The sequence below is a fragment of the Rhinoderma darwinii genome, chromosome 3, assembly GCF_050947455.1.
Source record: "Rhinoderma darwinii isolate aRhiDar2 chromosome 3, aRhiDar2.hap1, whole genome shotgun sequence".
Lineage (NCBI taxonomy): Eukaryota > Metazoa > Chordata > Amphibia > Anura > Rhinodermatidae > Rhinoderma > Rhinoderma darwinii.
This window is the reverse complement of record NC_134689.1, coordinates 406166737-406310915: the sequence shown is the minus strand read 5'-3', so window position 1 is coordinate 406310915 and position 144179 is coordinate 406166737. Positions and strand designations below refer to the sequence as shown.

Sequence of the window (144179 nt, the reverse complement as noted above, 5' to 3'; positions counted from 1 at the left end):
CTCCCTGGCGAGGCGAGTTAGGCCTCCCCATCACTGTCATGTGGGGGAAGGGAGCAATTGTCACTTTTATAGACTTCCGGTCCATAACGGGGACTGCCATCGCTTGGCTACACAGCGGCCTTGTCTCCCTCTTGTTCCTTCGCCTTTTCTCCCGAGTCTTGCTTGGCTTCTGTGCAATTTTTTGATGCTTCTTGACCCTCCCAGTGGGAATATCCTAAAACAAGTCTGTGTAACACGGAGAAGTAGTCTACTGTACAGCCGATAGAACTTCCTGTCACAACACGCGCTCATATGGTGGTCACCTACAAAGGAAAAGTTGTTGGAAAGTTGGTTGTTTGCTTGACACGGCTTGGTTGTCATATTGGACTGTGTGCGGCCAGATTGTAGCCGAGGTCATACTAAAGTTACCTTTCTAACAACGTTCAACACTTGGCAACTTTTTGGGGTCATGAACAATTGTAGAAGACAAGAAAATGAAAACAAATGTATCAGGTTGTTTTTTTTTATGTTCTTCTGAAGGGGTCATGTACTCAAGAAAACAAAATCTCATATTGGTTGACCATAAGGGGGAATCCAAAGGGTGTCCAACCTCAATAGTCTTGGCCCCAAAGATTCAAGAGATGCCCTCTGGGCCTAACCTTCCGTTAAGACTAAGATGTTGAGTGCAGCTGGTAACGAACGGCGATTGATGAAATAGCACGTCGATGAGCGGTCCTAATTCTCAGCAGTCTCTGAACTACTGGGTGGCGTATAGCGGCTATCATGTCTTCTATACACTGCACACATAGAAGAGGAGAATCCTGCTCTCCCATCTCTATCACATATATAGAGGCTGGAGGAGATTATACAGCAGTAATGAGCAAAGTAGCTGAGAATCCAGCACTGGGGTGAGATACACTTATTAGAAGCTGCAGCAGCGTCTCTCAGTGTGTGTTTCTCTGCCTCTCTCACTCTGCTCCTCCTCCCCTCTCCATAGACTTCTATGGAAAGGTGTACCCTGATCCCTCAGTGAGATGATTATCCATGTTGTCTTGAAGAGACGAATCCAGCTGTAATTTCATAGTAAGTAAACCGTTTAGGAGGGGGAAAGGAAGGAAGGAGCCTGATCAGCAGGGAAAGAAGCATATTTCTCTAATAAAATATTTGACAAAGTCTCTCATATTCGCTTGTATTATTGATTTTGTGAAATCATAGACTCCTTGAGGCTGATAAGGGCCAGATACTACAAGTCACTTGGTGTCACCGATGTCATGAGATGATAAGGAAGGTTGAATGCTCTGATTGCTGAACCATCACATTGCGACGCTATTCCAGCAGTTAGAATATAACACTGATAACCTGCAGTAGTTATGGTTAAAAAAATATATATTTTTATTCATAGTTTGCATCTAACAAAAGGTAATATGTGCTGGAAGTTACAGGGCCCAATGGCTGCAGCTCCTGCGCTCCAGTGTACCCATGACAACACTTCCTGTTCTGTGTTCTAATAGATCAAATGAATCATAGTGAAATGGGGTGTATCCAAACACATCAATGTCAACATATATACACATACTTCCCAATTTTCAGAGGTGGAATTGAGGGGCAGTAATATGCAACTTTTACATTTTCTGTGCCTGTGCAACCAATCACATAAAAAAAAAGTTACATGTGAGCACCTCACATTAGGGTCAGGATGGGGTTTCAGCCTCTAGATAAACATAAATATTCCCATTCACTGACTGCAAACATTGATCTTGAAAATGGTGAGGAATAGAAACACATAGTGCCATATTTTCGGACTATAAGACCCACATTAAAGTGCAACAGAAATTAAGGAAAACAAAATTTCAGCCCAAACGGAGGGGTTAATGGCAGCTTCCCGGGTGGCCTAGTGTATGGAGGGGTTAATGTCAGCTTCCCGGGTGGCCTAGTGTATGGTGGGTTTAATGTCAGCTTCCCTGATGGTCTTGAGTAGTGGAGAGGTTAATGCCAGCATCCCTGGTGGTCTAGGGCAATGGAGGGGTTAATGGCAGCTTCCCTGGTGGTCTAGGGTAGTGAAAGAGTTAATGCCAGCTTTCCTGGTGGTCTAGGGTATGGAGGGGTTAATGTCAGCTTCCCTGGTGGTCTAGGGTAGTGGAGGGGTTAATGCCAGCTTCCCTGGTGGCCTAGGGTATGGAGGGGTTAATGCCAGCTTCCCTGGTGGTCTAGGGCAGTGAAGGGGTTAATGCCAGCTTCCCTGGTGGTCTAGGGCAGTGGAGGGGTTAATGTCAGCTTCCCTGGTGGTCTAGGGTAGTGGAGGGGTTAATGCCAGCTTCCCTGGTGGCCTAGGGTATGGAGGGGTTAATGCCAGCTTCCCTGGTGGTCTAGGGCAGAGAAGGGGTTAATGCCAGCTTCCCTGGTGGTCTAGGGCAGTGGAGGGGTTAATGTCAACTTCCCTGGTGGTCTAGGGTAGTGGGGTAACTATTATTAATAACACCCCGGTACATATTTGCCTCATCCCAATTATAGAATCATATTAATTCCAAAATATGGACCAAAAATGAAAACAATATAAGTAATTCACCCCGTTACCATAGCAACTGTAACCTAAAGAGGACATGTTACCTCCACAGTGACAGCAGACATTTTTGTGGGCGTGGCTAATATTTCATCACCTCGATGATGTCACTGGTTCCTAGTAAACTGATTGGCTTCACACATGTCCACTGCACAAAATGGCTGCCACCACCACCGTGTCCCCGAGACATCACCAATTTACAGATCTCCCCCGTTCTAACTCTAGTCTTCTCCTGACATTTATTACAGAGGATATTCAACTGCTTCTTAGGATCTGTCTCTGGGAAAGCTGGGTAAAAATGGCCACCACTACCAGGATTGTCACCCAGCTTTCCTTGCCCCTGAACAGCCACAATAAGACAACAGGAGCTGCATCTCTGCCATTCAGGAGTCAGGGAAAGTTGGGTAACAATCCCGTATTCCAGAAATATATTTTCCTAGACTTTATCATGTAAACTGAATGAAGGCAGCCATTTTGTTTCACTGCCACCATTTTGGCTACTTAATACTTGTACAATATCGTAAAATTCCATTAAATCCGGCATCAATGGATCCTGTAACGTGCCGGATTATCAAACACTCTGGATTATCGGACCGTCATAGAAACCTCAACAAGGTAAGGGGTTCTGGATGATCGGACTTTCTGGATGATCAAGTGCCAGATTGAAGGAATTTCATTTGATATGGACAGAAAATAATCCTAATCCCACATAGACTGATGATGCTCATAATGACGTCTGAGGTTCCTGCCCAGCGCGGATGACCCTGAACGGAGGACCATGCCCGGGCACAATGACATCCGCCAACCCCAGCAGGTTCCTCCGACTCTTCTCTTGAATTTCCGGGTTTTCACTGAGTTCCCTCCAAGTGTCCTCATCTCCTTCTCTTTCGAACACGTCCCCGGCAACTGCCACCGTGCCAAGCGTTGTCCCCGGGACCAGGAGGGTGATGTCACTTCCTGTGTGCCCTGGGGTTGGCACGACCTTCAAGCCTTCTCCTCCGGGTAAGACGTAAGGTTCTCCGCCGCGGAAGTTGTGAGACACGTAGGATCCGTCGCGCCACAGGTCGTAAGACACCAGGATCTCAGCGCGGGCGAATAGATTCAAGTTGCCGGCGTGATCGGAATGTCCGTGCGTGCAAATCACGTGCGTCACGTCCTCGGGGGAGACGCCGCGGCTCCGGAGAGAACCGAGGATGAGATCCCGGGACCAAGGGCCGGCGGTGTCCACCAGTACAGTCAGAGGGCCGCGGATGAGGGTGACGGAGCCGTCGGCCTGGAAACGATCGGCGCCCATGTCCCTGCAGTAACCCTCCAGCAGGATGTGTACGGAATGAGGGGTACCGGGGATGTCGTGGGAGGAGAGCGGAGACGTCACGTACTGTGTGGGGGAGGGGAAGCAGAGAAAGAATCAGCGTCAACGTTATTTATTGCCCCCTCTTCATTATTTGCCCCTTGTGAGTCCTACAATCTGATTACTAGTACAGGAGGAGATCATCTCTAAAGGCCGTACAATGCCAACCCTGTCTGACCGTCTGGTTGTTATGGATCTACTGCCTAGCAACCAGTCTCTTATATGGGGTTGTTAGGCAGAACCTCCCTAGTAACCAGTCTCTTATATGGGGTTGTTAGGCAGAACCTCCCTTAGTAACCAGTCTCTTATATGGGGTTGTTAGGCAGAACCTCCCTAGGAACCAGTCTCTTATATGAGGTTGTTAGGCAGAACCTCCCTAGCAACCAGTCTCTTATATGGGGTTGTTAGGCAGAACCTCCCTAGGAACCAGTCTCTTATATGGGGTTGTTAGGCAGAACCTCCCTACCAACCAGTCTCTTATATGGGGTTGTTAGGCAGAACCTCCCTTATTAACCAGTCTCTTATATGGGGTTGTTAGGCAGAACCTCCCTTAGCAACCAGTCTCTTATATGGGGTTGTTAGGCAGAACCTCCCTAGCAACCAGTCTCTTATATATGGGGTTGTTAGGCAGAACCTCCCTACCAACCAGTCTCTTATATGGGGTTGTTAGGCAGAACCTCCCTAGCAACTAGTCTCATATGGGGTTGTTAGGCAGAACCTCCCTAGCAACCAGTCTCTTATATGGGGTTGTTAGGCAGAACCTCCCTATTAACCAGTCCGTCTCAGATAATCAAGGTCTTCCGCTCAGAATTGAGTTGATACTGTAGGTAGAGAAAGGACTAGGAGGTTTGTCGGGACTGGAACCAGACTTTTCTCGCTCTCGTCCTGGCTTATTAATCAGATTTTTCATAAATACATATTTAGATGAAGCAGTTTGATCTAGTTCAGACACATTATACATTTGTGGCGGCTACTTAGTGAGATGAACCAAAGGTAAATATTAATAAGGAGATAGGGAGAGGCCGCCAAACACTGCTGGCGCCGCTTATCTCCCCAATAGCCAACATGGCTGATCTATCAACCCTATTCGAGACTAGAAATAGATGGATAATCTGACAATTTATGGATATGCGATAGGGAAAGAGAAGGGGTTGAGTGAGTCGAGATTTGCGGTTGCATTATGGACGCTAAAATGCGTTCGCATTGTGGTTATCTGAACGAGGCCTTAAAGGGGCTGATCATACTGACAGATTCAATTTAAATTGGGCACAGATCTAAATAGGAGTCACATACTGTAAATGATGGTCAGATCAGACACCCTACAATAGCCCCAGTGCGACCACTGCACGCCCCTCACCTCCATCCTGCTACCGCACAAGTCTCTTATATCCAGGAACACGCCAATACCAGGCGTGACTGTCTTCTGGATTCTGATTGGATTACATGCCTGTCCATCACGCCACATCTTTTCTCTAAACCAATTACTGGGCAGATGGGCGCGTCCATTTATCTTTGAAACTACAACTCCCATAACTCTCCACGGCACATATAGAATTAATAATAACTAATTATATAAATTACCTAGAACGACAGAATTTCTGTATAAAATTTGTGGTCAATAATATACACGCGATCTAATACGCATGTGCACACCCAAAGTTCAATTTTTGCGCGTGCGTTAAGTTTAAATCTCTCCTTTATCTACGCATGCGTAAAGCTCTTGTTTTCAATGCGCTTCACGTCAGGTCCTGAAAGATGCATAGTAAGTTCTTTACTATTTAACGTTAAAAAAGGAATCACATCAAATTGTGAACATATTATTAAGACCTGTGCCTATGTTTAAATAACTTTATATTTACAAAAATAATATATATATTTCTTAATAGATCTTTAGTTATACATGTTGAAAATATCTCTACCGTCCTGCCAGGATATTATTGGTATGGAGACAGACGGAAGTTTACCTTGTAACCGGAAGTATTTCAGTGGACCGTACAGGAGAGCGGCGGTGAGTAGTGTACGGAGCGGAGATAATGTCATATCACGTGGTTGTATGTATCTGAGGTGCGTGATAATATCCTGGTTATAAGGGGGGAGCGGAGAAGGAGCAGGGGGACGAGGGGCAGGTGACTGGGTGGGAATCGCTGTAATAACAATAAACACAGCACTGAGAATAATGACCACATCCTGTAATATCACGTACTGTACATTATAAGAATATTACAAGTCATTGTGGCCATTATAGGGTTACAGAATTCCTCATGGTCTGGGCTATATGACGCCTTCTAAACAGCTGCTGCAGAACCTCTCTTTGAAAAACAGTGAAAGCTTCATGTGAGTTATTGATGTGAAACGTCCTCTTGAAAACAAGTTCTGCAGCAGCTGAGGTTTGTATTATACTGTGTAGTCTCTAGTGCCCCCCATAACAGAGCCGTCTCCGGTGCCTCCCCCATAACAGAGCCGTCTCCGGTGCCTCCCCCATAACAGAGCCGTCTCCGGTGCCTCCCCCATAACAGAGCCGTCTCCGGTGCCTCCCCCATAACAGAGCCGTCTCCGGTGCCTCCCCCATAACAGAGCCGTCTCCGGTGCCTCCCCCATAACAGAGCCGTCTCCGGTGCCTCCCCCATAACAGAGCCGTCTCCGGTGCCTCCCCCATAACAGAGCCGTCTCCGGTGCCTCCCCCATAACAGAGCCGTCTCCGGTGCCTCCCCCATAACAGCGCCGCCTGCGGTGCCTCCCCCATAACAGCACCGCCTGCGGTGCCTCCCCCATAGCAGAGCCGTCTCCGGTGCCTCCCCCATAACAGAGCCGTCTCCGGTGCCTCCCCCATAACAGAGCCGCCTGCGGTGCCTCCCCCATAGCAGAGCCGTCTCCAGTGCCTCCCCCATAGCAGAGCCGTCTCCAGTGCCTCCCCCATAGCAGAGCCGTCTCCAGTGCCCCCCATAACAGAGCCGTCTCCGGTGCCCCCCATAACAGAGCCGTCTCCGGTGCCTCCCCCATAACAGAGCCGTCTCCGGTGCCTCCCCCATAACAGAGCCGTCTCCAGTGCCCCCATAACAGAGCCGCCTGCGGTGCCTCCCCCATAACAGAGCCGCCTGCGGTGCCTCCCCCATAACAGAGCCGCCTGCGGTGCCTCCCCCATAACAGAGCCGCCTGCGGTGCCTCCCCCATAACAGCGCCGCCTGCGGTGCCTCCCCCATAACAGCGCCGCCTGCGGTGCCTCCCCCATAGCAGAGCCGTCTCCGGTGCCTCCCCCATAACAGAGCCGTCTCCGGTGCCTCCCCCATAACAGAGCCGCCTGCGGTGCCTCCCCCATAGCAGAGCCGTCTCCGGTGCCCCCCATAACAGAGCCGTCTCCGGTGCCCCCCATAACAGAGCCGTCTCCGGTGCCTCCCCCATAACAGAGCCGCCTGCGGTGCCTCCCCCATAACAGAGCCGTCTGCGGTGCCCCCATAACAGAGCCGCCTGCGGTGCCTCCCCCATAACAGAGCCGCCTGCGGTGCCTCCCCCATAACAGAGCCGCCTGCGGTGCCTCCCCCATAACAGCATCGTCTACAATGTCCCCCATAACAGTCATCTATAGTGACTCCCCCATAACAGAGCTCTAGTCATACATAGGATAGAAGAGAATTCAGAACGTATCGCAGAACTGCCTAGTTATTTAGCAGCATTATGTACTAACAAAGTAACAGCCTTAGATGTAGTGCCAATAAAAGGTGTGGAGCCGTGACAACTTGTACATATAAGATGGGTATTGTCTATTAACCCCTTCCCGCCGGATCACGTATATATACGTCATTAAAATCGGTGGCTTACCGCCTTTTCACGTAAATATACGTCATGGAGATGAAGCTGGCTCAGGAGCTGAGCCAGCGACATCACCACCGGGTGACAGCTGTATGTTACAGCTGGCACCCTAAGGTATCGGCCAGGACCGGAGCTAGCATCCGATCCGACCGATTAACCCCTCACATGCTGCGTTCAATAGAGATCGCAGCATGTGAGGAGTTTATAGCCACCGGCACCCCAGCAACGTGATCACTGGGTTGCCGGTGGCTGCAAAGGCGATCGGAGGGCTAATGCTTACCTCCCGATCAGCCTGTAACGGAATCCTCCTATGCCCCGTCGTCGGCGGGGCCCAGGAGGCTTCCGGTAACATCGGCAAGATGGCGCCGGCTCAGCTTCCGGCTCAGAAGCTGAGCCGGCGTCATCAGCAGTGGGTGTCCGCTGTATGTTACAGCGGACACCCCGATCTATCGCCAGGAACCGGAGCTAGCTCTGATTCCTGGCATTAACCCCTTCGATGCAGCGATCCATTGTGATCGCTGCATCCTAGAGGTTTGTAGAAAATCGGCAGCCTTGCCATGCGATGGCAAGGCTGGCGACTGCTACCATGGCAACAGGAGCCCTAACAATGGACTCCTGTCTGCCATTACGTAAGCTGATTAGGCCCCGCCCAGAGGCGGAGCCTAATCGGCTTGCTGTCAGTGAACAACTGACAGTTCCAATACATTGCACTACATAGGTAGTGCAATGTATTAGAACATCAAACAAATAGTTGGACATTCAAGTCCCCTAGTGGGACTAAAGAAAAGTGTAAAAAAAAGTGTAAAAAAAGTAAAAATAAAAGTTGGAAAACATACAATAAAAGTTTCAAATAATAACACAAAACACAATCGCCCTTTTTCCCTTATAAGTCATTTATTATTGAAAAAAATAATAAAGCCATACATATTTGGTATCGCAGCGATCGTAACGACCTGAACTATAAAAATATTATGTTATTTATTCCGCACAGTGAACGCCGTAAAAAAAAAAACTCAAAAACACTGCCATAATTACTGTTTTTTTGGTCACTGTCTTCCAAAAATTGAAATAAAAAGTGATCAAAAAGTCGCATGTATCCAAAAATGGTACCGATAAAATCTATACCTCGTCTCGCAAAAAAAAACAAGCCCTCACACAGCTCCATCGACGAAAAAATGTAAAAGTTATGGCTCTCACAACTTGGCGACAGAAAAAATACATTCTCTTTCCAAAAGTAATTTTATTGTGCAAAAAGTTATAAAAAAGTTCTATAAATTTGGTATCGCCGGAATCGTACTGACCCGCAGAATAAAGGTAACATGTAGTTTATAACGTACGGTGAACGGTGTATATATAAAAAAAAGTGGCACAAGCTGGGCATGACATTTGACACTGAATTGGCATATCTAGGGAAACTATTTAATTTGTACCTTCCGCAGCGCAATCATTTATGGAAAAGATACGTGGGGTGAAAATGCTCACTACACCTCTTAATAAATGCCTTGAGGGGTGCAGTTTCCAAAATGGGGTCACTTCTCAGGGGTTTCTTTTATTATTTCACATCAAAGCCTCTGCAATTGTGAACCAATACTTTATAAGTCGCCAAATTAGGCCTCAATTTTACATGGTACTCTTTCACTCCTGAGCCCTGTCGAATGTCCAGGCAAAAGATTAGGGCCACATGTAGGGTGATTCTAAAACAGGGAAACACCGCATAATAATTGAGAGCTGTCTTGTTATGGTGGCACAAGCCGGGCACCACATATTGGCGTATCTAAGGAAAAATTCCCATTTTCATTCTCCCACATCGTGTGCACACGAATTTCTGCAAAACACCTGTGGGGTTAACATGCTCACTACACCCCTAGGTGAATACCTTGAGGGTGTTGTTTCCAAAATGGCGTCACTTCTGGGGGGGATCCACTGTTTTGGTCCCACATGGACTTTGCAAATGCAACATAGCGACCAGAAACCAAATGCAGCAAAATCTGTACACCAAAAGCAAATGGCGCTCCTTCCCTTCTGAGCCCTGCCGTGTGCCCAAACAGCATTTTACGACCACGTGTGGGGTATTGCCGTACTCCAGAGAAGTTGCTTTACAAGCGTTGGGGTTCTTTTTTTCCTTTATTTGTTGAGAAAATTAAAAATTTGGAGCTAAAGCTACGTCTTATTGAAGAAAAAGGATTTTTTTTATTTTCACTGCCCAATTCTAATAAAATCTGTGAAACACCTGTGGGGGCAAAATGCTCACTACACCCCTAGATGGATTCCTCAAGGGGTGTAGTTTTCTCAATGGAGTCACTTTTTTGGCGTTTTCACTGTTTTGGTACCTCAGGGGCTTTGCAAATGCGACATGGCCTCCACAAACCATTCCTGCTAAATTTGAGCTCCAAAAGCCAAATGGCGCTCTTTCCCTTCTAAGCTCCGCCGTGTGTCCAAACATCCGTTTATAACCACATGTGGGGTATTGTTTTACTCGGGAGAAATTGCTTTACAAATGTTGTGGTGCTTTTTCTCCTTTAGTCCTCGTGGAAATTAGAAAAAATTAGCTAAACCTACATAATCTTTGAAAGAATAACGATTTTTATTTTCACGGCCTACTTCCAATAATTTCTGCAAAAAACCTGCGGGGTCAAAATGCTCACTATACCCCTAGATAATTTCCTCAAGGGGTGTAGTTTCCAAAATGGGGTCACTTTTGGTGGATTTCCACTATTTTGGCACCGAAAGAGCCCTTGAAACCTGACATGGAGCCTAAAATATTTTCTAATAAAAAGGAGGCCCAAAATCCACTGGGTGCTCCTTTGCTTCTGAGGCCGGTGCTTCAGTCCATTACCACACTAGGGCCACATGTGGGATATTTCTAAAAACTGCAGAATCTGGGCAATAAATATTGAGTTGCATTTCTCTGGTAAAAACTTCTGTGTTACAAAAAAAATAGAATAAAGATGAATTTCTGCAAAAAAAAAATGAAATTTGAAAATTTCACCTCTACGTTGCTTTAATTCCTGTGAAACGTTTAAAGGGTTAAGAAACTTTCTAAATGCTGTTTTGAATACTTTGAGGGGTGAAGATTTTAAAATGGGGTGACTTTTTGGCGGTTTCTAATATATAAGGCCCTAAAAGCCGCTTCACAACTGAACTGGCCCCTGTAAAAATAGCCTTTTGAAATTTTCTTGAAAATGTGAGAAATTGCTGCTAAAGTTCTAAGCCTCGTAACGTCCTAGAAAAATAAAAGGATGTTCAAAAAACGATGCCAATCTAAAGTAGACATATGGGGGATGTTAATTAGCAACAATTTTGTGTGGTATAACTGCCTGTCTTACAAGCAGATACATTTACATTTAGAAAAATGCAAATTTTTGCAATTTTTCACCAAATTTTGGTGTTTTTCACTGGTAAATATTGAATTTATCGACCACATTTTTCCACTATCATAAAGTCCAATGTGTCACGAGAAAACAATCTCAGAATCACTTTGATAGGTAAAAGCGTTCCGGAGTTATTACCACATAAAGTGAAATATGTCAGATTTGAAAAAATGGGTCTGGTCCTGAAGGCCAAAATGAGCTTGGTCCTGAAGGGGTTAAAGAGGCTCTGTCACCACATTATAAATTCCCTATCTTGTACATGATGTGATCGGCGCTGTAATGTAGATTACACCAGTGTTTTTTATTTAGAAAAACGATCATTTTTGACGGAGTTATGACCTATTTTAGCTTTATGCTAATGAGTTTCTAAATGGACAACTGGGCGTGTTTTACTATATGACCAAGTGGGCGTTGTGGAGAGAAGTGTATGATGCTGACCAATCAGTGACCAATCAGCGTCATACACTTCTCCCCATTCATTTACACTGCACATAGTGATCTTACTAGATCACTATGTGCAGCCACATACACACACAGTAACGTTACTGCAGTGTCCTGACAGTGAATGTACATCACCTCCAGCCAGGACATGATGTCTATTCAGAATCCTGACACTTCTGATATTTACAGTAAGGCAAGCGTAATCTCGTTTGAAATGACAGTTTGCAGCGTAATCTCGCGAGATTACGCTTGCCTTGCTGTATATATCAAACAAACGCTACAGAAGTGTCAGGATTCTGAATACACATCCCGTCCTGGCTGGAGGTCAAGTATATTCATTGTCCGGACACTGCAGTAACGTTAATATGTTAGTAAGTGACTGCACATAGTGATCTAGCTAGATCACTATGTGCAGTGTAAATGAATGGGGAGAAGTGTATGACGCTGATTGGTCACTGATTGGTCAGCGTCATACACTCCTCTCCACAACGATCCACATTATTTACAAGATATGCCACTTATAATGTGGTGACAGAGCCCCTTTAAGTGATGCTCTGCAGAATTTGGTTATATTTTAGTCCTAATCTGTGCCGTCTGCTTTATCCTCCCAGGCTCTCCTGTCATGGCGGAGGGGAAGAAGATTGGTAACGCTGTCCTCCCCAGCGAGTCCATGAAAGTGATTGCAGAGTCTATAGGAGTCTCACAGATAGCAGAGGAGACCTGCCAGATGCTCACACAAGAAGTCAGCTTCAGGATCAAGGAGGTCTTCCAGGTCAGAGGTCATCACAATGGCTAGCACCCCATTATTCCCTGGTGCTGGAGTGCGGGGGTCTTGTTCCTTGGTGGAGTGCTGGGATCCTCTTGGTGCGGGGATCGATCCTCTTGGTGCTGGAGCGCGGGGGTCGATCCTCTTGGCGCTGGAGCGCGGGGGTCGATCCTCTTGGCGCTGGAGCGCGGGGGTCGATCCTCTTGGCGCTGGGGCAGCGGGGATCGATCCTCCTGGGGCGCGGGGGTCGATCCTCTTGGCGCTGGGGCAGCGGGGATCGATCCTCTTGGCGCTGGGGCAGCGGGGATCGATCCTCTTGGTGCTGGGACTCTTTTTTATTTTATAGAAAAATACAAAACATATCTACAAAATTCATAACTAAAAACAAAATCTTAGCAAAAAATACATTGCTGTATATATAACACCTGACCTGGCCCGATATACTCCTCTCATACAGCCACATTCACACCTTATCCAAAACAACAACAACTAGATTCTCAAAAAAGATAAAACCAAAAACTACATAACAAAACAATAGCAAAAAAGAACCTACTCCCACCCATGCCAACCAAAGCGCACAGAAACAATAACAATAAAACAAATAAGCAACTAACACCCCAAACAACAAAACACCCTTTTTTTTTTTTTTCCCTCTTGGTGCTGGGATCGATCCTCTTGGCGCGGGGGTCGATCCTCTTGGCGCTTGGGTGCGGGGGTCGATCCTCTTGGTGCTTGGGCGCGGGGATCGATCCTCTTGACCCTGCGGTGTGGGGATTGATCCTCTTGGCGCTGCGGTGTGGGGATTGATCCTCTTGGCGCTGGGGTGTGGGGATCGATCCTCTTGGCGCTGGGGTGTGGGGATCGATCCTCTTGACGCTGGGGTGTGGGGATCGATCCTCTTGGCGCTGGGGTGTGGGGATCGATCCTCTTGACGCTGGGGTGCGGGGATCGATCCTCTTGGCGCTGGGGTGCGGGGATCGATCCTCTTGGCGCGGGTTCGATCCTCTTGGTGCTGGAGCGCGGGGGTCGATCCTCTTGGCGCTGGAGCGCGGGGGTCGATCCTCTTGGCGCTGGAGCGCGGGGGTCGATCCTCTTGGCGCTGGAGCGCGGGGGTCGATCCTCTTGGCGCTGGAGCGCGGGGGTCGATCCTCTTGGCGCTGGAGCGCGGGGGTCGATCCTCTTGGCGCTGGGGCGCGGGGGTCGATCCTCTTGGCGCTGGGGCGTGGGGGTCAATCCTCTTGGCGCTGGGGCGCGGGGATCGATCCTCCTCGGGCGCGGGGGTCGATCCTCTTGGCGCTGGGGCGCGGGGGTCGATCCTCTTGGCGCTGGGGCGCGGGGGTCGATCCTCTTGGCGCGGGGGTCGATCCTCTTGGCGCTGGGGTGCGGGGATCGATCCTCTTGGCGCTGGGGTGCGGGGATCGATCCTCTTGGCGCGGGTTCGATCCTCTTGGTGCTGGAGCGCGGGGGTCGATCCTCTTGGCGCTGGAGCGCGGGGGTCGATCCTCTTGGCGCTGGAGCGCGGGGGTCGATCCTCTTGGCGCTGGGGCGCGGGGGTCGATCCTCTTGGCGCTGGGGCGCGGGGGTCGATCCTCTTGGCGCTGGAGCGCGGGGGTCGATCCTCTTGGCGCTGGGGCAGCGGGGATCGATCCTCTTGGCGCTGGGGCAGCGGGGATCGATCCTCTTGGCGCTGGGGCAGCGGGGATCGATCCTCTTGGCAATTGGGTGCGGGGGTCAATCCTCTTGCCGCTTGGGCGCGGGGATCAATCCTCTTGACCCTGCGGTGTGGGGATTGATCCTCTTGGCGCTGGGGTGTGGGGATCGATCCTCTTGGCGCTGGGGTGTGGGGATCGATCCTCTTGGCGCTGGGGTGTGGGGATCGATCCTCTTGGCGCTGGGGTGCGGGGATCGATCCTCTTGGCGCTGGGGTGCGGGGATCGATCCTCTTGGTGCTGGAGCGCGGGGGTCGATCCTCTTGGCGCTGGGGCGCGGGGGTCGATCCTCTTGGCGCTGGAGCGCGGGGGTCGATCCTCTTGGCGCTGGAGCGCGGGGGTCGATCCTCCTGGCGCTGGAGCGCGGGGGTCGATCCTCCTGGCGCTGGAGCGCGGGGGTCGATCCTCATGACCCTGGAGCGCGGGGGTCGATCCTCATGACCCTGCGGTGCGGGAATCGATCCCAATGGCCCTGCGGTGCGGGGATCGATCCTCTTGGCGCTGGGGTGCCGGGATCGATCCTCTTGGCGCTGGGGTGCCGGGATCGATCCTCTTGGCGCTGGGGTGCCGGGATCGATCCTCTTGGCGCTGGGGTGCCGGGATCGATCCTCTTGGCGCTGGGGTGCCGGGATCGATCCTCTTGGCGCTGGAGCGCGGGGATCGATCTTCTTGGCGCTGGAGCGCGGGGGTCGATCCTCTTGGCGCTGGAGCGCGGGGGGGTGCGGGGATCGATCCTCTTGGCGCTGGGGTGCCGGGATCGATCCTCTTGACGCTGGGGTGCCGGGATCGATCCTCTTGGCGCTGGGGTGCCGGGATCGATCCTCTTGGCGCTGGGGCGCGGGGATCGATCCTCTTGGCGCTGGGGCAGCGGGGATCGATCCTCTTGGCGCTGGGGCAGCGGGGATCGATCCTCTTGGCGCTGGGGCAGCGGGGATCGATCCTTTAGGCGCTGGGGCAGCGGGGATCGATCCTTTAGGCGCTGGGGCAGCGGGGATCGATCCTCTTGGCGCGGGGGTCGATCCTCTTGGCGCTTGGGCACGGGGATCGATCCTCTTGGCGCTGGGGCGTGGGTATCGATCCTCTTGACCCTGCGGTGTGGGGATCGATCCTCTTGGCGCTGGGGTGTGGGGATCGATCCTCTTGGCGCTGGGGTGTGGGGATCGATCCTCTTGGCGCTGGGGTGCGGGGATCGATCCTCTTGGCGCTGGGGCTCGGGGATCGATCCTCTTGGCGCTGGGGTGCGGGGATCGATCCTCTTGGCGCTGGGGTGCGGGGATCGATCCTCTTGGCGCTGGAGCGCGGGGGTCGATCCTCTTGGCGCTGGAGCGCGGGGGTCGATCCTCTTGGCGCTGGAGCGCGGGGGTCGATCCTCTTGGCGCTGGAGCGCGGGGGGTCGATCCTCCTGGGGCGCGGGGGTCGATCCTTTTGGCGCTGGAGCGCGGGGGTCGATCCTCTTGGCGCTGGAGCGTGGGGGTCGATCCTCCTGTCGCTGGGGCGCGGGGATCGATCCTCATGACCCTGCGGTGAGGGAATCGATCCCAATGGCCCTGCGGTGCGGGGATCGATCCTCTTATATTCTTGTATATAGGAGGCAGTGTTATAGTAGTTATATTCTTGTATATAGGGAGCAGAATTATAGTAGTTATGTTCTTGTATATAGGGGCAGTATTATAGTAGTTATATTCTTGTATATAGGAGGCAGTGTTATAGTAGTTATATTCTTGTATATAGGGGCAGTATTATAGTAGTTATATTCTTGCATATAGGAGTATTATAGTAGTTATATTCTTGTATATAGGGGCAGTATTATAGTAGTTATATTCTTGCATATAGGGGGCATTATTATAGTAGTTGTATTCTTCTACATAAGGGACAGTATTATAGTAGTTATATTCTTATATATAGGAGCAGTATTATAGTCGTTATATTCTTGTACATAGGGGGCAGTATTATAGTAGTTATATTCTTGTATATAGGTGGCAGTATTATAGTAGTTATATTCTTGCATATAGGAGCAGTATTATAGTAGTTATATTCTTGCATATAGGAGCAGTATTATAGTAGTTATATTCTTGTACATAGGGGGCAGTATTATAGTAGTTATATTCTTGTATATAGGGGCAGTATTATAGTAGTTATATTCTTGTATATAGGGGCAGTATTATAGTAGTTATATTCTTGTATATAGGGGGCAGTATTATAGTAGTTATATTCTTGTATATAGGGGGCAGTATTATAGTAGTTACATTCTTGTATATAGGAGGCAGTATTATAGTAGTTGTATTCTTCTACATAAGGGACAGTATTATAGTAGTTATATTCTTATATATAGGAGCAGTATTATAGTCGTTATATTCTTGTACATAGGGGGCAGTATTATAGTAGTTATATTCTTGTATATAGGTGGCAGTATTATAGTAGTTATATTCTTGTATATAGGGGCAGTATTATAGTAGTTATATTCTTGCATATAGGAGCAGTATTATAGTAGTTATATTCTTGCATATAGGAGCAGTATTATAGTAATTATATTCTTGTACATAGGGGGCAGTATTATAGTAGTTATATTCTTGTATATAGGGGGCAGTATTATAGTAGTTATATTCTTGTATATAGGGGGCAGTATTATAGTAGTTATATTCTAGTATATAGGGGGCAGTATTATAGTAGTTATATTCTTGTATATAGAGGGTAGTATTATAGTAGTTATAGTCTTGTATATAGGGGCAGTATTATAGTAGTTATATTCTTGTATATAGGAGCAGTATTATAGTAGTTATATTCTTGTATATAGGGGCAGTATTATAGTAGTTATATTCTTGTATATAGGGGGCAGTATTATAGTAGTTATATTGTATATAGGGGCAGTATTATAGTAGTTATATTCTTGTACATAGGGGGCAATATTATAGTAGTTATATTCTTGTATATAGGAGGCAGTATTATAGTAGTTATATTGTATATAGGGGCAGTATTATAGTAGTTATATTCTTGTACATAGGGGGCAATATTATAGTAGTTATATTCTTGTATATAGGAGGCAGTATTATAGTAGTTATATTCTTGTATATAGGGGGCAGTATTATAGTAGTTATATTCCTGTACATAGGGGGCAGTATTATAGTAGTTATATTCTTGTATATAGGAGCAGTATTATAGTAGTTATATTCTTGTATATAGGGGCAGTATTATAGTAGTTATATTCTTGTATATAGGGGGTCGATCCTCCTGGCACTGGAGCGCGGGGGTCGATCCTCATGACCCTGCGGTGTGGGAATCGATCCCAATGGCCCTGCGGTGCCGGGATCGATCCTCTTGGCGCTGGGGTGCCGGGATCGATCCACTTGGCGCTGGGGTGCCGGGATCGATCCTCTTGGCGCTGGAGCGCGGGGATCGATCCTCTTGGCGCTGGAGCGCGGGGGTCGATCCTCTTGGCGCTGGAGCGCGGGGGTCGATCCTCCTGGGGCGCGGGGATCGATCCTCATGACCCTGCGGTGTGGGAATCGATCCCAATGGCCCTGCGGTGCGGGGATCGATCCTCTTGGCGCTGGGGTGCGGGGATCGATCCTCTTGGCGCTGGGGTGCCGGGATCGATCCTCTTGGCGCTGGGGTGCCGGGATCGATCCTCTGTGCGCTTGGGTGCGGGGATCGATCCTCTTGGCGCTGGGGCAGCGGGGATCGATCCTCTTGGCGCTGGGGCAGCGGGGATCGATCCTCTTGGCGCTGGGGCAGCGGGGATCGATCCTCTAGGCGCTGGGGCAGCTGGGATCGATCCTCTTGGCGCGGGGGTCGATCCTCTTGGCGCTTGGGCACGGGGATCGATCCTCTTGGCGCTGGGGCGTGGGTATCGATCCTCTTGACCCTGCGGTGTGGGGATCGATCCTCTTGGCGCTGGGGTGTGGGGATCGATCCTCTTGGCGCTGGGGTGTGGGGATCGATCCTCTTGGCACTGGGGTGTCGGGATCGATCCTCTTGGCGCTGGGGTGCGGGGATCGATCCTCTTGGCGCTGGGGTGCGGGGATCGATCCTCTTGGCGCTGGGGCGCGGGGATCGATCCTCTTGGCGCTGGAGCGCGGGGGTCGATCCTCTTGGCGCTGGAGCGCGGGGGTCGATCCTCTTGGCGCTGGAGCGCGGGGGTCGATCCTCTTGGCGCTGGAGCGCGGGGGTCGATCCTCTTGGCGCTGGAGCGCGGGGGTCGATCCTCCTGGGGCGCGGGGGTCGATCCTCTTGGCGCTGGAGCGCGGGGGTCGATCCTCTTGGCGCTGGAGCGAGGGGGTCGATCCTCCTGTCGCTGGGGCGCGGGGATCGATCCTCATGACCCTGCGGTGAGGGAATCGATCCCAATGGCCCTGCGGTGCGGGGATCGATCCTCTTGGCGCTGGGGTGCGAGGATCGATCCTCTTGGCGCTGGGGTGCGAGGATCGATCCTCTTGGCGCTGGGGTGCCGGGATCGATCCTCTTGGCGCTGGGGTGCCGGGATCGATCCTCTTGGCGCTGGGGTGCCGGGATCGATCCTCTTGGCGCTGGGGTGCCAGGATCGATCCTCTTGGCGCTGGGGTGCCAGGATCGATCCTCTTGGCGCTGGGGTGTGGGGATCGATCCTCTTGGCGCTGGGGCAGCGGGGATCGATCCTCTTGGCGCTGGGGCAGCGGGGATCGATCCTCTTGGCGCTGGGGCAGCGGGGATCGATCCTCTAGGCGCTGGGGCAGCTGGGATCGATCCTCTTGGCGCGGGGGTCGATCCTCTTGGCGCTTGGGCACGGGGATCGATCCTCTTGGCGCTGGGGCGTGGGTATCGATCCTCTTGACCCTGCGGTGTGGGGATCGATCCTCTTGGCGCTGGGGTGTGGGGATCGATCCTCTTGGCGCTGGGGTGTGGGGATCGATCCTCTTGGCACTGGGGTGTCGGGATCGATCCTCTTGGCGCTGGGGTGCGGGGATCGATCCTCTTGGCGCTGGGGTGCGGGGATCGATCCTCTTGGCGCTGGGGCGCGGGGATCGATCCTCTTGGCGCTGGAGCGCGGGGGTCGATCCTCTTGGCGCTGGAGCGCGGGGGTCGATCCTCTTGGCGCTGGAGCGCGGGGGTCGATCCTCTTGGCGCTGGAGCGCGGGGGTCGATCCTCCTGGGGCGCGGGGGTCGATCCTCTTGGCGCTGGAGCGCGGGGGTCGATCCTCTTGGCGCTGGAGCGTGGGGGTCGATCCTCCTGTCGCTGGGGCGCGGGGATCGATCCTCATGACCCTGCGGTGAGGGAATCGATCCCAATGGCCCTGCGGTGCGGGGATCGATCCTCTTGGCGCTGGGGTGCGAGGATCGATCCTCTTGGCGCTGGGGTGCGAGGATCGATCCTCTTGGCGCTGGGGTGCCGGGATCGATCCTCTTGGCGCTGGGGTGCCGGGATCGATCCTCTTGGCGCTGGGGTGCCGGGATCGATCCTCTTGGCGCTGGGGTGCCGGGATCGATCCTCTTGGCGCTGGGGTGCCAGGATCGATCCTCTTGGCGCTGGGGTGCCAGGATCGATCCTCTTGGCGCTGGGGTGTGGGGAGCGATCCTCTTGGCGCTGGGGTGTGGGGATCGATCCTCTTGGCGCTGGGGTGTGGGGATCGATCCTCTTGGCGCGGGGTTCGATCCTCTTGGTGCTGGAGCGCGGGGGTCGATCCTCTTGTTGCTGGAGCGCGGGGGTCGATCCTCCTGGGGCGCGGGGGTCGATCCTCTTGGCGCTGGAGCACGGGGATCGATCCTCTTGGCGCGGGGGTCGATCCTCTTGGCGCTTGGGCACGGGGATCGATCCTCTTGGCGCTGGGGCGTGGGTATCGATCCTCTTGACCCTGCGGTGTGGGGATCGATCCTCTTGGCGCTGGGGTGTGGGGATCGATCCTCTTGGCGCTGGGGTGTGGGGATCGATCCTCTTGGCACTGGGGTGTGGGGATCGATCCTCTTGGCGCTGGGGTGCGGGGATCGATCCTCTTGGCGCTGGGGTGCGGGGATCGATCCTCTTGGCGCTGGGGCGCGGGGATCGATCCTCTTGGCGCTGGAGCGCGGGGGTCGATCCTCTTGGCGCTGGAGCGCGGGGGTCGATCCTCTTGGCGCTGGAGCGCGGGGGTCGATCCTCTTGGCGCTGGAGCGCGGGGGTCGATCCTCCTGGGGCGCGGGGGTCGATCCTCTTGGCGCTGGAGCGCGGGGGTCGATCCTCTTGGCGCTGGAGCGTGGGGGTCGATCCTCCTGTCGCTGGGGCGCGGGGATCGATCCTCATGACCCTGCGGTGAGGGAATCGATCCCAATGGCCCTGCGGTGCGGGGATCGATCCTCTTGGCGCTGGGGTGCGAGGATCGATCCTCTTGGCGCTGGGGTGCGAGGATCGATCCTCTTGGCGCTGGGGTGCCAGGATCGATCCTCTTGGCGCTGGGGTGCCGGGATCGATCCTCTTGGCGCTGGGGTGCCGGGATCGATCCTCTTGGCGCTGGGGTGCCAGGATCGATCCTCTTGGCGCTGGGGTGCCAGGATCGATCCTCTTGGCGCTGGGGTGTGGGGAGCGATCCTCTTGGCGCTGGGGTGTGGGGATCGATCCTCTTGGCGCTGGGGTGTGGGGATCGATCCTCTTGGCGCGGGGTTCGATCCTCTTGGTGCTGGAGCGCGGGGGTCGATCCTCTTGTTGCTGGAGCGCGGGGGTCGATCCTCCTGGGGCGCGGGGGTCGATCCTCTTGGCGCTGGAGCACGGGGGTCGATCCTCCTGGCGCTGGGGTGCAGGGATCGATCCTGTTGGCGCTGGGGTCCGGGGATCGATCCTCTTGGAGCTGGGGTGCGGGGATCGATCCTCTTGGAGCTGGGGTGCGGGGATCGATCCTCTTGGCGCGGGGGTCGATCCTCTTGGCGCGGGGGTCGATCCTCTTGGCGCGGGGGTCGATCCTCTTGGCGCGGGGGTCGATCCTCTTGGCGCTGGGGTGCGGGGATCGATCCTCTTGGCGCTGGGATGCGGGGATCGATCCTCTTGGTGCTGCAGTGCGGGGATCCTCTTGTCGGCGGAGTGCTTATTACAGTGTTCCCCACCCCCACAGTCCTCCTTCCCTCGCTACCCTGTACCAGACTGCAGTATTTCTTTCGTGCCCCAGCGCTGATCTTCACGGTCTCTCTCCTTGTCCAGGACGCTATGAAGTTCATGCATGTCGGCAAGAGACAGAAACTCACCCCCAACGACATTGACGCTGCCCTCAAGCTGAAGAACGTGGAGGTAAGGAAGGACATGGCATTAATGAAGCTGGGGCTCGTTTTGGGCGCTGGACACCTATTCACCATGTCCAGGTCACCCCATCCCAGCGGAGTACTGTGGACGGCTCCATTATAAAGTATCACGTTTTTACTTTTACTAAATGACGCTGTCTCTACCCACCCCCGACAGCCGATATACGGATTCCACGCCAAGGAGTTCCTGCCCTTCCGCTTTGCCAGCGGGGGAGGCCGTGAGCTGCACTTCTATGAGGAGAAAGAAGTGGACCTGTGTGATATAATAAGCACCCCGCTGCCCCGTGTGCCCCTCGATGTGTCCTTAAAAGGTGAGTAACACAAAGATTTGCGCATCTTTCGCTGTCATTCGCGTCACCGCTCTTTCTTATAAGAACGCTCCATCCTGGTGATGTCATCAGCTCCACGTGGAGGAAATACAAGACACCGTTTTAACCTTGTAGTTTTGTTGGGTGGGATATCGGGAAGTGAGATTACCTGGCTCCATGTTCCATCTCCCCCTAGTGGAAGACAATATGTATAACTGGTGGACCTGCTTGTATATATGGGGTAATCTCACAATAGACATTGATGGCATATCGCTAGAACCGTGATGCTGCATGGTCGCCACAAAATAGTTATCTGTCAGATCCCCTAATGCTATTGAGTGTAATTGCTGGACTGGATCACATGATCCCTTTCAGCCAGTCAGCGGCTCTGAAAAGCATCATGTGACATACACTTCATGACTCATTAGAAAGAGATCACATAATCCTTTTCAGAGCTGCCTACTGGTTGAGGGGGGTCAGGTGACACACCAGGAACTTTTTTCTCTTCAGCCCCTCTCTCTCTTTCTCTTGGGGGGGGGGGGGGGGGGTTTGTGGTTGTAATTGCACCCATGACTATATCTCTGGGTATCACACTGATGTTAATATGGTCTATTAGAGTGGGTACGTTCTGTGCTGTGTACATTATACGGTCCCATAAACGTGTTTTTATCTTGTAGCTCACTGGCTGAGTATAGAAGGAGTGCAGCCGGCCATCCCGGAGAACCCTCCACCAGGTGAGAAGTCTTCTCCGCCCTCATCACATGCTCCTTCATACGTTGGGTCTTCTTTCCCTTTTGTTTCATTATTATCACTTTCTCTCCAGTTCCAAAGGAGCAGCAGAAGATCGAGGCCACCGAGCCATTGAAGGCTGCAAAACCGGGGCAGGAGGAAGCGGGAGGTCTGAAAGGGAAAGGTCAGGGGGCCAATGCCGTGGATGGAAAAGGTGAGCGTCCCGCGGACAGGCGTGATCTTCTGTGTTATTACTTGTTACCCAGTCATTAATATGGGACCCGCGTCTCTGTTCTGTCCAGGTAAGGAGAAGAAGAACACCATAATAGAGGGCACTCCTCTGAAGCTGAAGCCCCGCAGCATCCACGAGCTGTCTGTGGAGCAGCAGCTGTACTACAAGGAGATCACAGAGGCTTGTGTCGGCTCCTGCGAAGCCAAAAGAGCGGTATGTAGCCATACAGGGACGCGTCCGCACATGTATACGTATATGGGGTCTCATTTGTGCTTCTTCTATAGGAAGCCCTGCAGAGCATTGCCACTGACCCCGGCCTGTATCAGATGCTGCCACGGTTTAGCACCTTCATTTCAGAAGGGGTGAGTATAGGAGTTGGGGATATTTGGGGCACATGGGAAATTGTCCTTGCTGTGAACCTTCCCACTGAGTCGCTATGCTTAGCCTGGTCTTTCCTGGGGTTCAAATAGTCATAGACCTACAAAGCCGCAGAAAGATATTGTCAGAAATAAAGCCAAGCACTCAAGCCGAAAAAAAATCATATAGAAATGTATATATTTCTTCATTCGCAAAATTACTATAGAGTGCCAGTCCATAGTATGAAAAATAGAGTGCATACATTATACCCACCCCAAGGACTCGCTGGCCAGTAAATATAATGTACAATAATAATCTATATAATGTACAAGACACAGGACGTGCAGTTCATCTATACGTAGCCCAGCTATAGATTCATAATACAAAAATATGATATCAAATATTTAAATACACAGAGAAATAACCAGATCGATTAATAAAAAGAACAACTTCTTAATATGGTTTCTTTCAATTTCTCACCAATCTTAAGATCTCTACTTGCTGTCAGTAAATGGAATCATGTCATCAGTGTTGGTGTATTTACTGCCAGATGTGTTTTCTGCTCAGGTGCGCGTCAATGTCGTCCAGAATAACCTGGCCTTGCTCATATATCTCATGAGGATGGTGAAGGCTCTGATGGACAACCCCACCCTCTACCTGGAGAAATATGTAAGTATGGAGAGTCTCATATCAAGCATGGTCCGTCCTGTGTCTTATATGAGCTGCGGACTAATAATATATGGGTCATGGTTAAATGCCGCCCCTATTCACCTATCCTGTAGCTTCATGAACTGATCCCGGCAGTGATGACCTGTATCGTCAGTCGGCAGCTGTGTCTCCGTCCGGATGTGGACAATCACTGGGCTCTGCGGGATTTCGCTGCCCGGCTTATAGCGCAGATCTGCAAGAACTTCAGCACGACCACCAACAACATCCAATCACGGATAACCAAGACGTTCACCAAGGTGAGAGAGTCATAAATGTGAGATATGAATCTAATAGCAGATATATGTATACAGACACTGTGCGGATGTCAATACCCTAATTCTATAATCCTTTATAGGGTATACATGTTTTAAGAGTTTGTATACCTACTATAATTCTGCCCCTTATGTACCAAAATATTACTATTATAATACTTCTCCTATGTACAAGAATATAACTACTATAATACTGCCCCCTATGTACAAGAATATAACTACTATAATACTGCTCCCTATGTACAAGAATATAACTACTATAGTACTGCCTCCTATATACTACTATAACTACTATAATACTGCTCCTATATACAAGCATATAACTACTATAATACTGCTCCCTATATACAAGAATATAACTACTATAATACTACCCTCTATATACAAGAATATAACTACTATAATACTGCCCCCTATATACAAGAATATAACTACTATAATACTGCACCTATATACAAGAATATAACTACTATAATACTGCCCCTATATACAAGAATATAACTACTATAATACTGCCCCTATATACAAGAATATAACTACTATAATACTGCCCCCTATATACAAGAATATAACTACTATAATACTGCCCCCTATATACAAGCATATAACTACTATAATACTGTTCCTATATACAAGAATATAACTACTATAATACTGCCTCCTATGTACAAGAATATAACTACTATAATACTGCCTTCTATATACAAGAATATAACTACTATAATACTGCTCCTATATACAAGAATATAACTACTATAATACTGCCCCTATATACAAGAATATAACTACTATAATACTGCCCCCGATATACAAGAATATAACTACTATAATACTGCCTCCTATATACAAGAATATAACTACTATAATTCTGCTCCCTATATACAAGAATATAACTACTATAACACTGCCTCCTATGTACAAGAATATAACTACTATAATACTGCTCCTATATACAAGAATATAACTACTATAATACTGCTCCTATATACAAGAATATAACTACTATAATACTGCCCCCTATATACAAGAATATAACTACTATAATACTGCCTCCTATGTACAAGAATATAACTACTATAATACTGCCTCTTATGTACAAGAACATAACTACTATAATACTGCCCCCTATATACAAGAATATAACTACTATAACACTGCCTCCTATATACAAGAATATAACTACTATAATACTGCTCCCTATATACAAGAATATAACTAGTATAATTCTGCTCCCTATATACAAGAATATAACTACTATAACACTGCCTCCTATATACAAGAACATAACTAGTATAATTCTGCTCCCTATATACAAGAATATAACTACTATAACACTGCCTCCTATATACAAGAATATAACTACTATAATACTGCCCCCTATATACAAGAATATAACGACTATAACACTGCCTCCTATATACAAGAATGTAACTACTATAATACTGCTCCCTATATACAAGAATATAACTACTATAACACTGCCTCCTATATACAAGAACATAACTACTATAATACAGCCTCCTATATACAATATAACTACTATAATACTGCCCCTATATACAAGAATATAACTACTATAATACTGCTCCTATATACAAGAATATAACTACTATAATACTGCCCTATATACAAGAATATAACTACTATAATACTGCCCCCTATATACAAGAATATAACTACTATAATACTGCTCCTATATACAAGAATATAACTACTATAACACTGCCCCCTATATACAAGAATATAACTACTATAATACTGCTCCTATATACAAGAATATAACTACTATAATACTGCCCCTATATACAAGAATATAACTACTATAATACTGCTCATATATACAAGAATATAACTACTATAACACTGCCTCCTATGTACAAGAATATAACTACTATAATACTGCCCCCTATATACAAGAATATAACTACTATAACACTGCCTCCTATATACAAGAATGTAAATACTATAATACTGCTCCCTATATACAAGAATATAACTACTATAACACTGCCTCCTATATACAAGAACGTAACTACTATAATTCTGCTCCCTATATACAAGAATATAACTACTATAACACTGCCTCCTATATACAAGAACATAACTACTATAATTCTGCTCCCTATATACAAGAATATAACTATTATAATACTGCCTCCTATGTACAAGAATATAACTACTATAATACTGCCTCCTATATACAAGAATATAACTACTATAATACTTCTCCTATATGCAACAATATAACTACTATAATACTGCCACTATATACAATAATATAACTACTATAATACTGCTCCCTATATACAAGAATATAACTACTATAACACTGCCTCCTATGTACAAGAATGTAACTACTATAATACTCCTCCTATATACAAGAATATAACTACTATAATACTGTCCCTATATACAAGAATATAACTACTATAATACTGCCCCCTATATACAAGAATATAACTACTATAATACTGCCTCCTATATACAAGAATATAACTACTATAATACTTCTCCTATATGCAAGAATATAACTACTATAATACTGCCACTATATACAAGAATATAACTACTATAATACTGCTCCCTATATACAAGAATATAACTACTATAATACAGCTCCCTATATACAAGAATATAACTACTATAATACTGCCCCTATATACAAGAATATAACTACTATAATACTGCCCCTATATACAAGAATATAACTACTATAATGCCGCTCCTATATACAAGAATATAACTACTATAATACTGCTCCTCTATACAAGAATATAACTACTATAATACTGCCCCCTATATACAAGAATATAACTACTATAATACTGCTCCTCTATACAAGAATGTAACTACTATAACACTGCCTCCTATATACACGAATGTAACTACTATAATACTGCCCCTATATACAAGAACATAACTACTATAATTCCGCTCCCTATATACAAGAATATAACTACTATAACACTGCCTCCTATATACAAGAATATAACTACTATAATAATCCTATATGCAAGAATATAACTACTATAATACTGCCCCTATATACAAGAATATAACTACTATAATAATGCCCCTATATACAAAAATATAACTACTATAATACTGCTCCTATATACAAGAATATAACTACTATAATACTGCCCCTATATACAAGAATATAACTATTATAATACTGCCCCCTATGTACAAGAATATGACTACTATAATACTGCCTCCTATATACAAGAATATAACTACTATATTACTGCCCCCTATATACAAGAATATAACTACTATAATACTGCTCCTTTATACAAGAATATAACTACTATAATACTGCCCCCTATGTACAAGAATATAACTAATATAATACTGCCTTTATGTACAAGAATGTAACTACTATAATACTGCCCCTATATGCAAGAATATAACTACTATAATACTGCCCCTATGTACAAGAATATAACTACTATACTACTGCCCCCTATATACAAGAATATAACTACTATAATACTGCCTCCTGTGGAGAAGAATATAACTACTATAATACTGCCTCCTATATACAAGAATATAACTACTATAATACTGCCCCTATGTACAAGAATATAACTACTATAATACTGCCCCCTATATACAAGAACATAACTACTATAATACTGCCTCCTATATACAAGAATATAACTACTATAATACTGCCCCCTATATACAAGAATATAACTACTATAATACTGCCTCCTATATACAAGAATATAACTACTATAATACTGCCCCTATGTACAAGAATATAACTACTATAATACTGCCCCCTATATACAAGAACATAACTACAATAATACTGCCTCCTATATACAAGAATATAACTACTATAATACTGCCCCTATGTACAAGAATATAACTACTATACTACTGCCCCCTATATACAAGAATATAACTACTATAATACTGCCTCCTGTGGAGAAGAATATAACTTCTATAATACTGCCCCTATGTACAAGAATATAACTACTATAATACTGCCCCTATGTACAAGAATATAACTACTATAATACTGCCCCTATATACAAGAATATAACTACTATAATACTGCCCCCTTTATACAAGAATATAACTACTATAATACTGCCCCCTATATACAAGAATATGACTACTATAATACTGCTCCTATATACAAAAATATAACTACTATAATACTGCCCCCTATGTACAAGAATATAACTACTATAATACTGCCCCCTATATACAAGAATATAACTACTATAATACTGCTCCTATATACAAGAATATAACTACTATAATACTGCCTCCTGTGGAGAAGAATATAACTACTATAATACTGCCTCCTATATACAAGAATATAACTACTATAATACTGCCCCTATATACAAGAATATAACTACTATAATACTGCCTCCTATGTACAAGAATATAACTACTATAATACTGCTCCCTATATACAAGAATATAACTACTATAATACTGCCCCCTATGTACAAGAATATAACTACTATAATACTGCTCCTATATACAAGAATATAACTACTATAATACTGCTCCTATATACAAGAATATAACTACTATAATACTGCCTCCTATATACAAGAATATAACTACTATAATACTGCCCCTATATACAAGAATATAATTACTATAATGCTGCCCCTATATACAAGAATATAACTACTATAATACTGTTCCTATATACAAGAATATAACTACTATAATACTGTCCCTATACACAAGAATATAACTACTATAATACTGCTCCTATATACAAGAATATAACTACTATAATACTGCCCCTATATACAAGAATATAACTACTATAATACTGCCCCCTATATACAAGAATACAACTACTATAATACTGCCACCTATATACAAGAATATAACTACTACAATACTGCCCCTATATACAAGAATATAACTACTATAATACTGCTCCTGCGTACAAGTATATAACTACTATAATACTGCTCCTATATACAAGAATATAACTACTATAATACTGTCCCTATACACAAGAATATAACTACTATAATACTGCTCCTATATACAAGAATATAACTACTATAATACTGCCCCTATATACAAGAATATAACTACTATAATACTGCCCCCTATATACAAGAATACAACTACTATAATACTGCCACCTATATACAAGAATATAACTACTACAATACTGCCCCTATATACAAGAATATAACTACTACAATACCGCCTCCTGTTGAGAAGAATATAACTATTGGCTGCCTCCTCTCCATCCCTGACATTACTACTATTTGCCTCCTCTTGAATAGAGTTGGGTTGATGACCGCACTCCTTGGACTACACGATATGGATCTATTGCTGGCCTGGCAGAGCTGGGGCCTGATGTGAGTTTTGGGAAGATTATACAGTGGGGGATGGGTTATGTTGGGAGAGTCGTAGCTAATTATTATTATTTTTTTAATAAGGTAATTAAAACTCTCATCGTTCCGCGCCTGCATGTGGAGGGAGAGAGACTCCGCAACGTTGTGGAGGGGCCAGTGCTATCCAACATCGATAAGATTGGAGCAGACCACGTGCAGAGCCTCCTGCTGGTAATACGCAGTACTGCAGTGCTGTTTTTTTTATATAATACATGCATGTGGCTGTGATTCTCTACTTCTTCCGTACGCAGTACCATTACTACGTATCCTGAACATATAGACTTAAGAGTTTCTGCTACCGGTGTCAACCTGTAGGGGGCAATTGGTATACCCCTCTATGTGTCTTCTTTTGAGGTTGATATGAGGTGCATACAGATCAGCCCCCTAGTGGTGGCAACTGGCTTCCACATTGCTTTGGCGCTGTATTACTTATTAGAAAGGTTTGCATTTTGACTAAGTTGTCTTCCTGCAGAAGCATACTGCCCCAGTTTTGGTGAAACTGCGCTCTCCCCCTGACATTCCTGAATCATACCGCACAGATTACGGGTTTTTGGGCCCTACGCTGTGCTCCCATGTTATGAAGGCCAGAGCTCAGAGCGCGTTACAAGGGCCACAGGTCAACCGGACCACCCTGACGGTGACTCAGGTAATTCTAAGTATTATGACAGTATTTATAGTAACTCTCTGGGAATAGCATGTGACCTGGGATCGCTACACTATGGACTAATGGTTAATTTTTTGTGTTTTCTCTCATCCCCATCTTTGTGACCTCTCTCTCAGCCACGTCCCACTTTAACTCTCTCTCAGACAGCCTCGGGCTCCATCACGCAATCTTCTCGTCCACCAGGAATAATTAAGATGCCTGGGTCCTTGACTGGGTCTTTGACTTTGCCAGTACAGACCTTAGTGAGTGCCCGTTCTGCAACTCCCACCCAGCCGTCACCACCACCCACCAAGTACATTGTGGTGTCTTCAGCCGGGAGCAGCGGGACCCAGGTAACTCCACATCATCTCTTTATTGTTTCTAATTGTCCATCTCCAGCAAATACTCATCTCTGTTCCATACTTCTTTGTTGTGCTGTATGTTCCTCTGCTCTCACCATCTTCATCCTCTTTTATCTTCTGTGTCTTCCATTCTCCCTTTTCTCACTCTGGCCCTACTGATCCATTCCTTACACTGTTCTCCCCTTCAGTGCTTCCCTAGGTATTTAATGTACCCATAGGCTCAGACTGCACCCACTAATCCCTTTCTGTTGGATAGCTCTCCATTCCCTTTTAGCCTCTCCCATGGCTAGCTCTGCATATACTTTCAGTCCCTCGCTGGACTAGCTCTGCATTCCTTTTCTGCCCGCTCTGCATTCTCTCTCTGTCCGCTTTGCTTTCCCGCTCGGCTCTTCCCTTGGCTCGCTCTGCATTTTCCTTCCTTGGCGCACTCTGCTTCTCCTCTCGTCTCCTCCCATGGCTCACTCTGCACTCCCTCGGCTCCTTCCTTGGCTCGCTCTGCATTCTCTTTGGGCTTCTCTCTTGGCTCGCTCTGCTTTCCCTTTCACTCTGCTTCCCTTGCTCACTCTACTTCCCCTCTCGGCTTCTCCCTTGTCTCGCTGTGCTTTCCCTCTCGGCTGCTCCCTTGGCTCGCTCTGCATTCCCTCTCGACTGCTCCCTTGGCTCTCTCTGCATTCCCTTTCGACTGCTCCCTTAGCTCGCTCTGCATTCCCTCTCGACTGCTCCCTTGGCTCTCTCTGCATTCCCTCTCGGCTGCTCCCTTGGCTCGCTCTGCATTCACTTTCGGCTTCTCCGTTGGCTCGCTCTGCATTCTCTTTCGGCTTCTCCCTTAGCTCGCTCTGCATTCCTTCGGCTTCTCCCTTAGCTCGCTCTGCATTTTCTCTTGGCTCCTCCCTTGCCTCGCTCTGCATTCATTCTCGGCTCCTCTCTTCGCTCGCTCTGCACTCCCTCTCGGCTCCTCCCTTGGCTCGCTCTGCATTCTCTTTCTGCTTCTCCCTTGGCTCAATCTGCTTTCCCTCTCGGCTTCTCCCTTGGCGCTCTTGGCTTTCATGTGCTGACTTACTGTCTTCATTTTTCGTTCCTTTTCCGTTTCTGCTTCATCCTTGCTTTTCTATTATGCACAATTGCTGTTATTTCACCCTTCCTCTTCCAGTTTATGATTCCTCCTCCTCCGTAGATGTGTTGGCTCCTTGGTCTTCACTTCTCTTAATTACTCACTGTGTCTTTTTATTTTTTTTTGCAGGTTCTCACATCTTCCAGCGGCCCCTCCCCCTCCTGCCCCCCAGGTGTCCAACCCATTGTCAAGCTAGTGTCAGGAGGTCAGAACAGTGGTGTTGGTTCCACCACCGGGGGCAGTAGTGGAATGCAGAAATACATAGTTGTGTCTCTTCCGCCTGCAGGAGAAAGCAAGACCCCTCAACCGTCCCCTCCCCCTTCTATAGAGACCTCTAACTTCTGACCGAGACTTTTTTTTATGCGTGTATGGTGTATGACTGCAGGCGTGATTGGCTGTGCAAGTGTAGTAATGTTCACTGTGTCTGTGCATTGCAACTTGTTTATTTTGTGTAAAACAATAGATATAAACATTTTGTTAATAAAATTGTAAAAACATAAAGTGGTTTTCACATTTCTTCCTCCACACACCTGGAAAAAAAAAATCCAGAAACACCCACCCATGCTAGGTGAAGTCACCTTGCCAAAAACTATCTCTGAATTTCTGATGTCCCTTAGAAGGTTTTCTAGAGTGAAATTTAATATTCAAATGGCATTGAATGGTTAATGTCAATATACGTAGGGATTTTAAGATCCCTGGTGGTCTAGGGCAGAAAGGGGGTTCATTTTAGGATTACTAGTGGAGGGGTTATTCACCTCTCCAGGATCCATCGGCTCTCCTAGGTTTTTTTGTAATTATTTTGCTGGAAGTAAACCTCCGAGGTTACAGGTAATTGCTCTGATAACTACGTATCACATAGTGAGGTGGGACCAGATCACATCTATCAAAAGCAATAGTTCTAGAGATAATTCTAAATTGTATGCAGTTTGCTGGAGAGCCACAAACGTGCAAGGCACAGGAGAGGCTGCAGCTGTGCCCTGTACAGCAGCATGCATGTCACTGGCAGCGAGCCCAGTTCAGGAAGGGGCAGAGATGATTAGTTGGAAATAATCATACATCACCTTCCAGTTATCGCCACTTGTCGCAAACTGAGAGGGACAGAATCCTTGAACTGAGAGACCTTGGTTTATCACCCCGGCAGATCACTACGTGCCTAGGCCAAGATGTCAGCACCGTTCAATGTTGTGTGTCCCGGAGGTTGGGAGAACAATGAATGGGAATGACAACAAGAAGTGTGCGGAGGCGAAACCCCTGCACGGATGTATCGTCTGATTGAAAGAATGCCACGTAGTGATCTATTCTGTGCTGTAAGTGAAATTGGCAGTCACATCCCAAGGCTAGGGTGGCAACCAGTGTTGATGCAAAACATCAGAAGGCAATTGCACAACATTGGGCTACAAGCCGGACATCCAGCTACGGTGTTCCATCGACCGCATGCCACCGCCGCTCCCCAAGATTATCATGATGCACAGCAAGAAGGCAATTGAGGCTGGAATGTAGGTCTATCCTCTTCAGCAATGAGTCAAGCTTTTGTCTCAGACGCAATAATAGCCGAAGGTTGGTCTGGAGACCACGTGGGCAACGCAATGAAAAGGCCTTCACAATGGGACATTACACCGGTCCTACGCCTGGGATTATGGTGTGGGGTAGCATAGCCCCTCTAGTCTTCATTTCAGGTAGACGAATAGTCAATGAATGGATTTCTGCAGGTGGCGCTCATACTCTATATTTTTGTTTCCGTTTCTTCATCATTTGCATATCATTAACATATCTATCGATCCTGTGATTTCCACACTTCCAAAACTTTTCCTTTTTGGTGTTCCAATTTCAATGTTCAGGTATCTCTGCCCCTGTGTGACCCTTGCCTTGTATTGCCAGCTTTTGTGGTGGGTGTGGGCAATAAGAATTGTGTAAATGTAACTTTTACTGCTCCAAGAACATGATAGTTGTCCTGGAACGCGAGATGTATAATGTCCAGCTGATGAGATCTTTATAAGGGCTCAGAGTTCACAGCCGCTCCATTCATTATTATTGTAACTGATAATATACAGGCAGGTGAGGTTACGTTTCTTTAAGGGAATGTATCACCTATATATTTTTCTACTAATTAAAAGCAGATAGTGAAACATCCATTTTTTTTTCTGATCAGTTTTTATTTTTTGATTGTAGATTTTATTCTATTTTCTGTACATGATTATGGGGGCAGCCATCTTGCCTGAGATGCTGTTAACAGCATTTAGAGATATGCTTTACAGCAGCTGCGTGAATCATAGGAACCTGTGAACCAGTACACCTGTCGAAGGGTCAGTCTATTATGAATGGTGGATCCTGTGATTATATATATATATATATATATATATATATATATATATTAAAGGTGTTACCTGTCAGTGTAATCCTGCTTGTGATGATAATGAGATGACTGCTGAGAAGTGATCGCTACAGAGCAGGAAGGATCAGTCTATTATGAGGCTCAATTTTAATACAGATGACAGAAAAGAATTGAAAAAAAAAAAATCACAAATAATTCGTAAAATATATATTTAACCTGAAAACCTTGACTCATTCTTCTAATCACTAGTGATATTACCATGAATTTCTTCTGTGCCTATTACTGCCCCTGCTGAGTAATTCATATTGTATAAGCGGTTAAGAGGTACGTGGAATGAGAAGTCACAACTGCTACGGGCAATATTAGAGTCAGTTCACACGTAGCGTAAAAACTGCGGATTTTCCGCAATTGATTTAGTTGAGAAAAATCCGCAGCATAAGGCGGAATTCAGACGAACGTAGAGAACGTCCGTGTGGCGAACGTTAAAACAACAGCCGTCACACGGACACATGTTTTTCAATCGGGTCGTACACACAGCCATTGTTTCAACGGACCGTGTGAATGGTCCGTTAAAAAATAAAACATGTCCTATTTTGTTCCGTTTTCATAGATCCCTCCATTGACTCATGTCTATGGGGATCCGTGAAAGCAGATCCCGCACAGGAAAACCTCGGACGTGAAAAACGTGTAATGTAGGGGTAGGGAGACTGACAGATGAGCCCTAATCTACCCGCCACTCAGTCTCTGCCTACTTGCACAGTCCGTCCTAGGCAACGGCGTACAACTGGGCGATGGTCCCTACGCTCAATATGCGAACGACAAACAAAACAGACAAAGGAATACAGAAGCAAGGGAAGAGGGGAAGTTGCCCACGGAAACACCGTGAGCAACAGAGTAGTAAATGAGCCGAGTCAAACCTGGAGAGTACGCGGTAACAAAAGCAGAACAGGAGAATAGTCAGTCAAGCAGGGTCAATATGAAGCAGAGGTCAATGGTATTAGCAGGACCAGCAGAGCCAGGAAACAAGACAGAATCACAGGCAAAGGACAAGCAGGAAATGAAGGTATACATAGGCCGAGGGTGGGAGCTAGAATCGTCTGGCCAGGCTGTGATAGGTTCTCCCACTCCTCAGCCTACCAGCCTGAGTGGTAGCAGATCGAGTCACTCTATCAGACCTAGGAGCAGGTGCAGACTGATTAACCACAGGCGTCGACACAGAAGCTGTGTCTGGCAGATCCTTTACAAACGTCACGTTTTTCATGTCTGAGTTTCCCTACGTTCGTGTTAATGTGGCTTAATACAGTAGCAGCAGAGTGGATGAGATTTGAACAAATCTCATCCACACGCTGCGTGAATGCTGAGCGGAAAAAACGCTCTGAAATTGAAATGTGTGTTTTTTAAATCCGCAGAATGTCAATTGTATTTCTGAAAACGCTGCTTTTTTGTTGCCGGTAAAACCCGTAACAAATAGCAGATGTTGCGTTTTTTGAAAAATAAATCTTTTACTTAGAATTCTGTGTTTCTTCATCCAACCCAGCTTTTTGGGGTGACGTTTCGTCCCATGTGACGTAATACCAGAAGGCCGGGCTGCAGTATGGCGAAGGGACGCTTCGCCATGGCTTCAGGTAAGTATGAATTTTTTTTTTTAAAGGTGCAGTTTTCCGCAGCAAACATTCCTGTCGAAACACTGCACCACAATTTGGTGCAGTTTTTTGTCCGGAACTCCTTGTTGGGCGTATACGCTGTGTGCTTTTATGCAGCATATCCGCCCTGGGTGAACATACCCTTATAGTATCTATATTCTTGTATATAGGGGGCAGTATTACAGTAGTTATATTCTTGTATATAGGGGGCAGTATTACAGTAGTTATATTCTTGTACATAGGGGGGCAGTATTATAGTAGTTATATTCTTGTACATAGGGGGCAGTATTATAGTAGTTATATTCTTGTATATAGGGGGCAGTATTATATTAGTTATATTCTTGTACATAGGAGGCAGTATTATAGTAGTTATATTCTTGTATATAGGGGGCAGTATTATAGTAGTTATATTCTTGTACATAGGGGGGCAGTATTATAGTAGTTATATTCTTGTATATAGGAGGCAGTATTATATTAGTTATATTCTTGTATATAGGGAGCAGTATTATAGTAGTTCTATTCTTGTACATAGGAGGCAGTATTATAGTAGTTATATTCTTGTATATAGGGGGCAGTATTACAGTAGTTATATTCTTGTATATAGGGGGCAGTATTATAGTAGTTATATTCTTGTATATAGGGGGCAGTATTACAGTAGTTATATTCTTGTATATAGGGGGCAGTATTATAGTAGTTATATTCTTGTATATAGGGGGCAGTATTATAGTAGTTATATTCTTGTATATAGGGGGCAGTATTATAGTAGTTATATTCTTGTATATAGGGGGCAGTATTACAGTAGTTATATTCTTGTATATAGGGAGCAGTATTATAGTAGATATATTCTTGTATATAGGGGGCAGTATTATAGTAGTTATATTCTTGTATATAGGAGCAGTATTATAGTAGTTATATTCTTGTATATAGGGGGCAGTATTGTAGTAGTTACATTCTTGTATATAGGGGCAGTATTATAGTAGTTATATTCTTGTATATAGGGGGCAGTATTGTAGTAGTTACATTCTTGTACATAGGGGGCAGTATTATAGCAGTTATTTCCTGATCGTCCTTGGCAGCACAACACATATGGGTTTTAGTCCCCTAGGTACAATTAAGCAGAGACAGGTTAATTAGCAATAAGCATTAAGCAATTAAGGACTTCCCCTATAAGTATGTACCGGTAACCGGGCCCCTGCGTATTTTTTTCTTTCTCTCTAGGATCAATTCGGAGACAGTTCCCTATCCTACCACTGAGGAAAATATTTATTCTGGGCTGCATACAGGGCTGCGAATCTGTCTCTCAGCCGCGAAGGTGTACCAAGATGGCGGACGTTTCCTTGGTACACGGCGATGGGGCACCTTACCTCATCCAGGTAACAATAGCAGAGGAGGGGGATTCCCTGTTGTAGCATCCCCCGTTCATCTAGGTCCGAGGTGGATTGCCGGACCGACAGCCTGCGCTCTCGCGGTAGTGATGCTTGGTATTACAGAGGCATGGATAGGGGCGGAAGTGATGTCAGCTTGGCCCCGCCCCCCGGGTGTGACGCGCTGACACAGCGGGCTCATAATGCCGGCGTCTCGTATGAAAGATTGCGCGCGCTGGCTCTGGATAGCCCTCTGCTTGCTAAGGTCAGTACTGCTGTTTACCTTGATGGGTCCTGATGTGTCTCTATGCTGATGGCTATGCACATTTCCTAACATGCGTTTGTTTCTGCCTCCTCTCTAGAGATCTGCTAGAAGAGAAGGTAGGAAAACGACCCACAAATCCAGGCACAGGCTTTGCAGGGAATGCCTCCAGCCTCTGCCTGATGACACTGTGTCAGATCTATGTATATCGTGCTCCACCCCAGTTGCCTCAGCTCCCAGGGAGGATTCTAGGGGATTCATGCAATGGTTCAAACAACAGTTATCTGTAGTTTTTGAAGATGTCAAAACATCACACCATGCTAAAAGAGCCAGATGCTCTTCTTCTCCACCTCCTCAATACCAGGAGGATTCCTCCTCAGCAGTAGGTTCAGATTCAGAGGTGGTCTCTGACACTCCGGATTCTGACGACCCTGAAGAATGTTATATCCTAAGTAAGGATAAGCTCCAATATCTCCTCAAAGCGGTGAAGGATACAGGCTGAATAAATCTGGCTCCAAAGAATGGGAAAATGTACCAAAGGTGGATTTGCCAGTGGTTAAATTGGCAAAGAAAGCCGTTTTTCCATCCGATGAATCAGCCCTGCTGAAAGACCCTAAGGACCGCAAAGCTAATTCCCGTCTGAAGAAGGTGTATACTTCAGCAGTGGGCTCGTGCAAAGCCTCCTTGTCCTCAGTACCGGTGGCTAGAGCACTCTGGGTCTGGCTAAGCCACATATCCAGGGATCTAGAAGAAGGTGTCCCAAGGGTAGAAAATCTCCAGTCCCTCCCAGTAATGAAGGCAGCCTCTGAGTTTCTCTGTGACTCCCAGCTGGATAACATCAGATGTGTATCTAGGGACTTGTCCCTGTCGAATGCAGCCAAAAGGGTTCATTGGCTTAAATTATGGTCAGGGGATAATCTCTCCAAAAATAATTTTTGTATCCTCCCTTTCCAGCCAGAATCCTTGTTTGGTCCCCAACTTACGGATATCTTGAATTCCTTGGGGGAAGGCAAAGGGGCCAGGCTTCCTGAACCTAAAAGGAGGGATAAAAGGGCGTTACTTTCGGGATCAGAAAAGTAGGTCCCCAAATTTCAAAAGAAGGTTTCCAGACGGTCAGCGCACGTTTAAAACGAAGCGGGAAAACCCTTCCTCCTTTCGGAAGAAAAACCCCAATCAAAATCCAAACGATTTATGACGCCAAGCCGAGAGCAAGGCTTCAGAGATTCTCCTCTTGGTGATCAGTGACATCATTCGACGAGTGGGTGACGACAACCATCAAGAGAGGGTACTCGTTGGAGTTCAAACAGCTCCCCCAGACCACTTTGCTCTCAACAGGCATCACAATCGGATATCCCATCAGCTTTTACAGGTTTTTCTCCAGAAAGCAGCCCTGGAAGATGTTCCCGTCTCAGAAAGGGGGCAAGGAGTTTACTCCAGAGTGTTCCTGGTCCCCAAATCAGATGGCAGTTGGAGACTGGTTATAGACCTGACCTTCCTCAATCAATATCTGATGAGGAGAACTTTCAAGTTGGAGACTATGCAGTCGGTGATGAACCTTCTGGAGAGGAACGATGTTCTTGCAACAATCGACATTACAGATGCTTACTTGCATGTCCCTATTCTGGCCGCTCACAAAAAGTTCCTTCGACTGGCGGTCCAGACGCAGGGTGGAATACAGCACTTCCAGTTCACCTGTCTACCCTTCGGGATTTCGTCGGCACCCTGTGTGTTCACAAAGATTGTGGTGGTCCTAACCGCTGCGCTGAGGCTGAAGGGGATATGTGTGGTGCCTTACTTGGACGACTGGCTAATAAAAGCGCCATCAAAGTCCCTGCTCCAAGAACATATCCAAACCACATTGGAATTTCTTCACTTTCACGGGTTCCTTGTGAACTTCAGAAAGTCACAGCTCTCTCCATCACAGAATCGAAAAAACGTAGGATTCATGGTGAATTCCCGGTCGATGACAGTCAAATTGTCTCCAGAGAGAATTATTGCAATTCAGGGTTCAATAGAACGCCTTATTTGCCATCTGAATATATCGGTTCGGGGAGCTATGAAAGTCCTAGGTCTAATGACCTCATCTATAGATGCGGTCCCCTGGGCCAAAGCCCACATGAGATCATTACAGCTCGACATCCTCAGAGACTGGGACAAAAATTTCAGAAATCTGGATACTTTCTTCAAAGTCTCCAACTTCACCCTTCAAAACCTCAACTAGTGGTTAATCCCGGACACTCTCCGGTCCGGCAAGTCTCTGGTTCCCCCACCACAGAAAGTCCTCACAACGGATGCCTCCTCCTGGGACTGGGGTGCCCATGTAGATCACCTATGGGTTCAGAACAGATGGAGTCAGAAGGAAGTGTCACTATCCTCCAACTTGAAAGAACTAAGAGCAGTGAGATTGTCACTAATATCCTTTCAATCTTATCTGCAAAATGCCCAGATCCTGGTCCAGTTGGACAACCTAGCACCTGTTTTCTACATAAACAAGCAAGGAAGAACGAGGAGTGCCTCAATGTCGGCCGAATACAGACGACTTATGAGTTGGGCAGAACAACATTCGTTAGGAATTTCAGCAGTTCACATCAAGGGCTCGTTGAACCACACTTCAGATTTCCTCAGCCACAATATCCTCCATCCAGGGGAGTGGAGTCTAAACCCTGAGGTTTTCAGCAGCTTCAGCCACGTGGGGAATGCCAGACGTGGCTGTGATGGCATCGGAAGAGAACAACAAAGTTCTCAGCTTCTGTTCTCTGTACCACACCCGGCATGCAGTAGCATTAGATGGCGTGTCTGTCAGCTGGAGGGAAAAATGTATCTATATTTTTCCTCCCCTCCCCTTAATACCCAGGGTATTGAGAAAGGTTTGGGACGAAAGAGTGGATGCCATTGCAATCCTGCCATTTTGCCCCTGCAGGGCCTGGTTCTCCCTAGCGTTGTCTCTCTCGAAAGGCAGGTTCCTGAAACTACCAGTGTCATCGGACCTTCTGTCCCAGAAAGGGGTCTATCCTCCGAACCCTCTCAGTCTAAATCTCACGGCCTGGAGACAGACCAGGAGAATCTGACGGAAATGGGGCTCTCGTCTGAAGTCATTAACACCTTGCTGTCAGCCAGACGCCCCTCAACGGTCAAAGTATATAATAGAGTTTGGACCCTGTTCACCTCCTGGTGCTCTAAGGATTCAGCAAACCCAGTCTCTCTGAATACTATCCTGCAATTTCTTCAGGAGGGCTTCAATAAAGGGTTGAAGCTAAATACCCTTAAGGTGCAGTTCACAGCAATCAATGCCCAACTGCAAAATTGTTTCTCTAACCAACAGTTGGTGAAGACCTTCTTCAAGGCTTTAAGAAACCTTAGCCCAGTCTCTCAGGTACCGTCTCCTTCCTGGGACCTTTCAGTAGTGGTGTCGGCTCTAACAAAGCCACCGTTTGAACCCATGCAAGAGTCGGCCATCAGATTCCTTTCCTTCAAGGCCTTCTTCCTGGTGGCAATCATGTCGGACAGGCGCATAAGCGAGCTTCAGGCCCTCAACTTCAAAGAGCCCTATTTGATGGACCTGGGAGATTGTCTTCTACTACGTACCATGCCTGGGTTCTTGCTTAAAGTTCCCTCTTTTAGGAATATAAATCAAGAAATATTATTGCCAGTTCTTTTCCCTCATCTCCAAGGTGAAGATCAGGAAAATTGGCATACACAGGATGTGAGAAGAGCAGTTCTCTCCTATATTCAAAGGACAAAGGCTTTTAGGAAAGCAGAAAATCTGTTCCTTCAACTTGCCGGTGCAAATAAGGAGCAAAAAGCAAGTAAAGCCACCCTAGCAAGGTGGATTAGATCAACTATTGAAAAATGCGATCATCTCAGTGACCTCCAATCTGCTCTGCAGATCAGGGCACATTCCACACGCTCTACAGCTACCTCATGGGCAGAAGTCGGGTATATTCCCCTGGATCAGATCTGCAGGGCTGCTACGTGGGCATCCGCATCAACCTTTGTCAAGCACTACAAGCTCGACTCGCTGGCATCAGAGGGTTCCCTATTTGGCAAAAGAGTGCTTGAAATGGCGTCTGCTATCCCGCCCATATAGCTATTGCTTGGCAAGTCCCATATGTGTTGTGCTGCCAAGGATGATCAGGAAAACGAAAATTTACTCACCGAAATTCTTATTACCTGGAGTCCGTAGCTAGTACAAGCTCCCCCCCCCCCCCCGGCAGATATTATGGCTATTGCTTCGTAAAAATACGCTGGTGCCCGGTTACCGGTACATACTTTTAAGGTAAGTCCTTAATTGTTTAATTGCTTAATGCTTATTGCTAATTAACCTGTCTCTGCTTGATTGTACCTAGGGGACTAAAACCCATATGTGTTGTACTGCCTACGGACTCAAGGAAATAAAATGTTTCATTTTTCTTGTACATAGGGGGCAGTATTATAGTAGTTATATTCTTGTACATAGGGGGCAGTATTATAGTAGTTATATTCTTGTATATAGGAGCAGTATTATAGTAGTTATATTCTTGTATATAGAGGGCAGTATTATAGTAGTTATATTCTTGTATATAGGGGCAGTATTATAGTAGTTATATTCTTGTATATAGGGGCAGTATTATAGTAGTTATATTCTTGTATATAGGGGGCAGTATTATAGTAGTTATATTCTTGTATATAGGGAGCAGTATTATAGTAGTTATATTCTTGTATATAGGGGCAGTATTATAGTAGTTATATTCTTGTATATAGGGGCAGTATTATAGTAGTTATATTCTTGTATATAGGGGCAGTATTATAGTAGTTATATTCTTGTATATAGGGGGCAGTATTATAGTAGTTATATTCTTGTATATAGAGGGTAGTATTATACTAGTTATATTCTTGTATATAGGGAGCAGTATTATAGTAGTTATATTCTTGTATATAGGAGCAGTATTATAGTAGTTATAGTAGTATATAGGAGGCAATACTATAGTAGTTATATTCTTGTACATAGGGGGCAGTATTATAGTAGTTATATTATTTTTCATTGGGGGCAGTATTATATTTGTTCTATTCTTTTATATAGGGGGAAGTATTATGCTCTTTATATTCTTGTAAATAGGGCCACTATTATGTTAGTTCTGTTCTGGTATATAGGGGCAGTATTATAGTAGTTCAATTCTTGTTTAGAAGATGGAATACTAAAAGGCTAAGCAATAGGGGACAAGATTATAGTAGTACTAGTAGTCCCTATAGATAAGAGTATGAACTAGAGCAGTATGGACTATTTTCTTATTGGCCTGGAATGATTTTACTAGTAATAGACTTTATGTATAACTCCTCTGTGTATACTTTTCTAGTTTCCTTGATGGAAAGTTGTAAGTATTTTTGTAGAACTGCATACACAACGGAATTCACATAGCACATGTTTATGAAGTTTGAACAATGTACAGAACTGTGAAATGTGTAGTAAGAAAAAAAATGCTAATTTCATTGTGTAATAGTGTATTAGACATACGTCCTCAGTGCAGGTGAATCACAGCTGGGTGTAGTCCCCGCCCAGACCTGCTACTTCCACCTGACAGCTCCTCTTTTGTCACTTGCCTTCATGATGTCTTGTGTTACTGATGTATGTGTATCCTTTGTGTGATCTCCAGGATGACCTATCACTGAGCGATCTTCAGGATGACCTCTCACTGAGCGATCTTCAGGATGACCTCTCACTGAGTGATCTTCAGGATGACCTCTCCTTGCGTCTTCACCAACCTGTTTTTCTCTCCATGTGACATCTTGTTGTCCCTTCTGCTTGTAGCTCATATGGAGTTGCTGTAAGTCCCTATCACTTTTTGATCTTTTTAGTGCCCTCCCTATATCTTTGGTGTGTTGACTCCTCTCTCTACATGTCTTGTCTCATGAGTATATGTCTCTCCCCGTTTATACTGCTTCAACTGTGTTTTAACCTTTGTCCTGGTGTCGAAATTCACCTTCCCTCCACAAAACAAATAAAAAAATACACAGTATGTTCCCTTATCGTTATTATCTTCACACTGCTTGCCCTTCTCTATACTACAGGATTTCTTCTTAGCCTACTCTGACTGCTCACCAGGCTTTCTGTCTTTGAGTGGACTTCTAATCTGTCTTACTGTCCGTCTTTAGGTGAACTACTCATTTGTCTATCTGTCCATCTTGAGTGAACTATTCACCTTCCTTTCTGTCTGTCTTTGGGTAGACTATTTATCTCTCTGTCTATCCTTGGGTTGACTACTCATCTCTCTATCTGTCTTTGGGTGGACTACTCTTTTCTCTTTCTGTCCTTCTTTGGGTTGACCACTCATCTCTTTTTGTCCTTCTTTGTGTGGACTACCCATCTGTCTTTCTGTCTGGCCTGTTATTGGGTGGACTACTTATCTATCTTTTTGTCCGCCCTTGGGTGGACTACTCTTCTATCTTTCTGTCCGTCTTTGGTCGGACTACTCATGTGTCTTTCTGTCTGTGGGTGGACTACTCATCTGCCTTTCTGTCTGTCTCTGGGTGTATCTGATATTCATGGAGAACTAGCTCAGCAAGTTCTGTTTACTATCACACCCATTGGTAACTCTGGAACTGGTACAAAGCATTGAAATCTGACACCTGTAAATTTGATACAGAAATGGAGAACCTTTGAACCTTAGGATTGGAATGGACAATGTAACCATCAGCAAAGGTGGTGACGGCTAATGTATTGTGTTGTTGGCATCTTTACGACAAGCCAAGGGATAAATCGTTGAAAAGTCATCTTAGGACTTGGTCTCTCTGGACCTGGCGTTGGATAGTGCCTGGTAGAACTTTTCCATAACTGAATGGTGGTGGATTGTCCACACAATGGTTCTTCATTTCCAAGATCAGCATTATGACCGGCTCAAAAATCAATGCCGTCAACAGACACGTCTCTTTGAAGACCCCAACTTCCCAGCAAGTGACCATTCCCTTTACTATAGCAGGAGTCCTCCCAGAGTTGTGGAGTGGAGACGCCCACAGGTAAATATGGCATGGTTTATGGACACTACTATATGGCACTACTCTAAAGGCTCTGCTGCATGGATGCTAGTCCCTAATGTGTGGGAAATCCTTTATGGAAACTAATATATAGCACTAATGTGTGGCCACTCATTTATAAACACTACTAAATGGCAGTACTCTGAGGGCTCTTTCTTTTTAGGTACCGCAATATGGCTCTATTAAGTGGGCACTCCTTTATTTATACTACTATATGGCACTTCCCTGTGGGCACGTCTTCATGGACACCTCAAAATGGCACTACTCTTTAGGGCTCTGCTTAATGGATATTACTACCTAGCATTACTCTAAAGTCTATAGCTTTATGTGATACTCCTATAGGACTTTACTATGTGGCACCACTGTTTGATGATATTCTTGTTTATCATACTACACTAGGTAATTTTTTTCTATATGACGATAATAATTTACACTACTATCCAATTGCCATCCGGCTATACACTTCAAATTCCCATTAGCCAAATCCTTGCTCTGATAACTGCTAGCTCACCTGACTCCCCCATAAACATGCATGCTAGGATCCACTGAGCATGCATGTTTATTGTCTTGGATAGAGGGGGTTAAGCCACTGCCATACATATCGGTACCACCCAGACCCCTCCGGTGCCCTGTTTCCCTCAAAAGCAGATGTCATGCGCCAGACTGTCCCTATATACACTACAAAGTCTTCACGACAGGCCATGTCTCAACCCAAGCTAGCCTGGTGATCAGCCGATTGCTACACAATCTGGCTACTGGGAGCCCCCACGAAAAGTTGATATTGCTGGGGAAGCTGCGAATGGCCATGCATTTTTCCTGAAACAGTCTCATTCAAATCAATGGCCGACAATATACTACATGGATGGGGCCAGGTCCCCAAGAGACTCTTTTTGTTAGTAGCTCTCAGCCCTGACTAATAGTGTGGCTACCCTAAAAGGACCCCTTTCCCACTTTATGTCATTCATGTGCCCTAATGGCATATGGAAAGGGGTATCCATGTAAGACGCCTTTAGCAAGTTGTGGGGACGCCTTCCAAGTTTTGCTATGGTTCACTTTGATATCTAGTCATACATTTTCCCTTACTACTCCAATTCTATTTCCCGAGGAAAGAATTTTGTGTATATGAAATACCACCTTCCCTACCACTTTACGCTTGTAAGGCAAGCTGAAGACATTTCTGCTCTTCGCAAGCGCTGTCCATATTGCGATGTGTCCATCATCACCTTATGACATTGCACTAATAAAGTTGTACATACAAAAGTGCAGGATGGACTGTGTCGAATACCATGGCAATCAAGGTCGCTCTAAGGTTCCCCCTTTCTACCTCACACCGATGATACTTTCCAAAAGTGAAATCCCACCTGAATACTTTGTACTTTGAAGGAAAATCAGTCCACTCGAGTTCAATATATAAAATCAGAATTGAGACAATTAACTTGGACATACATCTACCACCAATTTTGACCATCTTCTTCACAGGAGCTTGTTCAGTCACCTCATCTGTTTTCTGATGGAGGCATCAGTCCGCGGGATTTGCAGCAAGGCAGTCTGGGTAACTGCTGGTTTGTAGCGGCTGTTTCTTGTCTGGCTGGGGATCCATCAATTTGGAAGAAGGTAAGTCATTTCCAAACCTAGTGTAGACCTCATCAAACAACAGTAGGAGATTTTTCCTCAACAATTGACGTTGAACCTATCCTTTCCGAGGTCTCTAGTATGCCAGATATTATCTCATATGCTTTTAATATTCCTAATTTTGCTTGGACACTTCCATATTAGAGCTAACATTATTAATGACACCTTCACCTTACTGTCCTATCAACCAAAACTTCATAAAGGTTTTATTCTTGTATCGTTGTTTGCGTGGTTGGAACGTTGCTTGGCATGAATAAAATTCGGAAGGGTTGGCAACTTGTAATTACGTGGTATATTGTCACCAACCAGTTATTTTATACCAATTGTCATCAATGTCTGGATATGTGGTGCTTAAAAGGGCTTTTCTCGTCACCTTATTCCTTTTTTAAATTAAAGCCGGCCCAGCGATCATCTGATCGAAGTGGGTCTGGATTTTAAACCCCCCAGTGATCAACTGTTATCGTCAGGGGAGGCTCCGGCTGGTCATACATTTTTGCTTCCATGGCTGAGGTAAATGAATGGCAAACCACGTAATACATGGATGGGCCAGGTCCACCAAAGTGACAGAAGCTCTTTAGATCTTATACAGATCTTACCTCATAACGTATTGGAAATGATGGTCTTCCAGTAATTGGGTGATCTATTCATATATTCTTTGTTTGAAGGGCAATCATTGGGTGCCAGGGGCAAAAGGTGAAGGATTATTGATGAGCAGCCATGGAAAATTTGATTTTCTTACGCCTGCTCTTCCCTATTACCTAAATTACTCCTAGTCCTATTGGGAACAAATTTTGTAACAGAACAATATTATGGAACTAATGATACATTTTAAGGAAAGCCAAGGTCAGCCAAAAGTGAACCTTTGCTGATGACTAGAGGTGTCCAACCTTGTAATGAGAGTTTTAACTGGAAAGGCATGTAGTCAATTTTGTTGAGGACCATCCCAGTAACATGGCATATGGAACCAGAATATAATAGCAATGGCAAATGGCAAAGAATACAAAAAGCAATGGCACCCTAACACTTGAGATTCCAGAAGGAGGACACATTTAGTGTCAGAACATTTGGTTTCCAAGACCCATGACAATTGACTTTTTGTATGTCGACTTTGGCTACACTTCTAAGTCCTGGCTGGGCTTTGCCCATGTATATTGTTTTTGGTGGTACCTTATGTCTGACACTCTTCATGTCCCAACTTTTTCCTGAGATAAGGGGCACTAGAGATATTTGGGATTTGCTCACCCCTCATCGCAAAGATAATTATGTTGATCTAAAACCAGCTTTCATTGAGACAGAAGATAAGATTGTAGGAATCAGGAAGTGGGTACCGTCACCAACGGCTTAAATGTTACCATGGTGAAAGGTAACGTACCCAAATGTCCTGGTCCTGTTTGTAGATGTTGTCTGTATTGTTTGTATTGTTGTCTGTTCAAGCTTTTCTATCAGACTCCACCATATTTCTCTTCTAACGTGAAAACTCCTTTTGAAATTCACTACTTGTTGATGTTCCACAGTCTCGGAGCTACAAGCGTCTCGGGAAACTGGTTTACCAGGTTCTATTGCTTATAGTGACTCAGTAGTTGTGCACTTGTTGGGTGGAATAATGCTCAGGCCTTCTTTACTACACCATAGTTCAGGGATTACAATGCAGAACACAACTTGTATATCGTGATATGGAGCATGCTGGTATAACCTGGGCATCTCCTGTATATAATTCTTTATGTACAGCTAGTATAAGTTATACATCTTCTTGTATATAGTGATATGGAGCATGCTGGTATAACCTGGGCATCTCCTGTATATAATTCTATATGTACAGCTTGTATAAGTTATACATCTTCTTGTATATAGTGATATGGAGCATGCTGGTATAACCTGGGTATCGTCTGTATATAATTATACATGTATAGCTGGTATAAGTTATACATCTTCTTGTATATAGCGATATGGAGCATGCTGATATAACCTGGGCATATTCTGATATTTCATTATATATGTACAGCTGGTATAATTTATGCAGTGGTATGGAGCATGCTGGTATAACCTGGGCACCTTCTGTATATAATTATATATGTACAGCTAGTGTAAGTTATATATCTTCTTGTATATAGTGATATGGAGCATGCTGGTATAACCTGGGCATCTTCTGATATATAACAAAATATGTACAGTTGGTATAAGTTATACATCTTATATATAGGGATATGGAGCATGCTGGCATAACCTGGGCACCTTCTGTATATAATTATATATGTACAGCTGGGATAAGTTATACATCTTCTTGTATATAGTGATATGGAGCATGCTGGTATAACCTGGGTATCTTCTGTATATAATTATATATGTACAGCTGGTATAAGTTATACATCTTCTTGTATGTAGTGATATGGAGCATGCTGGTATAACCTGGGTATATTCTGTATATAATTATATATGTATACCTGGTATAAGATATACATCTTCTTGTATATAGTGATATGGAGCATGCTGGTATAACCTGGGTATCTTCTGTATATAATTATATATGTACAGCTGGTATGAGTTATACATCTTCTTGTATATAGTGATATAGACCATGCTGGGATAACCTGGGCATCTTCCGTATATAATTATATATGTACAGCTGGTATAAGTTATACATCTTCTTGTGTATAGTGATATGAAGCATGCTGGTATAACCTGGGTATCTTCTGTATATAATTATATATGTACTGCTGGTATAAGTTATACATATTTTTGTATATAGTGATATGGAGCATGCTGGTATAACCTGGGCATATTCTGATATTTAATTATATATGTACAGCTGGTATAAGTTATACATCTTCTTGTATATAGTGATATGGAGCATGCTGGTATAACCTGGGCACCTTCTGTATATAATTATATATGTACAGCTGGTGTAAGTTATATATCTTCCGGAATATAGTGATATGGAGCATGCTGGTATAACCTGGGTATCTTCTGTGTATAATTATATATGTACAGCTGGTATGAGTTATACATTGTAATGGCGTGGTAGGGAGACAGACAGGTGAGCCCTAATCTACCCGCAACTCAGTCCCTGCCTACTTGCAACGGCCCGTCCCTTGCGACGGCGTACAACTGGGCGACGGTTCCTACGCTCACTAAATGCACGACAGACAAACAGATAAGGGTACACAGAAGCTAAGGGAAATGGGGCAGTTGCCCACGGCAACCCCGTGAGAAACAAGAATAGTGAACGAGCCGAGTCAAACCAGGGCTGGACGAGGTACAAAACGCAGAGCAGGAGAATAGTGAACGAGCCGAGTCAAACCAGGAGTGGACGAGGTACAAAACGCAGAGCAGGAGAATAGTCAGTCAAGCCAGGGTCAATATGAAGCAGAAGACAAGTAGTAAGCAGCAGCAAGCCAGGAAACAGACTGAAAGAATAACAGGCAAAGGAGGAGCAGGAAGTGAAGGTATAAATAGACAGAGGGCGGGAGCTAGCTCCGTCTGGCCAGGCTGTGATAGGCTCTCCCACTCCTCAGCCTCCCAGGCTGATTGGTGGAAGAAGGGGTCACTCAACCAGACTTAGGAGCAGGTGCAGAGTGAGTAACCACGGGCGTCGACACAGAAGCTGTGTCTGGCAGATCCTTTACATACATCTTCTTGTATATAGTGATATGGAGCATGCTGGTATAACCTGGGTATCTTCTGTATATAATTATATATGTACAGCTGGTATAAGTTATAAATCTTCTTGTATATAGTGATATGGAGCATGCTGGTATAACCTGGGTATCTTCTCTATATATATATATGTATAGCTGGTATGAGTTATACATCTTCTTGTATATAGGGATATGGAGCATGCTGGCATAACCTGGGCATCTTCTGTATATAATTATATATGTACAGCTGGTATAAGTTATACATCTTCTTGTATATAGTGATATGGAGCATGTTGGTATAACCTGGGCATCTTCTGTATATAATTATATATGTACAGCTGGTATAAGTTATACATCTTCTTGTATATAATAATATGGAACGTGCTGGTATAACCTCGGCATTTTCTGGTATTTAATTATATGTGTACAGCTGTTATAGGTTATACATCTTCTTGTATATAGTGATATGGACCATGCTGGTATAACCTGGGCATCTTCTGTATATAATTATACATGTAAAGCTGGTATAAGTTTTACATCTTCTTGTATATAGTGATATGGAGCATGCTGGTATAACCTGGGTATCTCCTGTATATAATTATATATGTACAGCTGGTATAAGTTATACATCTTCTTGTATATAGGGATATGGAGCATGCTGGTATAACCTGGGCATCTTCTGTATATAATTATATATGTACAGCTGGTATATGTTATACATCTTCTTGTATATAGTGATATGGAGCATGCTGGTATAACCTGGGTATCTTCTGTATATAATTATATGTGTACAGCTGCTATAAGTTATACATCTTCTTGTATGTAGTGATATGAACCATGCTGGTATAACCTAGAAAACCACCCCAAGAAAATATGATCGACTAAAGCACAAATGTAGAGAAAGATACAAAAAATTCTTTATTGAAATAAAAACATGGGACAAATAAAAATGGAAATAGGGGACGAGTCACACAGTAAAAAGGACGTCTGATCAATCAAACAGACCAGGTATGGATATTGTGTCCACATGTAAACAGTGTACATGTATTATGTTATAGCAGAATTTTTTGTATCTTTCTCTACATTTGTGCTTTAGTCGATCATATTTTCTTGGGTTGGTTTTCTGTCAATTTTTGATCGATGCACCAAGTACAATATATAGTGCATCTAATATGGCTAGCAACGTTGCTTTACAGTTTATTTGGTGATACTCCTTAGCACTACTTTCCATTGCATCCTATCTGTTGGTATTTTATCGGTTTGGTATAACCTAGGCATACTAACTGTGTCTACTACTACAGGTTATACCTTCTCCTGAAGAGCAAGACTGGCCACACTCTGGTGGTGGTTCCCCACATTCTGGCATCTTTAGGTTCCGATTTTGGCGCTTTGGTCGTTGGGTAGAAGTTGTGATTGATGATCGTCTGCCCACATCTGGAGGAGAGTTGATATTCTGTCGGCCTGGTCAGAAGGGTGATGTGTTCTGGTGTTCATTACTTGAGAAGGCATATGCAAAGTAAGGTTCATTTTACTTTTTTCATTCTCATGTTTATCGCTTTTATTCTTCCATGTTATATAAATGTTTTTTCATAGACTCATTGGAAATTATGAAGCCCTAGATGGAGGAAGCACAGCGGAAGCCCTCATTGACTTTACTGGTGGAGTTTCTGAGGCCATCAGTCTTTGTGAAGAGAATTATGGGTCAGAAGTGGAGAAAAAAAAGTTATTTAAGTCTTTGATGAAAGCCCACTCACGGGCATCTCTCGTTTCTGCTGCTATTAGGGTAAAGATTCCAGATATATTTTTGCTTCTGATGTATTCCCTCTAGGCATTGATGCTAAACATAGAAGGCCCTGGTTTACAACATGGTACAATGATCAATCCAGAACTAGGCCATGTTGAGGAAAGATACTGTGTGCCTCCTATGATTCGGCTAGATTTGGGTTGTGTAGATGGGGTATAAGGTAAGTAGAAGGGATGATGGTTAGGCTATGTAGGCAGAAATACTAAGCAGCCTTGCTGTAAGGAGCTCTCCTGATGTTCAGATTGAGAATCCGGGCTAGTAAGGTACAAATATTGAGCATTGATATGATTTGGTAAAGAATCGGGCTATTGAGGGATAGATAACGAGCATGTCCGATGATCGGGTTGAGAATCAAGATGCGTAAGGGAAAGTAATGGATAATTGAGCCAAAAATGGTACCATGCAGGGCATAGATTAGTAGAATGACGTATGACTACATAAGGAGCTTTACTGATGACTAGGTACTGTGTAGAGAAGTTGTTCCGATCCTAAAGAATTGGATCATGGTAGTGGAAAATGTGAATACGATGGTTAATCCATAGGGGGGCAGATAGCAAGTATTTGCAATGACTAGACTAGAATTAGGTCATGTAGGGGGAAATATATTGCTCATAGTCCCAACAGTACGGCTACAACAGGTGCTAAAATTAGGCTGTACAGACAAAGTTAAAGGGGTTCTCTGCTTTGGACAATTCATACTTATAAAAGGGTCCCTTAACAATAAGCAGATCACAAAGCGATCCCTAGCCAGGACCCCAAGCGATCAGCTGTAATCTTTGGGGAAATCTTGCAGTAAGTGTTCTAATTCCCTGCAGTGCCACCACAGGGGAAATTAAGCATTACACAGTGTTCATGCATATCAATGGGTTGTCTGCATAATGTAAGGCAGGACAGGTCCTACAGAGCAAGAGAGACGCGCTATGTAACCACTCCCCACTCTGGGAAAAAAGATGAGGATCCTGAACAGAGGACCCCACTCTATTACCTCAGAATTCTCTAATAGAGTTTATGGACATACGTTTTTTTAAACTGGACAACCCCTTTAAGGAAACATTTAGTCATACTCTAGTTCCCTTGAAAATCTCATAAGAAATATAGAGAAATGATCCTTGAAAGCACCAGCAATTTTGTTGTCTTCACTTATATGGCTTGGATCTGGCACAAGCAATCGGAGTGCCCCTTAATCAGTAATCATCCCCTTTAACCCCTTAATGCATTATCACGTAACTGTACGTGATAAGGGTTAAGGGGAAGAATGGAGCGCGCTCAAGTGCTAAGCGCGCTCCATACACAGCGAGTGACGGCTGGGTAATACACCCGACACCTCACTGCAACGGGCGGAATCAAAGATCACTTTGTTTCCGCCTGTTTAACACCTTAAATGCTACTGTCAATCGCGACCGAGGCATTTAAAGTGTTAGAATTAGGGGGGTGTCCCCTCAAACAAGCCTTCGCGCCCCCCTGCGGCACGATCGGCCGGTTACAACAAATGTTATAATTAAAGCCCCCAGGTCTGCCATCTTTGTACTCCTTTGAAGCTCTGCCTCTGGGAGGGTTTCAAAGGAGACTGTCAGAATCACGATATACTGCAATACATCAGTATTGCAGTATATCATGCAAGAGATCCAACGATCGCTGCTTCAAGTCTCCTAGGGGGACTAATAAAAAACTGTTAAATAAAGGTTTCTTTTTATGTTCCAAAAAAAAAAAGTATTAAAAGTTCAGAAAACCCCCCTTTTCACATTTTTTCCCTAAATCAATGTTAAAGAAAATAAAAGTTAACATAACTGGCATCTGTAAAAGTCCAAACTATCACAATACACTGTTGTTTAACCCACTCGGTGAATGCCGTAAAATAAAATATATAAAACACGCAAATTGGCGTTTTTTGGTCACCTTAGAACTTAAAAAAAATTAAATAAAAAGTTATCAAAAAGTTGTATGTACCCCAAAATGGTATCGGTGAAAACTACAGCTCGCGCTGCAAAATTTAAGCCCTCACATCGCTAAATTGATGGAAAAATAAAAAAACGTTATGGCTCTCAGAATATGGCGGCACAAAAGATTTTTTTTATTTAGCAAATAGTTTTATTTTTTTAAAAGTGGTAAAACATGAAACAAAACATATATATTTGGTATTGCTGTAATCGTATCAACCTGTAGAATAAGGCGAATATGTAGTTTTTACTGCCTGATGGATGCCGTAAAAACAAAACCGCCCAAAATATGGTGTAATCGCTGTTTTTTGCCCATTTCACCCAACAAATATTTTTTTCCAGCTTCCCAGTACATTATGCGGTACAATGAATGTACCATGAAAAACTACAACTTGTCCCGCAAAAACAGGCCCTCATATGGCCATATAGACAAAAAAGAAAAAAATTATAGCTTTTGGAAGGTGGGAAGGGAAAAACAAAAGTGAAAATCTGAAAAATGGCAGAGGGAAGGGGTTAAAAAGCCCAACCCATTACCCAATTATTAGGGTTGCTGGATAAACGTGAGGTCTAGTTTAGAAAACATATTTTCATATACACTAGTATGGAATTAATAGAGACGATGAACAAAATGCTTATTGAATGTACAGAAGAGAAATTTAAATCAAATTAATATTTGGTGTGACCACCCTTTGCCTTCAAAACAGCATCAATTCTTCTACGTACACTTGCACACAGTTTTTGAGGGAACTCGGCAGGAAGGTTGTTCTAAACATCTTGGAGAACTGACCACAGATCTTCTGTGGATGTCGCTTCCTCAAATCCTGTCTCTTCATGTATTCCCAGACAGACTCTACGATGTTGAAATCTGTGGAGGCCATATCATCACTTGCAGGGCTCCTTGTTCTTCTTCACACTGAAGATAGTTCTTAATGACATTGGCTGTATGTTTGGGGTCGTTGTCCTGCTGCAGAATGAATTTGGCGCCAATCAGATGGATAAGTATCTGCCTAGATTTCTCAGCATTGAGGACACCATTAATCCTGACCAAATCCCCCAACTCCATTTGCTGAAATCCAGCCCCAAACTTGCAAGGAACCTCCACCATGCTTCACTGTTGCCTGCAGACACTCATTATTGTACCACTCTCCAGGACCCTCCACCATGCTTCACTGTTGCCTGCAGACACTCATTATTGTACCGCTCTCCATCCCTTCGGCGAACAAACTGCCTTATGTTACAGCCAAATATTTCCCATTTTGACTCATCAGTCCAGAGCACCTGCTGCCGTTTTTCTGCACCTTAGTTCCTATGTTTTCGTGCATAGTTGAGTAATTATCTTGTGTCTTGTTGCTGTGCTCAGTCTTGCCGTGGTGGACCTGTGACAGGAAACTGTCTTCCACGACCTCAGCTTTGTAGCAGAGTTTGGCTGTTCCTCACCCAGTTTTAAGCATCCTACACAGATGTTTCTGTTACAATTAGTGACTGGTTTTCAACCTACATATGAAAATGATGATCATTATCACCTGTTTGGTATAATTGGTTAATCATACACCTGTCTATAATCCCACAAAATCCATGACTTTGTGTAAGTGTACCTAGAAAAATGTATGCTGTTTTGATGGCAAAAGAGTAGTCACACCAAATATTGATTTGATTTAGATTTCGGATTTGATTTAGATTTCTCTTCTGTTCATTTGCTGATATTTTGTTCATTGATACAAAAAAAACTATTATTTCTATTTCTGAAAGCATTCTTACTTTGCAGCATTTTATTACAACTGCCTAAAACGTTCGCACAGTACTGTAAATGGACAATGTAATTCTTACTTTCCCCTGTGGTCGTGCTGCAGAGAAACTGTACACTTATTACCAGGATTCCTCAAAGATTATAGCTGATCGCTGGGGGTCCCAGCAGGAGGACACTTTGTGATCAGCTTATTTTCAAGGAACCTTTCTAACAAGTAAGGATTGTCCAAAGCAGACAATCCCTTTAAACATCCCTGCCTTCCCTTTTTTTACATGATAATACATTTTCTTCTGTTTCTATTAAGCCAAGTCCAAGTCAAGCTATTGAAGAGGTCCTTTCCAGTGGCCTTGTAACAGGTCATGCCTACAGCGTTACTGCTATTAGAAATATCAACCTACACTCAGGACTGCTATCCCTTTTTCGGACCCATAAATTACGATTAATTCGTCTACGGAATCCCTGGGGAAGTGGAGAGTGGAACGGAGCCTGGAGTGATAAGTAAGGACTGAACTGAGCCAAAAATAGATGGGCTTTATGTTTAAGCCACTTGATGTGGACACAAACTTTCTGTTTTTGAAGGTCAGAAGAATGGAAGAAAGTGAGTCGAAGGGAAAGAGAAAAGCTGGGGGTCACTGTTGATGATGATGGAGAATTCTGGTAAATGTTGACTAAGAAGCACATTTTGCTTTTGTTACATTCTTCATAATTTCTAAACAAAAGGGACCTTAGAAAGGATATTGGCAGGGCTGGCGCCTTCACTACCTTGGTACCTAGGACACCTCCACCACCTACTCTTCCTGCCTAGGCCGGTTCCTCCTATCCGAATGTTATTTTAAGGGGAACTGGTGGTCTTTCAGCTCCCCACCCCACCATTCACCTTTTAGACCTGGCAGGAGCTATTTATTTAGGCAGTGTATACACTGCTCATCTCTGGGACGTCCACCTCTCAGGGTTACCCGATGGTCGTTTGGTGATCCTATCCAGCCAAGAAGATGAATAGAGATGCCCTTGCATGTGTTTGGCTCTCTCCATTAAAGACTAAAGTAGTTGTTGGCTTCCCTGTCCCTATAACTCCCACAGACCAGAGTAGAGGGCCACGTGCACATACGTGGCTGCAGTAGGAGTTCAAGGTAAGAGTTCCGAGTTTCAGAGGTGGGATCGGGCTCTCACCAACTTTTTTGCCCAGAGGCTACCACAAACTTTAATTTGGCCCTAGGTTTAGACGCATTAATAAATGCAACTACCTCATTGTTCTGGGATTTTGTGGTTATTGAAGTTCATGGTATGTTATCTTCTGGAAATGTTAAAAGAGTGGAAAGCAAATATTGATTAAAACACGAAGTAGTGAAGTGAGGAGAGGATAAGGGAACAATGCCTGTTTGTGCTTACATAGGTCATATTAATTCTATGTTCGTACTGTGGTTGCAGTGTACCCCAGAGCCGGCCTTATGTTGGATGTGCCCTGTGCGGAAATCCCTATTGCTGCCCTCCACAAACCAAAAATTAACCACATATATAGACACACACATACTGGAACAAAAATACTGTACATACATAAAGGCAGATATTTAGACATACAGGCAAATGTGTATGCACACATTCTGGAATATAAACATACATAAAGGTAAATATAAAAGATATACAGACATATACACACATATAGATATATATATATACACACACATATAGATATATATACACACATATACAAATATATACACACACACACACACACACATATACACATATATACACACACACACACACACACACACACACACACACACACACACACACACACACACACATATACACATATACAGTGAAGGAAATAAGTATTTGATCCCTTGCTGATTTTGTAAGTTTGCCCACTGTCAAAGACATTAACAGTCTAGAATTTTTAGGCTAGGTTAATTTTACCAGTGAGAGATAGATTATATAAAAAAAAAAAAAAGAAAAGAAAATCACATAGTCAAAATTATATATATTTATTTGCATTGTGCACAGAGAAATAAGTATTTGATCCCCTACCAACCATTAAGAGTTCAGCCTCCTCCAGACCAGTTACACGCTCCAAATCAACTTGGTGCCTGCATTATAGACAACTCTTACATGGTCACCTGTATAAAAGACTCCTGTCCACAGACTCTTTGGCATTAACTCAACTCGCCGTGTTTGGAGGAAGAGAAATGCTGCCTATGACCCAAAGAACACCGTCCCCACTGTCAAGCATGGAGGTGGAAACATTATGTTTTGGGGGTGTTTCTCTGCTATGGGCACAGGACTACTTCACCGCATCAATGGGAGAATGGATGGAGCCATGTACCGTCAAATCCTGAATGACAACCTCCTTCCCTCCACCAGGACATTAAAAATGGCTCGTGGCTGGGTCTTCCAGCACGACAATGACCCAAAACATACAGCCAAGGCAACAAAGGAGTGGCTCATAAAGAAGCACATTAAGGTCATGGAGTGGCCTAGCCAGTCTCCAGACCTTAATCCCATCGAAAATTTATGGAGGGAGCTGAAGAGCCGAGTTGCCAAGCAACAGCCTCGAAATCTTAATGATTTACAGATGATCTGCAAAGAGGAGTGGGCCAAAATTCCATCTAACATGTGTGCAAACCTCATCATCAACTAAAAAAAACGTCTGACTGCTGTGCTTGCCAACAAGGGTTTTGCCACCAAGTATTAAGTCTTGTTTGCCAAAGGGATCAAATACTTATTTCTCTGTGCACAATGCAAATAAATATATATAATTTTGACAATGTGATTTTCTTTTTTTTTTTAAATTTTTATATAATCTATCTCTCACTGGTAAAATTAACCTAGCCTTAAAATTATAGACTGTTCATGTCTTTGACAGTGGGCAAACTTACAAAATCAGCAAGGGATCAAATACTTATTTCCTTCACTGTATATACACACACACACACACACACACATATATATATACACACATATATATATATATATACACACACCTATATACACACATATATACACACACACACACACACACACACACACACACACACACATACATATATGACACAGACAGGAACATATACAAATACATAAAAGGCACATATATACAAACGCAAAGACACATTCACATACAGACCCATATATACCCACACAGGCACATATATACACAGTGCAGATAATGTAGCAGATTTCACCTGCAGTCCTATGTACACACAGTTATCAGTTATAACTATACACACACACACATATATATATATATATATATATATCTATCATGCAGCGCACCTCCAAACTTTAAAAAGTTTGTTTCCATTAATTAATTCCCATGAATTGGTTAAAGTTTTATAGATTACCATATATGAAAATGTGGTGTTTCCCTTAAGGGGCAGCTTAGTATATAATGGACAGCATAGTATATAGTGGGCAGCATAGTACATAAGGGGCACCATAGTATATAGAGGGCAACATAGTATATAGAGGGCAGAATAGTATATAGGGACAGCTTAGTATATAGTGGAAAGCATAGTATATAGGGGCAGCATATTATATAAAGGGCAGCATAGTATATAGTGAGCAGCAAAGCATATAGGGGAAGCAAGGGGCACCATAGTATATAGGGGCAACATATTATATAAGGGGCAACATAGTATATAGGGGCAGCATAGTATATAAGGGACACCATAGTATATAGAGGCAGCATAGTATATAAGCGGTAGCATAGTATATATGGGGAAGCATAGTATATAGGGGCAGCATAGTATAAAGGGGCATCATAGTATATAAGGGGCAGCATAGTATAAAGGGGCATCATAGTATATAAGGGGCAGCATAGTATATAGGGGCAGCATAGTATATAGGGAGCAGCACAGATATCTTCAGTATTAAAGTAGAACAAATAAAATGAACACACACTTACAAAGTGACATATATATATATACATATATATATATATACACATGCAGACACATATATAGACACACACACACTGGAACATATACACATACACACACAGACATATAGACACACATAGACACTTACCATCTCTCCATGCTGACAGGATCACAGGTTTCTTGCAGTGCGGGTGTTAGGGATCTGCCAGGTACTACGTCTAGGTATACTCCTGGGATTAATCAATCCACACCTGAGGCCAGACCTGTTTGTCTGACACCATCTCCCACCAACCAGGGTGGCAGGCTCAGGAGTGGGAGAGCCTATCGCGGCCTGGTCAGTCGGAGTTAGCTCCGCCCCCTGTCCTTTATTACCTGCTGTGTTCTCCTCATCAGTGCTTGTAATTCTTTTGGATTCCTGGCCCCACTGCTGCTTGCTCCAGCCTGCTCCTGCCGTGCTTCTGCCTTGCTGCTGTTCTGCTTAACCTGCTTTGCTTTGCCTCCGGCTTGCTTCCTCCTCCGTGCTCACTTGGGTATACTCCACCTTATCCTGGTCCTGACTACTCATTCACCGCTCCGTTTCCTCGTGGCGTTCCGTGGGCTACTGCCCCTTCCCTTGCGTGTTCCCTGTTTGTTTTCCCGTGCACTTAGACAGCGTAGGGACCGCCGCCCAGTTGTACCCCGTCGCCTAGGGCGGGTCGTTGCAAGTAGGCAGGGACAGGGCGGTGGGTAGATTAGGGCTCACTTTCCCTTCACCTCCTTCCTGCCATTACATAATTACAAGCCCCTTACCTAGTCTACCATTTCCCCTACGCTGACGCTATCATGGACCCCCTTGAGACCCTGACCCAGCAGATGCAGGGCCTCTCCCTACAGGTCCAGGCCCTGGCCCAGAGGGTCAACCAGGGTGACGCTGCCGTAGTAGTTCCCCTCACCTTACCTCTAGAACCCGACCTCAAGTTACCTGACCGGTTCTCAGGGGACCGTAAGACGTTTCTCTCCTTCCGGGAGAGTTGCAGACTGTATTTCCGCCTTAAACCCCACTCCTCAGGTTCCGAGAACCAGCGGGTGGGTATCATCATATCCCGACTCCAGGAAGGGCCCCAAGAGTGGGCCTTCTCCTTGGCTCCTGACGCCCCTGAACTTTCCTCTGTTGATCGCTTTTTCTCTGCCCTCGGACTCATTTACGACGAGACTGACAGGACTGCTTTAGCCGAGAGTCAGCTGGTGACCTTACGTCAGGGTAGGAGACCGGTTGAGGAGTACTGTTCTGATTTTAGAAAGTGGTGCGTAGCTTCTCGGTGGAACGATCCGGCCCTAAGGTGCCAGTTTAGGTTAGGATTATCTGACGCCCTGAAGGATCTGCTTGTTAGCTACCCCTCTTCTGACTCCCTTGACCAGGTTATGGCCCTAGCAGTACGACTTGACCGACGTCTCAGGGAACGTCAGCTTGAACGCTTCAATGTGCTCCCCTCTGACTTTTCTGCGATCCCCCCCGAGGTCCCGTCTCCTCGCCCCTCCACGGAGGACTCGGAGGTACCTATGCAACTCGGGGCCTCCATGTCCCCTCGACAACGTAGGGAGTTTCGCAGAATGAAGGGTCTCTGCTTCTACTGTGGGGACGACAAGCATCTTCTGAACACCTGTCCCAGGCGCAAGAATAAAAAGCCGGAAAACTTCCGCGCCTAAGTGATCATCGGGGAGGTCACTTGGGCGCACAGGTATTTCCCGTTAATGTGAAACGCAATAAAATTTTGCTTCCCTTTCAGGTCTCGTTTGCTGGCCGGTCTGCCACGGGCAGCGCTTTCGTGGATTCTGGCTCATCTGCTAATATCATGTCTGTGGAATTTGCTATGTCTCTAAAAACGCCTTTTATTGATTTACCTTATCCTATCCCTGTAGTAGGTATCGACTCAACTCCCCTTGCTAATGGTTATTTTACTCAGCATACTCCTGTTTTTGAACTCTGTGTTGGCTCCATGCATTTGGAGCAGTGCTCTGTACTGGTGATGCAGGGATTATCGTCTGATCTGGTATTAGGTCTTCCCTGGTTGCAGTTGCATAATCCCACGTTTGATTGGAATACTGGGGAGCTTACCAAATGGGGTAGTGAATGTCTTATGTCATGTCTTTCTGTTAATTCTATTTCTCCCCGGGAGGAGGTAAACACGCTTCCTGAGTTTGTTCAGGACTTCGCCGATGTGTTTTCTAAGGAGGCCTCCGAGGTGTTGCCCCCCCATAGAGATTACGATTGCGCTATCGATTTGGTGCCTGGTGCCAAGCTTCCTAAGGGTAGGATATTTAATCTTTCATGTCCTGAACGTGAAGCTATGAGGGTGTATATCCAAGAATGCCTGGCCAAGGGTTTCATTCGCCCCTCGACTTCTCCTGTAGGTGCTGGCTTCTTCTTTGTGGGGAAGAAGGATGGTGGTCTTAGGCCGTGCATTGATTACCGTAACCTGAATAAGGTCACCGTAAGGAACCAGTACCCACTTCCTTTGATTCCGGATCTTTTTAATCAGGTTCAGGGAGCCCAATGGTTTTCTAAGTTCGATCTACGGGGGGCATATAACCTTATCCGCATCAGGGAGGGGGATGAGTGGAAAACTGCGTTCAACACACCCGAGGGTCATTTCGAATACCTGGTCATGCCCTTTGGGTTGTGTAATGCCCCTGCTGTCTTCCAGAATTTTATTAATGAAATCCTGAGAGATTACCTGGGTAATTTTCTTGTTGTGTACCTTGATGACATACTGGTGTTTTCCAAGGACTGGTCCTCCCACGTGGAGCATGTCAGGAAGGTGCTCCAGGTCCTTCGGGAGAATAATCTGTTTGCTAAAACTGAAAAATGTGTCTTTGGGGTACAGGAGATACCATTTTTAGGGCAAATCCTCACTCCTCATGAATTCCGCATGGACCCTGCCAAGGTTCAGGCTGTGGCGGAATGGGTCCAACCTGCCTCCCTTAAGGCGTTACAGTGTTTTTTAGGGTTCGCCAACTATTACAGGAGATTTATTGCCAACTTCTCGGTCGTCGCTAAGCCTCTTACGGACCTTACTCGCAAGGGTGCTGATGTCCTCCATTGGCCCCCTGAGGCCGTCCAGGCCTTTGAGACCCTCAAGAAGTGCTTTATCTCGGCCCCCGTGCTGATTCAGCCCAACCAAGAGGAGCCATTTATTGTGGAGGTTGACGCATCCGAGGTGGGAGTGGGGGCCGTCTTGTCCCAGGGTACCAGCTCCCTCACCCATCTCCGCCCCTGTGCTTACTTCTCTAGGAAGTTTTCGCCCACGGAGAGTAACTATGATATTGGCAACCGCAAACTCTTAGCCATTAAATGGGCTTTTGAAGAGTGGCGGCACTTCCTGGAGGGGGCCAGACACCAGGTAACGGTCCTTACGGATCACAAGAATCTGGTTTTCCTAGAATCGGCCCGGAGGCTTAATCCTAGACAAGCTCGGTGGGCACTATTCTTTACCAGATTTAATTTCTTGGTTACCTATAGGGCTGGGTCCAAGAATATTAAGGCTGATGCCCTGTCACGTAGTTTCATGGCCAATCCTCCTTCCGAGAAAAATCCTGCTTGTATTTTACCCCCTGGTATAATCATTTCTGCCACGGATTCTGATTTAGCTTCTGATATCGCGGCTGATCAGGGTGCAGCTCCCGGGAACGTCCCTGGGGACAAACTGTTTGTTCCCCTGCAATACCGGCTAAGGGTACTCAGGGAAAACCATGACTCCGCTCTATCTGGTCATCCTGGCATCTTGGGCACCAAACACCTCATTACCAGAAACTATTGGTGGCCTGGGTTGCCTAAAGACGTTAGGGCTTACGTCGCCGCTTGTGAGGTTTGCGCTAGGTCCAAAACCCCTAGGTCCCGACCTGCGGGCCTACTACGTTCCTTGCCCATTTCCCAGAGACCTTGGACCCATATCTCCATGGATTTTATCACCGATTTGCCTCCATCTCAGGGCAAGTCGGTGGTGTGGGTGGTAGTAGACCGCTTCAGCAAGATGTGCCACTTTGTGCCCCTTAAGAAGCTACCTAACGCCAAGACGTTAGCTTCTTTGTTTGTGAAACACATCCTGCGTCTCCATGGGGCCCCAGTCAATATCGTTTCTGACAGAGGGGTACAATTTGTTTCCTTATTTTGGAGAGCCTTTTGTAAAAAATTGGAGATTGATCTGTCCTTCTCCTCCGCCTTCCATCCCGAAACTAATGGCCAAACGGAGAGGACTAACCAGTCCCTGGAACAATATTTAAGGTGTTTCATCTCTGACTGTCAATTCGATTGGGTCTCATTCCTTCCCCTTGCTGAATTTTCCCTGAATAACCGGGTCAGTAACTCGTCAGGGGTCTCCACGTTTTTCTGTAATTTCGGGTTTAACCCAAGGTTCTCCTCCGTTTCCCCTGGTTGTTCCAATAATCCTGAGGTAGAGGATGTTCATCGGGAACTGTGCACTGTCTGGGCCCAGGTTCAGAAGAACCTAGAGGCGTCCCAGAGCGCACAAAAGATTCAGGCGGATAGTAGACGTCTGCTAACCCCCGGTTTGTCGTCGGGGATTTGGTCTGGTTGTCGTCCAGGAACTTGCGCCTTAAGGTCCCGTCCAGGAAGTTTGCTCCCCGATTTATTGGGCCTTATAAGATCATTGAAGTCCTCAACCCTGTATCCTTCCGTCTGGAGCTGCCCCCATCCTTTCGCATACATGACGTCTTCCATGCCTCCCTCCTTAAACGCTGCTCCCCGTCCTGGTCCCCCTCGAGGAAACCTCCTGTTCCCGTTCTCACCCCTGAGGGGGTGGAATTCGAGGTGGCCAAGATTATGGACAGTAGGATGGTCCATGGCTCCCTCCAGTACCTGGTCCATTGGAGAGGGTACGGACCAGAGGAGAGGACTTGGGTACCTGCCCGTGATGTTCACGCTGGGGTATTGATCAGGAGGTTACAACTTCTCTTCCCTACTAAACCGGGTCCTCTTAGTAAGGGTCCGGTGGCCCCTCATAAAAGGGGGAGTACTGTTAGGGATCTGCCAGGTACTACGTCTAGGTATACTCCTGGGATTAATCAATCCACACCTGAGGCCAGACCTGTTCGTCTGACACCATCTCCCACCAACCAGGGTGGCAGGCTCAGGAGTGGGAGAGCCTATCGCGGCCTGGTCAGTCGGAGTTAGCTCCGCCCCCTGTCCTTTATTACCTGCTGTGTTCTCCTCATCAGTGCTTGTAATTCTTTTGGATTCCTGGCCCCACTGCTGCTTGCTCCAGCCTGCTCCTGCCGTGCTTCTGCCTTGCTGCTGTTCTGCTTAACCTGCTTTGCTTTGCCTCCGGCTTGCTTCCTCCTCCGTGCTCACTTGGGTATACTCCACCTTATCCTGGTCCTGACTACTCATTCACCGCTCCGTTTCCTCGTGGCGTTCCGTGGGCTACTGCCCCTTCCCTTGCGTGTTCCCTGTTTGTTTTCCCGTGCACTTAGACAGCGTAGGGACCGCCGCCCAGTTGTACCCCGTCGCCTAGGGCGGGTCGTTGCAAGTAGGCAGGGACAGGGCGGTGGGTAGATTAGGGCTCACTTTCCCTTCACCTCCTTCCTGCCATTACAGCGGGCTGTGGTCAGAGCTCCCTTTTCTCTGCTCTTGTTTACTCCGGTGTGTAACTAAAAGCAGAGGCAGAGACCAGTGGCGCCCCCTACATGCTGGAAGGGTGCAGCGCCCTGTGCACTCGCACAGGTCGCACACCCTTAAGGCCGGCTCTGGTGACATGCAAGTCCTTCTCATTGAATTAGAATATCATCAAAAAGTTTATTTATTTTAGTAATTCAATTCAAAAAGTGAAATTCATATATTCTATAGATTCATTACACACACAGATTGATATATTTCCAGCATTTTTTTCTTTTAATGTTGATGATTATGTTAACAGTTAATGAAAACCCAAAATTTAGTCTCTCAGAATATTGGGTAAAAGTTGCAGATTGTCGTCTCATGGTGTGACACTCTAATCAGCGAATCAACACAAAACACCTGCAAATGTTTCCTAAGCCTTTACAAGGACTCAGTGTCCAAAGTCCTGTTTTCAGATGAAAGTAAATTTTGCATTTCATTGGGAAATCTCGGTCCCAGAGTCTGGAAGAACAGTGGAGAGGTGTCAATCCAAGTTGCTTGCGGTCCGGTGTGAAGTTTCCACAGTCAGTGATGGTTTGGGGGCCGTGTCATCTGCTGGTGTTGGTCCACTTTGTTATATCAAGTCTGGAGCCAGCGCAGCCGTCTACCAGGACATTTCCCAGCACTTCATGCTTCCCTCTGCTGACAAGCTTTATGGAGATGCTGATTTCATTTTCCAGCAGGAATTGGCATCTGCCCACACTGCCAAAAGTACCAATACCTGGTGTAATAACCACAGTATCACTGCGCCTGATTGGCCGGCAAACTCGTCTGACCTAAACCCCATAGAGAATCTATAGGATATTGTCAAGAGGAAGATGAGAGACACCAGACCCAACAATGCAGACGAGCTGAAGACCAATATCAAAGCAACCTGGGCTTCCATAACACCTCAGCAGTGCCAGAGGCTGATCACCTCCATGTCACGCCGCATTGATCACACCTCAGCAGTGCCACAGGCTGATCGCCTCCATGCCACGCCGCATTGATAACACCTCAGCAGTGCCACAGGCTGATCGCCTCCATGCCACGCCGCATTGATAACACCTCAGCAGTGCCACAGGCTGATCACCTCCATGACACACCGCATTGATGCAGTAATTCGGAGCCCCGGGCAAGTATTGAGGGCAGATACTGGACATACTTTTCAGTAGGACAACATTTCGGTATTAAAAATCATTTTTGAAATTGGGCTTATATAATATTCCTTTTTTCTGAGACACTAAATTTGGGTTTTTCATTAACTGTTCCCATAATCATCAACATTAAAAGAAAAAAAAATGCTGGAAATAGATCGCTCTGTGTGTAATGAATCTATAGAATATATGAGAGACACTTTTTGAATTGAATTACTGAAATAAATGAACATTTTGATGATTTTCTAATTCATTGAGAAGGACTAGTGTGTCATACAGTGGCATACGTTGTCTAGTGACTCCGCACAGTATTCATTATTTTGCAGGAAGCCTTCCTAGCGCATTCGCCGAACATACACTGCGAACGCAATGTGCACTCAGCCTAACTCACTTACTCTTTACTAGGATGAGTTGGGATGACTTCTGCTCTCACTTCACTGATGTCACTCTCTGCCGACGAGTCAACACTCACCTTCTGAGCACTCAAAAGACATGGAAAGAAAAATCAGTATTCTCAACTTGGAAGCAGCATGCGGATCCCCTAAAGGATAGGAGTGGTGGCTGTCCAAATAACAAGTCAACCTATCTACACAACCCACAGGTATAAAAACAAGGCGTAATTGAAGGAAACTAGACTTTAGCTATGAATCCCAATGAGAGCCTGAAATCCATGGCCTATGGGACAACCTCAACATGCGCAGCCTGACAACTGCAGAGAAATGTAATATAATATGCTAATAATATACAGAAATGAATGCTCTAAATAAATCTCTTGTCTGCTGCAGTTCTGCTTTGATGTGACGTTAGACCAGGACAATGTTCTCATCTCTCTCGAGCAGGAAGACCGAAGAACCCAACGGACTGCAGGGGGCGGCGAAAATCTTCCCATTGGATTCTTTGTCTTTAAGGTGAAATTACTAAATATTCTTGTGCTCTTTCTTACTTCGCTTGTCTTTTTCTTTAATTTGGCATTAAAGGGGTTCTCTGCTTTGGACAATCTCTACTTATTTTCGAGGGTCCCTTGAAAATAAGTTGATCACAAAGAGCTTTCCTTCTGGGACCCCCCAGCGATCAGCCTGGCAGTAAGTGCTCAGTTTTTCAACAGCACCACCACAGGAGAAAGTTAGCATTACACAGTGACCATTTATATCAATAGGTTGTCAAATAAGTTGTGTAATTCAGGACAAGACAGGTCCTCCAGAGCGGGAGAAGCTTTTGTAACCTCTCTCCACTCTGGCCAAGAGTTGAGGACTTTAAAGAGAAGACCCCCCCCCCCTCCTCTATTAACTAAGAATACCCAAGTAGGGTAAATAAAAATGTATTTCCTAAACTAAACAACTAATTTTTACGTCGGTCACTAAAGGGCGTTATTCCCATGCAATAGCCTTTTTACGGCGCTGCATCGGAATAAATAAACAGAGCAGGGAGCTGTTAAATCTCCCTGCTCCCAGCTGCAAGAGGTAGCTGAGGGCTGGGGGCGTCCCTGCTCGAACGTGTGAGATCGATATTAGTATCGATCTCACCCGTTTAACCCCTCAGATGCGGCGCTCAATAGCGAGCGCCCCATCTGAGTGGTTTTGGAGAGAGGGAGGGAGCTCCCTCTCATCCCACCGACACCCGGCGATAAGATCGCCGAGTGTCTGTTTCATCCGATGGCATCCGGGGGCCTAATAAAGGCTCCCAGGTCTGCCTGTAGTGAATGCCTGCTAGATTATACCTCCAAAATGGTACCGATAAAAACAACAAGTCGTCCCGCAAAAAAAAAGCCCTCATACAATTGCATCGCCAAAAAAATCAAAAAGTTATGGCTCTTCAAATAAGGAGACACAAAAACAAATAATTTTGAAAAGTGTAAAAGTAGTAAAACATACAAAAACTATACATATTTGGTATCGTTGCAATCGTAACAACCCACTGAATAAAGTTATTGTGTTATTTATACCACACGGTAAGGGGCGTAAATTTAGGACGCAAAAAAGTGTGGCGAAATTGCTGTTTTTTTTCTATTGCCCCCCCAAAAAAAACAAAAAAACGTATAAATGAATACAATAAATTCTATGTAAATACTAAAATCTATGTACCCCAAAATGGTGCTATTAAAAATTACAACTTGTCCCGCAAAAAACAAGACCTTATACAGCGATGTCGACACAAAAATAAAAAAGTTATAGCTCTTTGAATGAGACGATGGAAAAACGTAAAAAATGGCTTGGTCATTAAGGTCTAAAATAGGCCGGTCATTAAAGGGTTAACTGTTCCTTCTTTTGTCAGGTGGAGATGAATCGCAAGTACCGTCTACATTGCACGCCCACTAAAGTCACTTCTTCAACTTATATAAACTCCCGCAGTGTGTTGGTTCATACTGAGCTGTTAAAAGGGCGCTATGTCGTCTTACCGACTACTTTCCATCCAGGGCAGACTGGCTCCTTCCTCTTGCGAGTGTATACAGACCGTGCAAGCCACCTCAGGTACACAATTTTAAAGTCAGCAAATTTTTTACAATTTTAAAATTGGATCCCATTGTAGTGCCCATCTTGGCAAAAACCACCTCTGCTGAGTGTCATCCTAAATGCCCAGGCCTAGAGGCATTTTTTATTTGTGCCATATAATAAGCAGACTATCCCCACACTAAGGACACATGGGGTCTACAAAGTAGTGCTATCAGAGTATTTACCACTGTGTCGTCCATGACTGGATAATGAATATACCACTGGGTGGCAATGGACTAAGCATCTTATATATCATTTGGTCACTATTGAGTGGTCATTGTTTATCCCACCAGCCACCAGGGACTATATACCACTTGGTAACATTGGATTCTAGAGGCTAAGCACACCACATAATGCTTTGTCACCATGGGACCAGGGAGTGTAGATGCCATTGACTTCTAGACATTGGTCATAAAAGAAAAAACTTGGGCAAATTTTTGAAAACTACTGATGAATTTCTGCTCACAGGGAACTGACACAAGATATTCCAAAGTCATCCTGTATGTCCTTCCTGGTGGGTACTCCACGAGTGGTCACCTCAATCACATTGCATGCTGCATCAGGATTATCAGTGCCCGGAAGTGGTAGAGGTACAGTAATATTTATATAGTAAAAATGTTTCGCGTTTTTGGAAGGTTCTGACCAATATACTTTCTTCTAGATCCTGCTGTCTATGCCACAGTTCACTGTGAGGGGAAAAAAGTGACCTCAAGAACAGTCAAGGGCCAGAACCCGGAGTTTGACCTGAAGGCAGTATTCTACCGCAAACATGAGAAACGACCTGTCATTGTACAGGTTGGTATATTTTTTGTTTTTGTCCAATTTACACTGAATAATGAGGCATTGAAAATTTGTCACAGAAAACTATGGTCTAGATGGGGGGTAGTCTTCTCAAAGATGTGGTGAGTGGTTTCACTGTATTCAACTGGACATCAGAAGGAGATAAGGTCAACTTTATATTTAGTGTCCATTTAAAGGGGTTGTCCAGGCACGGACAACTGATGACCCCCACCAATCATATACTGATGATCTATCCGATGGATAGGTCATCAGTTGTCTGTGCCTGTAGTAAATAGTTGGTGATCAGCTCTTCTTACATATATTGTCAGTTCCGTTTCCCCAAATGTATTTATTGATTCTGGATTTCATATCCTAGATGGACTAGTGGGAAGGTGGTTGAAAGTACAGAGGCGTAGCAAAGCTTTCTTTCAACAAGGACAAAATATCTTTAAAAACCATTGCCAAGACAAAGTGGCTTTTTGGTGCTTCTCCTGGAACCCACAATCCAGGGTTCATGCCTCACCAGTCCCCCTTACCTAAGCCCCTGACAAGTGGACCAATAAGGGAAGCTCCATTTTTATTTTACTTAAAAGCCCTCCCTCCAAAGTGTTACCTCCCTTGGGCCAGATGTTTACAACAGAGTAGAAGGTACCGTAAAGACTACCTACATGCCATGACATCACCCATCGAGGACAAAAGGTAGAGCAGAGAACCTGAACTGGGCGCCATAATATGCACAGGGTCTGCCTCTTATGTACATATCCTCTTGAGGACTACTAGACTAGGAAAATTTTTATCAATTTCAGCATCTATTGAACTTTCGAATACTGCATTTTTTTCAGGTTTGGCTGTCTCGCTGGACCAGGGACACTCTACTGGGTAATGTGTCCATTCCATGTGCCGTTGGAGAGTCCAACCAAACCTCCGTCTTGAGACTTCAGAGGAAAGATGTGATATCTGCCGGATACATCATGGTTGAGACGTCAAGCAGCTCAGACCTGACTGCACTCTGACTCTTTCCACTCTTTCATGTCTTATTCTCATTTCTTTATCTTTACACCTACTTTCTCTCTATAGCTTTGTCTTCATCGCCCCCTCTTTCCTGTTCTACAGTATTGTGTCTCAGCACTTCCTCTCCAGTTCTCAGTACCTCTCGTCTACGGTGTCTGAAGATGAGGAGACTGCTCCTTATAGTCCTTCACTTTCTTGGTGGAGCATGTTTAGGTAAGTGATAGATAGAAGATTGTGACTTTTTTAAATTATTTTTATCATCTTTTTATCAGTTGAGTAGTAGAAGATCAATTAATGTACCTAATGATATAACTTATGGTGGTCATACCTGGAAACCACTCAATGTTCCACTAATGGTGCAATAGGGGTTCAATCCGTTCATATATATATATGAGGAAACAGCAGTCATATAGCCATAGGGGGTTCAGCAGTTGCACCCATGCCTCTAGTGTCTGAGGAGATCTTGATCTCATATGAGGAGAGCAGTACTAAAAATGGCACATGATGGTTGGGAAGTGGAGTGGGAATGATAGTAAACATTTTTCATTGGGGTCAAACAAAGCTTAAAGCTACGTCTCCAATAGGAAGGATCGCACAAGTCTGGAAAACTCATGCCTTCATAGCTCCTCATACAAAGCCATTTTCTTAGACCAAGCTTCCACATATTGCAATGTCTGAAATGGATATTACCGTCCTTCTATTGCTACTCAAAGCCCCCATTAGCATCAAAAATGCCCCCCCACTCAGCCAAAGTGCATCACTAGTGTAAGACACTGTCCCCACTGAGCCGGCCACAGCTCGCCTTTTCCAGACACAATGCCCCTTGATTGTCAGTACTCAGCAGCAAAAAATAAATACCTTACCCTATTCCCTTTGCATCTTGGTCCTTCCCTCCTCCTCCTGTGAATAGTCTTTCCGTGGCCTCTTACATGTAAGGGTAGGCAGGGTCGGTTTTATGCAAAGTGTGGCCCTGGGCAAAGCTATAAGTGGGGCCTCAAATGCTGAATTACTATATCAGTAATGCAGTCAATTCAGAAGGCGATGTGCAGAGAACCGCATTGCTTATTTCTAGCGCGCCCAGGAGTGTTGTAAGCCCAAATCATATGTCCCCCTCTCACACAAAATATGATCTATATACATATACAATTATTATATCCTACCACTATACCAGATTAAATATTACCTGCATACTGTTACTGAACAGAACTCACTATTATAAGACCAATATTACCAATAATAACACAAAAAAGGTTCAAATAATACCGCCACACCATAACCACACAGTGACTGAATAATACCCCCATACTGTTACTGAATAATACCCCCATACTGTTACTGAATAATACCGCCACACCATAACCACATAGTGGCTGAATAATACCCCCATACTGTTACTGCATAATACCGCCACACCATAACCACAGTGACTGAATAATACCCCCATACTGTTACTGAATAATACCACCACACCATAACCACATAGTGACTGAATAATACCCCCATACTGTTACTGAATAATACCTCCACACCATGACCACATGGTAACTGAATAATACCCCCATACTGTTACTGAATAAAACAGCCACACCATAACCACATAGTGACTGAATAATACCCCAATACTGTTACTGAATAATACCGCCACACCATAACCACATAGTGACTGAATAATACCCCCATACTGTTACTGAATAATACCCCCATACTGTTACTGAATAATACCTCCACAGCATAACCACATAGTGACTGAATAATACCCCCATACAGTTACTGAATAATAATGCCACACCATAACCACATAGTGACTGAATAATACCCCCATACAGTTACTAAATAAAAAGCTCTGCAGACCATATAAGTGATTACAGCACATTTATATCCAGTGACTCACAGGTGATGTTTTCTCTTATTAGAGTTGTTCACTTTCTCTTTATTTCTCCATCCGGCCCAGACCACAGTGACGACTTATTCCAGCCACGACTCATCTCTTCAAAATTTGACACACAAACAATGTTGGTTTCTCGCTTTTCCAGCACCCTCCACACCTATACCCAATCCTATAAACAAACTCATAATGCACAGTGCCCCAGATGGTAATAATGATATCTCAGTGCTCAACACAATAAAAATACCCCCTCAGTAACCATGCCCCCTTTGTGCCCCCTGTAGATAGTGCCACAGTGCCAATGTAGATAGCACCACAGTGTCCCCTGTAGATAGTGCCACACACAGCCCCCTGTAGATAGTGCCACACACAGCCCCCTGTAGTATGTGAAACACAGCCCCCTTGTACATAGTGCCAAATAACCCCCTTGTAGATAATGCCACACAACACCCTATGTAGATAGTAATACACCGCCCCACAAAGAGAAATTGCCCAGTTTTTCCCCCTAACACCGGCCCTCAGAGTAGGTTAACAACATTTTTCCGCTCTCTCTCTGGTGCATACACTACTATAATACTGCCCCCTATTTACGAGAATATAACTACTATAATACTGCCCCCTATATACAAGAATATAACTACTATAATACTGCCCCTATGTACAAGAGTATAACTACTATAATACTGCTCCTATGTACAAGAATATAACTACTATAATACTGCCCCTATGTACAAGAATATGACTACCATAATACTGCCCCTATATACAAGAATATAACAAATATAATATTGCCTCCTATATACAAGAATATAACTACTATAATACTGCCTCCTATATACAAGAATATAACTACTATAATACTGCTCGCTATATACAAGAATATAACTACTATAATACTGTCCCCTATATACAAGAATATAACTACTATAATACTGCCCCCTATGTACAAGAATATAACTACTATAATACTGCCCCCTATATACAAAATATAACTACTATAATACTGCTCCCTATGTACAAGAATATAACTACTATAATACTGCCCCCTATATACAATAATATAACTACTATAATGCTGCCCCTATGTACAAGAATATAACTACTAAAATACTGCCCTTATGTATAAGTATATAACTACTATAATACTGCTCCTATGTACAAGAATATAACTACTATAATACTGCCCCTATATACAAGAATATAACTACTATAGTATTGCCCCTATATACAAGAATATAACTACTATAATACTGCCCCTATATACAAGACTATAACTACTATAATACTGCTCCTATGTACAAGAATATAACTACTATAATACTGCCCTCTATATACAAGAATATAACTACTATAATACTGCCCCCTATGTACAAGAATATAATGACTATAATACTGCCCCTATGTATAAAAATATAACTACTATATTACTGCCCCCTATATACAAGAATATAACTACTAAATACTGCCCCCTATATACTAGAATATAACTACTATAACACTGCCTCCTATATACAAGAATATAATTACTATAATACTGCTCCTATATACAAGAATATAACTGCTATAATACTGCTCCTATGTTCAAGAATATAACTACTATAATACTCACCCCTATATATAAGAATATAACTACTATAATACTTCTCCTATGTACAAGAATATAACTACTATAATACTGCCCCTATATATAAGAATATATCTATTATAATACTGCCCCCTATATACAATAATATAACTACTATAATACTGCTCCTATATACAAGAATATAACTACTATAATACTGCCTCCTATGTACAAGAATATAACTACTATAATACTGCCCCTATATATAAGAATATATCTACTATAATACTGCCCCCTATATACAATAATATAACTACTATAATACTGCTCCTATATACAAGAATATAACTACTATAATACTGCCCCCTATATACAAGTATATAACTACTATAATACTGCCACTATATACAAGAATATCACTACTATAATACTGCTCCCTATATACAAGAATATAACTGCTATAATACTGTCTCCTATGTACAAGAATATAACTACTATAATACTGCTCCTATATACAAGAATATAACTACTATAATACTGCTACTATATACAAGAATATCACTACTATAATACTTCTCCCTATATACAAGAATATAACTGCTATAATACTGCCTCCTATATACAAGAATATAAGTAGTATAATACTGCTCCCTATATACAAGAATATAACGACTATAATACTGCTCCTATATACAAGAATATAACTACTATAATACTTTCCCCTATATACAAGAATATAACTACTATAATACTGCTCCTATATACAAGAATATTACTAATATAATAATACCCCCTATATACAAGAATATAACTACTATAATACTGCCACCTATATACAAGAATATAACTACTATAATAATGCTCCCTATATACAAGAATATAACGACTATAATACTGCTCCTATATACAAAAATATAACTACTATAATACTTCCCCCTATGTACAAGAATATAACTACTATAATACTGCTCCTATATACAAGAATATAACTACAATAATACTTCCCCCTATATACAAGAATATAACCACTATAATACTGCCACCTATATACAAGAATATAACTACTATAATACTGCCCCCTATATACAAGAATATAACTACTATAATACTGCTCCCTATATACAAGAATATAACTACTATAATACTGCTCCTATATACAAGACTATAACTACTATAATACTTCCCCCTATATACAAGAATATAACTACTATAATACTGCTCCTATATACAAGAATATAACTACTATAATACTGCCCCCTATGTACAAGAATATAACTACTATAATACTGCTCCTATATACAAGAATATAACTACTATAATACTACCCTCTATATACAATAATATAACTACTATAATACTGCTCCTATATACAAGAATATAACTACTATAATACTGCCCCCTATGTACAAGAATATAACTACTATAATACTGCTCCTATATACAAGAATATAACTACTATAATACTACCCTCTATATACAATAATATAACTACTATAATACTGCTCCTATATACAAGAATATAACTACTATAATAATGCTCCTATGTACAAGAATATAACTACTATAATACTGCCCCCTATATACAAGAATATAACTACTATAATACTGCCCCCTATTTATAAGAATATAGCTACTATAATACTGCCCGTATGTACACGATTATAACTACTACAATACTGACCCTTATAAATAAAACTAATATAATAATAGAGGTCCTTTAAAGGGCTGAGAACCACCTAATATATATGTCTATGACGACCCTAATAATCAGAAACACATACACCGGGTGATGTTATTTTGGTGGAGTAAAATTATATTGTCCTCCTTGTTTCTTGACCAGTACAACAGTCGTCTGTTCTCCTTGATCTAAATTTTACCGAAAAACCTCCCGATTCCTACTTGGTCTTCTGCACCCCTAAGGTCCCCGAGGGACAAGTCACCCAGGTGCACTGGAAGGAACAGCACGCCAACGGAACGTACAGTGTCATAGCTGTGCTAAACCATCATAGGGGGAATTACACCAAATTTCCTTATCAGGAGGAGGTGACGTTACATATAAAGAAAGGCAAAACCTACATGATGGAAATTACATCTCTGGAGATACGTGTCTGTTGTGAAGTTGTCATCTTCCCTTCTGGGAATATTTATCAGAACTGCATAACCATCGAAGGTGACTCAGGTAAGATAGTCAAGAATTTAATGTTTCTAAAAGCTTGTGCTTCATCGAATGAGGAGTTTAGTGTGGAAAAAAAAAAGGTAGATGATATTAATCTGATATATATTCAAAATGTAAAAGGACAATTACAGAAAGTGTTATTATCACACTAAGAATAATTGTAATACTGCCCCTTATGCACATGAACATAACTACTATAATAATTTTCGCTATGTAAAATAATATAACTACTATAATACTGCCCCCTATGTACAAGAATATAACTACTATAATACTACCCCTATATACAAGAATATAACTACTATAATACTGCCTCTATATACAAGAATATAACTACTATAATACTGCCTCTATATACAAGAATATAACTACTATAATACTGCCCCCTATATACAAGAATATAAATACTATAATACTGCCTCCTATGTACAAGAATATAAATACTATAATACTGCCCTCTATATACAAGAATATAACTACTATAATACTGCCCCTATATACAAGAATATAACTACTATACTACTGCCCCCTATGTACAAGAATATAAATACTATACTACTGCCCCCTATGTACAAGAATATAACTACTATAATACTGCCCCTATGTATAAAAATATAACTACTATATTACTGCCCCCTATATACAAGAATATAACTACTATAATACTGCCCCTATGTATAAAAATATAACTACTATATTACTGCCCCTATATACAAGAATATAACTACTATAATACTGCCTCCTATGTACAAGAATATAACTACTATAATATTGTCCCCTATATACAAGAATATAACTACTATAATACTGCCTCCTATGTACAAGAATATAACTACTATAATATTATCCCCTATGTACAAGAATATAACTACTATTTTACTGCCCCCTATATACAAGAATATAACTACTATAATACTGCCCCTATATACAAGAATATAACTACTATAATTCTGCCCCTATGTACAAGAATATAACTACTATAATACTGCCCCTATATACAAGAATATAACTACTATAATACTGCCCCTATATACAAGAATATAACTACTATAATACTGCCCCCTATATACAAGAATATAACTACTATAATACTGCTCCTATATACAAGAATATAATTACTATAATACTGCCCCCTATATACAAGAATATAACTACTATAATACTGCCCCTATGTACAAGAATATAACTACTATAATACTGCCCCCTATATACAAGAATATAACTACTATAATACTGCCCCTATATACAAGAATATAACTACTATAATACTGCCCCTATATACAAGAATATAACTACTATAATACTGCCCCTATATGCAAGAATATAACTACTATAATACTGTCCCTATATACAAGAATATAACTACTATAATACTGCCCCTATCTACAAGAATATAACTACTATAATACTGCCCCTATATACAAGAATATAACTACTATAATACTGCTTCCTATATACAAGAATATAACTACTATAATACTGCCCCCTATATACAAGAATATAACTACTATAATACTGCCCCCTATATACAAGAATATAACTACTATAATACTGCCCCCTATATACAAGAATATAGCTACGATAATACTGCCCCTATATACAAGAATATACCTACTATAATACTGCTCGCTATATACAAGAATATAACTACTATAAAACTGCCTCCTATGTACAAGAATATAACTACTATAATACTGCCCCCTATGTACAAGAATATAACTACTATAAAACTGCCTCCTATGTACAAGAACATAACTACTAGAATACTGCCCCCTATATACAAGAATATATCTACTATAATACTGCCCCTATATACAAGAATAAAACTACTATAATAATGCCCCTATGTGGAAGAATATAACTACTATAATACTACTTCCTATGTAGAAGATTATAACTACTATAATACTGCCCCCTATATGCAAGAATATAACTACTATAATACTGCCCCTATATACAAGAATATAACTACTATAATACTGCCCCTATATACAAGAATATAACTACTATAATACTGCCCCTATATACAAGAATATAACTACTATAATACTGCCCCTATATACAAGAATATAACTACTATAATACTGCCCCTATATGCAAGAATATAACTACTATAATACTGTCCCTATATACAAGAATATAACTACTATAATACTGCCCCTATCTACAAGAATATAACTACTATAATACTGCCCCTATATACAAGAATATAACTACTATAATACTGCTTCCTATATACAAGAATATAACTACTATAATACTGCCCCCTATATACAAGAATATAACTACTATAATACTGCCCCCTATATACAAGAATATAACTACTATAATACTGCCCCCTATATACAAGAATATAACTACGATAATACTGCTCCATCAGATATCAGACTGTCAATCACCGCGCTGAGCGAGGTCTCACTTACAATGTCAGTATATGCGGCACTTTCTTGCTCACTCCCAGGAGTGCCACTCGCATTCACTTCATCTGTACTGCACATCGAGTCTACTGCAGTTAACCCCTCGTCAGCTGGCACACATTTCTCTGCAGCTTTAGCAGCATTTTTGTTGACTGATTGCACAGACCTCACACATGATGGGAGTTGTGATCCTCCAGCCAGTGCACACTCATATCTTCCAGGGTTTTATTATTATTATGTATTATAGTCAGTGTCTTTTTTTGCAATGATATTTTTTCTCTTCACAGTTTGGGCTCTGGTCTCCCTTTTGTTCTCAATTGCCCAGTTCTTTATTTTGGGTACTGTGCATGATTCTTTCTGCAATCTCTCCTTCAATTTCACCAGCTCACGTGTGCAAACATCCAGACACTCACATTTCATCAGCTTTTCCTTTGGATCAGTCTCTTGGTTAATTTCAGGTCTCAATTTGCGAACTTGCATTTCCATTTTAAAGATATTTTTCTTTGTCATTTTTGTGCACAATTCACCAACATCATGAGATTCAGTTGACTCACCAGCCACCATTTCCAGATCATCACCTCCACCATCTCCATGCTGCAGGCCAAACTCCAGACTCTGGGCTTTCCCAGGATCATCAGCCCAGGACCCCTCCCCTCCACCTGGGTCAGAAGCCATGCATAGTCCTAACAGGGAGCTCACAAGCACACGTCTATCCTCTCCTATGGACAAGAATAGAACTACTATAATACTGCCCCTATATACAAGAATATAACTACTATAATACTGCTCCTATGTACGAGAATATAACTACTATAATACTGCCCCCTATATACAAGAATATAACTACTATAATACTGCTCCTATGTACAAGACTATAACTACTATAATATTGCTCCCTATAAACAAGAATATAACTACTATAATACTGCTCCTATATACAAGAATTTAACTACTATAATACTGCCCCTATATACAAGAATATAACTACTATAATACTGCCTCCTATATACAAGAATATAACTACTATAATACTGCCCCCTATATACAAGAATATAACTACTATAATACTGCTCCTATGTACAAGACTATAACTACTATAATATTGCTCCCTATAAACAAGAATATAACTACTATAATACTGCTCCTATATACAAGAATTTAACTACTATAATACTGCCCCTATATACAAGAATATAACTACTATAATACTGCCTCCTATATACAAGAATATAACTACTATAATACTGCCCCCTATATACAAGACTATAACTACTATAATACTGCCCCCTATATACAAGAATATAACTACTATAATACTGCTCCTATGTACAAGACTATAACTACTATAATATTGCTCCCTATAAACAAGAATATAACTACTATAATACTGCTCCTATATACAAGAATTTAACTACTATAATACTGCCCCTATATACAAGAATATAACTTATATAAATATATTAATGGCACATACAAAAAATATGGTGATATCCTGTTCCTTGTAAAACCCCCTCAAAAAACAAGGGGGCACTCCCTCCGTCTGGAGAAAAAAAGGTTCAAGCTGCAGAGGCGACAAGGCTTCTTTACAGTGAGAACTGTGAATCTATGGAATAGTCTACCGCAGGAGCTGGTCACAGCAGGGACAGTAGATGGCTTTAAAAAAGGGTTAGATAATTTCCTAAAACAAAAAAATATTAGCTCCTATGTGTAGAAATTTTTCCTTCCCTTTTCCCTTCCCTTGGTTGAACTTGATGGACATGTGTCTTTTTTCAGCCGTACTAACTATGTAACTATGTAACTATGTAACTACTATAATACTGCCTCCTATATACAAGAATATAACTACTATAATACTGCCTCCTATATACAAGAATATAACTACTATAATACTGCCACCTATGTACAAGAATATAACTACTATAATACTGCCTCCTATGTACAATTATAATGAAAATTTACTCACCGAAATTTTTATTTCCTGGAGTCCGTAGGCAGCACAACACATATGGGTTTTAGTCCCCTAGATACAATTAAGCAGAGACAGGTTAATTAGCAATAAGCATTAAAGAGGCTCTGTCACCAGATTCTCAAATCCCTATCTCCTATTGCATGTGATCGGCGCTGCAATGTAGATAACAGTAACGTGTTTTTTTCACAGAAAGGATTCAGAAGTGTCAGAATTCTGAATACACATGACGTCCAGGCTGGAGGTCATGTGTATTCATTATCAGGACACTTGTGTATGTGGCTGCACATCGTTCTAGTAAGAACGTGATGCTGCTGTGTAAATGAATGGAGAGGAGTGAATGATGCTGATTGGTCACTGATTCATCAGCATCATACACTTCTCTCCACAACACCCAGTTAGTAAAACAAGTAAACACGCCCAGTTAAAAACACAATACACGCCCAGTTGGACATACGAATAAAAACACGCCCAGTTGTCCATTTCAAAGCTCATTTGCATATATATAAAATAGCTCATAACTTGGCCAAAAATGAACGTTTTTAAAAAACCAAAACGTTACTGTTCTCTACATTGCAGCGCCGACAACATGCAATAGGAGATAGGGATTTCAGAATCTGGTGACAGAGCCTCTTTAAGCAATTAAGGACTTCCCCTATAAGTATGTACCAGTGACCGGGCCCCAGCGTATTTTTACGAAACAATAGATATAAGTTCTGCCATGGGGGGAAGCTTGTGCTGCCTACGGACTCCAGGAAATAAAAATTTCAGTTAGTACATTTTCGTTTTCCTGATCGTCCTTGGCAGCACAACACATATGGGACTTGCCAAGCAATAGCTATATGGGCGGGATAGCAGACGCCATTTCAAGCACTCTTTTGCCAAATAGACAACCCTCTGATACTAGTGAGTCGAGCCTGCAGTGCTTGACAAAGGTTGAGGTCGATGCCTACGTAGCAGCCCTGCAGATTTGCTTGACTTCTGCACATGAGGTAGCTGTGGAGCGTGTGGAATGTGCCCTGATCTGCAGAGGAGATTGAAGGTCACTGAGATTATAGCACTTTTCAATAGTTGATCTAATCCACCTGGCTAGGGTGGCTTTACTTGCTTTTTGCCCTTTATTAGGACCGGCGGCCTGAAGGAACAGATTTTCTGCTTTCCTAAAAACCTTTGTCCTTTGATTATAGGTGAGAACTGCTCTTCTCACATCCAGTGTATGCCAATTCTCCTGACCTTCACCTTGGGGATGAGGGAAAAGAACTGGCAATAATATTTCTTGATTGATATTCTTGAAAGAGGGAACTTTAGGCAAAAACCCAGGCATGGTACGTAGTAGAAGACAATCTCCCAGGTCTCTCAAATAGGGTTCTTTGAAGGAGTGAGCCTGAAGCTCGCTTATGCGCCTGGTCGACGTGATTGCCACCAAGAAGAAGGCCTTAAAGGAGAGGAATCTGATGGACGACTCTTGCATGGGTTCAAACGGTGGCTTTGTCAGAGCCAACACAACCACTGAAAGATCCCAGGAAGGAGAGGGTACCTGAGAGACTGGGCTAAGGTTTCTTAAAGCCTTGAAGAAGGTCTTCACCAACTGTTGGTTAGAGAAACGGTTTTGCAGTTGGGCATTGATTGCTGTGAAGTGCACCTTAAGGGTATTTAGCTTCAACCCTTTATTGAAGCCTTCCTGAAAAAATTTAAGGATAGTATTCAGAGAGACTGAGTTTGCTGAATTCCTGGAGCACCAGGAGGTGAACAGGGTCCAAACTCTGTTGTATACTTTGACTGTTGAGGGGCGTCTGGCTGACTGTAGGGTGTTAATAACTTCAGAAGAGAGCCCCAATTCTGTCAGATTCTCCCGGTCAGTCTCCAGGTCGTGAGATGTATACTGCGAGGTTTCAGGTGATACACCCCTTTCTGGGACAGGAGAGACCTGCCTTTTGAGAGAGACCATGCTAGGGAGAACCAGGCCCTGCGGGGACAAAATGGCAGGATTGCAATGGCTTCCGCTCTTTCTTCCCGAATATTCCTCAATACTCTGGGAATTAAGGGAGAATATATAGAATAATTTTTCCCTCCAGCTGACAGACAGGCCATCCAATGCTACCGCATGGTGCGTGTGGTATAGAGGACAGAAGCTGAGGAATTTGTTGTTCTCTTCCGATACCATCGCATCCAAGTCTGGCATTCCCCATGTGGCAGTTAAGCTGCTGAAGACCTGAGGGTTGAGACTCCACTCCCCTGGATGGAGGATATTGCGGCTGTGGAAATCTGCAGTGTGGTTTATTGAGCCCTTAATGTGAACTGCTAAAATTCCTATAGAATGTTGTTCTGCCCAACTCATGTCGTCTGCTTTAGGCCGACATTGAGACACTCCTCGTTCCTCCTTGCTTGTTTATATGGAAAACAGTTGCTAGGTTGTCCGACTAGACCAGGATTTGGGCATTTTGTAGATGAGATTGAAAGGACATTAGCGACAATCTCACTGCTCTGAGTTCCCTCATGTTGGAGGATAGTGACACTTCCTTCTGACTCCATCTGTTCTGAACCCATAGGTGATCTACATGGGCACCCCAGCCCCAGGGGGAGGAATCCATTGTACTTTCTGCGGTGGGGGAATGAGAGACTTGCCGGACCGGAGAGTGTCCGGGATTAACCACCAGTTGAGGTCTTGAAGCGTAAAGTTGGAGACTTTGAAGAGAGCGTCCAGATTTTTGACATTTTTGTCCCAGGATCTGAGGATGTCGAGCTGCAATGACCTCATGTGGGCTTTGGCCCAGGGGACCGCATCTATGGATGAGGTCATTAGACCTTGGACTTTCACAGCTCCTCAAATGTATACATTCGGATGGCAAATGAGGTGTTCTATTTAACCCCGAAATGCAGTAATCCTCTCTGGAGACAACTTGATTGTCATCGGAACGGGAATTCACAATGAACACTAAAAATTTCAGATTCTGTGATGGCGAGTGCTGTGACTTTCTGAAGTTCACCAGGAACCCATGAAAGTGAAGAAATTCTAATGTGGTTTGGAGATGTTCTTGGAGCAGGGATTTTGATGGCGCTTTTATTAGCCAGTCGTTTAAGTAAAAAACCACACATATTCCCTTCAGCCTCAGAGCTCCGGTTAGGACCACTACAATTTTCGTGAACACACGGGGTGCTGACGAAATCCCGAAGGGCAGGCAGGTGAACTGGAAGTTCTCTACTCCACCCTGAGTCTGGACCGCCAGTCGAAGGAACTTTCTGTGAGCGGCCAGAATAGGGACATGCAAGTATGCGTCTGTAAGGTCGATTGTTGCAAAAACATCGTTCCTCTCCAGAAGGTTCATCACCGACCGGATGGTCTCCATCTTGAAAGTTCTCCTCAACTGATATCGATTGAGGAAGGTCAGGTCTATGACCAGTCTCCAACTGCCGTCTCATTTGTGCACCGGGAACACTCCGGAATAAACTCCTTGCCCCCTCTCTAAAACTGGAACATCTTCTAGGGCTGCTTTCTGGAGAAAAACCTGTAAAAGCTGATGGACCATCGGATTGTGATGCACCTTGAGGACAAAGTGGTCTGGGGGGAACTTTTTGAACAACAGTGAGTATCCTCTCCTTATGGTTGTCATCGCCCACTCGTCGGATGATGTCACCGACAACCGAGAGGAGAACCTCTGAAGCCTCGCTCCTACCTGTAGGATTGACTTGGCATCATAAATCGTTGGGATTCTTCCGAAAGGAGGAAGGGCTTTCCCGCTTCGTTCTAAATGTGCGCTGACGGTCTGGAAACCTTCTTTTGAACTTTGGGGACCTTATTTTCTGATCCCGGAAGTAACACCTGGTATCCTTCATTTTAGGTTCAGGAAACCTGACCCCCTTGCCTTCCCATAAGGAATTCAAGATATCCGTAAGTTGGGACCGTATAAGGATTCCGGCTGGAAAGGGAAACTATGAAAATTACTTTTGGAAAGATTATCCCCTGACCATAATTTAAGCCAATGAGATCTTCTGGCTGCATTCGAAAGGGATAGGGCTCTAGATGCATATTTTATGCTATCCAGTTGGGAGTCACACAGTCTGAGGCTGCCTTCATTACTGGGATGGACTGGAGAATTTCTGCCCTTGGGACCCCTTCCTCTAGATCCCTCGATAAATGGCTCAGCCAGACCCGGAGTGCTCTAGCCACTGGTACTGAAGACAAGGAGGCTTTGCACGAGCCCACTGAGGAAGTATATACTTTCTTCAAGAGGGAATCCGATTTGCGGTCCATGGGGTCTTTCAGCAATGCTGATTCGTCAGATGAAAAAAATGGCTTTCTTTGCCAATTTGACCACTGGCAAATCCACCTTTGGTACATTTTCCCATTCTTTGGAGCCAGCTTCATCCAGCCTGTAAAGGTTTCTGAACCGTGAGCCCAGTTCTGCCTTCCTTTCTGGCTTATCCCAATCCCGTTTCATCCTTTCCGTCAGGACTGGATGACTGGGAACATTTTTCCCTTTGGAAATAGGAGAATAAAACAGTATGTCCTTTTTATGTTTGTGCTCAACCACTTTCCCCGTCTCCAATGTATCCTTCACCGCTCTGAAGAGATCATGGAGCTTATCCTTATTTAGGATATAACATTCTTCAGGGTCGCCAGAATCTTGATTATCAGAGACCACCTCTGAATCTGAACCTCCTGCTGAGGAGGAATCCTCCTGGTATTGAGGAGGTTGAGAGGAAGAGCGCCCCATGGTGTGATGATTTGACATCCTCAAAAGTTACAGATAACTGTTGTTTGAACCATTGCATGAATCCTCCCTGGGAGGGAAGGTAACTTGGGTGGAGCACAATACACACAGATCTGACATAATGTCATAAGGCAGAGGCTGGAGGCATTTCCTGCAAAGCCTGTGCCTGGATTTGTGGGTCCTTTTCCTACCTTCTCTTCTAGAGGCAGACATCTAGATAAGAGAAAAGACAAACGTATGGTAGGAAATGTGCATAGCCGACAGCATAAAGACACATAAGGACCCATCAATTTAAACAGCCGTACTAACCTTAGCAAGCAGAGGGATGTCCAGAGGCAGAGCGCGCCTGTTACGTTGGGTACGTGGACCCACTGGGCCGTACCGCCTTGACGGTATGGCAGCTGGCCAACAGGTCACAGTCTGTAGTTCGTCTAGTGTACCTGTAGTAGCTCAGACAGTTACCAGACAGGCTCGGTGGGACTAGGCAGCGGGCAGGCTCCAGGCGTGGTGTTGCAAAACAGGCGTGGTATACAGCACAGCACGACTTCAGCTCAACACGGTACTTGACCAGGATAGCACGGGATACAGGTTACAGGTAGCAGGAACGGGAAACACTGGGAACTGCGAAACACTAGGAGACTATTTGCTTAGACAGCAATACTCAGGCATTGCAGGGAGGGGCAAAGCCCTACTTATAGCCCAGGGTGCTCAGGGAGAAATCAGCTCGATCTCCCACCTGTGTGCGCTTTGGCTCCTTAGGTCTGGACTGAGCTTGCGAGCGCACTCTGGTGGTCACTGTGGAACAGGACGGCCATATGTGTAGACATTTGTGGAGAGAAGGGCATCGACTGGATGGAAGGAGTTCGTGGTCAGCTACCACGGACGTTACAGCGCCATCTTTCAAAGGAGACGCCAGCATCATATGCCCGCTGCGTCCGCGCATCATATCCGGGGGCGGTGACAAAGCTGACATCACTTTCGCCCCCATCCATGCCTCTGGAACGCAGAGAAGCACTTCCAGATACCGGGAGAGCGCAGGCGACTGATCCGGCAATTCGCCTCGACCCTAGACAAACGGGGGATGCTCCAACAGGGAATCCTCCTCTACCTGCTACCGTTACCTTGGGTGAGGTAAGGTGCCCCGTCGCCGTATACCAAGGAACGTCCGCCATCTTGGTACACCTTCGTGACTGAGGGACAGAGGCGCAGCCCTGTATACAGCCTGGATAAATCTTTTCCTTGGGTAGGATAGGGAACTGTCTCTGAACCGATTCCTAGAGAGAATGAAAAAATACGCTGGGGCCCGGTCACCGGTACATTCTTATAGGGGAAGTCCTTAATTGCTTAATGCTTATTGCTAATTAACCTGTCTCTGCTTAATTGTACCTAGGGGACTAAAACCCATATGTGTTGTGCTGCCAAGGATGATCAGGAAATAAATACTATAATACTGCTCCATATATACAAGAATATAACTACTATAATACTGCCCCTATATACAAGAATATAACTACTATAATACTGCCTCCTATGTACAAGAATATAACTACTATAATGCTGTTCCCTATATACAAGAATGAAACTACTATAATACTGCCTCCTATGTACAAGAATATAACTACTATAATACTTCCCCTATGTTCAAGAATATAATTACTATAATACTGCCCCTATATACAAGAATATAACTACTATAATACTGCCCCTATATACAAGAAGATAACTATTATAATACTGCCCCTATATACAAGAATATAACTACTATAATACTGCTCCCTATGTATAAGAATATAACTACTATAATACTGCTCCTATATACAAGAATATAACTACTACAATACTGCTCCTATATACAAGAATATGACTACTATATTACTGCCCCCTATGTACAATAATATAATTACTATACTTCCCCCTATGTACAGGAATATAGCTACTATAATAATGCCTCCTATGTACAAGAATATAACTACTATAATACTGCTCCTATATACAAGAGTATAATACTATAATACTGCCCCCTATGTAGAAGAATATAACTACTATAATACTGCCCCCTATGTACAAGAATATATTTACTATAGTACTGCTCCTATGTACAAGAATATAACTACTATAATACTGCCCCTATATACAAGAATATAACTACTATAATACTGCCCCTATATACAAGAATATAACTACTATAATACTGCCCCCTATATACAAGAATATAACTACTATAATACTGCCCCATATATACAAGAATATAACTACTATAATACTGCTCCTACGTAAAAGTATATAACTACTATAATACTGCTCCTATGTACAAGACTATAACTACTATAATACTGCACCTATATACAAGAATATAACTACTATAATACTACCCCCTATATACAAGAATATAACTACTATAATACTGCTCCCTATGTATAAGAATATAACTACTATAATACTGCTCCTATATACAAGAATATAACTACTACAATACTGCTCCTATATACAAGAATATGACTACTATATTACTGCCCCCTATGTACAATACTATAATTACTATACTTCCCCCTATGTACAGGAATATAGCTACTATAATAATGCCTCCTATGTACAAGAATATAACTACTATAATACTGCTCCTATATACAAGAGTATAACTACTATAATACTGCCCCCTATGTAGAAGAATATAACTACTATAATACTGCCCCCTATGTACAAGAATATATTTACTATAGTACTGCTCCTATGTACAAGAATATAACTACTATAATACTGCCCCTATATACAAGAATATAACTACTATAATACTGCCCCTATGTACAAGAATATAACTACTATAATACTGCTCCTATATACAAGAATATAACTACGATAATACTGTCTCCTATGTACAAGAATATAACTACTATAATACTGCCCCATATATACAAGAATATAACTACTATAATACTGCTCCTACGTACAAGTATATAACTACTATAATACTGCCCCTATGTACAAGACTATAACTACTATAATACTGCACCTATATACAAGAATATAACTACTATTATACTGCTCCTATATACAAGAATATAACTACTATAATACTGCCCCTATATACAAGAATATAACTACTATAATACTGCTCCTATGTACAAGAATATAACTGCTATAAAACTGCCTCCTATGTACAAGAATATAACTACTATAATACTGTCCCCTATATACAAGAATATACCTACTATAATACTGCCCCTATATACAAGAATATAACCACTATAATACTGCCCCTATGTACAAGACTATAAATACTATAATACTGCTCCTATGTACAAGAATATAACTACGATAATACTGCTCCTATATACAAGAATATAACTACTATAATACTGCTCCTATATACAAGAATATAACTACTATAATACTGCTCCCTATGTACAAGAATATAACTACTATAATACTGCTCCTATGTGCAAGAATATAACTACTATAATACTGTCCCCTATATACAAGAATATACCTACTATAATACTGCCCCTATATACAAGAATATAACCACTATAATACTGCCCCTATGTACAAGACTATAAATACTATAATACTGCTCCTATGTACAAGAATATAACTACGATAATACTGCTCCTATATACAAGAATATAACTACTATAATACTGCCCCCTATATACAAGAATATAACTACTATAATACTGCTCCCTATGTATAAGAATATAACTACTATAATACTGCTCCTATATACAAGAATATAACTACTACAATACTGCTCCTACGTAAAAGTATATAACTACTATAATACTGCCCCTATGTACAAGACTATAACTACTATAATACTGCACCTATATACAAGAATATAACTACTATAATACTACCCCCTATATACAAGAATATAACTACTATAATACTGCTCCCTATGTATAAGAATATAACTACTATAATACTGCTCCTATATACAAGAATATAACTACTACAATACTGCTCCTATATACAAGAATATGACTACTATATTACTGCCCCCTATGTACAATAATATAATTACTATACTTCCCCCTATGTACAGGAATATAGCTACTATAATAATGCCTCCTATGTACAAGAATATATCTACTATAATACTTCTCCTATATACAAGAGTATAACTACTATAATACTGCCCCCTATGTAGAAGAATATAACTACTATAATACTGCCCCCTATGTACAAGAATATATTTACTATAGTACTGCTCCTATGTACAAGAGTATAACTACTATAATACTGCCCCTATATACAAGAATATAACTACTATAATACTGCCCCTATGTACAAGAATATAACTACTATAATACTGCTCCTATATACAAGAATATAACTACGATAATACTGTCTCCTATGTACAAGAATATAACTACTATAATACTGCCCCATATATACAAGAATATAACTACTATAATACTGCTCCTGCGTACAAGTATATAACTACTATAATACTGCCCCTATGTACAAGACTATAACTACTATAATACTGCACCTATATACAAGAATATAACTACTATTATACTGCTCCTATATACAAGAATATAACTACTATAATACTGCCCCTATATACAAGAATATAACTACTATAATACTGCTCCTATGTACAAGAATATAACTACTATAAAACTGCCTCCTATGTACAAGAATATAACTACTATAATACTGCCTCCTATGTACAAGAATATAACTACTATAATAGTGCCCCTATGTACAAGAATACAACTACTATAATACTGCCCCTGTATACAAGTATATAACCACTATAATACTGCCCCTATGTACAAGACTATAAATACTATAATACTGCTCCTATGTACAAGAATATAACTACTATAATACTGCTCCTATATACAAGAATATAACTACTATAATACTGCTCCCTATGTACAAGAATATAACTACTATAATACTGCCTCTATGTACAAGAATATAACTACTATAATACTGCTCCTATGTGCAAGAATATAACTACTATAATACTGTCCCCTATATACAAGAATATACCTACTATAATACTGCCCCTATATACAAGAATATAACCACTATAATACTGCCCCTATGTACAAGACTATAAATACTATAATACTGCTCCTATGTACAAGAATATAACTACTATAATACTGCCCCTATATACAAGAATATAACTACTATAATACTGCCCGCTATATACAAGAATATAACTACTATAATACTGCCCCCTATATACAAGAATATAACTACTATAATACTGCCCCCTATATACAAGAATATAACAACTATAATACTGCCCCTATACACAAGAATATAACTACTATAATACTGCCCCCTATGTACAAGAATATAACTACTATAATAATGCCCCCTATGTACAAGAATATAACTACTATAATACTGCCCCTATGTATAAGAATATAACTACTGTAATACTGCTCCCAATTTACAAGAATATAACTACTATAATACTGCCCCCTATGTACAAGAATATAACTACTATAATAATGCTCCTATATACAAGAATATAACTACTATAATACTGCTCCTATATACAAGAATATAACTACTATAATACTACTCCTATATACAAGAATATAACTACTATATTACTGCCCCCTATGTACAATAATATAACTACTATAATACTGCTCCTATATATAAGAATATAACTACTATAATACTGCTCCAATGTACAAGAATATAACTACTATAATACTGCTCCTATGTACAAGAATATAACTACTATAATACTGCACCTATATAGAAGAATATAACTACTATTAGGGTATGTTCACACGGCAGCGTCCGATATGGCTGAAATTACGGAGCTGTTTTCAGGAGAAAATAGCTCCGGAATTTCAGACGTAATGGCATGTGCAGGCGTTTTTCGCAGCGTCCATTACGGACGTAATTGGGGCTGTTTTTATATTGTGTCAATGGAAAACGGCTCCAATTACGTCTCATGAAGTGACATGCACTTCTTTGACGCGGGCGTCTTTTTTACGTGCCGTCTTTTAACAGCGGCGCATAAAAAAAATAACCGTCGGCACAGTACATCGTAAAACACATACAAATGAATGGGCAGATGTTTGCCGACTCTTTGGTGCCGTATTTTTGGACGTAATTCGACGTTAAAACGCCCGAATTACATCCGTAAATTGGGTGTGTGAACCCAGCCTAATACTGCCCCCTATATACAAGAATATAACTACTATAATACTGCTCTTACGTACAAGAATATAACTACTATAATACTGCCCCATATGTACAAGAATATAACTACTATAATACTGACCCCTATGTATAAGAATATAACTACTATAATACTGCCCCCTATGTACAGGAATATAGCTACTATAATACTGCCTCCTATGTATAAGCATATAACTACTATAATACTTCAATATACAAGAGTATAACTACTATAATACTGCCCCTATGTACAAGAATATAACTACTATAATACTGCCCCTATATACAAGAATATAACTACTATAATACTGCCCCCTATATACAAGAATATAACTACTACAATACTGCCCCTACATACAAGAATATAACTACTATAATACTGCCCCCTATATACAAGTATATAACTACTATAATACTGCCCCTATGTACAAGACTATAACTACTATAATACTGCACCTATATACAAGAATATAACTACTATTATACTGCTCCTATATACAAGAATATAACTACTATAATACTGCCCCTATATACAAGAATATAACTACTATAATACTGCTCCTATGTACAAGAATATAACTACTATAAAACTGCCTCCTATGTACAAGAATATAACTACTATAATACTGCCTCCTATGTACAAGAATATAACTACTATAATAGTGCCCCTATGTACAAGAATACAACTACTATAATACTGCCCCTGTATACAAGTATATAACCACTATAATACTGCCCCTATGTACAAGACTATAAATACTATAATACTGCTCCTATGTACAAGAATATAACTACTATAATACTGCTCCTATATACAAGAATATAACTACTATAATACTGCTCCCTATGTACAAGAATATAACTACTATAATACTGCCTCTATGTACAAGAATATAACTACTATAATACTGCTCCTATGTGCAAGAATATAACTACTATAATACTGTCCCCTATATACAAGAATATACCTACTATAATACTGCCCCTATATACAAGAATATAACCACTATAATACTGCCCCTATGTACAAGACTATAAATACTATAATACTGCTCCTATGTACAAGAATATAACTACTATAATACTGCCCCTATATACAAGAATATAACTACTATAATACTGCCCGCTATATACAAGAATATAACTACTATAATACTGCCCCCTATATACAAGAATATAACTACTATAATACTGCCCCCTATATACAAGAATATAACAACTATAATACTGCCCCTATACACAAGAATATAACTACTATAATACTGCCCCCTATGTACAAGAATATAACTACTATAATAATGCCCCCTATGTACAAGAATATAACTACTATAATACTGCCCCTATGTATAAGAATATAACTACTGTAATACTGCTCCCAATTTACAAGAATATAACTACTATAATACTGCCCCCTATGTACAAGAATATAACTACTATAATAATGCTCCTATATACAAGAATATAACTACTATAATACTGCTCCTATATACAAGAATATAACTACTATAATACTACTCCTATATACAAGAATATAACTACTATATTACTGCCCCCTATGTACAATAATATAACTACTATAATACTGCTCCTATATATAAGAATATAACTACTATAATACTGCTCCAATGTACAAGAATATAACTACTATAATACTGCTCCTATGTACAAGAATATGACTACTATAATACTGCACCTATATAGAAGAATATAACTACTATTAGGGTATGTTCACACGGCAGCGTCCGATATGGCTGAAATTACGGAGCTGTTTTCAGGAGAAAATAGCTCCGGAATTTCAGACGTAATGGCATGTGCAGGCGTTTTTCGCAGCGTCCATTACGGACGTAATTGGGGCTGTTTTTATATTGTGTCAATGGAAAACGGCTCCAATTACGTCTCATGAAGTGACATGCACTTCTTTGACGCGGGCGTCTTTTTTACGTGCCGTCTTTTAACAGCGGCGCATAAAAAAAATAACCGTCGGCACAGTACATCGTCAAACACATACAAATGAATGGGCAGATGTTTGCCGACTCTTTGGTGCCGTATTTTTGGACGTAATTCGACGTTAAAACGCCCGAATTACATCCGTAAATTGGGTGTGTGAACCCAGCCTAATACTGCCCCCTATATACAAGAATATAACTACTATAATACTGCTCTTACGTACAAGAATATAACTACTATAATACTGCCCCATATGTACAAGAATATAACTACTATAATACTGACCCCTATGTATAAGAATATAACTACTATAATACTGCCCCCTATGTACAGGAATATAGCTACTATAATACTGCCTCCTATGTATAAGCATATAACTACTATAATACTTCAATATACAAGAGTATAACTACTATAATACTGCCCCTATGTACAAGAATATAACTACTATAATACTGCCCCTATATACAAGAATATAACTACTATAATACTGCCCCCTATATACAAGAATATAACTACTACAATACTGCCCCTACATACAAGAATATAACTACTATAATACTGCCCCCTATATACAAGAATATAACTACTATATTACTGCCCCCTATATACAAGAATATAACTACTATAATACTGCTCCTATATACAAGAATATAACTACTATTATACTGCCCCCTATATACAAGAATATAACTACTATAATACTGCTCCTATATACAAGAATATACAGTGGAGGAAATAAGTATTTGATCCCTTGCTGATTTTTTAAGTTTGCCCACTGTCAAAGTCATGAACAGTCTAGAATTTTTAGGCTAGGTTAATTTTACCAGTAAGAGATAGATTATATTAAAAAAAAAAAAGAAAATCACATTGTCAAAATTCTATATATTTATTTGCATTGTGCACAGAGAAATAAGTATTTGATCCCCTACCAACCATTAAGAGTTCAGCCTCCTCCAGACCAGTTACACACTCCAAATCAACTTGGTGCCTGCATTAAAGACAGCTGTCTTAAATGGTCACCTGTATAAAAGACTCCTGTCCACAGACTCAATTAATCAGTCTGACTCTAACCTCTACAACATGGGCAAGACCAAAGAGCTTTCTAAGGATGTCAGGGACAAGATCATAGACCTGCACAAGGCTGGAATGGCTACAAAACCATAAGTAAGACGCTGGGTGAGAAGGAGACAACTGTTGGTGCAATAGTAAGAAAATGGAAGACACAAAATGACTGTCAATCGACATCGATCTGGGGCTCCATGCAAAATCTCACCTCGTGGGGTATCCTTGATCCTGAGGAAGATGAGAGCTCAGCCGAAAACTACACGGGGGGAACTTGTTAATGATCTCAAGGCAGCTGGGACCACAGTCACCAAGAAAACCATTGGTAACACATTACACCGTAATGCATTAAAATCCTGCAGTGCCCGCAAGGTCCCCCTGCTCAAGAAGGCACATGTACAGGCCCGTCTGAAGTTTGCAAATGAACATCTGGATGATTCTGAGAGTGATTGGGAGAAGGTGTTGTGTTCAGATGAGACTAAAATTGAGCTCCTTGGCATTAACTCAACTCGCCGTTTTTGGAGGAAGGGAAATGCTGCCTATGACCCAAAGAACACCGTCCCCACTGTCAAGCATGGAGGTGGAAACATTATGTTTTGGGGGTGTTTCTCTGCTAAGGGCACAGGACTACTTCACCGCATCAATGGGAGAATGGATGGAGCCATGTACTGTCAAATCCTGAGTGACAACCTCCTTCCCTCCACCAGGACATTAAAAATGGCTCGTGGCTGGGTCTTCCAGCACGACAATTACCCGAAACATACAGCCAAGGCAACATAGGAGTGGCTCAAAAAGAAGCACATTAAGGTCATGGAGTGGCCTAGCCAGTCTCCAGACCTTAATCCCATCGAAAACTTATGGAGGGAGTTGAAGATCCGAGTTGCCAAGCGACAGCCTCGACATTTTAATGATTTACAGATGATCTGCAAAGAGGAGTGGGCCAAAATTCCATCTAACATGTGTGCAAACCTCATCATCAACTCCTAAAAATGTCTGACTGCTGTGCGTGCCAACAAGGGTTTTGCCACCAAGTATTAAGTCTTGTTTGCCAAAGGGATCAAATACTTATTTCTCTGTGCACAATGCAAATAAATATATATAATTTTGACAATGTGATTTTTGTATTTTTTTTTATATAATCTATCTCTCACTGGTAAAATTAACCTAGCCTAAAAATTCTAGACTGTTCATGTCTTTGACAGTGGGCAAACTTACAAAATCAGCAAGGGATCAAATGCTTATTTCCTCCACTGTACCTACTATAATACTGCTCCTATATACAAGAATATAACTACTATAATACTGCTCCTATATACAAGAATATAACTACTATAATACTGCCCCTATATATACAAGAATATAACTACTATAATACTGCCCCTATATACAAGAATATAACTACTATAATACTGCCCCTATTTATACAAGAATATAACTACTATAATACTGCCCCTATATATAAGAATATAACTACTATAATACTGCCCCTTATATACAAGAATATAACTACTATAATACTGCCCCTTATATACAAGAATAAAACTACTATAATACTGCCTCCTATATACAAGAATATAACTTCTATAATAATGCCCCTATGTAGAAGAATATAACTACTATAATACTACTTCCTATGTAGAAGATTATAACTACTATAATACTGCTCCTATATACAAGAATATAACTACTATAATACTGCTCCTATATACAATAATATAAATTCTATAATACTGCCTCCTATGTACAAGAATATAACTACTATAATACTGCTCCCTATGTACAAGAATATAACTACTATAATACTGCCCCTATATACAAGAATATAACTACTATAATACTGCCCGCTATATACAAGAATATAACTACTATAATACTGCTCCTATATACAAGAATATAACTACTATATTACTGCCCCTATATACAAGAATATAACTACTATAATACTGCTCCTATATACAAGAATATAACTACTATAATACTGCCTCCTATGTACAAGAATATAACTACTATAATACTGCCCCCTATGTACAAGAATATAACTACTATAAAACTGCCTCCTATGTACAAGAACATAACTACTAGAATACTGCCCCCTATATACAAGAATATATCTACTATAATACTGCCCCTATATACAAGAATAAAACGACTATAATACTGCCTCCTATATACAAGAATATAACTTCTATAATAATGCCCCTATGTGGAAGAATATAACTACTATAATACTACTTCCTATGTAGAAGATTATAACTACTATAATACTGCTCCTATATACAAGAATATAACTACTATAATACTGCTCCTATATACAAGAATATAAATACTATAATACTGCCTCCTATGTACAAGAATATAACTACTATAATACTGCTCCCTATGTACAAGAATATAACTACTATAATACTGCCCCTATATACAAGAATATAACTACTATAATACTGCCCGCTATATACAAGAATATAACTACTATAATACTGCTCCTATATACAAGAATATAACTACTATATTACTGCCCTATATACAAGAATATAACTACTATAATACTGCTCCTATATACAAGAATATAACTACTATAATACTGCCTCCTATGTACAAGAATATAACTACTATAATACTACTTCCTATGTAGAAGATTATAACTATTATAATACTGCCCCCTATATTCAATAATATAACTACTATAATACTGCCCCCTATGCACAAAAATATAATTACTATAATACTGCCCCCTATGTACAAGGATATAACTACTATAATACTGCTCCCCTATGTACAAGAATATAACTACTATAATACTGCCCCTATATACAAGAATATAACTACTATAATACTGCCACTATATACAAGAATATAACTACTATAATACTGCCCCTATATACAAGAATATAACTACTAGAATAATGCCCCCTATATACAAGAATATAACTACTATAATACTGCCCCTATATACAAGAATATAACTACTATAATACTGCCCCCTATATACAAGAATATAACTACTATAATACTGCCTCCTATGTACAAGAATATAACTACTATAATACTACTTCCTATGTAGAAGATTATAACTATTATAATACTGCCCCCTATATTCAATAATATAACTACTATAATACTGCCCCCTATGCACAAAAATATAATTACTATAATACTGCCCCCTATGTACAAGGATATAACTACTATTATACTGCCCCCGATGTAGTAGAATATAACTACTATAATACATTTTCATATATACAAGAATATAACTACTATAATGCTGTCACCTGTGTACAAGAATATAACTACTTTACTACTGCCCCCTATGTGTAAAAATATAACTACTATAATATTGCTCCCTATAGAAGAAACACTGTAAATTGATGGCCACCTCTAGTATTACCTGCTTCTTTTTGAGTCAATTACAGGAAACACTTTTACGGAAAGATGTGAGTTAAGATTTACTTTGATGTTCCTCAGAGCCTCTGTAAATGTAAAGGAGACCCATATAGACCGTCTTTGTTCTATCTTCCGCAGATACTTACAACTTCCGATATGCAGCTCTTGTGCCATTACTGGTAGGGGCATTTTTCGTCCTTTGCTCCTTTGCCCTCCTATGTCATATCTGCTGGAAAAGAAAGACGTCCCGGTAAGATTGTTCCCTTGTTCAGGGGTGTATATTTAGAGTGGGGGATGAGGGCTCCAAAGAAAGATCAAAACTGGTTTCCTTTCATGGTGCAGCACCCTTCCTTGGTGTACTTCTTCCTAGTGCCCAAGAGGCTAATAACTTAGTGAGTGACCTTTTGTGGATTTATGTCCTGATATAGCGGGGCCAGAGCCGCTAAACACACAAAAATGCGGGTATTTTATTTTTGTAACTAGAAAATAAAATTTTTGGTAACCAGACAGAAGAGAAAGACCCAGGGACTTTTTTGAATTTACTGGGAATTTTTTGATATTACAATAAATTTCTATAAAAAGAGTTGTCCAAGGGTTTTATTAAAAGTTTTGCTCGATGGTTCACGGTAATGTAAATCACAAAATCCTCAATTTTCATCCACTATTGACTAACAGAAAAATAAAAAAATGATGGCAAGACAACAATCACCAATTTATTCAAACTCTTTTTTTTTTTGTGATTTATTATTATTATTATTATTATTAATATTATTATTAAAATCTAACTGGCTCAAAGTCAACAAACCTCCCTATATGCACTTTTTTTTGTAAATTGTATTTATTATTTATTTTTTTCTTAATTTTTAAATTTAAAAATTATAACAGTGTCATCAGAGGCACCCCTGATCCCACACAAAGTTGAAGAGTTGCCCAATAGAGCAGCATTATAAACACTGGCATGAGAACAAAATTACTAACACCCTCTGCAGTGTGGGAAATGTTTGTTAAATCACCCCAGTCCCCCATTTTATATGACACCCACCTATCTGGAAAATGTGGATCTGGCAGCATCTTCCTTCAGGGGGGGATTAATTGGCAGGCAGTCAGAATTTTATTCTTTCAAGGGGTTTTACCACTAGTAACATTTATCACCTATCCGCAGGATAGGTGATAAATGTATGACGACTGGGGGCCCCACCGATCACTAAAATAAGGATCCTACACCTCCATTCCTCCTTACTGCATTGCAGTTAGGAGGATTTTGAATGAACGGCGGTCATGCGGGTGCGCTAACGCTCCATTTAATGTCTATAGGGCTAACGGAAACTTCGATGGGGCCCCCATCGATAATACAGTTATCTGTAGATAGGTGATAGATGTACTTAGTGGGTAGAAGGGAAGGGAAGTAGGAGATGTGAAGCTCTATATCTCTATATATTATATGTGGAGGTTCCTGACTTGCTCTGTATGTATCATTTTTCTGTTACATTATACTTTGCATAATTTGGTTCATTTATGTTATAGTAGGGTCTTCACTTTAAGAGGTGCAAGGCAGCAAGTGTGGGCAAGAAGTCAAAGATCTCAAGTGCCCTACAGAAGAACTTCACCCTCCATAAACCTGGCATATGAGCCTTCTCATGATCTGCACAATGACTCTCTACCACCAACAAGGACTCATCTCAAGCATACACATCCAACAATCCATCTACCTTCCGAGGATCTACTACCAAGAAACCCTACTATGAACAGTTCTTGGCCTCCTGAAGACCTAATTCCTACATCTCACTGTGTCCCACCTCTGAGGAACCATGTCTTACCAACGCCAAACCCAATCTATTGCAATATTCACCATCGCAACAAGCAATACCAGAAGGTACAGCATTTACAGATTGCGTCAACCATAAACCAACATCACCCTGAGATGTCCTCTTATGAGGGTGCAGATCCCTCATCATTCATACAACATTCCCATACCACATCATACCCATGGTTATTTGAGGGTACATCCTATTCTTCCAAACACATTGCTCCTCAACATGATTCTAGATTAAACGTTCCAAGGACACCTGAATCTCCATTCACGACCATCAATCCCATGTATCATACTGGGAGCGGCTGGACATCCCAACCCAACAATGTCCATCTAAAGTATGAACATTCAGTGGTCTCTTGATAAACTCGATTTATAGGAGTTTTGTTCTTATCCATTCATGGTGCTTTCAGAGTCCATCATGATTAGATACTATGTTCTGAACTTTGAGTGATAATGGGTATCTTCAATGAGCTATAAAGATTTCTCCTGTATATGGTTTTATAATTTTTGCCTTGTTGTGACTTTTGGAGCACTTTCTACCGACCATCATGACACATGAAGTTTCTTCTGGACTGTTACACAACACTGTTGGAAACATTTTGGTCAACTGCATCTAGACAGGCCCTATCAAGTTGCACATAATAATACCCTATAGGGCACATCACAACCATTACATTGACTTTGAAAGTTACACTGTTGTCTGAGCATTTATGGGACCTTGGGGAGAAGGCAGTTCTGTCTTTACAGATACAAGCAAGGACATCTCTTGACTGCAACTATATGTCAAAGTATCATCACCACATGAATCGGGATCTTCTGTCTCCTTTTGCCAAGAATGGAAAATTGGACCTGCAGATGCTATCAAGATTTGTAGACCTGCGCAATAAATCAAATGGCCACCACCTTCTTCCAGGAATGATATGCTGGTCCTGGCAAGACTAGGACCAGTAGGTTGGAGCAAGTACTCTCAACTCATAGGAGAAGATCCTCCATGAAAAGGAAATACCTCTATAAAAATAGAGATACTTATTTGATTTCTGGTTGTTGAGCAAAGAGGATCTGGCCATTGCTTAGTAACAGAGGACATGTTGGATGTTGAACTTCACGCTCCATTAAAGATCTAGTAGCATCACTCCCATTTAGTAGAAAGACTGGTGACATATATTAAAGGGATTGTTTCTCGCCAAAAACATCCTCTTTCAGGCTGGAGCCCCCTGGGCGATTAGCTGGTGTTGCCTGGGGGAAGCCTCAACCTGTAGTCCATTTAATGCGTGGATGACTTGAATCCGACACAACAACAGCTACTCTTCCCGAATGGCTCTCCATTCTGGCTCTTATAGGGCAGTACCGAGTGGGATACCCTGCATTATGATGTCCATATGCCCTAAAATGGCAATCCTTTTAATACACTCCATCACCACCACTTCTGGCCCCACTGCCAGGTTGATGTAGATACCTCTCAAGATCTAGTGTTGGATCATGGATTGCTTGGTCAGTGTTATGTAGGGGTCAGGGGCAGAAGATGGACGGTTACGACCAGCAGAGAACTTTTTGTTTTTCCTCAAACTTTTGCTCTCATTCGGGGATAAATACCAAAGCATTATTTGACCTGAAAAAGATGTATCTTTAGGAATCTTACAACTACTAGATGCTCGTTGTATTCACTTGTACTCTCATCATGTTAATAAAATTTATATTTTCTTACCTAAGTCTGAATTTTTTTCCCTACTTGGGTCGGGATAAGGGATCTAGGATGGAATATATGGATATTAACATTGCATGAGGGTAAACCACAATGGCTCTGAGAGGGACAGCTTTTCTCACTGGGATATGTATCGATGTCTTTCTGTGAGGAGTGGTTAGTCAATGTCATAAAGAGCTTACCCACAAGGTCTTCAGTTTCTGCTTTTGTTGCCTTGTGGTTAATTCCACCCTATGCCACTAATGACATTGGACTTGGGAGAAGGAAGTATTTTTTGTTGATCTCTTATTAAACTTCTGTTGCTCACCCCTCCCCAAACCAGCGATGATGCCCCGCTGGCGGCCGTGGCTTTCCTGTCTCCAGCCGTAGCTGTTTCAGGTGTCCGTAGGCCTACTATATAACAGTAAATTCAACATTGCCATATGGTGCCTATTTAATGCTACTGTACAGTGAACACATAACAGTGCTATACAGTGCCTATATAATATCACCATACAGTGCCTTCATAACAGTGTCATATTATGGCCATATAACAATACCATTCAGTACCTTCATAAGAGTATTTTTCAGACTTATATACTAGTACTGTACAGTAAACACACAACAGTGCCCAGATAATAGTGCCATACAGTTTCTACATAAAAGTGCCATATCTTGAACTTACTGTATAACCCATGCCATACAGTGAACAGATAAAGTTCCTTTATGCACCTGTCCATTTATTTCACTTAGGAGATGATGACTACTATATTGTACCGCTGAGGGTGGAAACTGCCTCCATTTTGGTCATGCACTGCTCCCATCCATCCAAGGTTTTTCATTAGAGCAAAATAAGCTGGTTCTGACCTATATTGAGTACATTTTGTAAACCTAGGTCTTATATATGCAGCTATTATGTTGGCGTAGGGACCCATCTGTATGAGAACGCTGTGTCTTGACAGGTGGACTTACACAATTTGATCACAATATGCACTAGGAACTTCACATTTAAAATACAGTGGCTATATAATAGTGCCATGCAGTGCACACAGCATGCCATATGAATAAGATTTCCATATAGGTCATATACTTTCAATTGTGACATATAGTGATCACTTTGCCTGGCACTGTACATTTGTCCTACTACTGTACCAGTCAGGGCTGGCCCTATGTTGCATAGTGCCCTGTGAAATACCTTCTGTTGGCACCCCCCTCGTACGCCTAATTAGACTGTTGGCGTCTTACTGTGTAATAAATTGGCCAAATACCACTTCCATATAGTAGCATATAGAGAGCCACTATTACCATACACTGCAATAATTATATACTGTACAGTTCCCAAGGGGCAGCACCACATAATTATTAAATAAATACCGCCATGCAGTTCTCAAATACTAACATACAGTGCTCAAATAATACAACCATACAGTGCTCAAGTACCAACATACGGTGCTCAAATAATACCAACATACAGTACCCATATAATACCAACAAATGGTGTTCAAATAATACCACCATACAGTGCTCAAATACCATCGTACAGTGCTCAAAGAATACCACCATACAGTGCTCAAATAATACCACCATACAGTGCTCAAATATCATCGTACAGTGCTCAAATACCACCATACAGTGCTCAAATAATACCACCATACAGTGCCCAAATAATACCAACATACAATGCCCAAATAACACAACCATACAGTGCTCAAATAATACCACCATACCGTGCTAAAATAATACAACCATACAGTGCTCAAATAATATCAACATACAGTGCCCAAATAATATCAACATATAGTGCCCATAGAATACAAACATACAGTGCCCAAAAAATACCAACATACGGTGATCAAATAATACAAATGTACAGTGTTCAAATACTAACACACAGTGCTTAAATACCGTCGTAATGTGCTCAACACAGTGCCCAAATAATACCACCATACAGTGCTCAAATAATACCCCAAAACTGTGCTCAGATACCATTGTACAGTGCTCAAAAAATACCACCATACAGTGCTCAAATAATACCAACATACAGTGCCCAAATAATACCAACATGCAGTGCTCAAATAACACAACCATACAGTGCTCAAATAATACCACAATACAGTGCTAAAATAATACCACCATACAGTGCTCAAATAATACCACCATACAGTGCCCAAATAACATACAGTGCTCAAATAATACCACCATGCAGTGCCCAAATAATACCAACATACAGTGCTCAAATAATACCAACATACAGTGCCCAAATAATACCAATATACGGTGCTCAAATAATATAAATGTACAGTGTTCAAATACCAATATACCGTGCTTAAATACTGTCATAATGTGCTAAAATATCAACATACAGTGTCTAAATAATACCAACATACAGTACTCAAATAATAGCACCATACAGTGCTCAAATAATACCACAATACAGTGCTCAAATACCAACACACTGTGGATAAATAATACCAACATACCGTGCTCAAATACTAACATACAGTGCTCAATACCAACATACAGTGCTTAATACCAACATACAGTGCTCAAATAATATCCCCATACAGTGCTCAAATACCACCATACAGTGCACAAATACCAACATACAGTGCATAAATAATACCAACATACAGTGCTCAAATACCAACATACAGTGCTCAAATAATACCACCATACACTGCTCAAATAATACCAACATACAGTGCTCAAATAATACCACCATACAGTGCCCATATAATACCACCATATAGTGCTCAAATACCACCATACAGTGCATAAATAATACCAACATACAGTGCTCAAATACCAACATACAGTGCTCAAATACCAACATACAGTGCTCAAATAATACCAACATAAAATGCTCAAATAATATCACCATACAGTGCATAAATAATACCGCCATACAATGTTCAAATAATACCACCATACAGTGCTCAAATAATACCACCATACAGTGCTCAAATAATACCACCATACAGTGCTCAAATAATACCACCATACAGTGCTCAAATAATACCACCATACAGTGCTCAAATAATACCACCATACAGTGCACAAATAATACCACCATACAGTACTCAAATAATACCACCATACAGTGCTTAAATACCAACATACAGTGCTTAAATAATATCAACATACAGTGCTCAAATACCAACATACAGTGCTCAAATAATACAAATGTACAGTGCTAAAATTCCAACATACAGTGCTTAAAGTGTACCTAACTTTTCAGGTCACTTTTCCAAATAAGTTGTCATATGTGTGCACATGAGGAATAACTCGATTTCTGACCATTATATGGCTTGTATGTGGCATTATTTAGCATATTTCCTCTCTGCAGGCTCTATCTCTAATTCTTAGTTTTCCCTGAGCTAGTGGGTGGAGCCTAACTGCTATCATGTCTTCTATACACTGCACACATAGAAGAGGAGAATCCTGCTCTCCCATCTCTATCACATATATAGAAGCAGCAGGAGCATGGAGGAGATTATACAGCAGTAATGAGCAGTGTAGCTGAGAATCCAGCACTGGGGTGACATAAAAATCTCACTATCAGGGGCGTAACTAGGAAAGACCGGGCCCCATAGCAAAATTTTGACTAGGGCCCCCCCTCCCCTGGGTGTCACACAACCCCCCCTTGTAGATAGTGCCTTTTTTTACAGCCCCCCTGTAGATAACGCCATACAGCCCCCCTGTAGATAACGCCATACAGCCTCCCTGTAGATAACGCCATACAGCCCCCTGTAGATAACGCCATACAGCCCCCCCTGTAGATAACGCCATACAGCCCCCCCTGTAGATAACGCCATACAGCCCCCTTTGTAGATAGTGCCATACATCCCCCTGTAGATAACGCCATACAGCCCCCCCTGTAGATAACACCATACAGCCCCCTGTAGATAACGCCATACAGAACCCCCCTGTAGATAACGCCATACAGCCCCCCCGGTAGGTAACGCCATACAGCCCCCCCTGTAGGTAACCCTATACAGCCCCCCTGTAGATAGCGCCATACAGCCCCCCTGTAGGTAACGCCGTACAGCCCCCCTGTAGGTAACGCAGTACAGCCCCCCTGTAGGTAACGCCATACAGCCCCCCTGTAGGTAACACCATACAGCCCCCCCTGTAGGGGGACTTTCGGTCCCCCGTTCTCCCTATCGCTTCCAGCGATCACACATGTATCCCCTATCCTGTGGATAGGGGATACATGTCTTTTGTAGGAACAACCCCTTTAATGGCAGAGCGGGGAGATACCTCCCTGCTCTGCCGTAGTGTTCAGTGGCGTCGCGCTGTAGTAGCCATAGTGGCTGATAGCGGAGCCTCCGGCCATGATGGGGGCCCATGCCGGCGGGCGACACGGGCCCCCTCATGCCGCGGGCCCCGTAGCAGCCGCTACAGCTGCTACAGCGGTAGTTACGCCACTGCTCACCATTATGTCTGTGTGTCTCTCACTCTGCTCCTGCTTCCTCTCCCTGCTCACCCCTCCATAGACTTACATGCAGCTGTGTTGCTGAGTCACACTCTCGCTCTGCTCCCCTCCACTCTCTATAGACTTCTATTGGCAGGCAGTGAAGAGACACCCCCCACCTTCTGCAGCCTGTCAATTCTGCATTGTAACTAGGAACAGATTTTGCTTAACAACAGGGGGTGGACAGCAGATTACAGGAAGGGAGACACCTAGTGGCAGGCAGTAACTTCACACAGAATTTGCAGGGATAAAACAACTACATTGTTTACAGTAAGTAAATGACAAATTTCTTTATATCAGGTTGTACTATTAGATCAGAATAAGTTGTATGAAAAGTTAGTGCCAATTTAAATACCCCAATACAGTGCTCAAATAATACCAACTCTCCTAAAATAATCTGGGGACGCCCGAAACAGCAGTCCCATACCGACAGTCCTCTTCACTCCCCGACACCGCCGCAGACATCGTCCTGACACCAGCCGGGTGAGTATCTCCACATCTAGTATGAGGTCTATATTACTTTAGGGGGTCTAGTGCCTGTATTTAGGGTGTCTGTACGGTAGTTATGTAAGGATCTGGTCTGGGGTCTGTATTTATATAATTAGTCTGGGGTCTGTATTAATGGGTCTGTATTTATTTAGGGAGTTTGATCCGGGGTCTGTGTTTGTTAAGGGGGTCTGGTCTGGAGTTTTATACTTATAAAGTTGGTCTGAGGTCTATATTTATTGAGGGGGTTTAGGTCTGTATTAAGGGGGTCTGTATTTAAGGTTTTGGTCTGGGGTCTGTATTTAGTGGGCATGGGGTCTGACCTTATTTAAGAGGTCTGATCTGAAGTCTGTATTTGTTAAGGGGGTCTACATAAAGTATGTTATTATGTGCCCCAAAATGGCACCTAAAAAACAACCCAACAACTCGTCCCGCAAAAAACACGATCTCACACAGCAATGAAATGAAAAAGGTAAAAGCTGTCGGCATGTGAAAAACAAAAATAAAAAAGTGATTACAGTCCTGAAGGGGTCAAACCTCCATTGTCTTAAATGAGGGAAATATAGTTCTGTATTATAACATTTTTTCAACTGGCAAAAAACGGCGAACTTGCGGATCACGTTTCTAGCTCCATCTCACGATGGCGGTTTCACTACAGTCTGAGACTCTTTAAGAAAAGTAGAATAAAATGTTCCCGTGTGTTCATCATCTTGTGATACACATCTGCGCCATCTCTGGACTTAGTCTTATACAAGCCCCTTATTTTATCTGTGCCCCAACATGATCCCTGCTAGATAAAACCTGTGTAATGGGAGGTTAACTATGAACTTGTATGCCACCTAGTGGTGTCTATGTGAATAGCAGCCACCTCCAGACAGCCTGTCCTCTGCAGCCCCTAAACATTTAGCACTCATTGTTTTTGATGTTTGCACGAGATGCAGTCACCACAACCCTCAATACATCGAATACTGGTATTACCCTCCCCCATTTCCTTCCACTGGCCGAGAAAACACTGCACTCTGCTCAACGCACTCCGCACTTCCCACACGTAAACTTCTGCATGACCCAGTAACATATGTGACACATTTAGCAGTTTAATTGTTTTTTTCTCCCAGATCACTGCTGATATATACAATATATACACATACACACTGACACAACTACACCACAATATACCTCCCAACCGTACCGGATCCGGCGGGACAGTCCCGGTTTCTCACCGCTGTCTGTGCCGCCATCCCGGGCGGTCTGCAAAATGTCCCGCCGGGCGCTGCAGCTGTATCAAAACAGCTGATCGCTGCTGACAGGCGCCCTGCATGCCAGACGTCTGCAGCAGCGATCAGAAGAAGGCAGGAGTCTAGCGGCGGTGTTCTCACTGGGATCGATGCCGGCAAGGGAGTGGACCAGTCCAGTCACCTGACCTGTCATCTGACCTCACCGGTCAGCTGACAGGTCAGGTGACTGGACTGGTCCACTGCCGGGCTGGCATCGACACCTGTGAGAACACCGCCGCAAGACTCCTGCCTTCTTCTGACGGTGAGTGAAAGCAGAGCGGAGAGTGGCAGCAGTAGGGCCGGCTACCTCTTATAAGGGGGTTGTGTTGCGCTACCTACAGGGAGCTATCTACAGGGGGGCTGTCTGGCGCTATGTACAGGGGGCAGGGGTGTAACTAGGAAAGACTGGGCCCCATAGCAAACTCTTGACTGGGGCACCTCCCCGGGTGCCACAAGCAGCCCTCCTTATAAATAGTGCCCCCTGTAGAATGTGCCATACAGCCCACCTGTAGACAGTGCTATATAGCCCTGCCTATAGACAGTGTCTCACCCCATTCTTAGATAGCGCCCCCACCTCCCCCTTGTAGATAGTGCCATACAGCCCCCTATAGCTATTGCCATAAAGCCCCCACTGTATATAGCGCTATACAGCTCCCATGTATATAGTGCCACATAGCCCCCCCTTAGTAGAAAGTGCCACACACAGACCCCTGTAGATTGAGCCACACTCAGCTCCCTGTAGATAGAGCCACAGCCCTCCCCCTTGTAAATAATGCCATATGGTTCCCCATGTGTATAGTGCCACACAGCTCCCCCTTGTGTATAGTGCCACAGAGCTCCCCCTTGTGTATAGTGCCACACAGCTCCCCCTTGTGTATAGTGCCACACAGCTCCCCCTTGTGTATAGTGCCACACAGCTCCCACTTGTGTATAGTGCCACACAGCTCCCCCCTGTGTATAGTGCCACACAGCTCCCCCTTGTGTATAGTGCCACACAGCTCCCCCTTGTGTATAGTGCCACACAGCTCCCCCTTGTGTATAGTGCCACACAGCTCCCCCTTGTGTATAGTGCCACACAGCTCCCCCTGTGTATAGTGCCACATAGCTCCCCCTTGTGTATAGTGCCACATCTCCCCCTTGTGTATAGTGCCACACAGCTCCCCCTTGTGTATAGTGCCACATAGCACCCCCTTGTGTATAGTGCCACATCTCCCCCTTGTGTATAGTGCCACATAGCTCCCCCTTGTGTATAGTGCCACATCTCCCCCTTGTGTATAGTGCCACATAGCTCCCCCTTGTGTATAGTGCCACACAGCTCCCCCTTGTGTATAGTGCCACACAGCCCCCCCCCCCTTTGTGTATAGTGCCAGACCGGCCCCCTTGTGTATAATGAACATGGAAAGGTGGGTTTGGAGGCAGGACTATGTGACTCTTTAGGATAGCGGCACCGCCCCATGACCCTCTAATGAGTAATTAGCATATACTGTGCGCCGTTTTAAAAGTGGATTTTAAGAATTTTTCTGCATCTGAAAAAAACATACAAGGGAATGTTTTGAAATATTGTCAGGTCATGTATTACTGCATGGTGGCGGCTCAAGGGGTTAAAACTACCTGACAAATTCCCATTAAATATACAGGGTGGGCCATTTATATGGATACACCTAAATAAAATGGGAATGGTTGGTGATATTAACTTCCTGTTTGTGGCACATTAGTATATGGGAGGGGGGAAACTTTTCAAGCTGGGTGTTGACCATGGCGGCCATTTTGAACTTGTAAATAACTCATGAAAGAATAAAGTAACGTTAAAACCAAGCACACACATTTTTTGTGAAATTCTCGATAAGTTTGATGTGTCACATGACCCTCTTCCCATTGAAAAAACTAAAGTTGGATACAAAATGGCCAACTTCAAAATGGCCGCCATGGTCAACACCCAGCTTGAAAAGTTTCCCCCCTCCCATATACTAATGTGCCACAAACAGGAAGTTAATATCACCAACCATTCCCATTTTATTTAGGTGTATCCATATAAATGGCCCACCCTGTACAATAAATTGAGAACAATTCCATCTGCCCTGCAATTTTATTATATATATATATATATATATATAAATATATCCTATATAAACTACAGCACTAGAACCAAGCTCTGACATATATACAGTACCACAACCAAGCTCAGTACATAAATACAGCACTAAAGCAAGCTCTGACATATATACAGCACCAGAACAAAGCTCAGCACATATATACAGCATTAGAACCAAGCGCAGTACATATATACAGCTCCAGATCCAAACTCAGTACATAAATACAGCACCAAAACCAACCTCAGTACATAAATACAGCACTAGAACCAAGCTCAGTACATATATACAATACCACAACCAAGCTCAGTACATAAATACACCACCAGAATCAACCTCAGTACATAAATACACCACCAGAATCAACCTCAGTACATAAATACAGCACTAGAACCAAGCTCAGTACATATATACAGCACCAGAACCAACCTCAGTACATAAATACATCCCCAGAACCAAGCTCAGTAGATATATACACAGAACCAAAACCAATCTCATACGTATATACAGCACCAGAACCAAGCTCAGTACTTACATACAGCATCAGAACCAAGATCAGTACATATATGCAACACCAGGACAAATACAGCTCAAGTTAGTGCAACCCCTGCCGTATAGGTTTGTACGGCGTAAAACTACAGCTCCCAGCATGGCCCGAACAATGGTGAGGATATGCTGGGAGATGCTGTTTCACAAAAAAAATCATATAATAATCTCGCTGCAGATCATACAGTGACTACAGTGCTGATTAGAGGCAGAATAAACATTTACATTAAGTAACTCACCGGTGACGTCTCAGATTCTAGTTCTTTTCTTCTCCCTCCGGTCCAGACATCTATGATGGATTTCTACCAGCCATGACCCATTTCTGCAGTTTTCCGCTCAGATGTCTTCAGCTTCTCACTTTTAAAACATTTCTGCATCTATAAACAAAGTTAAAATTCTCAACACCTCTAAATATAATAAAGCACCATACACTGCACCTCTAACTATAATAGAGCTATACACTGTGTCCCTGATTATAATAGTACCATTCACTGTGTCCCACACACACCGTGCCGCCTGTAGATATGCCCCCATAGCCCCCTGTAGATAGTGACCCCCATAGAGCCACTGTAGATAGTGACCCCCATCGAGCCTCTGTAGATAGTGACCTACATAGAAGCCCCTGTAGATAGTGCCCACATATGGACTCCAGAACTGCAAGGCAATAGTGCTAACCACTGAGCCACCGTGCTGCCCTACATATAGCTTCCCCTATAGATAGTGCTCCACGTATAGCCCACCTCTGTAGATAGTGTCTCACATATAGCTCCCCCTGTATATAGTGTCCCACATATAGCCCACCCCTGTAGACTGTGCACTACATATAGCCACCCTGTTGCTAGTGCCCCACAGGTAACCCACCCCTGTATATAGTGTCCCACATATTGCCCACCCCTATAGAAAGTACCCCAAAAAATATTTCCCCTATAGATAATGCTCTACATATAGCCCACCCCTGTTTAGTGTCTCACATATAGTGCCCCACATATAGACCACCCTGTAGATAGTGCCCCACATCCCCACATATAGATGCCCCCTGTAGATAGTGGCCCACATATAGAGCCCCCTGTATATAGTTGCCCACGTATAGAGCCCCCTGTATATAGTGGCCCACATATAGACCCCCCCTGTAGATTGTGCCCCACATCCCCACATACAGACCTCCACTGTAGCTAGTGCCCCACATATAGACCCCCCCTGTATATAGTGGCCCACATAAAGACGACCCCCCCTGTAGATAGAGCCCCCACTATAGATAATTCCACTCACATTTTTATGAGAAAAAAATATAAACTTGACATACTCACATGATCCCGTTCCCACACTGTTCACTGGCGATGCAGACATGCTCTCTTCTGAGCATGTCTGCTGGAGCTGAACGAGCGTCGTCCAATGACGCTGATTGGCGGGACAGAATGACTTGCCCCGTCAATCAGCACCTTCCAAGCTAGCCAATCAGCGTCATGGTAAGGCACTGGATTGTCGGGCATGTTCATGCCCGGCCATTCAGTGCTAATGCATGTATTTGGCTGCCGCTAGCACCGGGGCCCCCTCCGGTGCTAGCGAAACCTACAGGCATGAGAGGGCCTGTGTCGCCCAGCCCATACTTGGAGGCTCGGCGGCGCGGGCCCCATAGTAGCAGCGCTACCGCTGTAGCAGCCATAACGGCTGCTAGCGGCGCCACCGGTCATATGGGGGGGCGTGTTGGCTGGCAGCACGGGCCCCCTCAAGCCCCGGGCCCCGTAGCAGCCGCTACGGCTGCTACCACGGTAGTTACGCCACTGACAGGGGGCTGTGTGGAGCAATCTACAGGGGGCTGTGTCTGGAGCTATCTACAGGGGGGCTATGTGTGGAGCTATCTACAGGGGGGTTGTATCTGGAGCTATGTACAGCGGGGCTGTGTCTGGCGCTATGTACAGAGGGGCTGTGTGGAGCAATCTACAGGGGGGGGGGCTGTGTCTGGCGTTATCTACAGGGGGGCTGTGTGTGGAGCTATCTACAGGGGGGGCTGTGTGGCGCTATCTACAGGGGGGCTGTGTGTGGAGCAATCTACAGGGGGGCTGTGTCTGGTGCTATGTACATGGGGGCTGTGTCTGGCACTATGTACATGGGGGCTGTGTCTGGCACTATCTACAGGGGGGGCTGTGTGTGGAGCTATCTACGGGGGGGCTGTGTGTGGAGCTATCTACAGGGGGGCTGTATCTGGCGCTATGTACAGGGGGGCTGTGTCTGGCTCTATGTACAGGAGGCTGTGTGTGGAGCAATCTACAGGGGGGCTGTGTGTGGAGCGATCTACAGGGGGCTGTGTGCGTATCTATCTACAGGGGCTGTGTCTGACGCTATCTACAGGGGCTGTGTGTGGTGTTATCTACAGGGGGGCTGTGTCTGAAGCTATCTAAAGGGGGCTGTGTGTGGAGCGATCTACAGGGGGGCTGTGTCTGGCGCTATGTACAGGGGGCTGTATCTGGAGCTATCTACAGGGGGCTGTGTGTGGCGCTATCTACAGGGGGCTGTGTGTGGAGCAATCTACAGGGGAGTTGTGTGTGGAGCAATCTACAGGGGGGCTGTATCTGGAGCTATCTACAGGGGGACTGTGTGTGGAGCAATCTACAGGGGGGCTGTATCTGGCGCTATGTACAGGGGGCTGTGTGTGGAGCTATCTACAGGGGGGCTCTGTTGGATGATTTTTTCCATTGACTGGTAGCAGAGTTACACAATTGGAAAAAAAAATCCCCGTCATGTAACTCTGCTACCTGTCAATTGAAAAGTCATCAACCACAGGGTCTCCCTCTTGACTTTCATCGTTCACAGCCTTTTGGTTTGTCCTGCAGCTGCTGCCGCCGTGATGAGCAAATGTTATACCCAAGATAGGAAAAGTAACACAAAGACGATATAACCTGATCCATAATATCTGTGATATCCAGACAGTCTAGAGCAGGGGTCTCAAACTCGGCAGGGTAAGTGGGCCGCATATAGAAAAAATGGGAAGTTGACGGGCCGCATTACTTTCAAATTTGATACAACACAAAATTATTGTTAATCAATTACTTATTTGAACTACAATAACACTATATTACTATAAAATTAATACTACATTACTATAATAATAGCGCTAGGTTTAAAATTTGAGATATTTCTCCACGTGCTTATTTCAACAATCCAGTTTTCCAGTTTAAGTGTCGCTAAATGCTGTCCGGAGGCTCAGCGTTTGGCAGACACACATGTCAAGATTGGGCAGCCCCTTTTTAGATAGTGCCACAGTACCCTCCGCAGATGCTGCCACAGTGCCCTCCGCAGATGCTGCCACACTGCCCTCCGCAGATGCTGTCACAGTGATGTCAGGGGCTTGCCTAGAGCTGGAGTCCCGGAGCAGAGCCGCTTCTATCACTCTGCCTGGGATTCTAACTCTGCTCCTGACATCACTGTCCATATATGGACAGAGATGTCAGGGGCAACCCCAGAGCTGGAGTCCCGGGCAGAGCGCTAGTAGGCTCTTCCTGGGACTCCAGCTGTGGTCCTGACATCACTGGGACTCCTGCTCTGGGGAATTCCACAGAGTCCCGGAGCAGAGCCTGTACTAGCGCTGTGCTCGGGACTCCTCTCTGGGGAAGACCCTGACACACTGTCCATATATGGACAGCGATGTCAGGGAATTCCACAGAGTCCCGGAGCAGAGCCTGTACTAGCGCTCTGCTCGGGACTCCGCTCTGGGGAAGGCCCTGACACACTGTCCATATATGGACAGCGATGTCAGGGAATTCCACAGAGTCCCGGAGCAGAGCCTGTACTAGCGCTCTGCTCGGGACTCCGCTCTGGGGAAGAACCTGACACACTGTCCATATATGGATAGCGATATCAGGGAATTCCAGAGTCCCGGAGCAGAGCCTGTACTAGCGCTCTGCTCGGGACTCCGCTCTGGGGAAGACCCTGACACACTGTCCATATATGGACAGCGATGTCAGGGAATTCCACAGAGTCCCGGAGCAGAGCCGATACTAGTGCTCTGCACGGGACTCCGGCTCTGGGGAAGCCCCAGACATCGCTGTTCATATGTGGACAGCGATGTCAGGGAATTCCAGAGTCTAGCGGCTCTGTGTCCCGCGGGCCGCAGATGACAGCCCCAGGGGCTGCGTGCTTGGGACCCCTGGTCTAGAGATCCGCGGTGAGAATGTGCGCGCGTTATTTGCAGAAGGATCTGGCCGTGATTTGATGTGTTTATGCGGGATGTTGGGCGTGGTTAGGGGCGTGGCTTAAAATGTCCCTCTTTTCCGAATTCAAAAGTTGTGAGGTGTGCAATACTCACACTGACACAACTACACCACAATACACACACTGACACAATAACACCACAATACACACACTAACACAACTACACCACAGTACACACACTGACACAACTACACCACAGTACACACACTGATGCAACTACACCACAGTACACACACTAACGCAAGTAGACCACAGTAGACACACTGACGCAACTACACCACAGTACACACACTGACGCAACTACACCAGAGTACACACACTGACACAAGTACACCCCAATACACACACACTGACGCAACTGCACCACAGTACACACACTGAACCAACTACACCACAGTACACACACTGACGCAACTACACCACAGTACATACACTGATGCAACTACACCACAGTACACACACTGACACAACTACACCGCAGTACATACACTGACGCAACTACACCACAGTACACACACTGACACAACTACACCGCAGTACACACACTGACGCAAGTAGACCACAGTAGACACACTGACGCAACTACACCACAGTACACACACTGACGCAACTACACCACAGTACACACACTGACGCAACTACACCACAGTACACACACTGAAGTAACTACACCACAATACACACACACTGACGCAACTACACCCCAGTACACACACTGACACAACTACACCACAGTAGACACACTGACGCAACTATACCACAGTACACACACTGACATAACTACACCACAATACACACACACTGATGCAACTACACCACAGTACACACACTGAGACAACTACACCACAGTAAACACACTGACGTATCTACACCACAGTATACACCCTGACGCAACTACAGCACAGAACACACACTGATGCAACTACACCACAGCACACACACTGGCACAACTACACCACCGTACACACACTGACACAACTACACCACAATGCACACACAGATGTAACTACACTACAGTACACACACTGCCAAAACTACACCACAATACACGCACTGACGCAACTACACCACAGTACACACACAGACGCTACTACACCACAGTACACACAATAATGCAACTGCTCGACAGTACACACACTGACACAACTACACGACAGTACACACACTGACACAAGTACACCACAGTACACACACTGACGCAACTACACCAGAGTACACACACTGACACAAGTACACCCCAATACACACACACTGACGCAACTGCACCACAGTACACACACTGAACCAACTACACCACAGTACACACACTGACGCAACTACACCACAGTACATACACTGACGCAACTACACCACAGTACACACACTGACACAACTACACCGCAGTACATACACTGACGCAACTACACCACAGTACACACACTGACACAACTACACCGCAGTACACACACTGACGCAAGTAGACCACAGTAGACACACTGACGCAACTACACCACAGTACACACACTGACGCAACTACACCACAGTACACACACTGACGCAACTACATCACAGTACACACACTGAAGTAACTACACCACAATACACACACACTGACGCAACTACACCCCAGTACACACACTGACACAACTACACCACAGTAGACACACTGACGCAACTACAGCACAGAACACACACTGATGCAACTACACCACAGCACACACACTGGCACAACTACACCACCGTACACACACTGACACAACTACACCACAATGCACACACAGATGTAACTACACTACAGTACACACACTGCCAAAACTACACCACAATACACGCACTGACGCAACTACACCACAGTACACACACAGACGCTACTACACCACAGTACACACAATAATGCAACTGCACGACAGTACACACACTGACACAACTACACGACAGTACACACACTGACACAAGTACACCACAGTACACACACTGACGCAAGTACACCACAGTACACACACTGACCAACTACACCACAGTACACACACTGACGCAACTACACCACAGTACATACACTGACGCAACTACACCACAATACACGCACTGACCCAACTACACCATAGTACACACACTGACACAACTACACCGCAGTACACACTGACGCAAGTAGACCACAGTAGACACACTGACGCAACTATACCACAGTACACACACTGACGCAAGTGCACCACAGTACACACACACACACACACTGATGCAACTACACCCCAGTACACACACTGACACAACTACACCACAGTAGACACACTGACGCAACTACACCACAGTACACACACTGACATAACTACACCACAATACACACACACTGATGCAACTACACCACAGTACACACACTGACACAACTACACCACAGTAAACACACTGACGTATCTACACCACAGTATACACCCTGACGCAACTACAGCACAGAACACACACTGATGCAACTACACCACAGCACACACACTGGCACAACTACACCACCGTACACACACTGACACAACTACACCACAATGCACACACAGATGTAACTACACTACAGTACACACACTGCCACAACTACACCACAATACACGCACTGACGCAACTACACCACAGTACACACACAGACGCTACTACACCACAGTACACACAATAATGCAACTGCACGACAGTACACACACTGACACAACTACACGACAGTACACACACTGACGCAAGTACACCACAGTACACACACTGACCAACTACACCACAGTACACACACTGACGAAACTACACCACAGTACATACACTGACGCAAGTACACCACAATACACGCACTGACCCAACTACACCATAGTACACACACTGACACAATAACACCACAATACAGGCACTGACCCAACTACACCACAGTACACACACTGACACAACTACACCGCAGTACACACACTGACGCAAGTAGACCACAGTAGATACACTGACGCAACTATACCACAGTACACACACTGACGCAAGTGCACCACAGTACACACACTGACGCAACTACACCGCAGTACACACACACACACACTGATGCAACTACACCACAGTACACACACTGACACAACTACACCACAGTACACACACTGACACAAGTACACCACAGTACACACACTGACGCAACTACACCACAGTACACACACACACACACACACTGATGCAACTACACCACAGTACACACACTGACACAACTACACCACAGTACACACACTGACGCAAGTACACCACAATACACGCACTGACCCAACTACACCATAGTACACACACTGACACAACTACACCGCAGTACACACACTGACGCAAGTAGACCACAGTACATACACTGACGCAACTACACCACAATACACGCACTGACCCAACTACACCATAGTACACACACTGACACAACTACACCGCAGTACACACACTGACGCAAGTAGACCACAGTACACACACTGACGCAAGTACACCACAGTACACACACTGACGCAACTATACCACAGTACACACACTGACGCAAGTACACCACAGTACACACACTGACGCACCTACACCACAGTACACACACTGAAGTAACTACACCACAATACACACACACTGACGCAACTACACCACAGTACACACACTGACGCAACTACACCACAGTAGACACACTGATGCAACTACACCACAGTACACACACTGACACAGCTACACCACAGTACACACACTGACGCAACTTCACCACAGTACACACACTGACGCAACTACACCACAGTAGACACACTGATGCAACTACACCACAGTACACACACTGACACAGCTACACCCCAGTACACACACTGATGCAACTACACCACAGTACACACACTGACACAACTACACCACAGTAAACACACTGACACAACTACACCACAATGCACACACAGATGTAACTACACCACAGTACACACACAAACACACTGATGCAAGTACACCACAGTACACACACTGACACACCTACACCACAGTACACACACTGACGCAACTACACCACAGTGCACACACTGATGTAACTGCACGACAGTACACACACTGACACAACTACACCACAGTACACACACACACACACACACACACTGATGCAACTACACCACAGTACACACACTGACCAACTACACCACAATACACGCACTGACCCAACTACACCATAGTACACACACTGACGCAAGTAGACCACAGTAGACACACTGACACAACTATACCACAGTACACACACTGACGCAAGTACACCACAGTACACACACTGAAGTAACTACACCACAATACACACACTGATGCAACTACATCACAGTACACACACTGATGCAACTACACCACAGTACACACACTGACACAACTACACCACAGTACACACACTGATGTAACTACACCACAATACACACACACTGACGCAACTACACCACAGTACACACACTGACGCAACTACACCACAGTACACACACTGACGCAACTACACCACAGTACACACACTGACGCAACTACACCACAGTGCACACACTGATGTAACTACACCACAATACACACACACTGACGCAACTACACCACAGTACACACACTGACACAACTACACCACATTAGACACACTGACACAGCTACACCACAGTACACACACTGATGCAACTACACCACAATGCACACACAGATGTAACTACACCACAATACACACACACACTGATGCAACTACACAACACTACACACACTGGCACAACTACACCACAATGCACACACAGATGTAACTACACCACAGTACACACACAGACGCTACTACACCACAGTACACACACTGACACAACTACACCACAGTACACACAGTGACACAAGTACACAACAGTACACACACTGACACAACTACACCACAGTACACACACTGACACAACTACACCACAATACAGCAAAAGTAGAACAAGCAACAATGCCTAACAGTAGTGACAGTCACAGTGCCCCCATAATAGTGACAGCCTCAGTGCCTCCAATAAGTCTGACAGCCGCAGTGTCCCCATAACAGTGACAGCCTCACTTTCGCCATCACAGTGTCCTCATAACAGTGACAGCCACAGAGTCCTCATAACAGCGTCAGCCACAGTGTCCTCATAATAGTGTCAGTCACAGTGTCCTCATAACAGTGACAGCCACAGTGTCCTCATAACAGTGACAGCCACAGTGTCCTCATAACAGCATCAGCCACAGTGTCCTCATAATAGTGTCAGCCACAGTGTCCTCATAACAGTGTCAGACACAGTGTCCTCATAATAGTGTCAGTCACAGTGTCCTCATAACAGTGACAGACACAGTGTCCTCATAACAGTGACAGCCACAGTGTCCTCATAACAGCATCAGCCACAGTGTCCTCATAACAGTGACAGCCACTGTGTCCTCATAACAGTGACAGCCACAGAGTCCTCATAACAGCGTCAGACACAGTGTCCTCATAATAGTGTCAGTCACAGTGTCCTCATAACAGTGTCAGCCACAGTGTCCTCATAACAGTGTCAGCCACAGTGTCCTCATAACAGTGTCAGCCACAGTGTCCTCATAACAGTGACAGCCACAGTGTCCTCATAACAGTGTCAGCCACAGTGTCCTCATAACAGTGACAGTCATAGTGTCCTCATAACAGTGTCGGCCACAGTGTCCTCATAACAGCCACAGTGTCCTCATAACAGTGTCAGCCACAGTGTCCTCATAACAGTGTCAGCCACTGTGTCCTCATAACAGTGTCAGCCACAGTGTCCTCATAACAGTGTCAGCCACAGTGTCCTCATAACAGTGACAGCCACAGTGTCCTCATAACAGTGACAGCCACAGTGTTTTCATAACAGTGTCAGCCACAGTGTCCTGATAACAGCCACAGTGTCCTCATAACAGTGATAGCCACCAGTGTCCTCATAACAGTGTCAGCCACAGTGTCCTCATAACAGTGACAGCCACAGTGTCCTCATAACAGTGTCAACCACAGTGTCCTCATAACAGTGTCAGCCACAGTGTCCTCATAACAGTGTCAGCCACAGTGTCCTCATAACAGTGTCAGCCACAGTGTCCTCATAACAGTGACAGCCACAGTGTCCTCATAACAGTGTCAGCCACAGTGTCCTCATAACAGTGACAGTCATAGTGTCCTCATAACAGTGTCGGCCACAGTGTCCTCATAACAGCCACAGTGTCCTCATAACAGTGTCAGCCACAGTGTCCTCATAACAGTGTCAGCCACTGTGTCCTCATAACAGTGTCAGCCACAGTGTCCTCATAACAGTGTCAGCCACAGTGTCCTCATAACAGTGACAGCCACAGTGTCCTCATAACAGTGACAGCCACAGTGTTTTCATAACAGTGTCAGCCACAGTGTCCTGATAACAGCCACAGTATCCTCATAACAGCCACAGTATCCTCATAACAGTGGCAGACACCACAGTATCCACATAACAGTGACAACCGGTGTCCTCACAACAGTGACAGGCAGTGTATTGATAATAGTGACAGCCATCGTATCCCAACAATGATAACCACAGTGTCCACATAACATTAACAGCCATGGTGTCCTCAATGATTCACTTTTACCTTTCAGAGATTATCATAGCGGAAACAATCTGTGTGTCAGAAGTGATTACATGTGATATACCGGGACACTAGGACAGTTACTCTGAATCCGGGACAATTGGGAGCCCTACGTATAGATGTAGCAGAGCTGACTTTGCCATTTGATTGTTTAATTTGTGCACTGTGGTAACTCAGTAGTTTTACCTGCAGTCCCAAGTAAAACCTGATTGTCATATCCCCATAAGTAGTTCTCTGCTGCATCTGTAGCTCATCCCAGCGCCAGTGTATAAATATATGTAATTGTGCCCGCTCTCACCCACGCTCTCGCTATTTTTTGCATCTTCGCTTCATCACTTCCTCCCTATTTAACTTTGCTCTCACTGCCACCTCCAGTCCCCCGTCCTGCTCCCCCTTTATCACATTCATTATTTCATCATCATGTAGAATGTCAGAGACGCTGTGTTGTAATGACCCAGACACAAAGAGTGAGGGGGAGACCTCCCAGGGGATCTGGAGATAGCAATCATCGTTTAGATGTGGCCAGGGGCGTAACTAGGAAAGACTGGGCCCCATAGCAAACTTTTGACTGGGGCCCCCCCCTCCGCTGGGTATCACACAACCCCCCCCCTTGTAGATAGTGTCTCCCTATAGATTCCACCACACAGTGCCCCCTATAGATAGCACCATACACAGCCCCCTATAGATAGCACCATACACAGCCCCCTGTAGATAACGTCTTACAGCCCCAATCCCCCTGGTAGATAACGCCATACAGACCCCCCACTGTAGATAACTCCATACAGAGTCCCCCTTGTAGATAACGCCATACAGACCCCCCCCCCCCCGGTAGATAACACCATACAGACCCCCCCTGTAGATAACACCATACAGACCCCCCTGTAGATAACTCCATACAGAGTCCCCCCTGTAGATAACGCCATACAGACCCTCCTGTAGATAACGCTATACAGACCCCCCGCTGTAGATAACTCCATACAGAGTCCCCCCTGTAGATAACGCCATACAGAGTCCCCCCTGTAGATAACGCCATACAGACACCCCCTGTAGATAACACGATACAGACCCCCTGTAGATAACGCCATACAGCCCCCCTGTAGATAACGCCATACAGACACCCCCTGTAGATAACACGATACAGACCCCCCTGTACATAACACCATACAGACCACCTGTAGATAACACCATACAGACCACCCCCTGTAGATAACCCCATACAGCCCCCTTGTAGATAACACCATACAAAACCCCCCCCCCGTAGATAACGCCATACAGACCCCCCTGTAGATAACGCCATATAGCCCCCCCCAAAAAAAATGGGCTATAGTTTGTCCTACAAAAGAGATGTATCCCCTATCCACAGGATACATGTGTGATTGCTGGCAGCGATAAGGAGAACGGGGGACTTCCGGAGTCTGCGCAGTTCAATAAAAATGAAAGGAGCGCTGGTCACGCATGTGCACAAACGCGACCAGTGCACAATTCATTTCTATGGAGCTGCAGAGAGACCCCGGAAGTCCGAGGTTTGTCATGGTGAACTTCGAGGGACTTTCGGTCCCCCGTTCTCCTTATCGCCGGGCGTCCCAGCGATCACACATGCATCCCCCTATCCTGTGGATAGGGGATGCATGTCTTTTGTAGGAACAACCCCTTCTGTGGCGTCGCGCTGTAGCAGCCATAGCGGTTGCTAGCGGAGCCTCCGGCCATGGGGGGTGGCCCGTGCTGGCGGGTGGCACGGGCCCTCTCATGCTGCGGGCCCCGTAGCAGCCGCTACGGCTGCTATAGCGGTAGTTACGCCGCTGGATGCGGCACTTCATACAGAACCCCCCCTTCCTCCAGTGATATAACCTGAAGCAAAATCTTTAACAGTGCCCCTTACCTACCATGTGACATTTATAATACTGGCGTCTTCTTATGTGGCAGAGGGGCCTTTGGGCTTCCTCAAACACCAGGGTCGGGGGACCCCTGAATAGGTAATCATGAGACTCCCCAATACTCCATGAATACACATCTTCATCCATAACTAACTCTTCTGCCATAAAAATTAATGAGGGGTTACCATAGCACTGCCCCTGTCCCAAGCACCATGATAACAGGGTGAAAAAAGTTATATTCTTGTCTATAGGGCGCAGTTACTATATGACAGTAGTATTTAGTAACTGTATGGTGGTAATATGTGGTCATGGTTTGGTGATATTATTCAGGCACTGTAGTGGTCATGGTATGGTTGTGTTATTCAGGCTTTATCTTGTGATAATATTGGTCATGATATGACGGTATTATTCATGCACTATGTAGGCTTAATATTGGTCATGGTTTAATGATATTATTCAGGCACTATGTGGTAGTAATAGTTAGACAAGGAATGGCGGTATTATTTAGCAACTGTGTGATGATAAAATATGGTCATGGTTTGGTGCCTATATTCAGGCACTGTGGTGGTAATATTTGATCATGATATGGCGGTATTATTTTGTCAATTCATTTTGATATTTGATAATATTTGGTGCTATTATTTAGTTACTGTATGGGGTATAATTAGGTTATAATGTGATGGTATTATTCAGTAACAGTATGGTGGTATTATTCAGTCACTATATAGGGGTAATATGTGGTCCTAATTTGGTGGTATTATTCAGTTAATGTATGGTGGTAATATTTGTTCATGGTATAGTTTTATTATTCAGGAACTATGTGGTGGTATTATTTAGTCATAGTATAGTGTTATTATTCAGGCACTATGTGGTGGTATTATTTAGTCATAGTATTCTGTTATTATTCAGGCACTATGTGGTGGTATTATTTAGTCATAGTATAGTGTTATTATTCAGACATAATGTGGTGGTATTATTTAGTCATAGTATAGTGTTATTATTCAGACATAATGTGGTGGTATTATTTAGTCATAGTATGGTGTTATTATTTAGGCACTATGTGGTGGTATTATTTAGTCATAGTATAGTGTTATTATTCAGACATAATGTGGTGGTATTATTTAGTCATAGTATGGTGTTATTATTTAGGCACTATGTGGTGGTATTATTTAGTCATAGTATAGTGTTATTATTCAGGCACTATGTGGTGGTAATATTTGTTCATGGTATAGTTTTATTATTCAGGAACTATGTGGTGGTATTATTTAGTCATAGTATAGTGTTATTATTCAGGCACTATGTGGTGGTATTATTTAGTCATAGTATTCTGTTATTATTCAGGCACTATGTGGTGGTATTATTTAGTCATAGTATGGTGTTATTATTTAGGCACTATGTGGTGGTATTATTTAGTCATAGTATAGTGTTATTATTCAGGCACTATGTGGTGGTATTATTTATTCATAGTCTAGTGCAGACATGGGCAAACTACGGCCCGCGGGCCACATACGGCCCGTTAGGCTTTTTAATCCGGCCCGCCGAACTTGTCCAAATAATAGTAAAAACCTCCTTTTTTTTCCCCTTTCCCTGCAATGCCCACGTTTTCCCAATAGATGGCGCACTCAAAACACATTGACCGTTGTTAATGTGGCGCGTATTTCTCTTTATTTCACTTTAATTTTCACTTCGTTTCACGTCACCATTAAGCCCTTCGGTTTTCAAAGAGTACAATATCAGCCGTCACTTTGCCACGAAGCATGCAAACTATGCTAGCAAGCAGTCAACACAAGAACGGGCGGCTACTGCTCAGAGGTTGGCAGCTAATTTACAGAGTCAACAGAACTTTTTTCTTGATAAATCACAGTGCGTATGTTATTTTAATCTATTTACATTTCCTCCTCCCAGTATCTGCGAAATAGTATGTAAATGCCATATCTTGCATATTCCTTGAGACAAATTTATTAACTGATAAGGGCTATTTTTCACATTTGAAAGACAGTTAATAAATTGGGTTGTAGTGTTCTTACTGTGCTATTAGGTTTGCACACACTACATTTAATGCTTTAGTATATCCGGCCCAAACACTCCCTCCAAATGCTCCTGGCCCGGCCCCTCTGTCAAATTTTAGAACCCATTGTGGCCCGCGAGTCAAAAAGTTTGCCCACCCCTGGTCTAGTGTTATTATTCAGGCACTATGTGGTGGCATTATGTAGTCATAGTATAGTGTTATTATTCAGGCACTATGTGGTGGCATTATGTAGTCATAGTATGGTGTTATTATGCAGGCACTATGTGGTGGTATTATTTAGTCATAGTATGGTGTTATTATTCAGGCACTATGTGGTGGTATTATTTAGTCATAGTATGGTGTTATTATTCAGGCACTATGTGGTGGTATTATTTAGTCATAGTATGGTGTTATTATTCAGACATAATGTGGTGGTATTATTTAATCATAGTATTGTGTTATTATTCAGGCACTATGTGGTGGTATTATTTAGTCATAGTATGGTGTTATTATTCAGGCACTATGTGGTGGTATTATTTAGTCATAGTATAGTGTTATTATTCAGGCAAAATGTGGTGGTATTATTTAGTCATAGTATGTAGTTGTTATTATTGAGGCACTATGTGGTGGTATTATTTAGTCATAGTATAGTGTTATTATTCAGGCACTATGTGGTGGTATTATTTATTCATAGTATAGTGTTATTATTCAGGCACTATGTGGTGGTATTATTTAGTCATAGTATAGTGTTATTATTCAGGCACTATGTGGTGGCATTATGTAGTCATAGTATGGTGTTATTATTCAGGCACTATGTGGTGGTATTATTTAGTCATAGTATAGTGTTATTATTCAGGCACTATGTGGTGGTATTATTTAGTCATAGTATAGTGTTATTATTCAGGCACTATGTGGTGGTATTATTTAGTCATAGTCTAGTGTTATTATTCAGGAACTATGTGGTGGTATTATTTAGTCATAACATAGTGTTATTATTGAGGCACTATGTGGTGGCATTATTTAGTCATAGTATGTTGTTGTTATTATTGAGGCACTATGTGGTGGTATTATTTAGTCATAGTATAGTGTCATTATTCAGGCACTATGTGGTGGTATTATTTAGTCATAGTATAGTGTTATTATTCAGGCATAATGTGGTGGTATTATTTAGTCATAACATAGTGTTATTATTCAGGCACTATGTGGTGGCATTATTTAGTCATAGTATAGTGTCATTATTCAGGCAAAATGTGGTGGTATTATTTAGTCATAGTATAGTGTTATTATTCAGACATAATGTGGTGGTATTATTTAGTCATAGTATAGTGTTATTATTCAGACATAATGTGGTGGTATTATTTAGTCATAGTATAGTGTTATTATTCAGACATAATGTGGTGGTATTATTTAGTCATAGTATTCTGTTATTATTCAGGCACAATGCGGTGGTATTATTTAGTCATAGTATAGTGTTATTCAGGCATAATGTGGTGGTATTATTTAGTCATAGCATAGTGTTATTATTGAGGCACTATGGGGTGGCATTATTTAGTCATAGTATAGTGTCATTATTCAGGCACTATGTGGTGGTATTATTTAGTCATAGTATGGTGTTATTATTCAGGCACTATGTGGTGATATTATTTAGTCATAGTATAGTGTTATTATTCAGGCACTATGTGGTGGTATTATTTAGTCATAGTATGGTGTTATTATGCAGGCATAATGTGGTGGTATTATTTAGTCATAGTATGGTGTCATTATTCAGGCACTATGTGGTGGTATTATTTAGTCATAGTATAGTGTTATTATTGAGGCACTATGTGGTGGTATTATTTAGTCATAGTATAGTGTTTATTATTCAGGCACAATGCGGTGGTATTATTTAGTCATAGTATGGTGTTATTATTCAGGCACTATGTGGTGGTATTATTTAGTCATAGTATGGTGTTATTATTCAGGCACTATGTGGTGGTATTATTTAGTCATAGTATAGTGTTATTATTCAGGCACTATGTGGTGGTATTATTTAGTCATAGTATAGTGTTATTATTCAGGTACTATGTGGTGGTATTATTTAGTCATAGTATAGTGTTATTATGCAGGCATAATGTGGTGGTATTATTTAGTCATAGTATGGTGTTATTATTCAGGCACTTTGTGGTGGTATTATTTAGTCATAGTATAGTGTTATTACGCAGGCATAATGTGGTGGTATTATTTAGTCATAGTATGGTGTTATTATTGAGTCACTCTGTGGTGGTATTATTTAGTCATAGTATGGTGTTATTACGCAGGCATAATGTGGTGGTATTATTTAGTCATAGTATAGTGTTATTATTCAGGTACTATGTGGTGGTATTATTTAGTCATAGTATAGTGTTATTATGCAGGCATAATGTGGTGGTATTATTTAGTCATAGTATGGTGTTATTATTCAGGCACTTTGTGGTGGTATTATTTTGTCATAGTATGGTGTTATTATTCAGGCACTTTGTGGTGGTATTATTTAGTCATAGTATAGTGTTATTATGCAGGCACTATGTGGTGGTATTATTTAGTCATAGTATGGTGTTATTATTCAGACACTATGTGGTAGTATTATTTAGTCATAGTATGGTGTTATTATTCAGGCACTATGTGGTGGTATTATTTAGTCATAGTATGGTGTTATTATTCAGACACTATGTGGTAGTATTATTTTGTCATAGTATGGTGTTATTATTTAGGCACTATGTGGTGGTATTATTTAGTCATAGTATGGTGTTATTATTGAGGCACTATGTGGTGGTATTATTATTTAGGAATAGTTAATAGTTGATATTCCCTCACCATAGGGATAGGTTTCCACTGATAAGTTGTAAGGGATCTGCCAGGTACTACGTCTGTGTATACTCCCGGGATTAATCAGTCGACACCTGAGGCCAGACCTCTTAGACTGACACCGGCTCCCACCAACCAGGGTGGCAGGCTCAGGAGTGGGAGAGCCTATCGCGGCCTGGTCAGTCGGAGTTAGCTCCGCCCCCTGTCCATTTATACCTGCCGTGTTCTCTTCCTCAGTGCTTGTTATTCTTCTTGGATTCCTGGCCCCACTGCTGCCTTGCTCCAGCCCGCTTCTGCCGTGCTTCTGCCTTGCTTCAGTTCCGCTTATCCTGCTTCGCTTTGCCCTGGCTTGCTTCCTGCTCCGTGCTCTCGTTGGTATACTCCACTACATCCTGATCCTGACTGACTCATTCACCGCTCCGTTTCCTCGCGGCGTTCCATGGGCTACTGCCCCTTCCCTTGCGTGTTCCCTGTTTGTTCTCCCTTGCACTTAGACAGCGTAGGGACCGCCGCCAAGTTGTACCCCGTCGCCTAGGGCGGGTCGTTGCAAGTAGGCAGGGACAGGGCGGTGGGTAGATTAGGGCTCACTTGTTCCCTTCACCTCCTTCCTGCCATTACATAGTGGTGCGTAGCTTCTCGGTGGAACGACCCGGCCCTAAGGTGCCAGTTTAGGTTAGGATTATCTGACGCCCTGAAGGATCTGCTGGTTAGCTACCCCTCTTCTGACTCCCTAGACCAGGTTATGGCCCTAGCAGTACGACTTGACCGACGTCTCAGGGAACGTCAGCTTGAACGTTTCAATGTGTTCCCCTCTGACTTCCCTGCGATTCCCCCCGAGGTCCCGTCTCCTCGCTCTTCCACGGAGGACTCGGAGGTACCTATGCAACTCGGGGCCTCCATGTCCCCTCGACAACGTAGAGAGTTTCGCAGGAAGAATGGTCTCTGCTTCTATTGTGGGGACGACAAGCATCTACTGAACACCTGTCCCAGGCACAAGAATAAACAGCCGGAAAACTTCCGCGCCTAAGTGATCATCGGGGAGGTCACTTGGGCGCACAGGTATTTCCCGTTAATATGAAACGCAATAAAATTTTGCTTCCCTTTCAGGTCTCGTTTGCTGGCCGGTCTGCCACTGGCAGTGCCTTCGTGGATTCTGGCTCATCTGCTAATATCATGTCTGTGGAATTTGCTATGTCTCTAAAAATGCCTTTTATTGATTTGCCTTATCCTATCCCGGTAGTGGGTATCGACTCCACTCCTCTTGCTAATGGTTATTTTACTCAGCATACTCCTGTTTTTGAACTCCTTGTTGGCTCCATGCATTTGGAGCAGTGCTCTGTACTGGTGATGCAGGGATTATCGTCCGATCTGGTATTAGGTCTTCCCTGGTTGCAGTTGCATAATCCCACGTTTGATTGGAATACTGGGGATCTCACCAAATGGGGTAGTGAATGCCTGACGTCATGTCTTTCGGTTAACTCTATTTCTCCCCGGGAGGAGGTAAACATGCTTCCTGAGTTTGTTCAGGACTTCGCTGATGTGTTTTCTAAGGAGGCCTCCGAGGTGTTGCCCCCTCATAGAGATTACGATTGCGCCATCGATTTGGTGCCTGGTGCCAAGCTTCCTAAGGGTAGGATATTTAATCTTTCATGTCCTGAACGTGAAGCTATGAGGGAGTATATCCAAGAATGCCTGGCCAAGGGTTTCATTCGCCCCTCGACTTCTCCTGTAGGTGCTGGCTTCTTCTTCGTGGGGAAGAAGGATGGTGGTCTTAGGCCGTGCATTGATTATCGGAACCTGAATAAGGTCACCGTAAGGAACCAGTATCCCCTTCCTTTAATTACGGATCTTTTTAATCAGGTTCAGTGTGCCCAATGGTTTTCTAAGTTTGATCTACGGGGGGCATATAACCTTATCCGCATCAAAGAGGGGGATGAGTGGAAAACTGCGTTCAACACACCCGAAGGTCATTTCGAATACCTGGTCATGCCCTTTGGGTTGTGTAATGCCCCTGCCGTCTTCCAGAATTTTATTAATGAAATTCTGAGAGATTACCTGGGTAATTTTCTTGTAGTGTACCTTGATGACATACTGGTGTTTTCCAAGGACTTGTCCTCCCACGTGGAGCATGTCAGGAAGGTCCTCCAGGTCCTCCGGGAAAATAATTTGTTTGCGAAGACCGAAAAATGTGTGTTTAGGGTACAGGAGATACCATTTTTAGGTCAAATCCTCACTCCTCATGAATTCCGCATGGACCCTGCCAAGGTTCAGGCTGTGGTGGAATGGGTCCAACCTGCCTCCCTGAAGGCGCTACAGTGTTTTTTGGGGTTCGCTAACTATTACAGGAGATTTATTGCCAACTTCTCGGTCGTCGCTAAGCCTCTTACGGACCTTACTCGCAAGGGTGCTGATGTCCTCCATTGGCCCCTTGAGGCCGTCCAGGCTTTTGAGACCCTCAAGAAGTGCTTTATCTCGGCCCCCGTGCTGGTTCAGCCCAACCAAAGGGAGCCATTTATTGTGGAGGTTGACGCATCCGAGGTGGGAGTGGGGGCCGTCTTGTCCCAGGGTACCAGCTCCCTCACCCATCTCCGCCCCTGTGCTTACTTCTCTAGGAAGTTTTCGCCCACGGAGAGTAACTATGATATTGGCAACCGCAAACTTTTAGCCATTAAATGGGCTTTTGAAGAGTGGCGTCACTTCCTGGAGGGGGCCAGACACCAGGTAACGGTCCTTACTGACCACAAGAATCTGGTTTTCCTAGAATCTGCCCGGAGGCTTAATCCTAGACAAGCTCGTTGGGCACTATTCTTTACCAGATTTAATTTCTTGGTTACCTATAGGGCTGGGTCCAAAAATATTAAGGCTGATGCACTGTCACGTAGTTTCATGGCCAATCCTCCTTCCGAGAAGGATCCTGCTTGTATTTTACCCCCTGGTATAATCGTTTCTGCCACTGATTCTGATTTAGCTTCTGACATCGCGGCTGATCAAGGTTCAGCTCCCGGGAACCTCCCTGGGGACAAACTGTTTGTCCCCCTGCAATACCGGCTAAGGGTACTCAGGGAAAACCATGACTCTGCACTATCTGGTCATCCTGGCATCTTGGGTACCAAACACCTCATTACCAGAAACTATTGGTGGCCTGGGTTGCCTAAAGACGTTAGGGCTTACGTCGCCGCTTGTGAGGTTTGTGCTAGGTCCAAGACCCCTAGGTCCCGACCTGCGGGCTTACTACGTTCCTTGCCCATTCCCCAGAGACCTTGGACCCATATCTCCATGGATTTTATCACCGATTTGCCTCCATCTCAGGGCAAGTCGGTGGTGTGGGTGGTAGTAGACCGCTTCAGCAAGATGTGCCACTTTGTGCCCCTTAAGAAACTACCTAACGCCAAGACGTTAGCTTCTTTGTTTGTTAAACACATTCTGCGTCTCCATGGGGTCCCAGTCAATATCGTTTCTGACAGAGGGGTACAATTTGTTTCCTTATTTTGGAGAGCTTTTTGTAAAAAGTTGGAGATTGATCTGTCCTTCTCCTCCGCCTTCCATCCCGAAACTAATGGCCAAACGGAAAGGACTAACCAATCCCTGGAACAATATTTAAGGTGTTTCATCTCTGACTGTCAATTTGATTGGGTCTCATTCCTTCCCCTCGCCGAATTTTCCCTGAATAATCGGGTCAGTAACTCGTCAGGGGTCTCCCCGTTTTTCTGTAATTTCGGGTTTAACCCAAGGTTCTCCTCCGTTTCTCCTGGTTGTTCCAATAATCCCGAGGTAGAGGACGTTCATCGGGAACTGTGCACAGTCTGGGCCCAGGTTCAGAAGAACCTAGAGGCGTCCCAGAGCGTACAAAAGATTCAGGCTGATAGTAGACGTTCTGCTAACCCCCGGTTTGTCGTCGGGGATCTGGTCTGGTTGTCGTCCAGGAACTTGCGCCTTAAGGTCCCGTCCAGGAAGTTTGCTCCCCGATTTATTGGACCTTATAAGATCATTGAAGTCCTCAACCCTGTATCCTTCCGTCTGGAGCTGCCCCCATCCTTTCGCATACATGACGTCTTCCATGCCTCCCTCCTTAAACGCTGCTCCCCGTCCTGGTCCCCCTCGAGGAAACCTCCTGTTCCCGTTCTCACCCCTGAGGGGGTGGAATTCGAGGTGGCCAAGATTATGGACAGTAGGATGATCCAGGGCTCCCTCCAGTACCTGGTCCATTGGAGAGGATACGGGCCGGAGGAGAGGACTTGGGTACCTGCTCGTGATGTTCACGCTGGGGTATTGATCAGGAGGTTCCACCTTCTCTTCCCCACTAAACCAGGCCCTCTTAGTAAGGGTCCGGTGGCCCCTCATAAAAGGGGGAGTACTGTAAGGGATCTGCCAGGTACTACGTCTGTGTATACTCCCGGGATTAATCAGTCGACACCTGAGGCCAGACCTCTTAGACTGACACCGGCTCCCACCAACCAGGGTGGCAGGCTCAGGAGTGGGAGAGCCTATCGCGGCCTGGTCAGTCGGAGTTAGCTCCGCCCCCTGTCCATTTATACCTGCCGTGTTCTCTTCCTCAGTGCTTGTTATTCTTCTTGGATTCCTGGCCCCACTGCTGCCTTGCTCCAGCCCGCTTCTGCCGTGCTTCTGCCTTGCTTCAGTTCCGCTTATCCTGCTTCGCTTTGCCCTGGCTTGCTTCCTGCTCCGTGCTCTCGTTGGTATACTCCACTACATCCTGATCCTGACTGACTCATTCACCGCTCCGTTTCCTCGCGGCGTTCCGTGGGCTACTGCCCCTTCCCTTGCGTGTTCCCTGTTTGTTCTCCCTTGCACTTAGACAGCGTAGGGACCGCCGCCAAGTTGTACCCCGTCGCCTAGGGCGGGTCGTTGCAAGTAGGCAGGGACAGGGCGGTGGGTAGATTAGGGCTCACTTGTTCCCTTCACCTCCTTCCTGCCATTACATAAGTACTCCGCAAATTATAGAATAATTAATCATTGGAGCAAAGCAGGAGCTTGTGGTAAAATTTAACTTTTACTAAAGCATAATTTAAAAAGGATTCCTTAGAGTAAAAAAAATAGTAGATACATAAAATACATTAATGTTTGAGCAGAGATTAACAGATGTATTTGTTTTCATCTCTTATATGTATGAGAAATATATGCATAAGGTTTTCAGTCTTTTTCAGTGGTGACTGCCTTAGCAATATAGTAAACTTTGTTGCCACATGGTGCTACATGAAAAAACGAGTGGAGTGTGTACAGTGTCTCTAATCAGCAGGGTTCCCCTGCAACTACATAACAAAAGAGGTTCACTCCGATATTTGTTTATTAAGGGGAAGCCGTCTGCACTCTCACATTAAGAATGTTTCTCCCAACGCATTTCCTCCAGGCTTCGGAATCATCAGGGGAGATCAGGCCTTTTAAAAGTAATTTGTTTTTGAGGATGATTCTGGTTGTGGCTCCCAGTTTGAGGTCATAGCAGAGTAATGCAGAGTTCAGCAGCACTAGTTCTGTTCCTTCTGCTCATCAGGAGCGTTTGTAGTTTGTACTATGTGGTGGTAATATTTAGACAAGATATGGCAGTTTTATTTATCTACTATATAGTGATCATATGTGGCCATGGTTTGTTGGTATTATTCAGGCATTACGTAATGATACTATTCGGTCATGGTATAGTGGTATTATCCAGTCAATAGTGATAATATGTGACAATGGTATGGCAGTATTTTTCAGACACTTTATGGTGATTAATATTTGGTCATTATCCGGCGCTATTATTCAGTCACCGTATGATGGTAATATTTAGTCATGGCATGCTGGTATTATACATTTACTATATGGTTGTAATATTTGTTCATGGTATATTGGTAGTATTCAGTTACTATGTTGTGATAATATTTGTTCATGGTACAGTGGTAGTATTCAGGCACTATGTGGTGGTAATATTTATTCATGGTACAGTGGTAGTATTCAGGCACCATTTGGTGGTAATATTTATTCATGGTACAGTGGTAATATTCAGTCACTATGTGGTGGCAATATTTATTCATGATAATGTGGTAATATTCAGGCACCATTTGGTGGTAATATTTATTCATGGTACAGTGGTAATATTCAGTCACCATTTTGTGGTAATATTTATTAATGATACAGTGGTAGAATTCAGGCTCCATGTAGTGGTAATATTTATTCATGGTACAGTGGTAGTATTCAGGCACTATGTGGTTGTAATATTTATTCATGGTACAGTGGTAGTATTCAGGCACTATGTGGTGGTAATATTTATTCATGGTACAGTGGTAGTATTCAGTCTCTATGTGGTGGCAATATTTATTCATGGTACAGTGGTCATATTCAGGCACCATGTGGTGGTAATATTTATTCATGGTATAGTGGTAGTATTCAGTCACCATTTGGTGGTAATATTTATTCATGGTACAATGGTAGTATTCAGGCACTATGTGGTGGTAATATTTATTCAATGTACAGTGGTAGTATTCAGTCACCATTTGGTGGTAATATTTATTAATGATACAGTGGTAGAATTCAGGCTCCATGTAGTGATAATATTTATTCTTGGCACAGTGGTAGTATTCAGGCACTATGTGGTGGTAATATTTATTCATGGTACAGTGGTAGTATTCAGTCTCTATGTGGTAGTAATATTTATTCATGGTACAGTGGTAGTATTCAAGGCACTATGTGGTGGTAATATTTATTCATGGTACAGTGGTAGTATTCAGTCTCTATGTGGTAGTAATATTTATTCATGGTACAGTGGTAGTATTCAGGCACTATGTGGTGGTAATATTTATTCATGGTACAGTGGTAGTATTCAGTCTCTATGTGGTTGTAATATTTATTCATGTACAGTGGTAGTATTCAGGCAATATGTGTTGGTAATATGTATTCATGGTACAGTGGTAGTATTCAGGCACTATGTGGTGGTAATATTTATTCATGGTACAGTGGTAGTATTCAGGCACTATGTGGTAGTAATATTTATTCATGGTACAGTGGTAGTATTCAAGCACTATGTGGTTGTAAGATTTATTCATGTACAGTGGTAGTATTCAGGCACTATGTGGTAGTAATATTTATTCATGGTACAGTGGTAGTATTCAGGCACTATGTGGTTGTAATATTTATTCATGTAAAGTGGTAGTATTCAAGCACTATGTGGTGGTAATATTTATTCATGGTACAGTGGTAGTATTCAGTCAATATGTGGTGGTAATATTTATTCATGGTACAAAGGTAGTATTCAGTCACTATGTGGTGGTAATATTTATTCATGGTACAGTGGTAGTATTCAGGCACTATGTGGTGGTAATATTTATTCATGGAACAGTCATAGAATTCAGGCACTATGTGGTGGCAATATTTATTCATGGTACAATTGTAGTATTCCGGCACCATGTGGTGGTAATATTTATTCATGGTATAGTGGTAGCATTCAGTCCCCATTTGGTAGTAATATTTATTCATGGTACAGTGGTAGTATTCAGGCACTATGTTGTGGTAATATTTATTCATGGTACAGTGGTAGTATTTAGGCACTATGTGGTGGCAATATTTATTCATGATACAGTGGTTTATTCAGGCACCATTTGGTGGTAATATTTATTCATGGTACAGTGGTAGTATTCAGTCACCATTTGGTGGTAATATTTATTAATGATACAGTGGTAGAATTCAGGCTCCATGTAGTGATAATATTTATTCATGGTACAGTGGTAGTATTCAGGCACCATGTGGTGGTAATATTTATTCATGGTACAGTGGTAGTATTCAGGCACTATGTGGTGGTAATATTTATTCATGGTACAGTGGTAGTATTCAGGCACTATGTGGTGGTAATATTTATTCATGGTACAGTGGTAGTATTCAGTCTCTATGTGGTGGCAATATTTATTCATGGTACAGTGGTCATATTCAGGCACCATGTGGTGGTAATATTTATTCATGGTATAGTGGTAGTATTCAGTCACCATTTGGTGGTAATATTTATTCATGGTACAATGGTAGTATTCAGGCACTATGTGGTGGTAATATTTATTCAATGTACAGTGGTAGTATTCAGTCACCATTTGGTGGTAATATTTATTAATGATACAGTGGTAGAATTCAGGCTCCATGTAGTGATAATATTTATTCTTGGCACAGTGGTAGTATTCAGGCACTATGTGGTGGTAATATTTATTCATGGTACAGTGGTAGTATTCAGTCTCTATGTGGTAGTAATATTTATTCATGGTACAGTGGTAGTATTCAGGCACTATGTGGTGGTAATATTTATTCATGGTACAGTGGTAGTATTCAGTCTCTATGTGGTAGTAATATTTATTCATGGTACAGTGGTAGTATTCAGGCACTATGTGGTGGTAATATTTATTCATGGTACAGTGGTAGTATTCAGTCTCTATGTGGTTGTAATATTTATTCATGTACAGTGGTAGTATTCAGGCAATATGTGTTGGTAATATGTATTCATGGTACAGTGATAGTATTCAGGCACTATGTGGTGGTAATATTTATTCATGGTACAGTGGTAGTATTCAGTCAATATGTGGTGGTAATATTTATTCATGGTACAGTGGTAGTATTCAGGCACTATGTGGTAGTAATATTTATTCAAGGTATAGTGGTAGTATTCAGGCACTATGTGGTTGTAATATTTATTCATGTACAGTGGTAGTATTCAGGCACTATGTGGTAGTAATATTTATTCATGGTACAGTGGTAGTATTCAGGCACTATGTGGTTGTAATATTTATTCATGTAAAGTGGTAGTATTCAAGCACTATGTGGTGGTAATATTTATTCATGGTACAGTGGTAGTATTCAGTCAATATGTGGTGGTAATATTTATTCATGGTACAGTGGTAGTATTCAGGCACTATGTGGTGGTAATATTTATTCATGGTACAGTGGTAATATTCTGGCGTTATGTGGTTGTAATATTTATTTATGGTACTGTTAGGGATCTGCCAGGTACTTCATCTAGCTATACTCCTGGGATTAATCAATCCACACCTGAGGCCAGACCTGCTCGACTGACACCATCTCCCACCAACCAGGGTGGCAGGCTCAGGAGTGGGAGAGCCTATCGCGGCCTGGTCTCTCGGAGTTAGCTCCGCCCCCTGCCCTTTATTACCTGCCCTGTGCTCTCCCTCAGTGCTTGTAATTCTTTTGGATTCCTGGCCCCACTGCTGCTTGCTCCAGCCTGCTTCTGCCGTGCTTCTGCCTTGCTGCAGTTCTGCTTGACCTGCTTGCTTGCCCTGGCTTGCTTCTGTCTCCGTGCCTGCTCGGGTGTACTCACTTCGTCCTGGTCCTGACTGTTCGTTCGCCGCCCCGTTTCCTCGTGGCGTTCCGTGGCTACAGCCCCTTCCCTTGTGTGTTCCCTGTTTGTCTTCCTGTGCACTTAGCCAGCGTAGGGACCGCCGCCCAGTTGTACCTCGTCACCTAGGGCGGGTCGTTGCAAGTAGGCAGGGACAGGGCGGTGGGTAGATTAGGGCTCACTTTCCCTTCACCTCCTTCCTGCCATTACATAATTACAAGCCCTTACCTAGTCTACCATTTCTCCTACGCTGACGCTATCATGGACCCCCTTGAGACCCTGACCCAGCAGATGCAGGGCCTCTCCCTACAGGTCCAGGCCCTGGCCCAAAGGGTCAATCAGGGTGACGCTGCTTTAGTAGTACCCCTCACCTCACCTCTAGAACCCGACCTCAAGTTACCTGACCGGTTTTCAGGGGACCGTAAGACGTTTCTCTCCTTCCGGGAGAGTTGCAGACTGTATTTCCGCCTAAAGCCCCACTCCTCAGGTTCCGAGAACCAGCGGGTGGGTATCATCATATCCCGACTCCAGGAAGGGCCCCAAGAGTGGGCCTTCTCCTTGGCTCCTGACGCCCCTGAACTTTCCTCTGTTGATCGTTTTTTCTCTGCCCTCGGACTCATTTACGACGAGACTGACAGGACTGCTTTAGCCGAGAGTCAGCTGGTGACCTTACGTCAGGGTAGGAGACCGGTTGAGGAATACTGTTCTGATTTTAGGAAGTGGTGCGTAGCTTCTCAGTGGAACGATCCGGCCCTAAGGTGCCAGTTTAGGTTAGGATTATCTGACGCCCTGAAGGATCTGCTGGTTAGCTACCCCTCGCCTGACTCCCTTGACCAGGTTATGGCCCTAGCAGTACGACTTGACCGACGTCTCAGGGAACGTCAGCTAGAACGCTTCAGTGTGCTCCCCTCTGACTTTTCTGCGATTCCCCCCGAGGTCCCGTCTCCTCGCCCCTCCACGGAGGACTCGGAGGTACCTATGCAACTCGGGGCCTCCATGTCCCCTCGACAACGTAGGGAGTTTCGCAGAATGAATGGTCTCTGCTTCTACTGTGGGGACGGCAAGCATCTACTGAACACCTGTCCCAGGCGCAAGAATAAGAAGCCGGAAAACTTCCGCGCCTAAGTGATCATCGGGGAGGTCACTTGGGCGCACAGGTATTTCCCGTTAATGTGAAACGCAATAAAATTTTGCTTCCCTTTCAGGTCTCGTTTGCTGGCCGGTCTGCCACGGGCAGTGCTTTCGTGGATTCTGGCTCATCTGCTAATATCATGTCTGTGGAATTTGCTATGTCTCTAAAGATGCCTTGTATTGATTTACCTTATCCCATCCCTGTAGTAGGAATCGACTCAACCCCCCTTGCTAATGGTTATTTTACTCAGCATACTCCTGTTTTTGAACTCCTGGTTGGCTCCATGCATTTGGAGCAGTGCTCTGTACTGGTGATGCAGGGATTATCGTCTGATCTGGTATTAGGTCTTCCCTGGTTGCAGTTGCATAATCCCACATTTGATTGGAATACTGGAGATCTCACCAAATGGGGTAATGAATGTCTTATGTCATGTCTTTCTGTTAACTCTATTTCTCCCCGTGAGGAGGTAAACACGCTTCCTGAGTTTGTTCAGGACTTCGCCGATGTGTTTTCTAAGGAGGCCTCCGAGGTGTTGCCCCCCCATAGAGATTACGATTGCGCTATCGATTTGGTGCCTGGTGCCAAGCTTCCTAAGGGTAGGATATTTAATCTTTCATGTCCTGAACGTGAAGCGATGAGGGTGTATATCCAAGAATGCCTGGCCAAGGGTTTCATTCGCCCCTCGACTTCTCCTGTAGGTGCTGGCTTCTTCTTCGTGGGGAAGAAGGATGGTGGTCTTAGGCCGTGCATTGATTATCGTAACCTGAATAAGGTCACCGTAAGGAACCAGTACCCACTTCCTTTGATTCCGGATCTTTTTAATCAGGTTCAGGGAGCCCAATGGTTTTCTAAGTTCGATCTACGGGGGGCATATAACCTTATCCGCATCAAAGAGGGGGATGAGTGGAAAACTGCGTTCAACACACCCGAGGGTCATTTCGAATACCTGGTCATGCCCTTTGGGTTGTGTAATGCCCCTGCTGTCTTCCAGAATTTTATTAATGAAATCCTGAGAGAGTACCTGGGTAATTTTCTTGTTGTGTACCTTGATGACATACTGGTGTTTTCCAAGGACTGGTCCTCCCACGTGGAGCATGTCAGGAAGGTGCTCCAGGTCCTTCGGGAGAATAATCTGTTTGCTAAGACTGAAAAATGTGTCTTTGGGGTACAGGAGATACCATTTTTAGGGCAAATCCTCACTCCTCATGAATTCCGCATGGACCCTGCCAAGGTTCAAGCTGTGGCGGAATGGGTCCAACCTGCCTCCCTTAAGGCGTTACAGTGTTTTTTAGGGTTCGCCAACTATTACAGGAGATTTATTGCCAACTTCTCGGTCGTCGCTAAGCCTCTTACGGACCTTACCCGCAAGGGTGCCGATGTCCTCCATTGGCCCCCTGAGGCCGTCCAGGCCTTTGAGACTCTCAAGAAGTGCTTTATCTCGGCCCCCGTGCTGATTCAGCCCAACCAAGAGGAGCCATTTATTGTGGAGGTTGACGCTTCCGAGGTGGGAGTGGGGGCCGTCTTGTCCCAGGGTACCAGCTCCCTCACCCATCTCCGCCCCTGTGCTTACTTCTCTAGGAAGTTTTCGCCCACGGAGAGTAACTATGATATTGGTAACCGCGAACTTCTAGCCATTAAATGGGCTTTTGAGGAGTGGCGGCACTTCCTGGAGGGGGCCAGACACCAGGTAACGGTCCTTACGGATCACAAGAATCTGGTTTTCCTAGAATCGGCCCGGAGGCTTAATCCTAGACAAGCTCGGTGGGCACTATTCTTTACCAGATTTAATTTCTTGGTTACCTATAGGGCTGGGTCCAAGAATATTAAGGCTGACGCTCTGTCACGTAGTTTCATGGCCAATCCTCCTTCCGAGAAGGATCCCGCTTGTATTTTACCCCCTGGTATAATCGTCTCTGCCACGGATTCTGATTTAGCTTCTGATATCGCGGCTGATCAGGGTGCAGCTCCCGGGAACGTCCCTGGGGACAAACTGTTTGTTCCCCTGCAATACCGGCTGAGGGTACTCAGGGAAAACCATGACTCCGCTCTATCTGGTCATCCTGGCATCTTGGGCACCAAACACCTCATTACCAGAAACTATTGGTGGCCTGGGTTGCCTAAAGATGTTAGGGCTTACGTCACCGCTTGTGAGGTTTGCGCTAGGTCCAAAACCCCTAGGTCCCGACCTGCGGGCCTACTACGCTCCTTGCCCATTCCCCAGAGACCTTGGACCCATATCTCCATGGATTTTATCACCGATTTGCCTCCATCTCAGGGCAAGTCGGTGGTGTGGGTGGTAGTCGACCGCTTCAGCAAGATGTGCCACTTTGTGCCCCTTAAGAAGCTACCTAACGCCAAGACGTTAGCTTCTTTGTTTGTGAAACACATCCTGCGTCTCCATGGGGCCCCAGTCAATATCGTTTCTGACAGAGGGGTACAATTTGTTTCCTTATTTTGGAGAGCTTTTTGTAAAAAGTTGGAGATTGATCTGTCCTTCTCCTCCGCCTTCCATCCCGAAACTAATGGCCAAACGGAAAGGACCAACCAATCCCTGGAACAATATTTAAGGTGTTTCATCTCTGACTGTCAATTCGATTGGGTCTCATTCCTTCCCCTTGCTGAATTTTCCCTGAATAACCGGGTCAGTAACTCGTCAGGGGTCTCCCCGTTTTTCTGTAATTTCGGGTTTAACCCAAGGTTCTCCTCCGTCTCCCCTGGTTGTTCCAATAATCCTGAGGTAGAGGAGGTTCATCGGGAACTGTGCACTGTCTGGGCCCAGGTTCAGAAGAACCTAGAGGCGTCCCAGAGCGCACAAAAGATTCAGGCGGATAGTAGACGTTCTGCTAACCCCCGGTTTGTCGTCGGGGATTTGGTCTGGTTGTCGTCCAGGAACTTGCGCCTTAAGGTCCCGTCCAGGAAGTTTGCTCCCCGATTTATTGGACCTTATAAGATCATTGAAGTCCTCAACCCTGTATCCTTCCGTCTGGAGCTTCCCCCATCCTTTCGCATACATGACGTCTTCCATGCCTCCCTCCTTAAACGCTGCTCCCCGTCCTGGTCCCCCTCGAGGATACCTCCTGTTCCCGTTCTCACCCCTGAGGGGGTGGAATTCGAGGTGGCCAAGATTATGGACAGTAGGATGGTCCAGGGCTCCCTCCAGTACCTGGTCCATTGGAGAGGATACGGGCCGGAGGAGAGGACTTGGGTACCTGCCCGTGATGTTCACGCTGGGGTATTGATCAGGAGGTTCCACCTCCTCTTCCCCACTAAACCGGGTCCCCTTAGTAAGGGTCCGGTGGCCCCTCATAAAAGGGGGAGTACTGTTAGGGATCTGCCAGGTACTTCATCTAGCTATACTCCTGGGATTAATCAATCCACACCTGAGGCCAGACCTGCTCGACTGACACCATCTCCCACCAACCAGGGTGGCAGGCTCAGGAGTGGGAGAGCCTATCGCGGCCTGGTCTCTCGGAGTTAGCTCCGCCCCCTGCCCTTTATTACCTGCCCTGTGCTCTCCCTCAGTGCTTGTAATTCTTTTGGATTCCTGGCCCCACTGCTGCTTGCTCCAGCCTGCTTCTGCCGTGCTTCTGCCTTGCTGCAGTTCTGCTTGACCTGCTTGCTTGCCCTGGCTTGCTTCTGTCTCCGTGCCTGCTCGGGTGTACTCACTTCGTCCTGGTCCTGACTGTTCGTTCGCCGCCCCGTTTCCTCGTGGCGTTCCGTGGCTACAGCCCCTTCCCTTGTGTGTTCCCTGTTTGTCTTCCTGTGCACTTAGCCAGCGTAGGGACCGCCGCCCAGTTGTACCTCGTCACCTAGGGCGGGTCGTTGCAAGTAGGCAGGGACAGGGCGGTGGGTAGATTAGGGCTCACTTTCCCTTCACCTCCTTCCTGCCATTACAGGTACAGTGGTAGTATTCAGGCACTATGTGGTGGTAATATTTGCTCATGGTATAATGGTAATATTCAGGCACTATGTGGTGGTAATATTTTCTCATGGTGTAGTGGTAGCATTTAGGCACTATGTGGTGCTAATATTTATTCATGGTGTAGTGGTAGTATTCAGGCACTATGTGGTAGTAATACTTATTCATGGTATAGTTGCAGTATTCAGTCACTATGTGGTGGTAATATTTATTCATGGTACATTGGTAGTATTCATGCACTATGTGGTGGAAATATCTGCTCATGGTGTAGTGGTGATATTCAGGCACTATGTGGTGGTAATATCTGCTCATGGTGTAGTGGTGGTATTCAGTCACTATGCGGTGATGATATTTATTCATGGTACAGTGGTAGTATTCAAACACTATGTGGTGGTAATATTTATTCATGGTACAGTCATAATATTAAGGCACTATTTTGTGGTAATATTTATTCATGGTACAGTAGTAGTATACAGGCACTATGTAGTAGTAATATTTGCTCATGGTGTAGTGGTAGTATTCAGTCACCATGTGGTGGTAATATTTATTCATGGTATAGTGGTAGTATTCAGGCAATATATGGTGGTAATATTTGCTCATGGTACAGTCAAAGTATTCAGTCACCATGTGGGGGTACTATTTATTCATGGTATAGTTGTAGTATTCAGGCACTATGTGGTGGTAATATTTATTTATGGTACAATGGTAGTATTCAGGCACTATGGTTTGGTAATATGTATTCATCGTACAGTGGATGTATTCGAGTACTATGTGGTGGTAATATTTATTCATGGTATATTTGTTGTATTTAGGCACCATGTGGTGGTAATATTTATTCATGGTATAGTTGTAGTATTCAGGCAATATGTTGTGGTAATATTTGCTCATGGTGTGGTGGTATTTTTTCTTTTGTCAGTCAGCTCCTCCAAGTGAAATAAACGGGCAGGAGCTAAACTGCAGTGACTGCAATACGAACAAACACAAAAGTACAGCAGCATCCTGCAGGCGCTAAGATAGATACAAACATTTCATATTTTGCTTATTTTAAATATAATTCTATTAACTTTACTTATAAATGTCAGGTTCTTAGCGCATATTTCATCAAACTATGTGTGCCCACCTGATACGACAAGACGACCTCATTCGGTAAGGGTCCCCATACTGAACATTATACCTGTACAACAAGACGCTTACCTCTCTCTTGAGCCTGGCCTACAGAATAGATTTAGGACAAAGAGGAACCAGCTTTATTCTGTACAAACAGCCTTGACAGATGAGAGGAGTGCGTGACCACGATGGCTGTCACTACCCCCAAAAGTACAATACAAAAGTCGGAAATTGGTCAGCACCTCCTAACAAAGTGAAATAAACGGGCTGGTATTTTTTTTTTGTGGCAGAGGGATGAACACACGGTCGACCTCTGCACAGTTTAGTGGACAGGGCCCCGTTTGTTTGCCTGACATCGATACTAAAATATGCTGTTTGTCTGGTGATTATCCCAAGGGCAGAAGCTGATGGACGCGCTGGCATCATATGAGGGATTACCATGGATTTGACACAATATAATGTAGATGATCTTCCGCTGACCCTGACAAAGCAGCAGCTAAACTATTATTTTCACTCAAATGGACCAGAAAAAAACAGAGGAAAACAAGACCCAGAAGTGACATCATTTATTACTCAAATATGTGGATTGTGGAAACGTATAATCCCGAACTGCGATTTACCATACAAGAATGCTGCCATGATAAAAAATAAAATCACAAGGAACAAGTCCGCAATGTTGTAACAGCAAAATTCCCAAAGGAAAGTGTCTTAGATCTATATAATTGTCTATAGGGGGCAGTATTATAGTAGTTATATTATTGTATATAGGGAGCAGTATTATAGTAGTTATATTCTTGTACATAGGGGGCAGTATTATAGTAGTTATATTCTTGTATATAGGGGGCAGTATTATAGTAGTTATATTCTTGTATATTGGGGGCAGTATTATAGTAGTTATATTCTTGTATATAGGGGCAGTATTATAGTAGTTATATTCTTGTATATAGGAGCAGTATTATAGTAGTTATATTCTTGTACATAGGGGCAGTATTATCGTAGTTATATTCTTGTACATAGGGGTAGTATTATAGTAGTTATATTCTTGTGTATAGGAGCAGTATTATAGTAGTTATATTCTTGTATATAGGGGGCAGTATTATAGTAGTTATATTCTTGTACATAGGAGGCAGTATTATAGTAGTTATATTCCTGTATATAGGGGGAGTATTATAGTAGTTATATTCTTGTATATAGGAGCAGTATTATAGTAGTTATATTCTTGTATATAGGGGTAGTATTATAGTAGTTATATTCTTGTATATAGGAGGCAGTATTATAGTAGTTATATTCTTGTATATAGGAGCAGTATTATAGTAGTTATATTCTTGTACATAGGAGACAGTATTATAGTAGTTATATTCTTGTATATAGGCGGCAGTATTATAGTAGTTATATTCTTGTATATAGGAGCAGTATTATAGTAGTTATATTCTTGTACATAGGAGACAGTATTATAGTAGTTATATTCTTGTATATAGGAGCAGTATTATAGTAGTTATATTTTTGTATATAGGAGCAGTATTATAGTAGTTATATTCTTGTACATAGGAGACAGCATTATAGTAGTTATATTCTTGTATATAGGAGCAGTATTATAGTAGTTATATTCTTGTATATAGGAGGCAGTATTATAGTAGTTATATTCTTGTATATAGGGGGCAGTATTATAGTAGTTATATTCTTGTATATAGGAGCAGTATTATAGTAGTTATATTCTTGTATATAGTGAGCAGTATTATAGTAGTTATATTCTTGTATATAGGGGCAGTATTATAGTAGTTATATTCTTGTACATAGGAGCAGTATTATAGTAGTTATATTCTTGTATATAGGGGGCAGTATTATAGTAGTTATATTCTTGTATATAGTGGCAGTATTATAGTAGTTATACTCTTGTATAGAGAGGCAGTATTATAGTAGTTATATTCTTGTACATAGGAGCAGTATT

At 43.5% G+C, this 144179-nt stretch overlaps 3 protein-coding genes across 8 annotated transcripts; 2 read left to right on the top strand and 1 right to left on the bottom strand.

Moving 5' to 3' along the window:
• Positions 1-1347: 1347 nt before the first annotated feature.
• Positions 1348-5306, bottom strand: MBLAC1 (metallo-beta-lactamase domain containing 1). Its single transcript, XM_075855510.1, has 2 exons — positions 5248-5306; positions 1348-3917 (listed from the first exon to the last, which is right to left on the bottom strand). Exons 1-2 carry the CDS (start codon positions 5251-5253, stop codon positions 3264-3266), a joined length of 660 nt encoding a protein of 219 aa, XP_075711625.1. The 5' UTR covers positions 5254-5306; the 3' UTR covers positions 1348-3263.
• Positions 5307-5803: 497 nt separating this feature from the next.
• TAF6 (TATA-box binding protein associated factor 6) lies at positions 5804-31836 on the top strand. 3 transcript variants are annotated; one of them, XM_075859200.1, is made up of 15 exons: positions 5804-5898; positions 12121-12281; positions 21123-21209; positions 21378-21531; positions 22206-22262; positions 22352-22471; positions 22560-22702; positions 22774-22851; positions 23414-23515; positions 23629-23811; positions 29109-29183; positions 29265-29390; positions 29695-29865; positions 30000-30215; positions 31465-31836. In XM_075859200.1, the coding sequence occupies exons 2-15, from the start codon at positions 12132-12134 to the stop codon at positions 31678-31680; spliced, it is 1878 nt and encodes a 625-aa protein (XP_075715315.1). In that variant the 5' UTR covers positions 5804-5898; positions 12121-12131; the 3' UTR covers positions 31681-31836. The 3 variants fall into 3 exon arrangements, with proteins under 3 accessions (XP_075715315.1, XP_075715313.1, XP_075715314.1); XM_075859198.1 differs by having other exon boundaries at positions 29692-29865; XM_075859199.1 differs by having other exon boundaries at positions 5883-5954; positions 29692-29865.
• A 10388-nt stretch (positions 31837-42224) lies between these two features.
• LOC142750249 (calpain-5-like) lies at positions 42225-100446 on the top strand. Of its 4 annotated transcripts, none has more exons than XM_075859195.1 (16): positions 42225-42287; positions 42567-43926; positions 45424-45558; positions 50513-50727; positions 50805-50994; positions 55004-55197; positions 55279-55356; positions 65772-65967; positions 66152-66274; positions 67638-67834; positions 68324-68445; positions 68517-68650; positions 69478-69859; positions 74936-75274; positions 97063-97174; positions 98449-100446. In XM_075859195.1, the coding sequence occupies exons 2-13, from the start codon at positions 43771-43773 to the stop codon at positions 69646-69648; spliced, it is 1911 nt and encodes a 636-aa protein (XP_075715310.1). In that variant the 5' UTR covers positions 42225-42287; positions 42567-43770; the 3' UTR covers positions 69649-69859; positions 74936-75274; positions 97063-97174; positions 98449-100446. The 4 variants fall into 4 exon arrangements, with proteins under 4 accessions (XP_075715310.1, XP_075715311.1, XP_075715312.1 ...); XM_075859196.1 differs by having other exon boundaries at positions 42238-42737; positions 43557-43926; XM_075859197.1 differs by having other exon boundaries at positions 42238-43926; positions 98452-100446.
• Positions 100447-144179: the final 43733 nt, after the last annotated feature.

Coding starts and splice junctions, on each gene's coding strand:
- LOC142750249 (XM_075859195.1), top strand. CDS start 43,771: ATGGTTCTTCATTTCCAAGATCAGCATTATGACCGGCTCAAAAATCAA. Junction 55,198..55,278: donor AACGGAGCCTGGAGTGATAA/GTAAGGACTGAA, acceptor CTGTTTTTGAAG/GTCAGAAGAATGGAAGAAAG. Junction 66,275..67,637: donor TTGGATTCTTTGTCTTTAAG/GTGAAATTACTA, acceptor TTCTTTTGTCAG/GTGGAGATGAATCGCAAGTA.
- TAF6 (XM_075859198.1), top strand. CDS start 12,132: ATGGCGGAGGGGAAGAAGATTGGTAACGCTGTCCTCCCCAGCGAGTCC. Junction 21,210..21,377: donor TCAAGCTGAAGAACGTGGAG/GTAAGGAAGGAC, acceptor CACCCCCGACAG/CCGATATACGGATTCCACGC. Junction 22,263..22,351: donor CCCGGAGAACCCTCCACCAG/GTGAGAAGTCTT, acceptor CTTTCTCTCCAG/TTCCAAAGGAGCAGCAGAAG.